At 47.4% G+C, this 144,179-nt stretch overlaps 1 protein-coding gene and 1 long non-coding RNA gene across 2 annotated transcripts; one reads left to right on the top strand and one right to left on the bottom strand.

Moving 5' to 3' along the window:
- The first annotated feature begins 26,453 nt into the window (after window positions 1-26,453).
- On the top strand, window positions 26,454-129,089 carry ATG16L2 (autophagy related 16 like 2). The gene is made up of 18 exons (XM_068266566.1): window positions 26,454-26,580; window positions 50,577-50,676; window positions 54,533-54,617; window positions 65,362-65,435; window positions 73,868-74,110; window positions 75,331-75,396; window positions 79,320-79,418; window positions 82,122-82,184; window positions 85,320-85,422; window positions 95,078-95,183; window positions 96,779-96,849; window positions 99,137-99,205; window positions 102,305-102,425; window positions 104,903-105,008; window positions 105,679-105,828; window positions 107,627-107,674; window positions 114,327-114,428; window positions 128,036-129,089. The coding sequence occupies exons 1-18, from the start codon at window positions 26,469-26,471 to the stop codon at window positions 128,127-128,129; spliced, it is 1,812 nt and encodes a 603-aa protein (XP_068122667.1). The 5' UTR covers window positions 26,454-26,468; the 3' UTR covers window positions 128,130-129,089.
- On the bottom strand, window positions 81,915-86,561 carry LOC137545392 (uncharacterized). The gene is made up of 3 exons (XR_011026025.1): window positions 86,515-86,561; window positions 85,243-85,451; window positions 81,915-82,269 (listed from the first exon to the last, which is right to left on the bottom strand). It is a non-coding gene; the product is annotated as an uncharacterized lncRNA (long non-coding RNA).
- Window positions 129,090-144,179: the final 15,090 nt, after the last annotated feature.

Below are 144,179 nucleotides of genomic sequence, written 5' to 3'. Positions count from 1 at the left end.
ACAGGCCTGCTTCTACAGAGATAAGTATTACCTTATTTATCCTTACAGGTTCACTTTAAGCACCCCCCGCCTATAATTAGGCAGAATGTGATTAAGCAGTAGTATGAACCCACCAGCACAAATTTAAAGGGACAATGAGCTGTGAATAAAAACGAGATTTGGACTTACCTGGGGCTTCCTCCAGCACCACATAGCCCGCGAGGTCCTCCGGCGTCCTCATGGTTCCTTCTGTGGTCCTGGTCCCAGTAGTCCGCTGTTTTCTGCTGAAGTCGCTCGTGCGTGCCCCCGCCACGCACGCTGCTTGTCATTACGTCAGTCGATGTAAGAGTCCTACGCATGTGCAGTTCAGCATTAGAGAACCACACATGCGCAGTTCTCTTAAGCCGGCCGGTGCGATGACATGCAGCCAGGACCACGGAAGGGACCAGGACGATGCTGGGGGACCTCGCGGGCTATGTGTGGCTGGAGGAAGCCCCAGGTAAGTCCAAATTTCATTTTTATTTACAGCTCAGGGTCCCTTTAAGTACACCGCCCAGAAACAGCTAAGTGGGGGACACAAAAGGCAGGTAGTCAGATTGGCCCCTTTCCCCTATCTCACCCCCCCCCCCCCCCCCCAGCTACGTCTCTGCTCTGCGGGCGGGGCAATGTATTCAGAGCGCAGACACGGAGTACGGGAGCCAATTGTGCAGCCACAGAGTCCAGCGGCTGTGACATTTGGCGGTCCAACTGGGACATATTTGTACTGAGGAGGGGGTTGGGGGAACGCTAATTCTGGGACATGTCCCAGGTAAACTCGGCCACCTGGTCACTGTATTTGTATGAAGCTGTCTAGACTGAGGTGTGTGAGCAGCTTTCTTGTGTCTCTGCTGTTCTCTGCACAGGCAGGAAGTGGTCTTTGCAGTATAGCACAGTCATCATGACACGCAAGGTCTTTCCTGTTAATGCAGGACGCCTCTGACCAACAGACCTGTGCTGTGCGCTCCATCACTGACTGACCAACCTAATTACACACACACTACACTATACGCCTCATCATATGGGATCACAGCACAAATACAGGACCAAGGCAGAGGCTGGATAGGCGTGTGCCTCTGGGCGCAGAGCTATGAGGCCACAGGGAGGGGGGCCTGACTTCTATCCTCCCTCCCCTCAGACCCCCCTCCTGTCACCATGCTCCTCCCTTCCCTGTCTACAGAGCAGCTCAGTGGGCGGGTATAGACACACCTCACCTCCTCCCGGCTCCAGTCCAGCCACGAGAGGTCAAACTCCCTTCCGTCTCCTTCCAGTGCTGCTCACACTAGTTCCTGATTTCTCAGTGCAATGTGTCTGTACATTGTTCATTTCCTGCAGTGCCGCCCACAGCATTGAGATCAAACCTTATGGGCAGCACTAATGGTGGGCGTGTACGCACCTTAAAGCAAACCTGTGAGATCCACAGAGCTAAAAGTTATTTACTTACCTCTCCAGAGGCTTTCTACGTCCTCCTCCTGTCCACGGATCTAGCGCTGGGACTATCAGAAGTCAGAAGAAGCAGCTCTGCTCCTGTACGTGAGCGAGCGTGGCCACACTGCAGAGGTGCAGTACGGCTTGCGACTTCGCAGTAGCAAGGAGCCACCCCTCGTGCTTGTCGGAAAAAGTCAAGCCCGTTCAGCTCTGTGCTACTGCCCATCTGCGAGCCATCTGCACCTGCGCAGTGTGGCTGAGCTCCATCGATGATCCCCAGTCGACAGAGGCTTCCCTCTACTTGGGTAAGTACCCATTTGGGACACTTTTTTCACTACAGGTACAATTTAAAGTATACCTGTAAGGAAAAAAGTGCCCGTGTGGGTAGGCCTGAAAGATAAATCGAATTTAAACCAAAATCATGATCAACAAGCGCACAATTTCTGAATCGTCAAAGTGGCTATTTTTCGCAATGACGTTACTTCCACATGGGGACGTTCGAAGAATCAGCTTCAAACTTCCCCCAAGTCCCAGCGTGTGGTTCCCGCAGCATCGGCAGTGTTGGAAATACCTTCTGACAGGAGTCAAATGCTTTCTGTCCTCTCTCGCCATCTGCAGTCACATGACATACAGGAAGTATTCCGTGCATTAGAGATGGCAGGAGGCAAAGTGGATAGACGGGCATCGCTGGACTCGTGCTGGAAGTACCGTCCAGCACTGCTGCAGCTTGGGGGACAGAGGAGGCACAGAGAGAGACACAGAGGAGGCACAGAGAGAGACACAGAGGGGGCACAAGGAGGGGAGGAGGACAGAGAGGCACAGATGGGTAACAAAGCTTGATTTGAAGGAAATGGTGAATCGAATTAAAATCGTGATTTTGGACAGAAATAGCTCAACAATTTTTTCCTAAAATCGTTCAGGCCTACGTGTGGGATACTTACCTCCACAGCAGAGGGGAACCAGCGCTGGCTACCCCGTAAGTCTCCTTGTCGAGCATTGTCAGAGTGCGCACATGCACACTAACTCCTCTCTGCTTGGGCTCCGGTGGAAATAGTCCAGCCCGATTGGGGCCGCTCTACAGTACAGGCACGAGTCTGTGTCTGCACAGCAGAGCGGACCCGATCGTGCTCAGCTATTTCCGCTGGAGCCCAAGTTGAGAGAGGCTAGTGCGCTTGCGCAGGCCAGAAAATGTCAATATTATTGCTGCTGTTGCCTTGCGGTCCCAGCACTGGAACCAGCTGCCTGAGGAGGACGGGGAAGACTCATTAGAATCCAGAGGCTTCACCCTCATGAGGTAATTACCCCTCAGGGGCACTTTTTTCCTTACAGGTTCACTTTAAGGATCAAAGTAACTAACTCTAGGGACTAGTTGTGATGGCTACTGGACAACTAGATCACAACATTTCCCAAATGGCAGATTTGGGGAATGTTCTCAGCAGAGGCGGCCTTAGAGTATGCGGGGCCTGGGGCGAGTGTCACATGCGGGGCCTAGAGCCATAAGTGTAGGCCATATACCGTATCGCCACGTTCATGGGCTTGTCCGCCTTTAATGCAGTACGCCTTACTATTATTGTTTGAAAACAATTACGTTCGGTAAAGGCCACTAAGCCAACCAATATAAAAAACAATGGTACTACCATTCGCTATTTGATTACATTACATATTTTAATTATTCTATATAGCTAGTACAGCGCCCAGTATATAGCTAGTATAGTGCCCAGTATATAGCTAGTATAGCGCCCAGTATATAGCTAGTACAGCGCCCAGTATATAGCTAGTATAGTGCCCAGTATATAGCTAGTATAGCGCCCAGTATATAGCTAGTATAGCGCCCAGTATATAGCTAGTACAGCGCCTAGTATATAGCGAGTATAGCGCCCAGTATATAGCTAGTACAGCGCCTAGTATATAGCTAGTACAGCACCCAGTATATAGCTAGTATAGTGCCTAGTATATAGCTAGTATAGCGCCCAGTATATAGCTAGAATAGTGCCCAGTATATAGCTAGTATAGCGCCCAGTATATAGCTAGTACAGTGCCCGGTATATAGCTAGTACAGTGCCCAGTATATAGCTAGTACAGTGCCCGGTATATAGCTAGTACAGTGCCCGGTATATAGCTAGTATAGTGCCCGGTATATAGCTAGTATAGCGCCCAGTATATAGCTAGTACAGTGCCTAGTATATAGCTAGTATAGCGCCCAGTATATAGCTAGTATAGCGCCCAGTATATAGCTAGTATAGCGCCCAGTATATAGCTAGTACAGCGCCTAGTATATAGCTAGTATAGCGCCCAGTATATAGCTAGTACAGCGCCTAGTATATAGCTAGTACAGCACCCAGTATATAGCTAGTATAGTGCCTAGTATATAGCTAGTATAGCGCCCAGTATATAGCTAGTACAGCGCCTAGTATATAGCTAGTATAGTGCCCAGTATATAGCTAGTATAGCGCCCAGTATATAGCTAGCACAGCACCCAGTATATAGCTAGTACAGTGCCCGGTATATAGCTAGTACAGTGCCCGGTATATAGCTAGTACAGTGCCCGGTATATAGCTAGTACAGTGCCCGGTATATAGCTAGTACAGTGCCCGGTATATAGCTAGTACAGTGCCCGGTATATAGCTAGTATAGTACCCGGTATATAGCTAGTACAGTGCCCGGTATATAGTTAGTACAGTGCCTAGTATATAGCTAGTACAGTGCCCGGTATATAGCTAGTACAGTGCCCGGTATATAGCTAGTACAGTGCCCGGTATATAGCTAGTACAGTGCCTGGTATATAGCTAGTACAGTGCCCGGTATAAAGTTAGTACAGTGCCCGGTATATAGCTAGTACAGTGCCCGGTATATAGCTAGTATAGTACCCGGTATATAGCTAGTACAGTGCCCGGTATATAGTTAGTACAGTGCCTAGTATATAGCTAGTACAGCGCCCAGTATATAGTTAGTATAAATAGTTCCCAGTGCATAACTAATAACAATAATGCTCCCCCAGCCAGCCCCAGTGCCCCGCCCAAATCATGTACCCCTCAAATAATCCTACCTACCGGACAGTATCTGCTGTGCCTCAGCTGAGTCCCCTGGCCTCTGCTCTGCAATACGTCCGGCGGCTGCTGCAGACAGTGGCTCGCTCAGTGAGTCTCTCAGACTCTCAGTCCTGGTCGGCTCTAGGTCGGGCTGCAGCTGCCACGGGGAGCGCTCTCTCTGCGCATGGATATGACGTCATTCGTGACGTCACTCGCTGGGTGCCAGCAGCCGGGCAGAGGAGGAAATGCCGATGCGCTCCAGCCTATACAGGAAGGAAGCGCATCAGGTCAGTGCGATCGGCGGCTGCTGCCGCCGCAGCAGCCAGCAATAAATATTAAATTAGGCCGGCTCTGAATGGCGGTGCGCGGGGCCTCCTCAAGCGCGGGGCCTGGGGCGACCGCCCCACTTGCCCCCCCCAAAGGCCGGCTCTGGTTCTCAGTGTGCCATAGTTGGCATCAATCAAAAATGGTCCAAGGAAGGTCCTACAACGGATTACACCGGCGGTTTTACATGTTTGGGTGGTCAGTGTGTAAAATGTAATCATTGCGGAGGTATAAAGGGACAGCGAGGTACCCGGACAATCTCCGGACGTAATTCTGGTTGTTGGCCAACCCTTTGCGTCCACTTCTGCTGCGTATGCCGCCAGTGCGCCACAAGACCCCTACAGCAAGGTATGCCAGGAATTCTCACTCCTCCGGTTTCATTGCTTTTTACAGTAACTATAGAATGATTTTTGTATGTAGTCACTGTTAGCGTATCATCATGTTTATATACTGTAAATAAAGTCTGGCAGACGGTATCAGAAATACCTCGTATTACACATACATGAGTGGTGACAAGGAGATCCAGCAGCAGAAAACCAGCCAGTCACTAGATATAACAGTGACCCCGGACCTCAGGGAGAGAGGAACAGACAGCTGAAATAGAGCAGCCTCACTTTCCAGAGAATAAAGATGGTCATACTTGTGGGAACATGACAGTAAACACCTAATATGCTCTTTGTTTCATTGTTCTCTGTTTAATCTGACTGTTATCACCTCTGATAAGAATCCCCGACTGAGCACTCAGTCTAGCTTTGCTATGGAAAGAATATAGCGGAGTCTGTCTTCTCTGGTGTCTTTTCAAGCCCAAGCCTGCCCTCTTGTGGCTCTGCTATAATGACTCAGCTATAATTATTCCCTGCAAAGCCAGACTGAATGCTCAGTCCGGGATTTTTATCACAGCTGATAACAGACACTTTTAGCAGTGAGGATGAAACAGAGAGCAATGTTCTTTTTTTTCGTATTAAAAGGCTTTATTGGACAGATTATCAAATACAACAGCATCAGGTGGCAGTCAAATAGCACGTCAGTTGTACCAATGATTTGCATACATAATCTAATTAACATAAACTAAAAAAAAAAAAAAAAAAAAGATAAGAAAACAAATACAAAAAGAAAGAATAAAAATGCGGCCGGGGAGCCTGGCCCATAAAAGTGGACCATTCAACCTGGGAAATGGGGCACAAGGTACCTCCAGCTGAGATCCCAGGGATCAGTCCTTCTCGAAGATCTCCAAACACAATTAAAATTGCTCTCCAGACACCGCACATAGAAAAAGAACAAAAACAAAAACCCCAGCTAAACGGTGTACTCACTATATACATCTTACAAAAACAGGAGTCCTGAAAGTATATATCACCTGCATGACTAATTAAAGATTGTATACGCACATGTCCAGGGAAGGCTAAAGGTGTCTGTAAGCCTTCCAAAGTTCCCAAGTAAGATCAAATCTGGTCATGTTCTCAGTACTATAATAGTACACTCGATCCATCAACATCATAAGGTCCAGACGTTGGATAGCCAATGCTAACTCAAGGTCAGTGGATTTCCACTTATAAGCAATGGACCATTGAGCGGCCAATAACATATATCTGTATAATTTCTCTAATGTTCTTACTGATATATATGGTAAAATACACAAGGGTGCTTCGTCTCTGGTTCCCTTTAACGCCACGAGCCATTTTCATCACCTGTCAGCACTCCTCCCATTCAATTGGCCATAACTTTATCATTACTTCTCACATCTGAATGATCTAGATCGGGTTTGTTTTTTTTCACCACAAATTATGAACACAGTGAATCCAGCGCAGGAGACTTGGGCGCAAAGGTGGTAACTTCGGCGCCGTCAGAAGACGAAGCTGAAGTTACTTTTAAAACACAATAATTCGGCTTCCAGCAATTGCTGGAAGCCAAATTATTTCATTCCTCCACTATCCATGGCGGCCTGGAGGGGGAATAGTATTTAACGCGGCCGGGACTTGTGCAGCAGCAGGACTAGCCATATACCGGCTGTGTGCTGCGCCCAAGTCTCCCGCGCCGATTCCTCTCCTGCGCCAAAGTCTCCCGCGCCGATTCCTCTCCTGCGCCACAAATTAGGCTTTTTGTGGGTGAAACTTGTTTGAGCAGCTTCTATCTGGACGTGGTTAAGCTGTAAGTGAGCAACGATGCTATTTCATGCTGCGTCACTCCCAAATATGCAAATCCTCACCTTGAAACTCTATCAGGCTGGAAACCCACTACAAATCGCTAGTGTTTTTAATTTCATGGGCGTTTTCTGGCGATTTTAAAAAGTGCAAGCTTTTTGCCAGCGATCGTGATAGCGATTTGCGATTAGCGTTTTTAATTCTGATTGGTCCTTTCTAATTATTTTAATTTTTCTTATTTGGCAGTTTAATTTAAAATCGCACAAAAACGATATGTGTAGCGATCTGCCAGCACTTCAATACTTTACATTGAAGCGCAAACGCTCCCAAAATGCTGCATGTCCTGCGATTGTGATTTTGCTAATCACTACTGTGACATTTTTTACACTTATTTACATTGGCAGAGCGTTTAGGGAAATCACTAGCAATTTGAAGTGCTCCCTCAACGCTCAAAAAAGCGCTCCAGTGTGTTCCAGCCCTCATGGAGAATGTTTAGTGACTCCCAACGAGCGACTTCAGAATCAGAATCAGAATCAATTTATTTTCGCCAAGTAAGTTTGCACCTACAAGGAATTTGTCTTGGCAGTTGCTTAACAAACACAAACAAAAACAATACAAGGACAGACAGTGTGAATATTACAAGTCAAGGACATTATAAGTATAGTGGCAGTAAGCAAGGTGAGAATTGTTCATGTTTAGTTCTGTGCTGATTACTTTCAGTCCTAGCAGCTCTAACGTGGTTCAGCATTAAGTATGGCTACCGCTTGAGGAAAAAAACTGTTCCTGTGTCTAGAGCAGTGGTGCTCAAATACCCCTTTTCAAAATTCGAGTTAGGTCGAATTCGAATAGTAAATTATTCGAGGTCAGTCGAATATTCGAGTCGAATAATTTTTACTATTCGATTCGACCTCGGAATTCGAGCTCACTATTCGAGTCGGTATTCAAGCTCATTATTCGAGCTGACTATTCGAAATGGCCTTAAATAGCTTCCAACACTTGTTTTGAGGGTGAATGATGCAAGAAACCTCTTTTTTTCCAAGTAACAACAGCAAGTGATTATGTGGGGATGTTCCTTTAAAAAAAAAAAGTTGAAAAGAGAAGTTGTGTCCAGAAATTTGTTCAGTACTGTATATACTTCTTCTTCTTCTTCTTTATCTTCTATATCTTCTTCTTCTTCTTCTTCTATATCTTCTTCTTCTATATCTTCTTCTTCTATATCTTCTTCTATATCTTCTTCTTCTTTTATATTGTCTTCTTCTTCTTCTTCATCTTCTTCATCATCATCTTCTTCTTCTTCATCTTCTTTTTCTTCATCTTCTTCATCTTCTTCTTCATCTTCTTCATCTTCTTCTTCATCTTCTTCATCTTCTTCATCTTCTTCGTCTTCATCTTCTTCATCTTCTTCATCTTCATCTTCTTCATCTTCTTCTTCTTCTTCATCTTCTTCTTCTTCATCTTCTTCATCTTCTTCATCTTCTTCTTCATCTTCTTCATCTTCTTCATCTTCTTCATCTTCTTCTTCATCTTCATCTTCATCTTCTTCTTCTTCTTCTTCTTCTTCTTCTTCTTCTTCTTCTTCAATATCGTCTTCTTCTTCACTTATTTCTCTTTTCAAATTTTTTTTTTTAAAGAAATGCAGCTATTTTTGAGCGTAACAAATAGCTGGTGGCGCACGCATGTTGGAAGCGCCATTGTATGTGCTCCCTGGCAGTGGAAACACACAGACAGCAGGAGGTAAATTCAGCAGCAGGAGGAGGAGGATGAGTGTGTGGCAGCAGGCAGTCAATGAGGCAGGCAGCGTGACATAATAGCCCTGGTACCTAGCGGTGATACCAGGGCTGTAAATAAACACAGCAGGCAGGAGGTCCCAGACAGCGGTCGTGCAGCCCACATTGTGTCCAATACACAACTGGGACAACACAGTTTTCAACCCGGGCACCTCAGAAAAATTAAACCTTTTTTTTTTTTTGGTTTTTTTGGTTTTGTTTTTACAACAAATTACACAGATATAGCTATTTTTTGACGTAATAGCTGGTGGCAGAGTGGCAGCAGAAGGTAAATCTGTGTACCCTGGCAGTGGGAAACACAGACAGACAGACAGCAGCAGCAGGAGGAATGGAGGAGTAATTATGTGTGCAGCTATTGTTTGACGTAATAGCTGGTGGCAGACTGGCAGCAGAAGGTAATTCTGTGTACCCTGGCAGTGGGAAACACAGACAGACAGCAGCAGCAGGAGGAATGGAGGAGTAGTGTGAGTGTGGCAGCAGGCAGGCAGCGTGACATAATAGCCCTGGTACCTAGCGGTGATACCAGGCCGTAAATGAACACAACAGGAGGTCCCAGACAGCGGTCGTGCAGCCCACATCGTGTCCAATACACAACTGGGACAACACAGTTTTCAACCCGGGCACCTCAGAAAAATTAAACCTTTTTTTTGGGGGGGTTTTTTGTTTTGTTTTTACAACCAATTACACAGATATAGCTATTTTTTGACGTAATAGCTGGTGGCAGAGTGGCAGCAGAAGGTAAATCTGTGTACCCTGGCAGTGGGAAACACAGACAGACAGCAGCAGCAGCAGGAGGAATGGAGGAGTAATGTGAGCAGCTATTGTTTGACGTAATAGCTGGTGGCAGAGTGGCAGCAGAAGCTAATTCTGTGTACCCTGGCAGTGGGAAACACAGACAGACAGCAGCATCAGCAGGAGGAATGGAGGAGTAGTGTGAGTGTGGCAGCAGGTAGGCAGCGTGACATAATAGCCCTGGTACCTAGCGGTGATACCAGGCCGTAAATGAACACAACAGGAGGTCCCAGACAGCGGTCGTGCAGCCCACATTGTGTCCAATACACAACTGGGACAACACAGTTTTCAACCCGGGCACCTCAGAAATATTAAACCTTTTTTTTTTGGGGGTTTTTTTTTTTTTTTTTTACAACAAATTACACAGATATAGCTATTTTTTGACGTAATAGCTGGTGGCAGAGTGGCAGCAGAAGGTAAATCTGTGTACCCTGGCAGTGGGAAACACAGACAGACAGACAGCAGCAGCAGCAGCAGGAGGAATGGAGGAATGGAGGAGTAATTATGTGTGCAGCTATTGTTTGACGTAATAGCTGGTGGCAGACTGGCAGCAGAAGGTAATTCTGTGTACCCTGGCAGTGGGAAACACAGACAGACAGCAGCAGCAGGAGGAATGGAGGAGTAGTGTAAATGTGGGAGCAGGCAGGCAGCGTGACATAATAGCCCTGGTACCTAGCGGTGATACCAGGCCGTAAATGAACACAACAGGAGGTCCCAGACAGCGGTCGTGCAGCCCACATCGTGTCCAATACACAACTGGGACAACACAGTTTTCAACCCGGGCACCTCAGAAAAATTAAACCTTTTTTTTTTTGGTTTTTTTTGTTTTGTTTTTACAACCAATTACACAGATATAGCTATTTTTTGACGTAATAGCTGGTGGCAGAGTGGCAGCAGAAGGTAAATCTGTGTACCCTGGCAGTGGGAAACACAGACAGACAGCAGCAGCAGCAGGAGGAATGGAGGAGTAATGTGAGCAGCTATTGTTTGACGTAATAGCTGGTGGCAGAGTGGTAGCAGAAGCTAATTCTGTGTACCCTGGCAGTGGGAAACACAGACAGACAGACAGCAGCAGCAGCAGCAGGAGGAATGGAGGAGTAATTATGTGTGCAGCTATTGTTTGATGTAATAGCTGGTGGCAGACTGGCAGCAGAAGGTAATTCTGTGTACCCTGGCAGTGGGAAACACAGACAGACAGCAGCAGCAGGAGGAATGGAGGAGTAGTGTGAGTGTGGCAGCAGGCAGGCAGCGTGACATAATAGCCCTGGTACCTAGCGGTGATACCAGGCCGTAAATGAACACAACAGGAGGTCCCAGACAGCGGTCGTGCAGCCCACATCGTGTCCAATACACAACTGGGACAACACAGTTTTCAACCCGGGCACCTCAGAAAAATTAAACCTTTTTTTTTTTTAATGGTTTTTTGGTTTTGTTTGTAAAACAAATTACACAGATATATAGCTATTGTTTGACGTAATAGCTGGTGGCAGAGTGGCAGCAGAAGGTAAATCTGTGTACCCTGGCAGTGGGAAACACAGACAGACAGCAGAAGGGCAGTACACAGCAGCCCACTGTAGGTGTAAAATGTGTGGCTGCAGGCGACGTAATAGTCAAAGTGAACCAGGCTGGCTTAGTGAGCAGGAGCCAGGAGGTGGTAAAGGGTGGTAAGGCACATTAACGATGGTTCTTAGCCAGTTCATGTCCCCCTCTCGCCGACAACAGGGGCCAGGAACTCGCCTTCCACCCACGCCTGGTTCATCTTGAGAAACGTCAGTCTGTCCACAGACTTGTGAGACAGACGTGAGCGTTTCTCGGTGACCACACCACCAGCTGCACTGAAGCAGCGCTCGGACAGCACGCTGGAAGGGGGGCAGGACAGCACTTCCAGGGCGTACTGCGCCAGCTCGCTCCAGATCTCCAGGCGCTTGACCCAATACTCCATGGGATCAACAGGGGCATCGCTGTCAAGCCCGCTGTAGGACCCCATGTAGTCAGCCACCATGCGGGTCAGGCGCTGGCTGTGACCGGTGGAGGATGCTGCTGCATGCACCTCCTCTCTAGTCACTGCTGCCGGAGCCTCTACAGTCCTGTAGAGCTCATGGCTGAGAGACAGCAGGTCTGTGGGGCGCTTGCTGCTGGATGCAGGCACCTGCTGCTGCCTCTGTGCTGGCTGCTGGACAGTGGGGGTGGAAGGCTGGGGGAAGGCTTCCTCCAAGCGCTCAACAAGGGCCTGCTGCAAGCTCCTTATTTGTTGCGCTGGGTCTCCTCCTGCAGGCGGCAGGAACTGGCTCAACTTCCCCTTGAGGCGTGGGTCCAACATCATGCTGATCCAGATGTCCTCCCTCTGCTTCATCTGGATCACCCTGGGGTCTCTGCGCAGGCACGTCAGCATGTGCGCTGCCATTGGGAAGAGGCGGGCCACGTCTGCTGGCACATCGACGGCAGTGCTGCTGTCCTCATCCTCCTCCTCTGCCTCGTCAGCCTCATCCTCTCTCCACCCCCGCACCAACTCAGCTGCACTGTGCTGCTCCCCCTCATCACCAGCAAGGTCAGGGACCTCCACCAAGTCCTCCTCCTCCTCCCCCTCAGAGGTGGACTGTGCAGCTGCTTGCCGCTCCTGCTGGTCCAAGGCTGCCGCTCCCTGTTCCAGCAAAGCATCGAGGGCCCTGTTCAGCAGACAAACCAGGGGCACCCACTCGCAGACCATAGCATGGTCCCTGCTCACCATGTTAGTGGCCTGCAGAAAGGGAGCCAGCACTAAGCACACCTGCTGCATGTGCCTCCAGTCATCATCGGGGACGATGGACGGGATGTTGCTGGTCTTGTCCCTTCTCTGAGCGGCGGAAACAGTGGCCAGGGCAAGGTACTGGTTGACAGCGTGCTTCTGTTCAACCAGACGCTCCAACATCGCCAGGGTGGAGTTCCAGCGAGTCGGAACGTCAAGGATCAGCCGATGGCGTGGCAGATCCAGCTCCTTTTGCACGTCTTCCAGGCTCGCACAGGCTGCAGCCGAGCGCCGGAAGTGACGCACAACGTTCCTTGCCGTTTCCAGCAGTTCGCCCATCCCCTGGTAGGTGCGCAAGAACTTCTGCACCACCAGGTTCAGCACGTGGGCAAGACAGGGGATGTGGGTCAGGTTTCCCCTGTCTATTGCGGCAACCAGATTGGCCCCATTGTCGGCCACCACCTCTCCGACTCTGAGGCCTCTGGGGGTCAGCCAAATCCTCTCCTGCTCCTGGAGTTTGGCCAACACATGGGTTGCCGTCAGCTTGGTCTTCCCAAGGCTGACCAAGTGCAGCAGCGCTTGGCAGTGGCGGGCCTTCACGCTGCTGCTGAGGCGGGGGGTTTGGCCAGGTGTGCCGGAGGATGGCAGAGGATCGGAGGAACCTGCTGCAGTTCCCCTGACCCTGCGGGGTGGCACCACCCACTGTGTTGCTGCTGCTGCTGTGCCCGCTGCTGCTCTCCCATCCTCACCCCCTTCCACCAAGCTGACCCAGTGGACAGTGAAGGACAGGTAGCGGCCTGTCCCGAAGCGGCTGCTCCAGGAGTCCATGGTGACGTGGACCCTTTCACCAACCGCGTGCTCCAGCCCTCGCTCCACATTGGCCATCACAAAGCGGTGCAGTGCAGGAATGGCCTTGCGGGAGAAAAAGTGTCTGCTGGGGAGCTGCCAGTCTGGGGCTGCGCAAGCAAGCAGCGCACGAATGTCGCTCCCCTCCTGCACGAGCGTGTACGGCAGGAGTTGGGAGCACATGGCCCGTGCCAGCAAGCCGTTCAGCTGCCGCACGCGACGGCTGCTGGGAGGCAGAGCCCTAACCACCCCCTGGAAGGACTCGCTCAAAAGGCTCTGGCGTGGCCTTTTGCTGGCACGGGAATCAGCAGACACAGCGGAGGAGGCCACTGAGGACTGGCTGCCAGAACAGGCCTCAGTGTCGGCGGCAGGAGTTGCAGAGGGGGGAGGAGCAGTGCGTTTCCGCACTCCTGCTGGTGCTGCTGGAGGAGCAGGAGGGCGGGTGGCTGCTGTTGCTGCTGCTGCTGAAGGCTGTGCAGTGATGGGTGTGGTGCCACTGCCAGCACCAGATGCCTTCAGTCTCTGGAACTCCTCATGCTGGTGGAAATGTTTCGCAGCAAGGTGGTTGATGAGCGAGCTGGTGCTGAACTTTAAGGGGTCTGCACCTCTGCTCAACTTCCGCTGACAGTGGTTGCAAGTGGCGTACTTGCTGTACACAGTGGGCATGGTGAAATATCGCCAGATTGTTGACATAAACATCCCCCTACGGCATGGAAGCGCTGCTGCCTGTCTCCCTGTGGTGGTTGGGGGGGGGGGCTTGGGGGGCTTGGGTGCGGCTGGTGGTGGTACTGGCAGATGCTGCTGCTGCTGCTGCTGAGCCTGAGACACCAGCAGGCTGTGGGACCTGCCTACTGCTGCCAATGCTTGCAATGATGCGCCTCCTTGCAAGGCCTACAAGAGCATCCTCCTCCTCCTCCTCAGAGCTGCTGAGGACGACATCCCCTGGAGGTGGTGGCACCCAGTCTCTGTCTGTCACCGGGTCATCATCATCCTCCCCCTCCTGAAACATGTCCTGCTGGGATGATGACCCCCCAAACTCCTCTCCTGATGCATGGATGGGCTGCTTGACTGTCGCCACAGTCTTGCTGTCCAATCCCTCATCCCCCAAAGTGCCCATCAGCATCTCCTCCTCAAAATCGCCAACAACAGCAGACAATACCCTGATGGTGTCTGGGGTAAAAATACTGCTGAGTGACAGGTCGCCAACTTGTGACGGTGAACTGGCCTCCTCCCCAGACCCTGCTGGGCGGCTGCTGCGAACAGGGGTGGTGGTGGTGGTGGTGGTGAGGGTGGAGGCCTCGGATGCAGAGCTGATGGCGGGCTGCTCATCCTCCGTCATGAGTTGCACCACAGTGTCTGCATGCTTTTCCTCAATGGGACGTTTCCGACCCGGCTGGAGGAAAATCGGAGCAGGTGCTACACACTGCTGCTGCTGTGTCTCTGCAGCGTGAGTTGCAGATGCTCCTGCTGGGCGGCGCCCAAGGCGTCCACGGCCAGTGGCTATGGGAGGAATGTTAGCCACTGACGCTGCTGCTGCTGCTGCGGAACTGTGCATGGTGGCGCGGCCGCGGCCTGCCACAATGCTGCTCCCTCTCCTCCTGATTCCCTTGCTGCCCTTCCCCTTGCCCAAACCGCGCTGGCTGCCACTTCCAGACATCTTCGATGTTTTGGGCGTATAGACAAAAGTTTTTTAAAAGGGCGGGTGAAAAGTGGGGTACTTTAATGGAGTGGGTTGGTGGGTGAGGTGACTGAGTGAGTGTCCCTAGTACAGTAAGTAAGTAGTAACAGTCAGGAAGTACAACTAGCAGTTACAATAATCAGTAGTAATCACAAGTAAATTTAGTGTGTGTACACTACAGACAGTGAGTGCACGCACGCACGCGCAAACACGCGCAGGAGCTAGCCTATGAACAGTGACTGAGTGAGTGTCCCTAGTACAGTAAGTAAGTAAGTAGTAACAGTCAGTAAGTACAACTAACTAATTACAATAATGAATCAGTTATCAGAAGGAAATAGAGTGTGTGTAGTGTGTGTACACAGACAGTGAGTGCACACACGCAGGAGCTAGTAGCCTATGAACAGTGACTGAGTGTCCTAGACTCCTAGTACAGTAAGTAGTAACAGTAAGTACAACTAACTAATTACAATAATCAATTACAATAATCAATCAGTTATCAGAAGGAAATAGAGTGTGTGTAGTGTGTACACAGAAAGTGAGTGCACACACGCAGGAGCTAGTAGCCTATGAACAGTGACTGAGTGTCCTAGACTCCTAGTACAGTAAGAGTAAGTAGTAACAGTAAGTACAAACAACTAACTAATTACAATAATCAATCAGTTATCAGAAGGAAATAGAGTGTGTGTAGTGTGTGTACACAGACAGTGAGTGCACACACGCAGGAGCTAGTAGCCTATGAACAGTGACTGAGTGTCCTAGACTCCTAGTACAGTAAGAGTAAGTAGTAACAGTAAGTACAAACAACTAACTAATTACAATAATCAATCAGTTATCAGAAGGAAATAGAGTGTGTGTAGTGTGTGTACACAGACAGTGAGTGCACACACGCAGGAGCTAGTAGACTATGAACAGTGACTGAGTGTCCTAGACTCCTAGTACAGTAAGAGTAAGTAGTAACAGTAAGTACAACTAACTAATTACAATAAGCAATCAGTTATCAGAAGGAAATAGAGTGTGTGTAGTGTGTGTACACAGACAGTGAGTGCACACACGCAGGAGCTAGTAGCCTATGAACAGTGACTGAGTGTCCTAGACTCCTAGTACAGTAAGAGTAAGTAGTAACAGTAAGTACAAACAACTAACTAATTACAATAATCAATCAGTTATCAGAAGGAAATAGAGTGTGTGTAGTGTGTACACAGACAGTGAGTGCACACACGCAGGAGCTAGTAGCCTATGAACAGTGACTGAGTGTCCTAGACTCCTAGTACAGTAAGTAGTAACAGTAAGTACAACTAACTAATTACAATAATCAATTACAATAATCAATCAGTTATCAGAAGGAAATAGAGTGTGTGTAGTGTGTACACAGAAAGTGAGTGCACACACGCAGGAGCTAGTAGCCTATGAACAGTGACTGAGTGTCCTAGACTCCTAGTACAGTAAGAGTAAGTAGTAACAGTAAGTACAAACAACTAACTAATTACAATAATCAATCAGTTATCAGAAGGAAATAGAGTGTGTGTAGTGTGTGTACACAGACAGTGAGTGCACACACGCAGGAGCTAGTAGCCTATGAACAGTGACTGAGTGTCCTAGACTCCTAGTACAGTAAGAGTAAGTAGTAACAGTAAGTACAAACAACTAACTAATTACAATAATCAATCAGTTATCAGAAGGAAATAGAGTGTGTGTAGTGTGTACACAGACAGTGAGTGCACACACGCAGGAGCTAGTAGCCTATGAACAGTGACTGAGTGTCCTAGACTCCTAGTACAGTAAGTAGTAACAGTAAGTACAACTAACTAATTACAATAATCAATTACAATAATCAATCAGTTATCAGAAGGAAATAGAGTGTGTGTAGTGTGTACACAGAAAGTGAGTGCACACACGCAGGAGCAGCTAGTAGCCTATGAACAGTGACAGTGAGTGTCCTAGTACAGTTACAGTATATAACTACAATACTAATACAATCAGTAGTAAAGGACAGCAGAAATATATAGAATAGAGAGAAATAAACAGAGGACAGGAGGACAGCTGCCCACACAGGCAAGGCCCTGAGGCCTAAAGCTGTAAGCCTGCAGCAGCTGGCCTGTCTCTATGTAACACACAAGCTACTAACTAAAATACAATGTCTAACTAACTAACAACAATATAGGTGTGTATAGGAGGTGTATGTGAGCAAAAACGCTAGGTAAATGACCACAATAGAGCTCTTGCTAAGCCAAAGCACAAAGGAGCAACTCTCTCTCTGTACAAGTCTCAGGCAAGCACGGAGAAACGGTACATGGCGGCCGCTATTTATAGGGTAGGGGCTGGCCAGGGTCCCCCTCTGTGATTGGCTGCCGTCAGAGGGCCTGGGAGCCCTCTGATTGGCTCTAAGGACATCAATCTGGGCTATGACGCTATTCGAGCTCGGTACCGAGCTCGAATAGCGCCGTTTGCTCGAATAGCTCGAATAGTGAATGGGCTATTCGAGTGTACGCGAATAGCCCATTCGAATAGCTACAGCTATTCGGAGCTCGAATACCGAGCTCGAATAGCTGGAAAAGAGCTCGAATATTCGAGCTACTCGAATATTCGAGCTCTGCTGAGCACCACTGGTCTAGAGGTTTTGGTAGTGATTGACCGGAATCTTACTCCTGAAGGCATGCGCTGGAAGATGGAGTGAGCTGGGTGAGAGGGGTCAGAGGCAATCTAGGTTGCTCTCATTCTGCACCTGCTAGCGTAAAGATCCTGCAGGGAAGGTAAGCTACAGCCAATTATCCTTTCCGCTGATCGGATGATGCGCTGCAGCCTCCCCTTTTCTAATGCTGAGCAGGAGCTGAACCATACAGTCATGGATGATGTTATGGTGGATTCGATGATTGCAGTGTAGAACTGCACCATTACATTTTTAGGTAGGCCAAACTTTTTCAGCTACCGCAGATGGAAAATTCTCTGTTGTGCTTTCTTGACAATAGTGGCGGTGTTGTTGTCCCATTTTAAGTCGTTTGAGATCGTGGACCCAAGAAACTTGAATGACGACACTTGGGTTATTGTGGATCCATTTATGGTTAAAGAGACTCCGTAACAAAAATTGCATCCTGTTTTTTATCATCCTACAAGTTCCAAAAGCTATTCTAATGTGTTCTGGCTTACTGCAGCAGGTTCTACTATCACCATCTCTGTAATAAATCAACTTATCTCTCTCTTGTCAGACTTGTCAGCCTGTGTCTGGAAGGCTGCCAAGTTCTTCAGTGTTGTGGTTCTGTGTTGCATCTCCCCCCTCCAGGCCAATCTCTGCACAGTGCCTGTGTATTATTTAGATTAGGGCAGCTTCTCTCTTCTCTCTTATCTTTTACAAGCTGGATAAATCCTCCTCTGAGCTGGCTGGGCTTTCACATACTGAGGAATTACATACAGGCAGAGCTGTCTGCACTCTGCAGGAAGAAACAGCCTGACACTTCAGTGGAAGATAGCTGCAGGGGGAAAGAAACACACAAATGATCTCTTGAGATTCAAAAGGAAGGGTGTATACAGCCTGCTTGTGTATGAATGTATTTTCTATGTGTGGACATACTGTACATCAACCTACTTCCTGTTTTGGTGGCCATTTTGTTTGTTTATAAACAAACTTTTTAAAACTGTTTTTAACCACTTTTAATGCGGCGAGGAGCGGCGAAATTGTGACAGAGGGTAATAGGAGATGTCCCCTAACGCACTGGTATGTTTACTTTTGTGCGATTTTAACAATACAGATTCTCTTTAAGGGGAGGTGCTGGGGGGAGATCTCCTAAAGTCTATTATCATCTCCATGGTTTTGAGAGCATTTAGTTCCAAGTTGTTGCTGCTGCACCAGGAGGAAAGCTGTCCCACCACATGCCTGTATGCAGACTCGTCCCCGTTTTGGATGAGACCAACAACTGTTGTGTCGTCTGCAAACTTCAGAAGCTTAACAGATTTAACAGATGGATCTGTGGAGATGCAGTCATTGGTGTAAAGTGAGTACAGCAGTGGGGAAAGCACACAGCCCTGGGGTGCACCAGTACTGACTGTCAGAGAGCTTGATGTGAGTTTACCAAGTCTAACACGCTGTCTTCTGTCGGTTAAGAAGTCGGTTATCCATTTGCAGAGGGATTCAGGTATGTGTAGCTGGGAGAGCTTGCTGTGCAGCAGTGATGGAATTATGGTATTAAATGCAGAGCTGAAATCTATAAATAAAATCCTGGTGTAGGTTCCTGGGATATCTAAATGCTGTAGTACATAATGCATACACATGTTCACGGCATCGTCTGCGGATCTGTTAGGCCTGTCGGCAAATTGCAAAGAGTCCAGCAGGGGATCTGTGATGGATTTCAGATAAGTCATTATCAGTTTTTCAAATGCTTTCATGACCAGTGATGTCAGGGCAACAGGCCTGTAATCATTTAAACATGTAGGTTTTGTTTTTTTTTGAATTGGTACAATAGTTGCGCTTTTAAAACAGGCAGGAACAATTGAGAGTTCTAGAGATGCTTTGAATATGTCTGTAAATACAGGCGCTAATTGGTCGGCACAGAGATTCAAGCATTTCGCAGACACAGCGTCTGGTCCCATTGCTTTCCTGGTGTTTTGTTTTTTAAAGGATACCACAGCCCAAAGGCTGTGGTAAAATCAAAGTTGCAATGTGGAGGGAAAGAAAGATACATACTTACCGCTTCCCTCGTTCCCTGCCGACGGGTCCCGCTCATCTGTTACAGCTCCCGGTACCGACCCGACTCTCCTGACCCTTCACCCGGACATACTGTGCTGCGCATGCGCAGTATGTTACTATACTCTTCGCTTCTGCCGTCGCATCGTGACGGCAGAAGTACGGACACTCCCCCGCCTCCTCCTCTCCCAGTGTGTGCGCTCCAATCTAAAGCTAGCGTGACATGCTGGCTGGAGTTCGCACTGGGATAATCGATGTGGAGAGAGCGGAGGGGGGGGTAAGTTAAAAAAAAACACTGCCGGCTGGAGGGAGGGAGCGAGTGAGTGGGCGGGCAGGCAGCGAGTGGGCGGCGAGCAGGCAGCGGCAGTACAGCCCAACCATTCTGTACATAGATGCAATGACATCTATGGTACAGCGAGAAAATTGTCCCCACATTTATCTCTGCATATGTGCATGTACACACATGTATATACATGCACATATGCAGAGATAAATGTGGGGACAATTTTCTCGCTGTACCATAGATGTCATTGCATCTATGTACAGAATGGTTGGGCTGTACTGCCGCTGCCTGCTCGCCGCCCACTCGCTGCCTGCCCGCCCACTCGCCCGCCCACTCACTCGCTCCCTCCCTCCAGCCGGCAGTGTTTTTTTTTTAACTTACCCCCCCCTCCGCTCTCTCCACATCGATTATCCCAGTGCGAACTCCAGCCAGCATGTCACGCTAGCTTTAGATTGGAGCGCACACGCTGGGAGAGGAGGAGGCGGGGGAGTGTCCGTACTTCTGCCGTCACGATGCGACGGCAGAAGCGAAGAGTATAGTGACATACTGCGCATGCGCAGCACAGTATGTCCGGGTGAAGGGTCAGGAGAGTCGGGTCGGTACCGGGAGCTGTAACAGATGAGCGGGACCCGTCGGCAGGGAACGAGGGAAGCGGTAAGTATGTATCTTTCTTTCCCTCCACATTGCAACTTTGATTTTACCACAGCCTTTGGGCTGTGGTATCCTTTAAAGAGTCCATTTACATCTGATTGGCATATTGTTAGAGCATGCACATCTGGGGACAGGTCAATAGATTGTGTCTGGCCTCCTGTGTTGTGTAGTTGCTGAGGCACCGCAGGGGGTGGAGACGTTGGCTGGCAGGAAGAGTGTTCAGTTTGCCTGTGGCAGAGATGCAAATTGACTTGTTGTGTTTGGCTTTTGTTGGTAGTGTCAAACCTGCAATAAAATGTATTCAGTTCATCTGCAAGCTGCAGGTTATGTAGTGAGGGGGGAGGAGATTTCTTCCTCCCACCCCACCCGTTGGAGGCGACCCCCATCATGCACCACTTATCGTCCCTCCATACCATCAGACACATTGTGTATGTACAGCCTTGACCAATCACCTGTGGGATTGCACCCCAATCTCTGCAAGCTGATAGTACTCCTGCATGTGTACGAGCCTTCAGGGTGCGACAAATGTCCCCAAATAAGACTGGGGTGACGGTTCAGGACAAGTTATGTACAGAAGCACACTAGTGACGCGTCCTGTTGCTATGAAGGGGGAGTGTCCTCCCTGACGGGTGGAGAATAAACAGGGCCGCAGTACAGTGTTGGAGCTGGAAAAGCTGAGGAAACCCACCAGCTGGCCAAGCAGCAGTAAACAGCTGTTGCTGCTCACAGTGAAGACTTGCTGCAAGTTTCTATTGGAAGGGATAACACAGGGTTACTGCTGCTTGGCCAGCAGGTGGATTTCCTCACAGTGAAGACTTGCTGCAGGTCTCTATTGGGAGTGATAACACAGGGTTACTGCTGCTTGGCCAGCAGGTGGATTTCCTCACAGTGAAGACTTGCTGCAGGTCTCTATTGGGAGTGATAACACAGGGTTACTGCTGCTTGGCCAGCAGGTGGATTTCCTCACAGTGCAGACTTGCTGCAGGTTTCTATTGGAAGTGATAACACAGGGTTAGTGATGCTTGGCCAGCAGGTGGGTTTCCTCCGTTTTTCCACCTCCCAGTCCGACCCTGCCGCAGTACATGCGCCAATTTCCCACCAAGTGCCTCTGCGAAGGATCAAAGACCACGCTGTCCTTCTGAGACCCTCCAACCAGCAGCGGCGACCCCCTCATAGCTGGCCAGTCGCCACCAGTCAGAGGCTACTAAACATGCGTGGCCCCGAGCTTTGTCAATCATTATTGAATGTGTGTAGCAGGCTTAGTATAGTTAGGATCAGCTGTAGCAAAAGTTGAGGAAAACCAGTCACTCTATTCTAGGACAGTGCCAGGACCAGGACAGCCAATCCAAATACAGACTTATATGCAGAGATGCCCGCACCATGTCCATAAAAGCAAGTTCCTTTATTGACCTTAATTCACTGAGCTTTATCAAACACTTTATCGAACGTTTGATAATTTACCTCATGAGTAAAATCTAACTTTGAATTCACTAAGGTGGTATATATTTATTGAATATTTTATTGATAAAACATTTAATAAATATATACCACCTTAGTGAATTCAAAATTAGATTTTACTCATGAGGTAAATTATCAAACGTTCGATAAAGTGTTTGATAAAGCTTAGTGAATTGAGGTCATTGTGGACAGGGCCGGATTTGTAATCTTTACCGCCCAAGGCCACTGTCACCAGCCGCCCCCCTTCAGTACAGGTAGCAAGATGACCCTTTCCCTCCAGTATAGGTAGCCAGATGACCCCTCCCTGCTTCCCTCCAGTATAGGTAGCCAGATGACTCCTCCCCCCTTCCCTCCAGTATAGGTAGCCAGATGGCCCCCTTTATCCCTCCTTTTCCCACCCCCCTTCAGTATATGCAGCCAGCTCGCCTTCACACTGCAGCAGCCATCGGCTTCACTCATTTCTCCGCTTGTCTCCAGTGCAGAAGCTTCCTCTTCCTTTCTGTCTCCAATGCTGCCCAAGTCCATAGCCACCATGGTTGCAATGTAAATGTGCAGAGAGCAGGGTAGCTGCTGCACAGGCAGCTAGCAGCAGAGTACCGCAGTCAGGTGCTCGCCTGATCTCCCTGCATTGCAGCATTTGCAAACTCTCAAATGCTGCACCAGTTTAGCCTGCTGCTTTGGTGCCCTTGCTCCTGTGGTGCCCTAGGCCATGGCCTAAATCTGGCCCTGATTGTGGATGTATCCAAGAATCACCACACATCATACAACTGACATGCTTTGGACCAATTGCCAATTGGTCCAAAGTATGTCAGTTGTATGATGTGTGGTGATTCTTGGAGGAACTTGCTTTTATGGACATGGTGCGGGCATCTCTTCCCATAGGATCAGCAGTAGTGATGGCAGCACAGAGACCTCAGGCGGCGGCTCCGCTAATGCACGATAGTATTGTCCGGATCATGAACAACGATCCGGATCTTTTTTGTGAGTCGAATCATCCGGATCATCAAAATGAACGATTCGGTTCACAAAGGGGGTGGGGCCAGGAGCGGCACGCCCCCCCTCCTCAGCGGGCAGGGGGGTCCTGGAAGCAGAGCGGAGATGGATCGCTCAGTTGGAGGGGTGCCAGCCAGCCTTGCAGGGACAGGTAGTTAAGAGAGGGGACATGGGTGCCACTGCCAGATATGTGTAGAGCACACATACTGGCTATAATGTGCTGCTCATTATAGGCTGTCTGTTCGGTAGTTGTGCATAGCGAACAAATGGGAAACTTTTGGCTCAGAAGCACAGCTCGGTAACTTTGCAGACAGTGCTGGGCTAGAATGACAGGGCAGGCACTGTGATTGCAGTGCAAAATGATCCTCCTGTACTCTGCTCTAAACAGCTGCACTTAACTTCTCCCTAAATTTATGATGAGTGTTCGAGGTGAGAAAAGGACACATTGGGGAATGCTTTCTTTCACTGTGAGACGTTTGCATTCAGGGTATACAGATGAACATATAATTGAAATATATTTAAAGCATATGATTGCAACATGTGGGTAATGTGTGCAGAAAAACATTTCTGCTCTCTGCTCACCCCTCTTCGTCCAGCTCCTCCCTTCTCTTCTCTGTCCACTCCCTGCCCTTCTCTGTCTACCATCTCCCCTTCTCTGTTTGTCCACCCCCCTACTCTTCTCTGTCCACTGCAGGGAAAGTCCTGTCCTGCTAGTCATTTCACCCCCAGAATGCTTCCCTAGTAAAATGATTCGAAGATTCGGTTCAAAGATCCGGATCTTTTCAATGATCCGATTCGAATCATCCGAATCCTTCTCGCTGTAATTTCATCCCCTGGAGCGGCACATGTAGGCGTGACGTCACAGCAGGGGGCGGGGATTCTATACTGGAACGTAGTGTTGTCCGGATCATGAACGATTCGGATCTTTGATCCGAATCTATTTTGTGAGTCAAATCATCCGAATCATCAAAATGAGTGATTCGGATCGCAAAAGGGGCGGGGCCAGGAGCGACACGCCCCCTCTCCGCGGGCAGCGGGGTCCTGGAAGCAGAGCAGAGATGGATCGCTCTGTTGGAGGGGACTCAGGGGAGCCAGCCTTGCAGGGACAGGTAGAGGGGACATGGGTGCCACTGCCAGATATGTGTAGAGCACATATACTGGCTGCAATGCGCTGCTCATTACAGGCTGTCTGTTCCGTAGTGCTGCACAGTGATCACATTGGAAGCTCTTAGCTCAGCACAGCTCAGTAACTTTGCAGGCACTGTGATTGCAGCGCAATATGATCCTCCTAAACAGCTGCACTTTACTTTGGGGAATGCTTTCTTTCACTGTGATGTTTGCATGCAAAGTACACAGATGAGCATATAGGTGAAATATATGTAAAGCATATGCAGGGCCGGCCCGTCACTTTTTGCCGCCTGAGGCAAATTTGGCAGAGCTGCTGCCGCCGGGGGGGGGGGTGGGGGGTGTTGGGGCGGCCGCCGAGCCGGAGGGGTAGCGGGCAGGTCGGGGGTATTGGGCCTAGCGGTGGGGAGGGGGGTCGGACCCCCCCTCCCTCGTCTGGGTCCCCCGATCTGCGCTCCCCTCCAGCCTGTAATTTGTAAGCTGCTGCCAGATCGTAAGAGGCACGGGCGGGGAGGACTCACCTTTTCCGCGTTCCATCGTGAGCTCCATTGACGTCACTTCCTGCATCGCCGTCCACTTACAATACAGTGGGCGGCGATGCAGGAAGTGACGTCAGTGGAGCGCTCGCTGGAACGCGGAAAAGGTGAGTCCTCCCCGCCCGTGCCTCTTACGATCTGGCAGCAGCTTACTAATTACAGGCTGGAGGGGAGCGCAGATCGGGGGACCCAGACGAGGGAGGGGGGGTCCGACCCCCCTCCCCACCGCTAGGCCCAATACCCCCGACCTGCCCGCTACCCCTCTGGCTCGGCGGCCGCCCCCCCCCGGGCGGGTGCCGCCCTTTGAAGTTTGCCGCCTGAGGCAAATGTTTCACCCCGCCTCACGAGCGGGCCGGTGTGGTGAAATTTTTTGCAACTTTATCAGATTTTGCAACCGGTTGCATTTATTTATAGGTATAGCTATCAGAAAATGCAACCTAACCATTGACTTTAACCTATCTGTATCAGAAAATGCAACCCAACCAAACCCTATTCTCACACAGAACCCTCCCCTCTTGCTCAACTAATAACCCCCCCTGGAGGGAACAATCCCCCCTCTTGCTCAACTAATAACCCCCCCTGGAGGGAACAATCCCCCCTCTTGCTCAACTAATAACCCCCCCCCCCCAGGGAACAATCCCCCCCCCCTCTTGCTCAACTAATAACCCCCCTGGAGGGAACAATCCCCCCTCTTGCTCAACTAATAACCCCCCCTGGAGGGAACAATCCCCCCTCTTCCTCAACTAATAACCCCCCCCCCCCCGAGGGAACAATCCCCCCTCTTGCCCAACTAATAACCCCCCCTGGAGGGAACAATCCCCCTTCTAGCTCAATGGGATCTGTGGTTGCAAAAAATTACAGGCGTGTTAACAGAAAGGAGCCACGCCTACACAGTCATACACTGTCCTCTATGGCAAGTTGCAAAATATGATGGGTAGCAAAATTTTTCACTACACCGGCTCTGAGCATATGATTGCAGCATGTGGGTATTGTGTGCAAACATTTCTGCTCTCTGCTCGTCCCTCCTCCCTTCTCTGTCCACTCCCTGCCCTCTGTCCAGGGCCGGGCCGAGGCATAGGCTGGAGAGGCTCCAGCCTCAGGGTGCAGTGTAGGAGGGGGCGCAGAATTCATACAGCTGTCATTCCTGATTGTGTTTGAAGCAGAAAGAAATAGGAAAAGAGGATACATGGCAGTGACTGCAAGCCAGATAACTAGATATTAAGGTGTTGGGGAGGTTGTGGGCCCTGTGGCGCCTCTTAGTCTAATAGCAATCAGTGTGTAACGGCTGGGGAGGCAGGGATAGAGGGGCGCACTTTGGTGTCTCAGCCTTGGGTGCTGGAGGACCTTGTCCCGGCTCTGCCTCTGTCCATCTTCTCCCCTTCTCTGTGTGTCCACTCCCTCCCCTTCTCCTGTCCTGCTAGTCATTTCACCCCCGAAATGCTTCCGTAGTCAAATGATCCGAGATTCGGATCAAAGATCCGGATCTTTTCAATGATCCGATTCGAATCATCCGGATCATTGAAAAGATCCGAACTTCCCATCTCTACGGAACGTACAGCTCCGAAAAGTCTCTTCCGCGGTCACAAAGTGTCAATACGGCGCCCCGCCCCCCGCGCGCTCAGCACAGCCCCGTATCAGCGTGAGGCCCCGCCCTCCACGCTTCGGCTAAGCGTGGAGGGCGGGACCTCACGCTGATACGGGGCTGTGCTGAGCGCACGGGGGGCGAGGCGCCGTATACCATGAAGAGGTCCCGCCCTCTGTCTTCACAGAACAACATTGTATCAGTAGAAAGCTCCGCCCCCTCCGCTTTGTGCTGGGCAGTTGGCAGTACGAGGCTCCGCAGCGCAACATTGTAACAAAGTTATGCTCCGCCTCCTCCTCGTGTCATCAACTCTTAGTCCCGCCCACGTCCCGCTAGTAGTGACGTGTGACTCCTCCTCTTCCCCGCCCCCGGCGCCTCCCCCGTGCTGGGTGTCGGAGGGATGCAGCGGCCGGGGGGAGACTCAGGAACCGGCTGGAAGCTCCACATCCTCCGCCAGTTGGGGCACCGGGACCGGCAACAGCACTCCGCCTACCGGGAGCTCGTGCAGTCATGTGAGTCCCGCCCCCTTCTGCTCAAGCGCCTCCCCGGGGCCCCTCCGTATACTACTCCACTACTCTATACTGTGCTGCTGCTGTACTGCGCACTGCCTGCCTTATATACTGCTTCATACTGCACTACTAACTGCTCCCTGTGTACTGACACCCCTGCTCCATACTGTACTGCCTGATATACTGCACTACTAACTGCTCCTTGTGTACTGACACCCCTGCTCCATACTGTACTGCCTGCTATACTGCGCTACTAACTGCTCCTTGTGTACTGACACCCCCGCTCCATACTGTACTGCCTGATATACTGCACTACTAACTGCTCCTTGTGTACTGACACCCCCGCTCCATACTGTACTGCCTGCTATACTGCGCTACTAACTGCTCCCTGTGTACTGACACCACTGCTCCATACTGTACTGCCTGATATACTGCCCTACTAACTGCTCCCCATGTACTGACACCCCTGCTCCATACTGTACCGCCTAATATACTGCGCTACTTACTGCTCCCTGTGTACTGACACCCGTGCTCCATACTGTACTGCCTGATATACTGCACTACTAACTGCTCCCTGTGTACTGACACCCCCGCTCCATACTGTACTGCCTGATATACTGCACTACTAACTGCTCCCTGTGTACTGACACCCCTGCTCCATACTGTACTGCCTAATATACTGCACTACTGTAACTGTGTACTGACACCCCTGCTCCATACTGTAGTGCCTGCTATACTGCACTACTAACTGCTCCCTGTGTACTGACACCCCTGCTGCATACTGTACTGCCTGATATACTGCACTACTAACTGCTCCTTGTGTACGGACACCCCCGCTCCATACTGTACTGCCTGCTATACTGCGCTACTAACTGCTCCCTGTGTACTGACACCACTGCTCCATACTGTACTGCCTGATATACTGCCCTACTAACTGCTCCCCATGTACTGACACCCCTGCTCCATACTGTACCGCCTAATATACTGCGCTACTTACTGCTCCCTGTGTACTGACACCCGTGCTCCATACTGTACTGCCTGATATACTGCACTACTAACTGCTCCCTGTGTACTGACACCCCTGCTCCATACTGTACTGCCTAATATACTGCACTACTGTAACTGTGTACTGACACCCCTGCTCCATACTGTAGTGCCTGCTATACTGCACTACTAACTGCTCCCTGTGTACTGACACCACTGCTCCATACTGTACTGCCTGATATACTGCCCTACTAACTGCTCCCCATGTACTGACACCCCTGCTCCATACTGTACCGCCTAATATACTGCGCTACTTACTGCTCCCTGTGTACTGACACCCCTGCTCCACACTGTACTGCCTGATATACTGCACTACTAACTGCTCCCTGTGTACTGACACCCCTGCTCCATACTGTACTGCCTAATATACTGCACTACTGTAACTGTGTACTGACACCCCTGCTCCATACTGTAGTGCCTGCTATACTGCACTACTAACTGCTCCCTGTGTACTGACACCCCTGCTGCATACTGTACTGCCTGATATACTGCACTACTAACTGCTCCTTGTGTACTGACACCCCCGCTCCATACTGTACTGCCTGCTATACTGCGCTACTAACTGCTCCCTGTGTACTGACACCACTGCTCCATACTGTACTGCCTGATATACTGCCCTACTAACTGCTCCCCATGTACTGACACCCCTGCTCCATACTGTACCGCCTAATATACTGCGCTACTTACTGCTCCCTGTGTACTGACACCCGTGCTCCATACTGTACTGCCTGATATACTGCACTACTGTAACTGTGTACTGACACCCCTGCTCCATACTGCACTGCCTAATATACTGCACTACTAACTGCTCCCTGTGTACTGACACCCCTTCTCCATACTGTACTGCCTGCTATAATGCACTGCTAACTGCTCCCTGTGTACTGACACCCCCGCTCCATACTGTACTGCCTAATATACTGCACTACTAACTGCTCCCTGTGTACTGACACCCCTGCTCCATACTGTACTGCCTGATATACTGCCCTACTAACTGCTCCCTGTGCACTGACACCACTGCTCCATACTGTACTGCCCGATATACTGCACTGCTAACTGCTCCCCGTGTACTGACACCCCCGCTCCATACTGTACTGCCTGCTATACTGCCCTACTAACTGCTCCCTGTGCGCTGACACCTCTGCTCTATACTGTACTGCTGATATACTGCACTACTAACTGCTCCCTGTGTACTGACACCACTGCTCCATACTGTACTGCCCGATATACTGCACTGCTAACTGCTCCCCGTGTACTGATAGTGCAGCTGTTGTACTGTGCCTGTGCACTGTGCTGCTATACTAATACTACACTACACTATACTGTACTGCTGATATACTGCACTACTAACTGCTCCCTGTGTACTGACACCACTGCTCCATACTGTACTGCCCGATATACTGCACTGCTAACTGCTCCCCGTGTACTGATAGTGCAGCTGTTGTACTGTGCCTGTGCACTGTGCTGCTATACTAATACTACACTACACTATACTGTACTGCTGCTGTACTGTGCACTGCCTGCCTCATATACTGCATTATACTGCACTACTAACTGCTCCCCATGTACTGATACCACTGTTCTATGCTGTACTGCTGCTGTACTAAACACTGCCTGTCTGATATACTGCACTACTAAATGCACCCCATTCAATGACATCACTGCTCTATACTGTGCTGCCTGATCTACTACACTACTAACTGCTCCCTGTGTACTGACACTATTATACCACTACTCTATACTATACCGCACCACTAACTGATCTGTACTGTACTACCTAATATACTGCACTGCTAACTGCTCCCTGTGTACTGACACCACTGCTGCTGATATTTCTGGATTGTGACATATAGTATAAACAATGTTTTTTGTTGTTTTTAATTTGCTGATTAAGTGTTTTAAATTATTTATAAGAGTTGATATACATTGAGTGGCAGGCCCGGATTTACATCACAGGAGCCTATAGGCACAGATGTCCTGGCAGCCTACACTTCGCCCTCCATGAACCTACAAACCCCCGCCGAGCTGCACCGCAAGTGTGCTGGCTGTCCCAGCTGTCACTTCTACCTTACTTCCCTTGCCCATCACAGATAGCTACAGGTGTCCCTTAGTATTAGGTAGCCAGAAGTACCCTCAATATTAAGATGCTAGAGGTGCCCCCAAGTATTAGGTAGCTAAAGGAACCTCAGTATTAAAGGGTCACTTAAGCCAAATAAAAAAAATGAGTTTTACTCACTTGGGGCTTCTACCAGCCCCCTGAAGCTGTCCGGTGCCCTCGCCGTCTCCCTCCGATCCTCCTGGCCCCGCCGGCAGCCACTTCCTGTTTCGGCGACAGGAGCCGACAGGCTGAAGATGCGAGTGATTCTTCACGTTCCTTGCCGTAATAGCGCCCTCTATGCTGTTATAGCATATATCATATAGCAGCATAGAGGGCGCTATTGTAGCCGGAAACACGAAGACTCACTCACGTTCCTGGCCTGTCGGCTCCTGTCGCAGAAACCGGAAGTGGCTGCTGGCGGGGCCAGGAGCATCGGAGTGAGTCTACGTGGGCACCGGACAGCTTCAGGGGGCTGGTAGAAGCCCCAGGTGAGTAAAACTCATTTTTTTTAATTTGGCTTAAGTGACCCTTTAAGTAGCTAGATGTGCCCTGACTGAAGGGAGATCTGGTCAGTGGAATGCAGAGAGCAGTGTGAGTAACCTCTCATTTACGCTCTGCTCAGGACTCTGCATAGGGAAGGAGGGAGGGAGGCAGGCACTCGGGGAGGGGACTGGGCCCCCTTTCCATCATCAGGCGCCTGTAGAGTGTAGACACGTGCCTATATCATGCCTTATGGTAAATCTGGCCCTGCAGAGTGGCAAAAAAATTAAAGCCACCCTCTAATAACCAGTGGGTCCACCTTTAGCTCTGATCACAGCCGATATTCCTCTCGGCATGGACTCAGGATGCTGATACTGTAGCTGAGGGATGTTGGCCCACGCTGACATAATGGCAGCTCTAAGTTGGGTCATATTGGATGGTGGCGTTTCCAAGCTTTGATGTGATCTTTCAACTTTGTACTACAAATGCTCAATACGATTGAGGTCAGAGGACTGAGCTGGTCATGGAAGCAAGTTAAACTGATTGATGTTCCTCAAACCAATTTGCGATTGATCGATCACGGTGGCAAGGGCCTACAACAGGCATTTTTTTCCTATTTTTCTGTGATACCGAAGGCACTCTTGATGGTCTCCTGCTGCTAAAGCCCATCCTTTGCAAAGTCCGTCTTGTTGTGTGTTGTGATATGCTTTGTGATGCACCTGCATTGAATTGAATTATTAGATTCTGATTGGCTGTGTGTGATCAATATTGATAGGTTTGCGGCGCACGCTGACAGCGGGTGGGACATTGGCTGGGATGGACGTATTATCGCAGTCTGGGTAAACCTGGCTATTTTCGGTTGCATTAAGGCACACTGCAAATCCTTTTTTACGATTCTGATTCCGATTTTCAATTCCGATTTCCCTGAATACATTCAACAGAAAACGGATCAAAAAATGCAGCATGCAGTAAAGTTTAAAAATCGGAATCGGATGTAAAAACCGATTAAAAATTGGAATCGCATGCAGTGTGCAGGGAGTCTTACACGGCAGATCTGCAGCAGACACGGCTGTCTGTAGCCAGCGTCTCGTGGGTTGAATGAACTTGAATCAATAGAGATTATCGAATGATAAGTGACGGTCATCGTATTAAAAATGCACCCTGGGAAACTGGGGAAATCGATTCTGATCAGTATTTGTCTCTTTGGAGGATTAGCCCACTTCAGATCCAAACTATTGTCAAACTGCTCAGTTACTCTCGCTGAGATCTGATATGACCCTGGACCCGGCTGCATGTAAATGGCTTATCAAGGTTTGCCCAGATTAGGGGTGAAAGCACTGCCACTGAGGGTATTGTTGTTTGTTTTTCCCCAGGCTCCTCCCCATCATCTTAGTTCTGTTGCCCTGGGCGTGGCTGATTTTGGAGTGCCCCTTTGGTCCCTCCCACCTGACAGAAAACGGATAGGTTGGCAGTCCTGAGTGGTCCCGCCATGATATGCTCAAACAGTGCAGGAGTATGCTGAGGGAGGGGGAGTGGTACAGGTCATAGTTTTTAGGCAGCTGCTGCTTTATTTAAAGCGGACCCAAACCAAACATTTTTTGAATTAAAAATATTTAGTTGCACCACTCTGACACATACAAAGATAAATAAACACTCCTTCAAGCCTATGATCATTTCAGTACATGCTTTTCACCCTTCTCTTTTCATAGCTAGGGTTATACAGGTGGCAGCCATTAGCAATTCCTCCTTTGCCGGACACCACCTACTCCACCAGTCTGCCGGATTCTGCCCCGGCAATATGAAAAGAAGGGAGGGATTCCTCCAATAAATGTAAAATATTTTATATTTGTCATCATGCAGCTGGAAAAAGGCTGCTATTTATTATTATAATTTAGAAAATAGATTTTATTTCTGAAATCTTGTATTTTTAATTTGGGTCCACTTTAAAGATAAACTCCGACCAATAATTGATGAACTTTATACCAATCAGTGGCTGATACCTACTTTTACATGAGAAATCTATTCCTTTTCACAAACAGACCATCAGGGGGCGCTGTATGGCTGATATTGTGGTGAAACCCTTCCCACAGGAAACTGTGAGGCCCGTGGTACTCCTGGCAGTTTCCTGTCTGTGAACCTTGTTGCATTGTGGGAAATAGCTGTTTACAGCTGTTTCCAACTGCCAAAAAACAGCAGCAGCAGCTACATCGCCTGCCAGCAGTAACAATGTCACCATGTGATAAATGTCAGAATGTAAATCAGGGATTTAAAAGATTGTACAGTGGGCAAACACTGACTAAATCATTTATACATAATTATTGTAAAAATGAAGCACTTTTTTTATTACGTTATTTTTTACTGGAGTTCCTCTTTAAATGGTTTGGAGTATAGTAGGAGGGCAAATGAACAAGGATGAGTTTACTCGTAAAGCAGTAAACAGCTGATTTTACCGAACAATTTAAGTGTCAATTAACTGTTACTGTATGGAAAACTGAAATTACTGACTGATGAGGTAAATGACTGACTTGTGAGGTAAATGCCTCAATAAATGTCAGTTCACAAAGATTAGAGTGAGATGTTCAGTATTTATTATCTCCAGCCTGGAGCGGTCGGTAACAAACAGCCATTCAGAAGGTTACAGAGGGGAGGAAACAGAGCCGAGAAAAGGGGAAAACGTATTAAGCTATTCAGGAAAATTAAAGTTATTAATTTAACCTCGTTAGCGGTAATCCCGAGTCAGGCTTGGGGCGGTAATCCACAGCTCAGAGCGGTAATCCCGAGTCAGGCTCGGGACGGAAATCCACAGCTCAGAGCAGTAATCCTGAGTCAGGCTCGGGACGGAAATCCACAGCTCAGAGCGGTAATCCCGAGTCAGGCTCGGGACGGAAATCCACAGCTCAGAGCGGTAATCCCGAGTCAGGCTCGGGACGGAAATCCACAGCTCAGAGCGGTAATCCCGAGTCAGGCTCGGGACGGAAATCCACAGCTCAGAGCGGTAATCCCGAGTCAGGCTCGGGACGGAAATCCACAGCTCAGAGCGGTAATCCCGAGTCAGGCTCGGGACGGAAATCCACAGCTCAGAGCGGTAATCCCGAGTCAGGCTCGGGACGGAAATCCACAGTTCAGAGCGGTAATCCCGAGTCAGGCTCGGGACGGAAATCCACAGCTCAGAGCGGTAATCCCGAGTCAGGCTCGGGACGGAAATCCACAGCTCAGAGCGGTAATCCCGAGTCAGGCTCGGGACGGAAACCCACAGCTCAGAGCGGTAATCCCGAGTCAGGCTCGGGACGGAAATCCACAGCTCAGAGCGGTAATCCCGAGTCAGGCTCGGGACGGAAACCCACAGCTCAGAGCGGTAATCCCGAGTCAGGCTTGGGACGGAAATCCACAGCTCAGAGCGGTAATCCCGAGTCAGGCTCGGGACGGAAACCCACAGCTCAGAGCGGTAATCCCGAGCCTGAGTGAGTTCTATGCAGGAGCTGCTGCAGATCTCTCCATATGTTTTCCTACTTGTTTTTAGGGTCTAAAAGCTTGTGAAAAAAATTGCTCGGCTTTTAGACCCTAAATCTGGAAATAACCTTAATGCTGGGGAGATTAACAGAAACTGTAACAAACATTCAACCCCCCACCCTCCTAAACAGATTTTTGTTAATAAAGACCAACTTCCCTAATTTCACAATATTATGTGCTGATTAAAATGGTTAATGTGATAATAATGGTTTTAAGCTGGTACAAATTTCATGTTAAAGTGTACCTGAGATAAGCATATAAAATATATATAATCATACCTGGGCCTTCTTCCAGCCCCCTTCAGGCTGATCGCTCCCTATCTTTTGTCCTCCGCTGCCTCGATCTTCCACTACGGTAATTTGGCCAATTGGAGCAGACACAATCCGGCCACGCCCACTCCCCGTCACACTCCCGCCGCCGGAAGCAATCTGCGCAGTATGCACTGGTGCAGAATGCTCCCGGGGAAAAGGAGCGTGATGGAGCATGCATGCAGCTGGGCCATGCATATGCACTATGCCCCAATTGGCCAGGACCCTTAGCGGAGGGTCCAGGCAGCGAAGGACGGCGACGTGGGTGCAGTCCGTCTGAAGGAGGCTGGAGGAAGCCCCAGGTATGTATAATAATTTTTTATATGCTTATCTCAGGTACACTTTAATTTTGTGCAGCTTGGACTTGCACTTTGCTTGTCTGTATAGTAATTAAAAAAATGCTGCCTGTATCACATCTTTCATCCATTCACTGTACACTGCAACAATCCATCAAATACTGAATGAAATACTGCATTATGTAAACACTTCAGTGAATTGACATGCAGTTTCTCTGTAAATTACAAAACTATCAACGCATGCATGAAAACTTTAGTGAATTTTTGAAAAAAAAAAGTCTAAAACACTGATTGTTGTAATTTACCGCCCTTTATTTATTTATTTTTTTACTGAAGGTTTCTTAAGCTGGCCATACACTTATAGATTTCCACCCAATGTTCCAAAAACAGGGCTGTGGAGTCAGTACAAAAATCATCTGACTCCTCAATTTATGAAACCTCTGACTCCAACTCCAGTTACCTAAAATGGCTCAGACTCCTTAGTCTAATAATTACCAGGGCTTTGGATTTGGCACAAAAATACTCTGACTCCTCAGTTTATGATACCACCGACTCCAGGTACCCAAAATGGCTCAGACTCCTCGACTCCGACTCCACAGCCCTGTCCAAAATGATTGATTTGTTTCCAAATGAATCAAGCTGACGCATCATTGCATTCCAGCCGCTCTGGAGGTGTGGCTAGTTTCAGCGACAACAATGGGTGATTTGCATATTCAACAGTGGTGCATTGTGGGAGACATTTTAGAGCTCGCTCCAACCTGAATTACTGCAATTACTTTCTGTTTTAAGAAAGCAAGCTTTTGTTTTCAAAAATAATTGATTCCTACCATACACTGCATATCAATTTCCAATAGATTCCGGCAGGGAATCTATTGAAAATCAATCAGACTGCAGAGTCGAGTTTGGTGCAAAGCTATAGGCCATCGATCTGCCAATGATCTTGCCCTGCCCCCTATTGGTTTACATTTTCGATCCTGTCCAATCAATACTTTCAACCCATTTTTTTGTTTGTTTAAAATGAATCGAAAATCGATCGATCTGACATTTTGGGGAATCTAATCCTAGCAGATGAATTGAATCTGCAAGGAATCCAATAAGAAAATGGATGAGTGTATGGCTATGTTACGTGATCTGAAGCCTTTGAGGTGATTGGAGAGGGTTTGTGGCCAGTGGGTGTTGCTGTGACTTGTAGTTCACCCTGGAGTGGAGGTTTTGGCTGTTTCTTATGCATTGCTGGGTGATTAATCCTCCTTGTGGTTTATAAGTCATCTGTCAGCCGACTTCCTCTTCTCACCCACCAGCTGGGTGACTGGTCCTCCTCTGTCTCCCCGGCTGCCTGGCTGGGACTTGTTCCAGGACTCGGGGCCGGGTGCATTCGCTGCTAATGATGGGGGAATATGGCACTGCGTATACGTTTACTGCTCTGCAGGCGATAAAAAACACGAACAGAAAAGCATTAGGATGTAGAGTTGCGGACACATTTGTTGGCACCCTTCCACAAACATAGGGCCATCCACCGCTGTCTCTGAAGCAAGCTGAAACTGACAGAAATAACAAGTCCCCATCCTTGTTTATTTGACACTAGCTGATGACCCGGCGTTGCCCGGGTATGGATTTGACTTGTGTTGGCTGTGCCCAATTTTTCTATCCTTAACACACAAACACTCAATGCGCAAGTGTGTGAGCTTTGTGGTCTTGGGCATCAATAATTTGCATTGAAATGAAACAAATCTGATTGGCTGTTTGTGGCTCCACCCCCTTTCTGAATTCGAACCCCTGTCACCCAATGACTGACTGTATCAGGTTGGATTCTTGTACCATTAATAGTGCAAGAGTGGCAGTAATTAAATATTCCCCTTGAAAATCAAGTAGGTGAATTTTGATTGGCTGTTTTAGGCTCCACCCATTTTCCTGAATATGAATCCCAGTCACCCAGTGACCAACTGTGCAAAGTTTGAGAACCCTGCCATTAACAGCGTAAGAATGGCTGCAGTTTACATTTTCCCAGTGAAATTTATATTTGTCTCCGCCCCCTTTTTGGTTATGGGAATAAAAAGTATCCTATATGTTGTTCCAGGTAATGTACTGTGTGTGTGCCAAATTTCATTCACATCCGTTCAGCCATTGTTGCGTGATTGAGTAACAAACATCCAAACTTTCACATTTATAATATTAGTGAGATTTAACAAACGTCAGGCTTTGCTTTGCAGTTTGGGGTCAACAGATTATATCAAATAACAATGTAATGCAATGGACAGAAATCATTGGATGCTTAAAGTGTACCTGAGATGGAAGAAGGAAAGGATTTTTACTTACCTGGGGTTTCCTCCAGCCTCCTGCATTTCTTTTGCTCCCTCGATGTTCTCCTGGTCCACTCTGTTGTGCTGCTGACAGCCTTGTAAAGCCCTGTAAGCTGTACTTGCACAGAAAGCTCCGGCTACAGGACTGCGATCAGGTGGTGCGCGCAGCAAGGACTGCACATGTGCAGTAGTCTGTGACCTAGCTGGATCCCGGACTTCCCAGGAGCACAACAGAGGGGGAGCAGAAGAATGGCAAAGCAGATGGACTATAGGACTGGAGGAAGCCCCAGATAATTAAATATCCTTTCCTCCTTTGCGTCTCGGGTTTACTTTGAAGGGTAAGTGAAGTGAGAGAATGAGATAAACATGTCCCAATCCTACACAGAACTAGGCTGGGTTCCATTTGTTTTTTTTCACTGTAAGGGTTAAGAATTCAGAACTGTATATTACACACATTCTCTTGATCACGCTGTAACTTACACTGATAACTGATTACAGGTCATTAAACTTCTGTATGTTAGAGAAACATTTTGATATGCAGGGGACAGATTAACAAAAAAAAAATTAAATAAATAAAAAGTCAATTGTTCACAAATTGTTTCTATGTGAGCTGTAAAATATAAAAAAATAAATAAAAGTTAAATTAAAAGCTTTAAAAAAAGAGATTGAAAGGAGTCATCAGGCAAAAACCCCTCCTCCCCGCTCTACTTACCCAGGGCGTCCTCCAGCCTCCTGCAGCTGACATGTCCCGCGCCGCAGCTCTGCTCTCAGTCGCTGGCCTGGAGTCCCTGCCGGTGCAAAGGGCGACCTCCTCTAGTGCACCTGTGCTGCTGTCAATCAAGCCCATGTTGAGCTGCGCAGTACACTGCAGACAACTTGGACTTGATTGACAGCAGCACAGGTGCACTAGAGGACGTCATCTATATAAATGTACAACACTAGAGGAGGGCGCCCTCTGCACCAGCATGGACCCCGGGCCAGCGAGAGCGGAGCTGCGGCGTGGGACATGTCAGCTGCAAGGGGCTGGAGGACGCCCTGGGTAAGTAGAGGGGGGAGGAGGGGTTTTTGCCCGATGACTCCTTTAACATAAAAAAAGGAACTGGGAATTCAGGAAAGTCCTAATTACGAGAAGGACTTAAAGAGGAACTCCAGCCTAAACAAACATACTGTCATTAAGTTACATTACTTATGTTAATTAAAATAGATAGGTAATATAATCTCTTACCCACCCTGTTTTAAAAGAACAGGAAAAGGTTTGATTTCATGAGGGCAGCCATCTTTTTGGTTGAAAGTAGGTGACAGGGAGCATGAGACACAGTTCCAACTGTCCTGTGTCCTGAGCACCTCTCCCAGTTGCTAGGCAACGTGAATAACAACATAGGAAATCCATCATGCTTTGCACAGCATCAGGGGAAAAGGCCCGGGCTTTTTTTCTTTGATGGGTGGAGCTTAGCTAAAAATGCAGCTAAAAATGATGCTTTGGTAAGAAAAACAAAGTTCTGATGCTGTGAAACTGTTAAACACCAAGCCTTTTCAGTTCTGCTGAGTAGATTTTTAGTCCGGAGGTTCACTTTAAGATGCAATTGTTTATCTTATCAGTTTATTTTCACTTCAGGTTCGCTTTTATATAATGTTTTTTACACAACCTGCAAAGGAAATCACTGTAACGGTGCCCATTAACTATACGATTTCCCAGACGATTGATAGTCAGATCCGATCGTAATGATCGATCAAAAACAATCAGGCCCTGTAGCGGTATAAAAAAACGCTGACCAATCTGATCAGATTCATGGAATCAGTCAAAAAAAGAGTGATTTCATTAGTCTGATGAAATTGGCTAGCAGATTTCCTTCCGTTAGTGGACCTGAACGATATTCAGCAGGATATACATACTGTGAAGGATTCGCCATTCGCACGAAAATTAGCGTTCAAAGACTTGCTCCAGAGTTCCCCTTAAAGAAAGTGTGTTTGTAGAAAGTTTGTGTTTACACTTTCCCTATGCAGAGTTGTAAAACTTTGTTTGAACATTACGTTATCATCAATTGTTCGGGGAATTATATTGTTAATGGGCACCGTAAGTGAGCGATCCCTGCAGTGAGACTCCTGCATCGGCCAGTCGGCAGTTTGGCCACTTCTTGCTGAGAAGACTGCTCCAGCTGTGTCTGGTGTTTAGGGGGCTTCTCCAGACTGCATGCTTCACTTCTGTCTATAGATGTTTGATGGGATTCCTATCACTGCAGCAGGATAGAGCGTTGTCTGTTCTCCTTTCTTGGCTGTGATGAGCTGAGTGTTGTGTATCATCATGTTGTTGGAGGATCCATGGCCTGCGGCAGATGCAGAGTAATCTGACACTGGCCAGTATGCCTTCATCTACAATATCTTCCTTGTATTTCCTGTATGTTTTATGTTCTGTACAGTAGCATTGCTTAGCTGAAACATAAACCACCCTCCAGTAGCAGAACAATAGCCCCTGTGACCGCAGGCAAGATATGGGGGCCGCTCCTCCTTCCTCGCACCTTGCAGAGTCGCGCAGGGAACTCTGTAATATTTCCCTGCTCCAGTGCTGTGTTGTGTCTTCTCTTCCTCCTGGCAGCCCCTCGCTCTATGCTGCATACCCGCCTCCTGATCACGTGACATGCATTGGAGGCTGAAAGAGAATCTGTACTCTCAAATTCTTACAATAAAAAGCATACCATTCTATTCATTATGTTCTCCTGGGCCCCTCTTTGCCGTTTCCGCAGCTCCCCGCCATGATCCTGGCTTTTAATCGCCAGTTTTAGGCAGTGTTTACAAACAAAAAAAACATGGCCGCTAACCAGGAAGTGATGTTTGTATATATCTCATGTTTTAGTATACTACAAGTTTTTATTACATAGAGAATTATCTGCACTCCTGTCTGGGATTTTCCTTCCCCCCCCCCCCCCCCTCAGAGAGCTCTGTCTGTGAGTAGTAAACAAAGCACACAGAGCCTGCGGGGGGCGTGCAGAGGGCGTGTATAACTTCTCCCTATCACAGCAGAGGCAGCACATTCCTCCCTGGCTTGACAAAGTAAAGAAGATTAGATATATTACAGAGACAGTGCAACTAGAAAAGGCTGCAGTAATCCAGACCACATTAGAACAGGTATAGGAACTTATAGGATACAAGAAATAAGGCTGAACATTTTGTTATAGAGTCTCTTGGAGTATGGCAGCATAGAGCGAGGGGCTGCTGGGAGGGAGAGGAAGCCCAACTCAGCGCTGGAGCAGGCAAACATTACACTGCTCAATGCGCTTCTCTGCAAGGTTGGAGGGTTTTACTGGGCACTACACGTGGGGGATGCAAGGGGCCCCATGATGTTGCCTGGGGCTCCAGGGGGTGTACTGTTACCTCTTCCATGTTTCACAGTAGGCACAGTGTTTTTTTTCTTTTTAAAGTTTTTTAATTTTTATCAGTGGACAAATGGATGATTCAACTTTCTGAAATGCTCCAGGTTTGTCTCATCCGTTTATAGGACTTTCTCCTAGAAGCAGAGTCAACGTAGTAGTAATTTTATTTGTAAAGGACATACAGTGGAGGAAATAATTATTTGACCCCTCACTGATTTTGTAAGTTTGTCCAATGACAAAGAAATGAAAAGTCTCAGAACAGTATCATTTCAATGGTAGGTTTATTTTAACAGTGGCAGATAGCACATCAAAAGGAAAATCGAAAAAATAACCTTAAATAAAAGATAGCAACTGATTTGCATTTCATTGAGTGAAATAAGTTTTTGAACCCTCTAACAATAAAAGACTTAATACTTAGTGGAAAAACCCTTGTTTGCAAGCACAGAGGTCAAACGTTTCTTGTAATTGATGACCAAGTTTGCACACATTTTAGGAGGAATGTTGGTCCACTCCTCTTTGCAGATCATCTCTAAATCCCTAAGGTTTCGAGGCTGTCTCAGTGCAACTCTGAGCTTGAGCTCCCTCCATAGGTTTTCTATTGGATTAAGGTCCGGAGACTGACTAGGCCACTCCATGACCTTAATGTGCTTCTTCTTGAGCCACTCCTTTGTTGCCTTTGCTGTATGTTTTGGGTCATTGTCGTGCTGGAACACCCATCCACGACCCATTTTCAGTTTCCTGGCAGAGGGAAGGAGGTTGTCGTTCAGGATTTCACGATACATGGCTCCGTCCATTTTCCTGTTAATGCGATTAAGTTGTCCTGTGCCCTTAGCAGAAAAACACCCCACAAAGCAAAATGTTTCCATCCCCATGCTTGACGGTGGGGACGGTGTTTTGGGGGTCATAGGCAGCATTTTTCTTCCTCCAAACACAGCGAGTTGAGTTAATGCCAAAAAGCTCTATTTTGGTCTCATCAGACCACAGCACCTTCTCCCAGTCACTCACAGAATCATTCAGGTGTTCATTGGCAAACTTCAGACGGGCCTGCACATGTGCCTTCTTGAGCAGGGGGACCTTGCAAGCCCTGCAGGATTTTAATCCGTTGCGGTGTAATGTGTTTCCAATGGTTTTCTTGGTGACTGTGGTCCCTGCTAATTTGAGGTCATTCACTAACTCCTCCCGTGTAGCTCTAGGATGCTTTTTCACCTTTCTCAGAACCATTGACACCCCACGAGGTGAGATCTTGCGTGGAGCCCCAGAGCGAGGTCGATTGATGGTCATTTTGTGATCCTTCCATTTTCGAACAATCGCACCAACAGTTGTCACCTTCTCTCCCAGCTTCTCGCTAATGGTTTTGTAGCCCATTCCAGCCTTGTGCAGGTCTACAATTTTGTCTCTGACATCCTTGGACAGCTCTTTGGTCTTTCCCATGTTGGAGAGTTTGGAGTCTGCTTGATTGATTGATTCTGTGGACAGGTGTCTTTTATACAGGTGACTAGTTAAGACAGGTGTCCTTAATGAGGGTGACTAATTGAGTAGAAGTGTCTAACTACTCTGTGGGAGCCAGAAGTTGGTTGGTAGGGGTTCAAAAACTTATTTCACTCAATGAAATGCAAATCAGTTGCTATCTTTTATTTAAGGTTATTTTTTCGATTTTCCTTTTGATGTGCTATCTGCCACTGTTAAAATAAACCTACCATTGAAATGATACTGTTCTGAGACTTTTCATTTCTTTGTCATTGGACAAACTTACAAAATCAGTGAGGGGTCAAATAATTATTTCCTCCACTGTATATACAAAAGTGCAGGTTGAACTTATCTGTTATTACAAAAAGGTCCAGAAGGGTTTCAGAAGTCTGCGTTGTCCATGTGGTCAGCAGGTTGTCCCCTGTGCAGTTCTGGCAGTGTCTGTGGAATGTCACACCGCGGTGATATCCTGATGGGAATGAGTGGGCTGCCCTTGTGTCATTTACTTAGTGAATGGTTGTGAAATGCTCAGAGCTGACACAGATTATACGGAGGCTGCACTGAGCTCTGTGTGTGGAAACTACATTATATCACTGCCTGTAGAGTTCTGTGCAATGAGCCCTTCTTTTCCAAATCTCTGCGGGTTACTGTTACAGCTGAAGTCTAACGTGGAGGCTGCTGTTCCTGGCTTTAATTTAAAGTGGAACTGATTTCACTGTAAATCTCGACTCTTCCTGTTCAGTAAGCCAGCACCAATTCAATCAAGAGTCCTTGGGCAAGACTCCCTAACACTGCCTACTGAGTGTGCTCTAGTGGTTGCCTCGCAAGCGCTTTGGGTTTGACAGTTCCATACACATGTTGTTGTGTGGTGGTGGTGGTTTTTTTTTTTTTTTTTATTGCTACAAACATACATCAGGGATTCTTCTGCAGTTAGATTATTAGTGCAGGTGTTAAACTGAGTAATATTTGCTCCTGCTTGGTTCAGCTGATTACTTCTTCAGCAACATGTGGGTTTTTGGACAGTCTCATGGCAACAGTACTCCAAGCAGAGTACACAGAGAACTGTTCCCAAGGTTGCAAATGAGCCACCTGAGCTTCCTGTTAGATCAGGAAATTCTTTGTTGTTCGCTGAACATGTTTTATGACGTTAAAGAGGATTTGTGGTGGAAAAAAATGAATAAAATTGCTTTTTTTTTTTTTTTTTTTTTTTTTTAATTTAAATACAATATTAAAGGGACTCCAAGCACCTCTCATGAGTATTTAAAGAGACTCTGACCAGTACTGCAAAGTACTTAAAGATGCATACCTTTCTGTAGCTTGTGCTCTCTTTCATTTGATGCCTGAGTCGCCGTTCTACACCAAATAGTTTTCAATTTAAAAATGGCAGCTGCCATCTTGGCTATGTTATAACTTCCGGGTCACCCCTGTCTTCTCTGTTAGAGAAGTGCATCACTGAATGTAGCAGGAAGAGGAAGTGACACGCATGGCCATTGCAAGAGGCTCCTCCAGAGGGGTCATAGCATGACTTTGTTGGAAGTTGTCTGGCTTAAAGGCATGCCCATGAGAGGTGCTCGGAGTCCCTTTAATTTATAAATGATTTAGTCAATGTTTCCATATTGTAAAATCTTTACTCTCCCTCATTCACATTCTGAAATTTATCACTGGTAGTGACATTTTTAGTCTTGCCAGATACAGCTCTGTGGAATGCTTACTGAGAGTTCCAAAGCCAGTGAAAATAATGCCTGATCTCCCATAATGCTCTGGGAGGATGATTCCGCCTAGCTAAACCACCTAGGCTAACTATCGCTGGGAGGAATGGGCTACATACCAATATAGAGCAATATATACATACTGTGACGGATTCGCCATTCCCACGAAAGTAAGCGTTCAAAGACTGCTCCAGCGTTCCCCTTAAAGAAAGTGTGTCTGTAGAAAGTTTGTGTTTACACTTTCCCTATGCAGAGTTGTAAAACTTTCCTCACAAGGAAAGGTATAAACTCATAAGAAGGATGCGTACATCTGATAGGAAGAGTCCAGCCCAAAACCGTAAATTATTTGTCTGGCAGCATGAAAAGGAGCCAGACCACCAGAAGGAGACTCCAGGTGGCCATACATGGTACTTTTTTTTTTTTCATCCAACCTTACCAATTCTATGTAATATAAGGGAACTGCCTAAATTATCCTTTCAGTATATTCACTTAATTTACCCTTACACTACATAGAAATGGTGAGATTGTATGAAAAAATTGTACCATGTATGGCCACCATAAGGGCCTATTTCCACTAGGAGCCGCAGCTATTTCCGATTCCTCCACGGCTCCCGTTCTGCTGCGTAGCCACAACCTGCATTGCTGAGCCGTGCCATGCTTGGCTATAGTGATTGGCTGCACGCTGCAGATATGTACAGCTTGTTGTTCAGATTCACACTTCTGTGTGATCCGTTGGCAGGATCATTCGACAATCAAAATTGGATGTTTGTATGCGGTATAATGTCATGGGTTATGCCACATTTGCATACTGAAGTTTAAAAATAATATTTGCCATTCAGATGCATACTGACTTGTATGGTGGTAATATAGTCTATAGCTTGTCATATTGGGCAGGGTGACCCCTAAAGGTGGCCACACACCATACAATTTTTAGAGAAATTGAAGAGAAATATCTGGCATTCCGGATAGATAAAAATCGAAAAAAAACGGGAGATCCGGATTTTTGAGTCGAATGGAAAAAAAAAAGCTTTTGATTTTTTTTCCGGGAGATCCGATCGTTTTTATCGAATTGCAGTAAAATCGGATCATTCTATTGTATTGTGTGTGGCCACATTTAGTGTCATGTAGCTGCCCTGTGATTGGACGGTACGGTAACCCGTGATGACATTTATTCCAGTATGATCGATGTGCGTTTGATCTGGAATTGGTTAATTAGTTACTAAAAAGCAGAACTCAGATGTGTTTTCGTGTGATAAGGGGACTGTTTATCTCTCTCTTCCCGGATTTGGAAAGTACAGGAAATAGTCAAATATGTATTTCCTTTCGGTGAAATAATTTCACTCGTAAATCTGATTTGAAATGTTAACAGTCCAAAATTCTGGATTTATTTAAAAATTAATGTTTAAAATACACAATAAATGTTTATTATTATTTAGTATTTATATTGCGTCAACATCTTCCTCAGCGCATACGTTTAATACTGAATAATGTGCAAATAAATGCTGAAAGAGGGAGGAGCTGTAGGGAAAATAATGTCATGAATAAAATTGCTTATTTTTTAAATTATTTAGTCGATGGTAAAATCCTTCCTCAGGACTTTTTCACAACACATTTGATTCCAATTTTGATGCCGTTTTAAAAAGTCCTGGATGCTGCGATTTTCTTCTGCATGTTATTCTTGTGATGCCAGTATCCAGGGAAAAAATCGCAAAGTGAAATCTAATTCCGATTTGCAGTGTGAAAGAAGCTTTTTTTTTTTTTTTTTTTATTGCACTGTAGTTCACGATTTGCAATTCCGGCTTGCGATTTCAAATTGCGATTTTTGCTGGATGGGAACACATGAAGAATAACGCGCAAAAAGAAAAAAAAAACAGGGTGCCGGACTTCTTAAAATTGCATCACAATTACATTGGAATCACGTGTAATGTAAAAGAGCCCTCCCCCTTATTTACATTCTGAAATGTATCACAGATGGGGACATCTTTAGTGCTGTCAGGTGCATCACTGCAGAATGTTTGTTTCCGAGAATTCTGAAGCCAGTAGAAGATATACCTGGTTACCCAGAATGCACTAGGAGAATTCTTCATATCTCATCCAGTCTAGGCTCAGCATTACTGGGCGGGGTCACATATCAACATCTAGCTATAAGAAGGGTTGCTAATGCTGAAACCAGGAAAATTACGTAATAGTGTGTGTATCCTGAATAATTTACTGCATTCTGCTATATGTCACTACAGGGCCACTTTAAGTCCAGCAAGCTCTCCAAGAATGAATATCAAATGTTTCGTCCAGTTCCAATGTTTCGGGGTCACTGAAGGCCCCCTTCTCAAGGACGAGCAAACATCAAAGCCTGGCTTGGCTCAGTCACCCGGCTTACTGATGTGCACAGCCTGGAAGATTGCAGCAGGCATGCACTGTGCAGATCAGTAAGCAGATGACTGAGCCAGTCCAGGCTTTGATGTTTGCTCGTCCTTGAGAAAGGGGCCTTCAGTAACCCCGAAACATTGGAACTGGATGAAAACATTTGATATTCATTCTTGAAGGGCTTGCTGGACTTCCTCTTTACTGTCTATCGGTATAAGGCTGACACAGTTGTGCTGGCCAGTCTGTCTGGGACTGGATGTAAAGTCATTTCAGTGCGGTCTGTAAAATTAAGTAGATTTGGACTAATATTTGTCTTGTGCTCCTCTGCTATAATTCACATCAGCCGATTCTCGTTTTTGCAATTCCTGGGATGTTTTATCCGGCCTGTTGCTGCTGGTTCTCATGTGAATGTCATCCCTTTTCTCATTACGTCTGGAATTCAAGTGATGGTCAAAGCAAAGGGAACTGAAAGCCTCGTAACCTTCGTCGCTGTAGAAGAAGCACTTTTTTTTTTTTTTACTACAGTCTGTGTCAGAGCTGGAGATACAAACACCTGTCTCCTGTCCTGATATACACAGTTCTGCACCCCAGTCCTAATTCCATTATTCATCATTATGTGCAAAGGGAAGTTCAGACACACTTTGGGAGGCCCCGGGAGTTGGGACACACTTTGGAGGGTGCAGAGAAGGTCAGACACATTTTGGGAGGCCCCGGGAGTTGGGAGACATTTTGAAGGGTTCATCGAAGGTCAGACACACTTTGGGAGGCCCCGGGAGTTGGGAGACACTTTGGAGGGTGCAGGGAAGGTCAGACACACTTTAGGAGGCCCTGGGAGTTGAGGGACACTTTGGAGGGTGCAGGGAAGGTCAGACACACTTTGGGAGGCCCCGGGAGTTGAGGGACACTTTGGAGGGTGCAGGGAAGGTCAGACACACGTTGGGAGGCCCCGGGAGTTGAGGGACACTTTGGAGGGTGCAGGGAAGGTCAGACACACTTTGGGAGGCCCCAGGAGTTGGGAGACACTTTGGAGGGTGCAGGGACAGTCTGACACACTTTTTGAGGCCCAGGGAGTTGGGAGACACTTTGGAGGGTGCAGGGACGGTCGGACACACTTTGGGAGGCCCTGGGGAGTTGGGGGACACACTTTGGAGGGCACTGGGAACACTGGTTGGTACTGGGAAGCTGGGACATACTTTTGAGGTTATTGGGAAGCTGCCATGGACCTGTCCTATCTGGGAACTCCTCCTTACAAGGCTGGGTGCTGCCTGTAGTATGGCGTGGGTTCTGTACAACTCCTCGGTGGCTGGCTGTAACACTCCCACGTTCTCAGCCACAAGTCCTCAATATATATCAAGTTCTTATGAAATATCACTCTGATATAGTATGTGGTTTTTCATGAGACTGTATCAGGCTAAAATAGAGCATCAGATTTTCACTTGTGCCAGTTGCAGTTTTGTTTTTCACAAGTGAGGCTGTGGCTGAGGACTTCCTGTTGGTGCTGCGGGTGGCCTTGTCCGCACTCTGCCTGTTTATACCCGGAGGGGACAGAGTGACACCACCGCTGACTCATTCTCGCATGAAATGCAGGCCACAGGCAACAAACACTCCTGTCAGTGTCTGACCTTGCTTCAGTGTCTCGTTCATGATTGCATATGTACAGGGTGACAGCCATATGCGACAGGCGTAGCGACTAAACACCCCCCCCCCCCCTTCCTCTTCTTCATCACAGATCTAACACTGGCTGCGCAGGTTGTTTCTCATACTACAGATGTAAAATAAATCATACAAAAAAGTTTTAAAGCAAACATAAACTTGTGGGACTTGTACAGTATGTGCAGTACGGCTAAGAAACAGAACATTAGTGGCGAAGAAAAGAGTCTCCTATTGTTTTCCAGTGCAGGAAGAGTTAAAAAGACTTCAGTTATCTGCAAAAGAGCTTCTCTGAGCTGTTGTATCCACTTGGGTCCTGTTTTTTGAAGCACTTAAACAGCTAAGAAACGGTGAGAGACAGCTTGAGATAAGGTTTTACTGCAGGAAGTTCAAAGAGTCATTAGCTCTACTCTGTTTTACAGAGTGTGGTTTCTAAACTGCAAATATCAGAGAATGATGCAATGTTATAAATAAAGCTATAGAACTGAAAATAAAAGTATGAGACTCTTTTCTTTGCTATTAATATTTTTTTTGTTTTTGTTTTTTTTGCTTCAGGTTCTCTTTAAAGAGGCCCTGTAACGCCATATAGTAGAATGCAGTAAATTTATTCAGGATTCCCACTTTTCTTGTTATTTTTAGCCTCCGAAACACCTCCTATATCTGTATATTGCTGTATATAGTTTGTTACTCCGCCGTCCCAGCGATGCTTTGCCTAGGCTGATTAGCTATGGGGAATTCTTACCCCCAGAGCATTCTGCAAATCCAGGTAAATTTGGTACTGGCTTCAGAAATTCTCCCAAAAAAGAACATTCCACAGCTATCGAGAGCGAGGAGAGGGCCAGCGCATACCACAAAGGCTGCATCTGCAACGACCAACAGCTCACATATGCAGCACCTCTAATAGGCTATCTGCACACTTTGCATTCAATTCAGATGCAAATCATATGCATAACCACTATTAGCATGCAAACGGGAAAGTCATTTCAGATGCAGCCTTTGTGGTATGCACTGGCCCTCTCCTCGCTGTCCATTAAAATGTAAGTTACACATTTTTGTTTAGCTGCTCCCAAGGTTATACATATGATGTTTTTAATTTTAGTTAGGCCACTTGCCTGGAGGTCTGCCTCACCGTGGTGCAAGTGTCCAGTATATTATACTTTGCATGCAAACTATAGTGGAAGCCAAAGTTCCTCCATAGTATAATAAATGTAGCATTTGGTTTGGACGCAGGGCGTGCATTTTCAGCCTAATAGAGGTGGTGCATGCCTGAGCGATTAACCAGTCAATTGCAGCATGTGTTTAGGGATGCGCTTGAGACGGCTTGAGATAAGGTTTTACTGCAGGGAAGTTTAAAGGGTCATTGATTCTGATTTGTTTTATAGCTTAAAAGACAGAGTGTGGTTCCTAAACTGCAAATATGATAGAATAAGGCAATGATATAGATAGATAGATAGATAGATAGATAGATAGATAGATAGATAGATAGATAGATATAGGCTATATATAACTGAAAATAAAAATATGAGACTCTTCTTTTTCACTAATGTTCTATTTGTTATCCATACTACACTTACATATTCATCATACCATAAGTTTTTTTTGTTGTTGTTTTGTTTTTGTTTTTTGCTTTAGGCTTGCTTTAATATTTTCTTTCAATATTTGCTTTCAATTATTGTATTTTAACATATAACACAGAGTTTATGGTATGTATATAGAGGAGGGTATAGCACTGTATTAGCTGGGTATATTTTTAACATTGAGCCTCAGAAAGCTCACTTATCCAGCATCATTTAAACCCCATCGGTGCCGGGCAACCCAGACTCTGCTGAATATTTTTCATTACAGGTCCTCCTCAAGATTATTTTTTAAGTTCAGTTAGGAGCAGGGCTGTGGAGTCAGAGTCGGAGTCGGGGCAATTTTGGGCACCCGGAGTCGGAGTCATTGATTTCATAAATTTCGGAGTCGGATGATTTTTGTACAAAATCCCAAACCCTGTTAAGTATTAGACTGAGGAGTCTGAGTCGAGGGTCGGAGCTATTTTGGGCACCCGGAGTCGGAGTTCGAGTCGAGGAGTTGGAGTCTGGACTATTTTGGGTACCCGGAGTTGAAGTCGGAGTCGTGGTTTCAGAAACTGAGGAGTCAGAGTTGGAGTCGCAAGATTTTTGTACCGACTCCACAGCCCTGGTTAGGAGAAAAACTGTCTCAAAATGACCACATTTGGCTGGCAGGCAGGTGCTATGTTGTTTGTTGCATCAGGTAATTGCCCTGTGGGTGGCATTATTATTCTGCACTTATTCTGCAACCGGTTTCGTGAAAAATGTTGCCAAACTTTTTAAATCTACTTTTTTTTGATAATGAGTTGTTTAGAAAAGATGTTTTCTCTGATACGGAAGTGGGAGACGGTGACCAAAATCTGTTTCGTCTGAACATTTTTGTCTCAGTGCCCCGTCTTTTTTGTTTGTTTGGGGTTTTTTTGTCCGTCTTTTTTGTTTTGTGATCTTTTATTTCGTCAGCTGCTCTCTGATAGCTTTTCATAAACCTTCCGATCGATAGGCGGTCCATTACGCTGCGTGCGTTTTATGGTATGCTTTTACTGAAGCGCGTCGGGCGGATCGATGCCCATTATTTTTATTGACTGTTTAACCGCCTGGCTAATAAACACGGCTATAATGTGGTCTGGGGAGGTCCAAGTCCATCAAATAAACTTAACAGCAAATGTGTTTTATCTCGCGATCTGCAATAGACAATACATTTCCTCACGTTGTAAATTTTCACTGACTTTTTTATTGGCCATAAAAAAACAGATTTCCCATTTCACAGGTTAAATATTATATAATATAACCATTACACCGACCTGTTATCAGAACTGAAATAGTCTAATTCTTAGCGCCTCAAAAAATTCTGTAAAACAGAACCTCCTCTGATCCAGTGAGGGGGTGTTTCCCTTGTGTCTGGGGGAGGGGTTACATGAGTTTCCTCATAACTTTGTAATTGGCTCTGCAAAAGAGGCGTGTCTGAGACCTGTCCTGACATACACAACATCTCTGCAAGAAAAAGTGGTCTTCCAGCCGATAGGATCAGTTCCACTAATACACAGTGCTGTGGGGTTCTCTGCTGGTCTGACGGATGCCTTGTGATCACTTGCTAGATTCTTGCCCCACACACTTCACAATGGCCGTCTTGTACAAGTTTAATACAGCCTGTAAGCCTATCTAGAAGAGGCAAAAATCAAATGTGGGGGAAGGGGGGGGGGGGATTAAGGAGCATTACAGATAACTATAGACCACCTCAAACAGAAGATTTACTGAGGTGATGTGAATGTGGTTTTAATGGGTGACTTTTTGGGTGATAATACGAGACCTGGAGAAACAGCCAATCCCCGTAGTGACTCTGTATTTCTCTTTGCAGACAATAAGCTCCTGGAGAAGTCAACCTTTCTGAAGGACCTGACAGAGAAGATCCAGAGCGAGCCTCCTCCGACGTCTCCGGGGAGCCACCATGATGCCAGGTAAACCAACCTATCACAGGAAGAGAGTTTGGACTGTGAGGTCGGCAGAGAGGAAGAGGGGCTTAGCATTAAAATAAACCTGTCACTTTAAAAACAAAAACTTAGATACCTCAGTAGAGGGAAGCCCCTAGATCCTCCAGCAGCTTCTCTGATCCTTCTTGAGCCCACCCACCGCTGGATGCCAGGATACACTATGTGCTCCCGTCCATTAACGATCATTGCCGCACTGTAGTCAGTGCAGCAGTAGCATGGATCCACTTGTATACGGAGGGATAAGCCATGCATGGCTCCATGCGACTGTGCAGGTTGTCACGGGAACTGGGCACGTTCACAGACAGAGCACGGACGCAAGAACCTATTCAACAAGCCCTTGTCCTATAGGTTCCCAGCACTGGAACGGTGAGCTTGATGGAGACGGGGAAGCATCTGGATTTTTCAATGGCTACACTCTACTTAGATAAGTATCTAACTTTTTCTCCTAATTTGCCTTCAAGTACACTTTAAAGGATTACTTAAAGAGTAGCTGTCAGCCATACTATCTCAGAAAAAAAACAAATAAGTAGCTAAATACTTGCTCTATATACATATAATATTGTATTGTATTGTCCACGTTTTGATTTTAGTGATTTTTCTACAGTAAAAAAAAAGAGAAAATCCTTCTTAGCATTCCTCATTTTAAGTGTGGCTATTTTGAAGCCAATTCTGATGTCATTTCCTGCCCTGCTCTCCTCTGCCTGATTTGCCCACCCTTCACTATAGAAAGTACACTGTCTCAGCATGAGAAATATTGGCCAATCAGAGAGGAACAGAGGTGTTGGCGGGGAAAACAGGAGGGAAAGAGGCTTCAGCCAATCAGGATGCATTAGTTAAGTCTGAGGCTAAATAGAGAAGCAAAAAAGGACAACCCAGCATGCCCTGCAACTTCTCTTTTGTGTACCAAATTTGGTGTGTACCAAATAAGAGTCAGGTAAACTGGGGAAGGATCATTTATCAACAAGAAAAGTAATAGTGATTTTAACTTTTGGATTGCCTAGTTAGCATCCTTATCACTTGTTTACCAGATAAAAATAAATAATTGATTTTTTATTTTATGCCCGACCGATACACTTAAAGGGATACTGTAGGGGGGTCAGGGGAAAATTAGTTGAACTTACCCGGGGCTTCTAATGGTCCCCCACAGACATCCTGTGTTGGCGCAGCCACTCCCCGATGTTCTGGCCCCGCCTCCGGTTCACTTCTGGAATTTCAGTCTTTAAAGTCTGAAAACCACTGCGCCTGTGTTGCCGTGTCCTTGATCCCGCTGATGTCACCAGGAGTGTGTAGCACAAGCCCAGTATGGTCTGTGCCTGCGCAGTACGCTCCTGGTGACATCAGCGGGATCGAGGACACGGCAACGCAGGCGCAGTGGTTTCCAGACTTTAAAGTCTGAAATTCCAGAAGTGAACCGGAGGCGGGGCCGGAGCATCGGTGAGCAGCTGCGCGGGCACAGGATGTCTGTGGGGGACCATTAGAAGCCCCGGGTAAGTTCAACTCATTACTACTATTACTTAACTTACTTTAGCAGTTGAACTTTCCTGGGGCTTGTTGCATTCCCCCACTGTCATCCTGTGCCCACACCATCCTTCAGAGTTCCTCCAGGCAGCAGCGGCGCTCCCCTGAAAGCTGCGCAGTAGCCATTTACCCATACTGTGCATGTGCAGAACGCTGCTGGGCACGGGGACACGGGAGGAGGTGAGTGGCCGGACTGCTTTAAGTGGGTCGCCGCTGCTGGCTGAAGGGTTGCCGAAGGACAGCGCAGGCACAGGATGACTGCAGAAAGCTGCAAGAAGCCCCAGGTAAGATGAACTGCTTTTTGTTTTGTTTTTTATCTAAGACAAGCAGATGCATTCTGGGTGGCTTGGATTGCCTCATTCCAAGCTGAACACGATTTGCATTTAATTTACATGCAAGCCGGAGTATTAGAATCTCCTCAACCCTCTCTGTTCCGTAGAACGTGGGTGGCATGTGTTGCATCACTATTAATAAACCTATCGGAGCATTTCTTTTTTAATTGATCCAATTACCCATAGCTGGCACCCACTGTTCTATATGACCAAGGAGTGTGGTAGCCATACCTGACCTGAACCAGTGACACAGACTGCGATACGAATTGTGGGAGATCCCTTACAGCACACCCTGTACTGTTACCATGGGTCCCTTACAGCAAACCCTGTACCGTTACCATGGGTCCATTACAGCAAACCCTGTACCGTTACCATGGGTCTCTTACAGCAAACCCTGTACCATTACCATGGGTCCCTTACAGCAAACCATGTACCATTACCATGGGTCCCTTACAGCAAACCCTGAACAGTTACCATGGTCCCTTACAGCAAATCCTGTACTGTTACCATGGTCCCTTACAGCAAACCCTGGACAGTTACCATGGGTCCCTTACAGCAAACTCTGTACCGTTACCATGGGTCCCTTACAGCAAACCATGTACCGTTTCCATGTGTCCCTTACAGCAAATCCTGTACTGTTACCATGGTCCCTTACAACAAACCCTGTACCATTACCATGGGTCTCTTACAGCAAACCCTGTACCATTACCATGGGTCCCTTACAGCAAACCCTGAACAGTTACCATTGTCCCTTACAGAAAATCCTGTACTGTTACCATGGTCCCTTACAGCAAACCCTGAACAGTTACCATGGGTCCCTTACAGCAAACTCTGTACCGTTACCATGGGTCCCTTACAGCAAACCATTTACCGTTACCATGTGTCTCTTACAGCAAATCCTGTACTGTTACCGTGGTCCCTTACAACAAACCCTGTACCATTACCATGGGTCTCTTACAGCAAACCATGTACCATTACCATGGGTCCCTTACAGCAAACTCTGTACCGTTACCATGGGCCCCTTACAGCAAACTCTGCACTGTTACCATGGTTCCCTTACAGCAAACCCTGTACCGTTACTATGGGTCCCTTACAGCAAACCCTGTACTGTTACCATCGGTCCCTTACAGAAATCCCTGTACCGTTACCATGGGTCCCTTACAGCAAACCCTGTACCTTTACCATGGGTCCCTTACAACAAACCCTGTACCATTACCATGTGTCCCTTACAGCCAACCCTGTACTGTTACCATCAGTCCCTTACAGCAAACTCTGTACCGTTACCCTGGTTCCCTTACAGGAAACCCTGTACCATTACCATGGGTCCCTTACAACCAACCCTGTATCGTTACCATGGGTCCCTTACAGCAAACCCTGTACTGTTACCATCAGTCCCTTACAGCAAACTCTGTACCGTTACCCTGGTTCCCTTACAGGAAACCCTGTACCATTACCATGGGTCCCTTACAACAAACCCTGTACCATTACCATGTGTCCCTTACAGCCAACCCTGTACTGTTACCATCAGTCCCTTACAGCAAACCCTGTACTGTTACCCTGGTTCCCTTACAGGAAACCCTGTACCATTACCATGGGTCCCTTACAACAAACCCTGTATCGTTACCATGGGTCCCTTACAGCAAACCCTGTACTGTTACCATCGGTCCCTTACAGCAAACCCTGAACCATTACCATCGGCCCCTTACAGCAAACCCTGTGCCATTACCATGGGTCCCTTACAGGAAGTCACGCACCGTTTCCTGCTTATACTGTCTACTGTTAACTCTCCCAGCTATTTCTCTTCTGGTTACCTGACCACATTTTTTTTTTTCAGTAATTGCAGTAACGTTCGGGAATTGTGCTCATGAACCTGTCATATGCAGTATTTATATCTCAGCCTGACGTTGCCCCCAGGGCTGCCTGAATTGAGTGTTTCTGATAAAGCGTGTTACATCCTCATTCCTGTCTTACAGATCGCAGTCTGAGGCCGTGGCGGAGTCCGGGGATATTCCCGCACTACAGAAAGAAATGTCCGCAGTTCAGAGCGCCAACGGCGAGGTACTTACTGAACCGGTACTGATGACACGCATGCCTAGAAATGACCTCTGATAATAGATCTGTGGTGATGAGGGAAGTCAATGTGTCTGCACTGCTGAGGGATACATGCTCTCTGAACACAAACAACTTCCTGCATTGTTTTCAAACAAGACAAGCCAGTTAGAAAGTTATTGTTTCACAATTTTGCTGTCCCCAGAGACACACACTGATCTCCGCACCCGTCTGCCAGCTCTGACTTCCTCTCTGGTGGTTGGTAAAGCTGCGTTCATATACAGGAATAGTTCCGTCTAACATTTTCTCTGTCTCAGTGTGGAGAGAATGACCATCTCTGCTGGGAAGAGACAGGTTCTCTTTGGGGATAATATGGATCACAACACTGAAGCTCTACTTAACCACTTGCCGACCGCGCACTCATACCGTGCGTCGGCAAAGTGGCAGCTGCAGGACCAGCGACGCAGTTCTGCGTCGCCGGCTGCAAGCTAATTAATCAGGAAGCAGCCGCTCGCGCGAGCGGCTGCTTCCTGTCAATTCACGGCGGGGGGCTCCGTGAATAGCCTGCGGGCCGCCGATCGCGGCTCGCAGGCTAAATGTAAACACAAGCGGAAATAATCCGCTTTGTTTACATCCGTACAACGCTGCTAACAGTAGCAGCGTTGTACCAGATCAGCAATCCCCGGCCAATCAGCGACCGGGGATCGCTGTCACATGACAGGCAGGAGCCTGTTAGAGGCTGCACAGGACAGATCCGTTCCTGTGCAGCCTCGGATCTCCGGGGAAGGGAGGGAGGAGAGGGAGGGGGGGAATTTCGCCGCGGAGGGGGGCTTTGAGGTAAAACAGCGCTGGTCCTTAAGGGGGGGTAAAGGGTGGGTCCTCAAGTGGTTAAAGGACAACTGTAGCGAGAGGGATATGGAGGCTGCCATATTTATTTCCTTTTGAGCAATAGAAGTTGCCTGCCTGCCTGTCCTGCTTAACCTCTGCCTGTAATACTTTTAGCCATAGCCCCTGAACATGCATGCAGCAGATCAGGTGTTTCTAATATTATTGTCAGATCTGACAGGATTAGCTGCATGCTTGTTTCTGGTGTCAGACGCGACAGCCAAATAGCTCAGCAGAGGTGCCAGGCAACTGGTATTGTTTAAAAGGAAATAAATTTGGCAGCCTTCATATTCTCACTTCAGTTGTCCTTTAAGAACAAGCATGCTCACAGCATGCTAACAGCTTCAGGTTGAATGCCCATAATGTCCCATGGCATCGAACAGTGCAGCGCCGTGGTTCAATAGATTTTAATAGACTTCATGTTGAAATTGATTAAAAATCTATGGTTAGTGTGTGGCAGTAATAGATCCCTATCAGATTTGATCTGACGGGGATTTATCTGATAATCAAATCTGGTGCCCATGTATTAGTGTAAGTCCACCTTTTAAATTCCCTTTACCTGGATTGCCAGATAACTGAGGGTCTGGACAGCTGTATCACATCAGGGAGTCCAGCAGAGGAGACTTTAGGATATCTCCCAGTGGTGCCCAGGCCGTTGCTCTCTTTTCTGATGGTGCTGCCAACTTCTGGCCAGTTCAGATGGATGTCTGTCGGTGATTGTCCCCGATGTCTACCGCTAGGTATCCACCGTGTTGTACAGGGCTGTGGAGTTGGAGTCGAGGAGTCTGAGCAATTTTGGGTACCTGGAGTTGGAGTTAGAGGTTTTATAAACTGAGGAGTCAGTCAAATGATTTTTGTACATAATCCACAGCCCTGGTGTGAGAAAACGCGGAAAAGCTGCTGCGTGTGCTGCTGAGGAGGCAGCTGATTCCGCGTCCAATGCGGTGGTTTGCATGCGGAAGCGTGTGTTTGGTAGCAGGGCAGAACGCGGAAAAGCCGCCGCATGCAACAACAGTAAGGCGGCTGGTTCCGCGTCCAGCGCGGCGGTTTGCACGCGGCAGCGTGTGTCTGGTGTGGCTGAGTCTGTTAGTGCACACAGGCTTAGGAATATGCGCGCACTGAGAGGCAGAACTCTTATACTGGGCAAGGAGAGATCAGCTGATCACGCCGATCAGCTGACTCCTGAGCAGGATACTATTGGTTGTTCAATTAGGGGTGGTGCTGGAGAGCACTACTCCATATATAGTTACTGCTGGCCAGTTGCAAGTTGTCTGCCGTTGCGAACACTACGTGGAAGCACTCAGACCTAGTCAGATCCAACAGTGTGTTTGAACCAGGTGGACCTGGGAATTCACACTGAGCCAGATTACTTGAACTGTTATTCTGTTTATGCTTAAGCTAGTTCCAGGGTGTAGAGACCAAGAACCTCACACCCAGACTAGGGAACTGTATTTTTTCATACAATCCTTCAGGGCAAGGTGAGACGTCGCTCCTCCCAGACGCAGGAACAGACAGCACTCCCCCTATAAAAAAGTCACATGGTCAGTACACCCTCAGTGCTGTTTGTTCCTGCGTCCAGGCAGGTCGGCATCTCCCCTGGGAGTGGGACCTGTGTGCTGGGCTGCAGGTTGCATTCCTTAGGGTGGGCTGAGACTGTGGCACTGAGGCAGTCTAGCCCATCGTCCCATGCTGGAACTTTTGTGGGACTTGCCTACCTTTCTTCCCCTATGAGGGGCAGCAAGAGTAGAGGGCGTGGAGGCTTCCCCTGGTGATCGGTGGAGCGGAGACCGGAGGTAAGCAGCAGCTGACGGTGCAGAGCGGGTCTGTTTGCACGTGCAGAGAAGTGCTGACTCTTCCTGGTCGGATGCGAACGGATGTGCGCATGTCGCCTACGTGACGCATAGTTTCCGGCAGGTAGGCCGGAACTCGCGTCTTATTGGAGGCTGGCTGTCTGTCTCTCAGTTTCTTCCGGTCCCGCCTCTCCTACACTGATTGCCGGAAGATATTTCAGGGGAAAGCCGCGCGGCTGCAGTCGGTGAGAGACAGCGTCTTGGGCTGGATGTGGACAGATCATGTCGGCCACAGACAAGACGGAAAGCAGCTCAACGGCTCAGAAGGTTAGATGGCTGAATCTCGTTCTGGGGCTGTTTGTATATTTGCTCACTTTGATAACATTTAGAGAGGGGATATCTCTGATGTTGTTTGTTTTTTGGGCTATGTATTTCAAGTGAAAGGGTCAGAGTCGGCTGACAAGACCAGGCCTCCACCTACATACAAAAGATGTCCAGTGTGTAATGCTAAATTGGCGTTGCCATATGCAAAAACCTTATGCCAATTATGTATGGATAAGGTTATGGGGGAGCAATCAGGTCCTTCTGTGCAGGACACTTTGAAAGCATTTAGAGAGGAGATTAATGCCTCATTAGAATCATTTAAATCATCCCTCTCTAGTTCAGGACAGTCATCACAGGATGTTGGGGTGGTGCCTGCTCTAGAAACTGATAGTCTGGAAGTCACGGAGACAGGGGTCAGCTCTGATGATTCAGACAATAGAGAGATGGACTCAGAGTCAAACTCTAGATTTAAGTTTCGCATTGAGGATACTGAGATGTTGATTGCAGCTATCAATGATACTTTAGAAATAAATAAGGATAATTCAGCTAGCCTTTCTGTCCATGATCAATTGTACAAAGGTATGGAAGAAAGGGAAGGGCTGGTGTTTCCTGTGCATAAGGCTATCAAACAGTCCATACTGAAGGAATGGACTGATCCAGAAAAAAGACTTTTATTATCCAAAGCATTAAAACGAAGGTTTCCGTTTTCTGCAGAGGATACTACTCTTTGGGATAGATGTCCTAAATTAGACACCCCGTTTTCCCAGGTAACAAAGCAGGGAGATCTGGCGTTTGAAGATCTTGGAGATCTTAAAGATCCGATTGACAAAAAATTGGACGCGTATCTTAAACGGTCTTGGGAAGCTAGTGCTACGTCGTTCAGACCAGCAGTTGCTTCCACCTGTGTGGCGAGGACACTTGAATTGTGGATTAATCAGTTAAAGTCTAGCATTTTAGCAGGTGCCTCGGTGGAGCAATTATTAAATTAGGTTCACGGCTAGGTCCACAGCCTTGATAAATGTTTGCCGTAGAGCCTTGTGGCTGAAAACTTGGGATGGCAATCTTACATCAAAAAATAGGTTATGTGGCGTTCCGTTCACAGGAGACCTTCTCTTTGGTCCGGAGCTGGACTCAGCTCTGGAGAGGACTTCTAATAAAAAGAAAACGTTCCCTAGAAAGCAGAAATTGGTGCCTAATAAAACTTTTTTTCGTAGGCCCAAAATTAATCAAAGGGAGCAGGCAAAAGATCAAAAGAAAGGTAAAAGATGGGCTTTTGATAGATCAGGAAAAGGGGGTTTCAGAGCTAAGGCTCTTGAAGCCCCGTCTAAACCGCAGTGACTCTTTTCTGGCGGTGGGGGGAAGATTAAGATACTTTTACCACGCGTGGAGTCAGTTGACGAAAAGTCCATTCATTCGTCAACTGATTCGATTCGGGTATCGCATAGAATTTGCCCACCCTCCTCCGTCGAGATATGTAATATCAGAGCCACCAAGAGACCCAGCTCTGGCTCCAGAGATTCTGGAGATCTTACAAAATATGTTGGATCAAAAGGTAATTCGAAAAGTACCACTAAAAGAACAAAAGAAGGGGTTTTATTCGACAATTTTTGTAGTAAAAAAACCCTCAGGGAAGTACAGATTGATTCTAAATCTGAAGACCCTGAATCCATTCATGAAAAAGAAAAGATTTCGGATGGAATCAATTTTTTCCGTGAGGGATCTGTTGTTTCCAGGAGCGTTCATGGCGTCTCTGGATCTAAGAGACGCCTACTGGCACGTTCCGATTCACGTAAAGTCACAGGAATTCCTGAGGTTTGCGGTAAGGGTAAACGGGGTTGTGATGCATTTCCAATTCGTTTGCCTCCCGTTTGGAATAACTTCTGCCCCAAGAATGTTCACCAAAATTCTGGGAGAAGCTTTAATTCCTATAAGAGAAAAGTCGATACTGGTGATTCCATACCTAGACGACTTACTGTTATTAGCCAATTCAGTGGAGGAGATGGAAAACGTATTAAAGGTAGTTTCCAACCACCTTCAGTCTCTGGGTTGGATAATCAATCTGGACAAGTCATCACTTGTTCCGAGTCAGAAAATAATTTTTCTGGGAATATTAATAGACTCAACAAGTCAGAAAATGTTCCTTCCACCGGAAAGGGTGGTGAAATTAAAAGGGGCTGTGCAAGGTTTACAGAAAGACCCGAGTCCATCCTTGAGAACGATTTCTCGAGTTGTGGGTCTAATGTCTTCCACAATGGTGGCAGTACCGTGGGCGTTAGCTCATTTGCGGAAGTTACAGACATTTCTACTACAAAACTGGGACGGGCGTCCTCAGACGCTGGATTTCAGGGTAGGCATCACAGAAACTGTTGTGTTATCTCTTCAGTGGTGGTTGATGGAATCAAATCTTGTGAAGGGCAGTCTTTGGAGAAATCCAACAGACTTCATCCTAACTACGGATGCAAGTTCGTGGGGATGGGGGGCCCACATAGGACACAAAGCGTTTCAGGGGAAGTGGACAAAAACCGAATCCCTAAGGTCATCCAATTGGAGGGAGCTAAAAGCGGTGCAGTTGGCTTTACTGGAGTTACAGTCGACAGTAAACCAGTCTCATCTACTGATTCAGTCAGACAATATGACTGTAGTGGCATTCATAAACAAGCAGGGAGGCACGCGATCCCCGTTATTACAGGAGGAAGCGGAGAAAATTTTATCATGGGCAGAAAGCCATGTATTATCCTTGAGAGCACTTCATCTCAAGGGAACATTAAATATGGATGCAGACAAGCTGAGCAGGAACAGGCTTCTATCCTCAGAGTGGTCTCTGAACAAGGAAGTGTTCCGGTATATAACAGAAAGATGGGGAATGCCAACAATAGATTTGTTTGCAACAGAGGAAAATTGTCAGGTCAAACAATTTTTTTCGTTGAATCCGAGGAACAATTGTATGGGAGTGGATGCGTTCAATCAGAAATGGGATTTCCCCCTTCTGTACGCATTCCCACCACTGACTCTAATTCCGGCAGTACTAGACAAATGGAGAAGTTGCAGAGCTCCGATGATAATGATTGCTCCGATCTGGCCAAGAAGGAGTTGGTTTGCAAGGATCAGGTATCTGTCGTCAGGGGAGCCTTGGCGACTTCCAGAAAGACCAGACTTACTCCATCAGGGGGAAATATGGCATCCTCATCCAGGCAGTCTGAGTCTGGCGGTTTGGATCCTGAGCTAGTGTTGCTTAGGAAGATGGGGGTGTCGGATAAGACGGCTGGTACTTTAATTTCCAGCCGTAAAGAGGTGACAAGAAAAATTTACTTGAAATACTGGAAAACTTTTCATTCCTGGTTAAAAGACTCAAAGTTTGATAGCCTTTCCATTCCAGCGGTTTTGGATTTTCTCCAAGACGGTTGGGAAAAAAGAATATCAGTCAGTACTTTGAAAGTACAGATTTCAGCCTTGTCGGCTTTTTCAGGCATTCCAATTTCTTCCTCACCTTTGATTATAAGGTTTATAAAAGCAGTGTCTAGGAAAGTCCCAATGTTTAAGCCGTATGTTTCACCTTGGGATCTGTCTGTAGTTCTAAACGGTTTGTGTAAGAGTCCGTTTGAGCCTTTGCAGAATGCGTCATTAAAGTTGTTGACTTTTAAAACAGTGTTTCTGGTGGCAGTGACTACGGCAAGGAGAGTGAGTGAGATCCAAGCCTTATCAATAAAGAGCCCGTATTTTCAGGATTTTCAGGATAGACTTATTCTTCAGACGGATCCTAAATTTTGTCCCAAAGTTATGTCAAAATTTCATAGGTCACAAGATATTGTGCTGCCTACTTTTTCGGTAAACCCAAAAAGTGAGAAAGAAGAGTTTTTTCACATGCTAGATGTTAGGAGATGTGTATTAGAATATATAGACAGAATTGCAAATATCAGGAAATCAGATTCCTTATTTATTCTGCATTCAAGTAGGAACTTGGGTCAGAGGGCTTCAAAATCCACTATAGCCGGTTGGATCAAGCTAGCTATTGTTGAGGCATATAAGATTATGGGAGCTGAGGTTCCAGCATCATTTAAAGCACATTCCACTAGAGCTATGGCAACGTCATGGGCTAATCATGCAGGCGCTTCACCTGAGCAGATTTGTAAAGCGGCTACGTGGTCAAGCTTTTCAACATTTATTCGTCATTATCGTATTGATGCAATGTCGGCTAATGACCAAGCGTTTGGAAGAAAAGTTCTCCAAGCGGTGGTCCCACCCTGAGGTTGTATTACTTGTTAATCGTCTCACCTTGCCCTGAAGGATTGTATGAAAAAATCAGAGTTAGTACCTGCTAACGATGTTTTGAACAATCCTTCAGGGCAACGATCCCACCCTGGTGTTAGTGTTTTGTCTGTGTGAAATAGTGGCACATTGTGGGTTAGTGGTTGTTCACCTGTCCGGTACTTGGCTTAACGCACTGAGGGTGTACTGACCATGTGACTTTTTTATAGGGGGAGTGCTGTCTGTTCCTGCGTCTGGGAGGAGCGACGTCTCACCTTGCCCTGAAGGATTGTTCAAAACATCGTTAGCAGGTACTAACTCTGATTATCATTTGTGTTATACTCCAGACTAGTTCCAGGGTGCTGAGACCACGGACCTCGCACCCAGACTAGTGAACTGTATTATCATTTGTGTTATACATCAGACTAGTTCCAGGGTGCTGAGACCACGGACCTCGCACCCAAGACTAGGGAACTTGTGCGATCATTTTGTTATACAGCAGACTAGTTCCAGGGGGGAGAGACCACGGACCTCACACCCAGACTAGGCATTGTTTGATATCTGTTATGACTTATTGCTTTCTTGACTACTCCTCTGTCCTCTGATTCGGTACCTCGCATATCTGATATTCCGTTGCCAGACCCTGCTTGCCTTGGATACCGAATCAGCCTTCTGTCTTTGTACTTTATCTGTCCGTGTGTTACCAACCAGGCGTGTCCGACCTCGAGAGCTATCTCTCCCCTTAAAGAGACTCTGTAACAACAAAAACCTCCCCTGGGGGGTACTCACCTCGGGTGGGGGAAGCCTCCGGATCCTAATGAGGCTTCCCACGCCGTCCTCTGTCCCACGGGGGTCTCGCTGCAGCCCTCCGAACAGCCGGCGACAGAGCCGACTGTAGCTTCAATATTTACCTTTGCTGCCTCCAGCGGGGGCGCTGTGGCGGCTTTCGGCACGGAAATAGACGGAAATACCCGATCTCCGTCGGGTCGGCTTTACTGCGCAGGCGCCGGAAACTTGCGCCTGCGCAGTAGAGCAGACCCGACGGCGATCGGGTATTTCCGCCTACTTCGGAGCCGACAGCCGTCAGAGCGCCTGCGCAGGAGCCAGGAAGGTAAATATTACGTCACCGCTGCACGGAGGGCCGCAGCGAGACCCCTGATGGATGGAGGACGGCGAGGGAAGACTCATTAGGATCCGGAGGCTTCCCCCACCCGAGGTGAGTACCCCCCAGGGGACGTTTTGTCGTTACAGTTCCTCTTTAAGAGATAGTCTCCAGATCAGGTAGTGACATCCACCTTCAGGTGTCACTCACTCTCTGGCCCTTCCTGTCTCCAGCCTGACTCCACCCCTTGGAGAGTCTCAGGCTGCTGGAAGGTTCCTGTGCTCTCAGAGCAGCGTTCCTTTACTGCCTAATATCACCTGCCCAGCAGGTGCATTGCTCAAAGTATTACTGTTACACCAAACACTCACATACCTATAGGTGTCCAGAGGTTAGTAATATATCTGTATTATCGGTGATTCTGCAGATCATCAATAATCAGGTATATATCTGCATTCTTGGTGATACTGCAGATCACCAATAATCAGATTCTCTCTGCGTGCTGACACCGATCGTTACACCTGGTAAGTATTAGACTAAGGAGTCTGAGTTGAGGAGTCGAAGCCATTTTAACTACCTGGAGTTGGAGTCGGTGGTTTCATAAACTGAGGAGTCGGAGTTGGAGTCGGATTATTTTTGTAGCGGCTCCATAGCCCTGGTGTCATAACTGAGATTAATGGGATCGCTCATCGCTCATAGTTTGCGTCAGTTGCTCAAGCACAGCAGTCGATCAAGTTTTCTCGCATGTTGTAGGTAGCTTCTGGAGTCCATGGTATTCGCAGCTGCGTTCTATACCACACTGCTCTAGACACGACTTGACGTCAAACTATGGCTGCAACAAAACGGCCATCACAGCTCAGAGCAGAATTATTAAATTCTGTCTCGCTGAGCTAATGGACTTTGAAGGAGACCTTCTATGTAAAATGATGCACCAAACAGTTTGAAGGGAAGAACGTCATCTCTTGACTTGGTGGCCGCTCCACCAACCGATTTTATTATTATCGAATCGGATGAAACCAGGTGCTGCCAAGAGCATTCTGGTTGGTCACGGAGAGATTTGTCTCTTGGTCAAATCTGCCCATCATGGATCGATGTATGGGCACCTTTAGAGAACAAGAAACCTCTAAGATTAAAAGATTCTCCAGGCCAGTAGATTGTGTGATCGATCCCAGGTCAAGTCTCGGGACAGTCAGATAAAGGGTCCTTCCTCAAGCGTAAAAAAAAATGGGGAGTCCTTGTTGGAGCAAATGGAACCCTCTGAAGGGTCCAAGTGACTCTTCAGGTTGGAGGGAAGCTAAGAGAATGTTCTCCAGCGATCAATCAGAAATCCAAACCCTCTTGTGTTACAGATTCTAAAACTATCTACAGTTCTTTGGCAAGTCTTCTCCTACTGAATTCCCACCAGCCTCCCTGAGAGTCCAGTGAAGGATGTCTAATACAAAATGTATAGGGAATGGAGTCATTGTTTCCAGTAGCCAGGTATCTGGAGTACAGTGTTAGGGTACCCATACATTACTTGATTTTTGATGGATTGACTAGTGGCCCACACACCGGAAGGGAGATCCTGGCGATTCTCCTTCACTAATTGATCTGAACCATGTTGTTGTGCCTCCATGCTCTAAAACCAAAAATGGATCAGTGTCGATCAAAATCTGTGAACAGTAGCCAATTCCTTTACGATCAACCAATATTATCCATCCTACTTGATTAAAGCAGAACTGAAGAACTGAAAATACAAAGTGTTTCACTTACCTGGGGCTTCTGCCAGCCCCGTGCAGCCTTCTGGTCCTCCACCATTCTCCGTTTTCCCTCCAACAGCTAGTAGCCCCTTGCAGCCTTTCTGTCCCACGCCGGTCCTCCACAATCCTCCGTTCTCCCGCCCCCAGCTAATGTCATTACCATCGACTTTTAAGTCGATGGGAACTGCCCCTGCGCACCCCGTGCCACACGTATCTTTCTTCACATTGCAGCCCGCAATAGCGTCCTGCACTAAAATCTGAATGTGATTTTTTTTTTTTTTTTTTTTTTTTTTTTTTTTATATGTATCAGTATTAGAGGAACAATTACAGTTTTCTGTCTAAAAGCTCTCTCCCAATGACATTTTTATTATTTCTAATAGACTTCGCAGGTTGGAGGTTAATCATTTATAAACAGACCATTGCATTGGTTATTTCTTAAAAGCACCCTAAGTTTACAGCATTTATTCCCCAAGTGCCCCAAACGTTTGCTCAGCACTTTATAAACCATGGAGATGTTTTCCCACCATGTATAAACTGAGGATTAGCGGAGAAGGTTAAAGTTTACCACCAGGCCAGCTGGAGTGGACTTTCGTTTACTCGATAGTCTTGTTGAAGTGTTGTGACCTTCTGAGAGATGTGGTGACCTCACAGTGTCTTCTCTGTGTTTGCAGTTGGCGTTTGAAGCTTGCGAGCTGAAGAAACAAGTCCAGGAGAGAGATGACCAGCTGAAGGAGCAAAGTACTAGGTGACCACTCATAAAGTGAATTCTCAAGGGAGATCAGATAGGAATTCCTTTGGGGTGAATGTCTCCCGGAGGCTAGAAACCCCATATTGTACCTCAGGAATATTGGGATTTCTTCATCCTGAAGCCCTGAAGTACCCACAGATTTCCTAATCTGAATATTACAATAAGTTCAAATCGCACATGAATAGTCCATAAACCAATATATCACTGCCTTGAGGGCCCATAAGGCACACTTAATCTGTTGATAACTTTAGCAGGAACAGTCCTTTTAGGCCTTAGCGTTATACCTCCACCTCACCCGGTGAGAAGGGGCATGCACCCTTTTTCTATGGTAAAATGTAATTAAATTAAAACAGCACAGTCACACAGCAGTATGAAATGTCCACCCTTTGCCAGTGTATACTGACGCGTCTGCTCCTGCCGCTCTAGTAGAGTAGAGGGCACAGACTCTGGGTATACGCTGGCGGATGATGGACCTTGAAGCAGGACTGGATTGTCGAGCGGTGCTGCCATTAGTCAGCCAGGAGGCCACCTTCCGGGGTAGAACCTGTTAAAACTCTGAGTGCTGTCATTTGCGAGTGTGCATTTTTCATGTAATTACATTTTGCCATACGGTTTTACGATATGTCGGCTCAACTGTCTTCTGTTTGAGGAGGATTGCTCCATAAGACCTAATCGAGCAGGAGAACTGACGGTGATAACTGGATAAGGCGAGGAAGGCCTAGATGACCCCAAAGCGCTGCTCACCCTATCTAACTGAGGTCTAGAAATGGATGGGTACCCCTTCTCACTGGGTGAGATGGTAGTATAACGCTAAGGCCTAAAAGGACTGCACCTTCTAAAGATATCAGCAGATTAAGTGTGCTTATGGGCCCTTCTATTTCAAGGCTGTGATAAATTGGTTTGTGGACTGTTATTGTGATAGTTGTATTTTGTGATTTTATTTTTTTTTTCAGGCGCGCACCACCATTGTTTGTTTTAACACCCTAAGCACATTTGTCAGCACAGTAATAAATAAAAGATTTTCCTAATCTGGGCAGACCTTTCTGGAATTTAGTAACACCCCAACCTTTTGGCTCATGTAACACTTTTCAATACCTTTAAAGTGAAGTCTTGCACTGGAGGGAAACGGAGAAATCCACCCTAAATGTATTTAGATAGTTCAAGTGAACCAGAGATGAAGCATCCTCATGTATTTTACCATATATTTCAGTGGCTACATTAGAGAAAACACCTACCCTGCTCTCTGTTTCATTCTTCACCACTAAGCCTGCTTGTTATCAGCCCTGATAAAATCCCTGACTGAACATTCAGTCTGGCTTTGCTCAGGAATCATTATAGCTGAGTCTGTCTTCTCTGATGTATTTTCAAGCCCAAGCCTGCCCCTTCTGTCTCTGCTATAATGACTCAGCTATAATGATTCCTGAGCAAAGCCAGACTGAATGCTCAGTCAGGGATTTTATCCGGGCTGATAACAAGCAGGCTGAGCAGTGAAGGATGAAACAGAGAGCAGTGTAGGTGTTTTCACTAATGTAGCCACTGATATATATGGTAAAATACATGAGGGTGCTCCGTCTCTGGTTCACTTTAAGCCTGTCTGATTCCACCTCATGTGTGACTAATCACCATTGTAATTTGATCTCTAGGTTGTGTTACCTGGCAGCTAATTTGTAAACACAGAATGTAAACCCTATGTCTGCTTCCATGAAAGCAGGAAGTAGACACATTGCAGATTTTCCCCACAATCCTTCAGGGCAAAGGTGAGACGTAGCTCCTCCCAGGAACAGGAACAGACAGCACTTCCCCTATAAAAAAGTCACATGGTTAGTCCACCCTCAGTGCTGTTTGTTCCTGCGTCCAGGCAGGTCGGCATCTCCCCTCTGGGTGAAGCCTGTGTGCTGGGCTGCAGGTGGATCTCTTTGGGTGGCTGAGACTGTGGTACTGAGGCAGTCTAGCCATGCGCCCCAGGCTGGAGCTTTCCTGGGGTTTGCCTACCTTTCTCTCCCGCTTCCAGGGAGAGCAAGAGTGGAAGGCGTGGGTTCCCCTTGCGGCGGAGTGGGCAGGACGGAGGTAAGCTGGCGGCCATGTGCAGCGTGGAGCGCATTGTGGCCATTAGGACGCTTGGCCGCGTCCGGATGCGTACTTTCCGGCGGGTATGCCGAAAGTAACAATTTGTAGTGCCGGCTCATTACTCTCTCTGCAGCTTCCGGGCCGCCACTCATCCATTCGCGGCAGGCCAGGTATGTTTCAAGGGGAAGCTGCGCGGGCCTGTAGCACTGTTGCTCAGAGAGAGTTTGTCCTGCGCTGGATGTGTCAGCTGGAAGCATGTCAGACGCTGAGAGGATTGAGAGCAACCAGGCCGCCCAAAAGGTGAGATAATGGTTTCTCTTTCTGGGCTGATTGTGCTATATGTGTGAGCAGAGTTACATGCCTTGTTGTGTTGTTGTTTATGCCAATACTAAGGCTTCTGCTAAATCTGCTGCTGCTGCAGATAAGCATAGGCATCCTCCTAATGATAAAACATGCCCTTTGTGCAATTTTTATGTTGCCCTATGCAAAAACTGTCAGTTGTGCATACAGAGGGTTGTAGGGGAGGAGCCGGGTCACTCTGTTCAGGATACATTGAATCCTTTAGAGAGGTGATTAATGCTTCATTGGAATCAATTAAGTCCTCATTATTGAATGCTAATCCATCCACTTCTCAGGTTGCTGTATCTGGAGTGTCTGTGACTGAAGTTGATAGTTTCAGACACTAGAGAAATAGAATCTGAATCTGTTTCAAAGTTTAAATTCTGTATTGAGGATGTGGTAGCTGTTTTGTTTATTCATAATCAATTATACAAAGCTGAAGGATCCACTTAATTAAAAGGTGGATGTTTATTTGAAAAGGTCTTGGGAGGCTAGTGCGGCTATGTTTAGGCCGGCTTTTACCTCTACATGTGTGGCCACAACTTTTGGAGCTGTGGATTAATCAGCTCAAAGCTAACATACTGGCTGGTGCACCTGTTTAGCAATTGTTGAGTTCTATTGCTATTTTCATTTAAACTGCTGCATATTTATCAGATGCTTCTGCTGAAGCAATTAGGTTTACTGCCAGGTCCATTGCTCTGTTTCTATTAGAGCCTTGTGGCTTAAAATATGGGATGGTAATATCTCATCCAAAAACAGGCTGTGTGGTGTCCCTTTTTCAGGTGAATTGTTGTTTGGTCCAGAACTGGATTCAGCTTTGGGTAAAAAAAAAAAAAAAAAAAAAAAAACATTGAATAAAAATAAAGTTTTGCTTAAGAAACAGAAGACTGTGGTAACAATATTTTTCGTAAGCCAAGAAGTGATCAAAAGGATGCCTCTAAGGATCAAAGTAAAGGCAGGAGGTGGACTTTTGACAAGTCCAGGAAAGGGGGCTTTAAGTCTAAAGCTCTAGAGTCCCAGTCAGAATCCCAATGACTCGTGTCAGGCGGTGGGGGGAAGGCTAAGATACTTTCTCTTAGGTGGGCAAAAGTGTCAAAAAATCCATTTATTCGCCAGACAATAATGTTTGGTTTCCAAATAGTTTGCCCTTCCTCCACCATCAAGATTTGTGATCTGAAAGGCCCTAAGAGATCCCACTCTGGTTCCAGAGATTTTGAGCATATTGCAGAACATGCTAAGACAGAATTATTATTATTGATTTATAAAGCGCCAACATATTCCGTGGAGCTGTACAAGGTAATGGAATTCATCCTGTGCTTGATTCTGCACCTAACAAACCTGAGTCGGTTTATGAAAAATTTTCGGATGGAATCAGTAAGGGAGTTATTGTTTCCAGAGGCCTTTATGGCATCTCTGGATCTAAGAGATGCATATTGGCATATGCCGATTCACCAAAAATCATAAAAATTCTTAAGTTTTGCAGTGAGAATAAATGGGATGGTAGAACACTACCAGTTTGTTTGCCTCCTGTTTGGGATCACTTCTGCCCCAAGAATGTTCACAAAAATTCTGGGAGAAGCATTAATTCCGTTAAGGGAACAATCGATTTTAATCATTCCGTATTTAGACGACTTGCTTATTCTAGGAAGTTCAGCAGAACAGCTGAAAATCCATTTGAATCTGGTATCGGAACATCTCCGATCCCTAGGTTGGATCATCAACCTGGAGAAGTCCTCTCTAATTCCAAGTCAGAGAACTCAGTTTCTTGGCATGCTAGTGGATTCAGTAAAACAGATGATTTTCCTTCCTCCCAAGAAGATTCTGAAGATAAGTTTGGCAGTGAAATCATTACAAGGGGAAGACAAAGTTTCCCTAAGAACGATTTTGTCGGTGTTTGGGTTAATGTCATCCACGATGGTGGCAGTTCCCTGGGCATTAGCGCATATCAGGAAGATACAGAGGTTCCTCCTAGACAATTGGGACGGTCGTCCACAAACATTAGTTTTCAAAGTTAAAATCCCTCAAACTGTGTGTCTCTGCAACGGTGGTTGGAGGAATCCTACCTTATGAAGGGCAGGCCTTGGAAGGGGCCTGTAGACAACGTAATAACTGCGGATGCAAGCGCCTGGGGCTGAGGAGCTCATATAGCTCACAGAGCCTTTCAGGGGAAATGGACAAAATCAGTCTCAAAGGTTATCCAATTGAAAGGAATTAACAGTAGTAAGGCTGGCTTTATTTCAGGTGCAATCGATACTGTTGCAGTGCAATGTTCTGATCCAGTCGAACAACGTTACGGCAGTAGCGTTTATCAACAAACAGAGGCACGCGATTCCTGTTGTTGCAGGAGGAAGCGGAGGACATCTTGTCTTGGGCAGAAAAGAATGTGTCATCCTTGAGAGCTGTTCATCTCAAGGGAACACTCAAAATACATGCAGACAAACTGAACAGAAGCAGGATTCTGTCATCAGAATGGTCTCTAAACAAGGAGGTGTTTTCGCAGACATCATAAAACGATGGGGAACACCGTCAATCGATCTGTTTGCAACAGAAGACAATACCCAGATTCAGACTTGTTTCTCTCTCAATCCAAGAGATCAAAGCCGGGGCGGTGAATGCATTCATTCAAGAGTAGAACTTTCCACTTCTGTATGCATTTCCTCCTCTCAATTTGATTCCGGCGGTCATCAGCAAATGGAGAGGTTGTCAAAATTGGATGATTTTGATAGCACCTTGGTGACCGAGAAGGAGCTGGTTTTCAGCTCTCAGGTTAGCATCAGAAGACCCTTGGAGACTTCCTTGCAGGCCGGATCTACTGCTACAAGGGAACCTGTGGCATCCGCATCCAGGAAGATTGAATCTGTTAGTTTGGATCTTAAATTAGCCTCACTCAAAAAGTTGGGAGTATCTGAGAAGGCAGCCTCTACATTTGTTACAAGCTGTAAGGAAGTTACTAGGAGGATCTATCTGAAATACTGGAAGACTTTCCATCTTTGGTTATCTGGCTCTAAGTTTGATAGCTTGTCAGTCCCAGCAGTCCTGGTTTCTCCAGGACGGTTGGGATAAAAATATTTGTGAGTACGCTTAAGGTGCAGATTGCTACCTTATCTGCTTTTTCAGGTATCCCCTTGTCTTCCTCTCCAATACTGAGATTTCGGAAGGCTCTATCTAGGAAACTACCAGTTTACAAGCCATACGTTTCTCCTTGGGATTTATCGTTAGTATTAGAGGGGCTGTCCAAAGGTCCTTTTGAGCCGCTAGGGGACAGTTCTTTTAAATTTCTTACATTAAAGACGGTATTTTTAGTAGCCATCACTACAGCCAGAAGGGTTAGTGAGCTACAGGCCTTGTCTATGAAAAGTCCTTATTTTCAGGATAGGTTAGTATTACAGACGGATCCAAAGTTTTGTCCAAAAGTTATGTCTAGGTTTCACAGGTCGCAGGATATTATTTTGCCTACCCTCTGTGAATCCAAGTTATGGAAAAGAGAGGATTTTTCACTCATTAGATGTTAGAAGATGTGTTCTGGAATACTTGAACAGAGCTGCAGATGTCTGGAAGACCGATTCCTTATCTGTTTTATTTCAGGGAAAACTGTAGGTCAGATAGCTTCTAAATCTACTATAGCTAATTGGATTAGGTTAGCTATTATAGAAGCTTTCAGAGTTATGGGAAGTGAGGCTCCTGCTTCATTTAAAGCTCACTTTTCTAGAGCTAGGGCAGCTTCTTGGGCTAATAATGCAGGGGCTTCGCCTGAGCAAATATGTAAAGCAGCAACGTGGTCAAGCTTTTCTACGTTCATCTGTCATTACCGAATTGATGCAATGTCTGCACACGACCAGGCGGTTGGTAGAAACGTTCTCCAAGCATTGGTCCCACCCTGAGGTTGTATTACTTGTTAATCGTCTCACCTTTGCCCTGAAGGATTGTGGGGAAAAAGCAGAGTTAGTACCTGCTAACGATGTTTTCAACAATCCTTCAGGGCAACGATCCCACCCGGGTGTTAATTGTCTGTGTCTGATAGTTGCACGGTTATGGGTAGTGGAATGTTCACCTGTCGGGTACTTGGCTAAACGCACTGAGGGTGGACTAACCATGTGACTTTTTTATAGGGGAAGTGCTGTCTGTTCCTGTTCCTGGGAGGAGCTACGTCTCACCTTTGCCCTGAAGGATTGTTGAAAACATCGTTAGCAGGTACTAACTCTGCTTTTATTGCAGGATTTGTATCAGCTAGAACAAAGAAATATTTTTCTTTAAAGGTTATTTACTGTTGCTTATCTTTTAGAGCAGAGAGAAAGTTCTGAGTTCAGGTCCGCTTTAAAGGCGCACTATCGCAAAAATTGTGCGATTTAAAGCTAACCTGATGTGAAAAAAAGTTTGATATCATTTCATTGTATGTGTATTACGAATAAGGAATAGAACATTAGTGGCACCGAAAAGTCTCATATTTTTATTTTCAGTTCTATAGCTGTCACAGTTGCACGTTTAGAATCCCCATTCAGACCCCTACTCAATGTAACACTTTCCATTAACATGTTTTTTTCAATTGAGATAGGAAATGTTTGGGCTTTAAGGCAGGGCTTTTCAATCTTTTCACTAATTGTACCACTTTAACCACCTGAAAATTTTCGAGTACCACCAGTGTGACTGCTCAGTAGAGCGGAGCCGATGGGGCTCGGCTGTTTCCACCAGAATCAGAGTGGAGAATTTGCATGTGGGCATGCTGACGGGGAGATCTTTGAGGGGGTGGGTCCCAGTGCTCGATCCTCTCTACTGAGGAAGAAGGGGGAAGTCTCTCTAAGCCAGGTGAAAGATGCACAGTGACAGTGCGTATACTTCAAATACAGGAAGTGAGCAGTGATGTCACTTCCTGTATACGCACTATTCGCCTGGCTTTCTCTTCACTGCTGATCTGAGATTTGAAGTATGCTGCAGGGCAGCACAGCCAGGAGCGAGTGAGGGGGAGCTGAACTTTGTGGAGGCAAGATGAGACCAGGACAAGTGACAGGCAAACCTGGTGTGTACCACCTGGCCAACAGCAAAGTACCACTGGTGGTACGCGTACCACAGGTTGAAAAGCCCTGCTTTAAGGTACCTCTCAGCCCTCTTGAGAAACACCTGTCCAAAGAGGAGCTGTCAGACACTCTTCCCGGATAAAGGCTGTTACTGTGTAGAGGTTGGAAAATTACAATTCTCCAAAACTAGTTTTTAAACCTTTTTAATGGATCTTGTGGTGGGCAGTGGCTGGATAGTGTAATGGTTAAGGGCTCTGCCTCTGACACAGGAGACCAGGGTTCGAATCTCGGCTCTGCCTGTTCAGTAAGCCAGCACCTATTCAGCAGGAGACCTTAGGCAAGTCTCCCCAACACTGCTACTGCCTATAGAGCGCACCCTAGTGGCTGCAGCTCTGGCGCTTTGAGTCCGTCAGGAGAAAAGCGCAATATGAATGTTATTTGTCTTGTCTTGTCAGTATGGCTGCGTTCGCAGAATATATCCGATAAGCTCTTCTGGAATATGTTCAGAGGAACCCTGCGCAGGAGCAACAAGCACTTGGTCCCGGGGGCTTCCCTCTGCCAGGTAAGTATCTGTTTGTCCTTTCCTTCAGCACAGGTTTACTTTAAATTGTACCTGAAGGGAAAAAAAAGTGCCCCAAAAAGTACTTACCTTAGCAGGAGGATAAGCTCCTGTCCACCTTGCCTCCACCCACTGTCTTGTGTCTGCGCAGTAGCACGGAGCTGATCGGACATGTCTTTTTCCACCAAGCCCGAGCAGCTCCGTGCTACTGAGCAGGTACGAGGTGCACAGTGCTACCGTGCTTGGTCACTCAAACTTCCAGAGGGTCCAGCGCTAGATCAGTGGTCTCGAGGAGGATGTGGGGATTCAGAAGCGTCACTCTACCGAGGTGAGTATGTGACTTTCTCTCCTAAGGAACTCACAGGTCTGCTTTAAGCGGTTTATGAAAAATGGTGGGAATTTGTGACCCTTGGAGTCCCCCTGACCTCTCCTCTCCATCTTCGTCTTAACAGGGTGGCCAACTTGCTGGACCTGGCGGAGGGACATCAGCTGCAGCGTCAGTGCCTGGAGGAGGAGGTGGTGCTGGTGGTCTGTGCCAATGCTGAACTGAAAGAGAGATATGACCACTTGCTGTCACAGCGCCGCCTAGTGGAGGAGAGGTTACAGGAAACTGAGGTGGAGCAGCGAGAAATTCTAGAGGACATGACCAAGAAGAAGGCTTTGCAGGCGGCCCAGCAGAACGACCTCAACGAAAGGTAATCGGGACCTGCAGTGTTTAACGCATGAATACACCCAATTCTCTTACCTTTTTGAGTTTGATTACATCTGTCTCCTAATAAACTGATGCTATAGAAATCACTTGTAAAATACGGAGTCAGGAGGCTAAATACCAGCCACTTTTTACTCCACAGACTGTCTGTGCTGTAGGCTGCAATCTTCTTAGGGGGATTCAGTCTGTGACACCCCCCCCTTGCAGTGATGCAATCCAGGAAGCTGAAGCAGACCCACCTGTTGAGCCTGAAACTTTGCAGTTTCACTGCTCTGCTTCTTATCATGTGACCAATTTGTCAAGCCAGGATTTTAGCTGCAGAAGCCAAATCAGTAATTGTCTGAGCACTCTGATTTACTGAACTATTAGATGGTATTCTTAGATCCGTAGCTGGCTTTAAAGTGCCCCTTAACAAAAAAAAAATTAAAAAATTGTGGGCTAGATTACGTCCACCTGAGTGTCCAGGTTCTGTTCATTGTCCCATGGGTTCCTCCTGTTCCCCATCCCTCTATTTGATGGCATCTTTCAATCATAATACTTTCGCCACAGTGTAAAAGCAACACTGCGGTTACCATGTTAACCAAGGTGCCACTGCAATTTTCTAAGCTCATTAAGTCATGTGTGATCCAATCCCAGTGCAGCTAGTGGGAAAAGGCTCTTATTTGTCATTCCTGGATGGGGTAGACCCAGAACTGAACACTTACTTCGGGCTGAACTGTATAAGGGCTCGTTTCCACTTTTGCGACGCGATTTCGCTGGCATCCCGACGCTTGTAAAAATGCATGCGGATGCGTTTCCGCATGCGTTTTTACCCGCGATTTCGCGTGCGATTTCGCATGGCAGGGTGCCATGCGAAATTAACCATGACACTGCCAGGGCAAAATAACATTGAAAAAGGTGCGAAATCGCACGCGAATCGCGGGTAAAAACGCATGTAAAAAACGCATGCGTTTTTCCTGTTAAATACATTAGCGGCGATTTGCACGGATTCCCGACGCAGGCGAATTCGGTGGGTCCCATCGTGCAGATTTGGCCCGCCGCCAAATTGCTCCCGCACGCCGCACATATGGAAACAGCCCCGGCCACTTCAATGTACCAAGCGAATCCGCATGTCGGCGCCGCATGCGGATTCGCTATGGTGGAAACGAGCCCTAAGACTTTCTAAGCAAAATCAAAGCTGCTGATTTTTTTGTCTTTGCGTTTCAGGAGGAAGGAGGAGATGTGGCGACGCATGCTCAGGAAAGCGCTCAGAAAAACCGTCAGTGCAGAAGGGTGAGATGGGGAGCTTTTTGTAATCAGTTTTTTTCAATGAAATTTTATTGATGCTGGCCAGTACAGCGATATCCTTCCACATGTAAAGCGTTATACACGATATATATTCAATCGCAACATCGCTGGCTGAAAGCATCTCCGGAAACATGGTTACATCCATACAGGTTTATTTAAAGAGGCCCTGTAGTGACATGTATAGAAGGCATTACATTATTCAGGATACCCATTTTTACAGTAATTTTCCTGGCTTCAGCAACACTTTCTATATATACAAGGGTTGGATAAAATAGTGAAAACGCCTAACATTTTGGCATCATAATCTTTGAACATGTTTTAAAGAAAACCTGTAATGAGAAAAACCTCCCCTCGGGTGGGGGAAGCCTCCGGATCCTATTGAGGCTCCCCCCGTCCTCCTCGGTCCCACGGCGGCGGAGATGAAGCTCCCTGAACAGCGGGGATGCAAATATGTACCTTCCCGGCTTCAGCGCAGTATCGGCTCTCCGCTTGGAGATAGGTGGAAATAGCCGATCGCTGTCGGGCCGCTCTACTGCACAGGCACAATATCGAATTGTTAGAAAAGCTTTCAAAATCACTGCAGAGCTGAGTGAACACCTACAGAACCCAGTTTCCACAAAAACTGTTCATCAGGAGCTGCACAAATCTGGATTCCACGGAAGAACTGCAATTAGAAACCACCAGAATTGGTCCCTCGAGCAGTGGAAAAAAAATGTGATTTTTCTCTGACGAATCATCGTTTACCTCAACCTCCAGCCAAGTGTACATTTGGAGACAGCAAAAAGAAGCATTTCATCCAGACTGCCTTCTCCCAACCGTAAAACATGGCGGGGGTTCTGTGATGATCTGGGGTGCTATTTCTTGTAAATCCGCCAGGCCAATGATTTCCCTTCATGGAAGAATTAACAGCCGAGACTATTTAGGAATTTTAAGCAACCAGGTTCATCCTATGGTTCAAGAACTGTTTCCGGAGGGGAATGCCATCTTTCAAGATGAGAATGCCCCAATCCATACAGCTAGAATTGTTAAAGAATGGCACGAGGAACATTCTAATGAACTTGAGCATGTCATCTGGCCACCACAATCCCCAGACCTCAACATTATTGAGCATTTATGGTCGTTATTAGAGATTCAAGTAAGAAGACGATTTCCGCTGCCATCGTCTCTAAAAGAACTGAAGGGTGTTTTAACTGAAGAATGGGCTACAATTCCTTTGGAAACAATTCACAATTTGTATGAATCAATACCTCGGAGAATTGAGGCTGTAATTGCCGCAGAAGGTGGACGTACACCGTATTAAAATATATTTTGTTGATTTTTCAAGGTGTTTCCATTATTTTGTCCAACCCCTGTATGTATATCTGTATATTGGTATGTACACCGGCTCTCCCAGTGATGTCACAGCCTTCGCTGTTTAGCTATGTGGAATTTTCCTACCAGTGCATTCTGGGAGACCAGGTATTGTTTCTGCTCACTTCGGAACACACAATAAGCAAACATTCCGCAGTGATGCACCTGCCAGCAGTAAAGATGTCGCCGCCTGTGATGAATATAAGGATATAAATCGGGGAGAGGAAAGAGATGTTGTTCTTGAGCTGTTTTCTTCACTTACAGAGAATATGAGGAGTCCTCGAAGATATTGCTGTCCCTGTGCTGGCCTCACCCCCATCCTGCTCTATCTGTTACAGTGTAAGGCTGCAGTGTGACCCCCACACATTACCCCTGTCCCCCCCCCCCACTCCTGTCTCCCCTGCACAGAATGTTACCTTTATGCACACTTGGTTATCCAGTCCATTCTATTGATAATGCTCATCTAGGCCAGTGATTGGGGTAAGGGGGGGGCATACCTAATCACATGGGACCATTAGAAGGGGCGGGGCATACCTAATCACATGGGACCATTAGAAGGGAGGGGCATACCTAATCACATGGGACCATTAGAAGGGGCGGGGCATACCTAATCACATGGGACCATTAGAAGGGAGGGGCATACCTAATCACATGGGACCATTAGAAGGAGCGGGGCATACCTAATCACATGGGACCATTAGAAGGGGCGGGGCATACCTAATCACATGGGACCATTAGAAGGGGCGGGGCATACCTAATCACATGGGACCATTAGAAGGGAGGGGCATACCTAATTACATGGGACCATTAGAAGGGAGGGGCATACCTAATAACATGGGACCATTAGAAGGGGAGGGGCATACCTAATCACATGGGACCATTAGAAGGGGCAGGGCATACCTAATCACATGGGACCATTAGAAGGGAGGGGCATACCTAATCACATGGGACCATTAGAAGGGAGGGGCATACCTAATCACATGGGACCATTAGAAGGGACGGGCATACCTAATCACATGGGACCATTAGAAGGGAGGGGCATACCTAATCACATGGGACCATTAGAAGGGAGGGGCATACCTAATCACATGGGACCATTAGAAGGGAGGGGCATACCTAATCACATGGGACCATTAGAAGGGAGGGGCATACCTAATCACATGGGACCATTAGAAGGGAGGGGCATACCTAATCACATGGGACCATTAGAAGGGAGGGGCATACCTAATCACATGGGACCATTAGAGGGAGGGGCATACCTAATCACATGGGACCATTAGAAGGGAGGGGCATACCTAATCACATGGGACCATTAGAAGGGAGGGGCATACCTAATCACATGGGACCATTAGAAGGGAGGGGCATACCTAATCACATGGGACCATTAGAAGGGAGGGGCATACCTAATCACATGGGACCATTAGAAGGGAGGGGCATACCTTATTGCATGGGACCATTAGAAGGGAGGGGCATACCTAATCACATGGGACCATTAGAAGGGAGGGGCATACCTAATCACATGGAACCATTAGAAGGGAGGGGCATACCTAATCACATGGGACCATTAGAAGGGAGGGGCATACCTAATCACATGGGACCATTAGAAGGGAGGGGCATACCTAATCACATGGGACCATTAGAAGGGGCGGGGCATACCTAATCACATGGGACCATTAGAAGGGAGGGGGGACTTCAATAGGTATGCTGTAATGGGGGATCTCTGAGCAGAGGATGGGGACATTTTGCAGGAGTCCTACAGAGCTGTAACTTTTGGAGAGGGAAGAATGAGGGGGTATCGGGCACTGCACAGCTGGTACTAGTGGTAGGCAGAGGCACAACCTTAAGCAGATCTGAAATGAGGGATATGGATGCTGCCATGTTTATTTCCTTTTAAGCAATACCGGTTGCCTAGCTGTCCTGCTGATCCTCTACTTCTAATACTTTTAGTCATAGCCCCTGAACAAGCATGCAGCAGATCAGGTGCTCTGACTGAAGTGTGACAAGATTAACTGCATGATTGTTTCAGGTGTGATTCAGACACTACTACAGCCAGAGAGATCAACAGGACTGCCAGGCAACTGGTATTGTTTAAAAGGAAGTAAATGTGGCAGCCTCCATATACCTATCACTTAATTAAGAGAGAAAGCAGGGGGGGTCTTTGGAAGGGGGAGAGAAAAAAGTCCAGAGGGGAGGGGGGTATAGAGAGAATGCAGGGGGGGGGGGGGGACTTTTGTTGGAAAGGCTTTCTGATGAAGCTCGGCTTTGTCTGATTGCCTGGAAGCCCCCTCTGCATACAGACATCATTGGGATGCTGTATCTCCCATATACTCTGAGCTGGAAAGGGATGATGGGAAGGATTATACCAGTCCTGTAGTAGTCACATGGGCAGGACTCCACCTGATTGGGGCTCACCAGTCACTCCTCCCCCTATTCCTCTCACTGGGTGATGTTGGTGAGGGTTTTGCACACTTGGTGTGACAGCCAGAGGGATGATGGGTAATGCGATCAGTGGGGTTCTGATCAGTCTGTAAATACAATTGTTCTGTTTTATTGGACAGAGATTTTGTATCTAATCAATCTGACGACTCTCACGATACCCGGAGCCTGGAGATGTCGGGGAGTGTGGAGCTGGAGAAGCCGCTGGCCAGGCAGACCAGGTGAGAGGTGGTCACACATGCACTCTGTTGGCCAAAGTATTGGGACGCCCCTCCGAAGCACTGAATTCAGATGATCCAGTCACTTCTATGGCCACAGGAGTATAGAGGCCATCACTGGGCATGCAGATGACTCCTACCAACATCCGTGAAAGAAGGGGCGGCTCTCAGGAGGTGCCGGGATCGGATGCCACCTCTACAATAAGTCCATTTGTGACATTTTCTCACTGTTAGTACAGTTATAACAAACTAGAAGCAACTGGGAACAACAGTAAGTCAGCTATGAAGGGGTAGGCCATGTAAAATACCAGGGGCGGGGCACACTGAGGTATAGATTGCACTAACTTTCTGCAAAGTCAAGAGCTACAGAACTCCAAGCTTTTGCGTGCGCAAAGTGCCGCGATTCGCGCGATCGCGGACTTTTGCTGCAAATTGCGCACGCAAAAGTGCGCGAATCGCGGCACTTTGCGCGCGCAAAAGTCCGCAAACGGCACTTCACGTGCTAACTGTCTAGCACACCCGTGCTAAACAGTTTGCACGGCTTTGTGAATCAAGCGCTAGATGCAGGGCAGTTTCTAGGCTAAAATGCACCCAGGGCGAGGGTGTTAAAATTGTGCCCCCCGCAGAGCCAGGTATACATGCCCGCAGTATAGGTTAGCCAGGTCTAGTTGCACTTAGTATAGGTAGCCAGCTATAGGTCCCCCCAGTATAGGTAGCCAGGCATAGGTGCTCCAGTATTGGTAGCAGGCTATAGGTCCCCCCAGTATAGGTAGCCAGGCATAGGTGCCCCAGTATAGTTGCCCCCAGTATAGGTTAGCCAGATAGGTGCCTCCAGTATAGGTAGCCGGTATAGTTGCCCCTAGTATAGGTTAGATAGGCAGGTGCCCCCGGTATAGGTTAGATAGGTAGGTTCTCCCAGTACAGGTTAGCTAGGTGGGTGCCTCTAATATAGGGAGTCAGAATAGTTACCCTCAGCCTAGGTTAGATAGGTAGGTGCCCCCAGTATAGGTTAGTTAGGTAGGTGCCTACAATATAGGTAGCCAGTATAGTTGCCACCAGTATAGGCTAGGTAGGTAGGTGCCCCCAATACAGGCTAGATAGGTAGGGGCCCTCCAGTATAGGTTAGATTAGGTAGGTGCCCCCCAGTGTGGTTAGATTAGGTAGGTGCCCCACAGTATAGGTTAGATAGGTAGCTGCCCCCCAGTATGGAGGGGGGAGTCAGCCGCGGGGAGGGCAGCCCGACCTCTCCCTCCCTTCCTCGCCGCGGGCCGCCCTCCGAGCTCCCCCCTCCGAGTCTGACTGCAGGAAAGCGCTGTGTAGGGAGGGCAACTCACCTCCCTGGTTCCAATCGCCGCCGGTCTCCTCTTTTCTTCATAGCCGCTGATACACACACTGCTTCCTGTTTAGCCGAAAGAAGTGTGTGTATCAGCAGCTATGAAGAGAAGAGGAGACCGGCGGCGATTGGAACCAGGGAGGTGAGTTGCCCTCCCTACACAGCGCTTTCCTGCAGTCAGACTCGGAGGGGGGAGCTCGGAGGGCGGCCCGCGGCGAGGAAGGGAGGGAGAGGTCGGCCTGCCCTCCCCACGGCTGCCTCCCCCCTCCATTACAGCGCCCACAACTCCTTCGGCGCCCGCACGGCCCTAGAAACGGGCCTGGCTAGATGTGAGAGAGATATGGAGGCTTCCATGTTTATTTCCTTTCAAACAGGAGCAGTCAGCCATACTATATCAGAAAAAAAATAGATAGATAGATATAGAGAGAGAGGAATATACTTGCTCTAATAACATAACATATGTATTGCACTGTCCACATTTTTATTTTAGTGATTTTTCTATAGTAAAAAAAAGGAGATCTTTCTTAGGATTCTCCATTTTAACTGTGTCTATCTTGAAGCCAATCCTGATGTCATTTCCTCCCTTATTCTCCGTTGCCTGATTGTGTATGCATTGCCCACCCTCCTCCCAGTCTTCAGGCACTCCCACTGCAATAGAAAGCGCATTGTCTTACCATGAGAAATATTGGCCAATCAGAGAGGAACAGAGCTGTAGGAGGGCAAAACAGGAGGGAAAGAGGCTTCAGCCAATCATGCTGCATTAGTTAAGTCTGGGAGGGGGGAAGTAAAGAAGCAAAAAAAAAAACAACTAAACAACCCAGCATGCCCTTCAACTTCCTTTGTGCAGCAGATGTACCAAATAAGAGCCACGGAAACTGGGGAATGTTGTTTCATGGATAAGAAAACTAAGAGTGATTTTTAAAATGCCTGGTTAGCATCCTTATTACTCATTTACCAGATAAAAATAAATCATTTTTGATTCTATGCCAACAGTTACACTTTAAACGCTGCAAATTGCCTGGCAGTGCTGCTAATCCTCTGCCTCTAAAGCTGTATTGGGACGTAGCAGTAGAGTGTTGTACTGTGTTAGCCGTTGGTAAAAGCAAAACGTTTTGATCAGGATGATACCATTTATTGGCTAATGTAAAAGAATAAGAGTAAGCTTTTGGCTACTCAGCCTTCTTCAGACTTGATACAGGACTGGAGTCTGAAGAAGGGTTATTAAAAGAGAAAGCTTTCAGCTAAGTCAGCCAAGAAATTCTATTGTCCTGAAGAAAAAATTCTTGGGACGTAGAGACACATCTCTAGGTTGATGAGGGGATGATGATGCAACCTCCCTGCATTCTGAATGGCCATTGTTCTTTCTTTTCCAGGTCTCAGTCTCTGATCGCCATCAGTCCCTCCAGAGTCCTCGGAGTCCTCAAAAACTTCTTTGAGTGAGTAGAACCTCATTTTTCTCCTGCAGCTTTAGTATTAGTGGGTGTGGCCGGTGCATGCACTCCAACCCGTGGGTTCCAGGAACTGAGAAGGGGAAAAAAGAGACAGAGGGCACCAGGAGCGCCAATATAGTGTAGTATTTTAGAGGGATATTTGAGCTTGTGAGTGCTAAAAGGCAACGACAGTAACAGGCATGTGGAGAATTCTGCATCTACATGGATCTGTCTGGATTGTTCTGTGATGGTCGTTGTAAAAAAAAAACGAGAGTATTCTCAGGAGGAACCCCTAACTTGGGAAAGGAACACCTCATGGGAATAAAAGGTTTAAAAAAACTTTTTTTTTTTCACTTCGCAAAACATACTGGGCTTGATTCACTACACAGTGATAACTCAAATATCTCACCTTATCAAAGAAAACACACGTTATCAAAGTTAACACGCCTTATCAGAGTAGCACAGCGAGCACTACAAACTTATGCCTGCTAATTGGCAATGGCACTCGTCCCGCCCTGAGGCCCTGCGGGTTCGTAGCGCTCGCTATGCTACTCTGATAAGGTGTGATATCTTTGATAAGGTGTGATATTTGAGTTATCACTGTGTAGTGAATCAAGCCCACTCCGTGGGAAATAGCCCTAAAACTGAATACTCTCCTAAACGTGGCCACTAATGATCCAATTTCTAGGGGAAAATTGTTCGAGTGGTCAGAAATTCTGATCAGATTGGTTGAAAATGATCTCAGTTGATGGGCACAATTGATTATGAATGATTATAAAAAAAATCGTCTGACTGGATTTTTGTCAAACTAATGATGGCCACTAACGGTCCAATTTGTAGCGAAAAATCGTTCGAGCGATCAGAAATTCTGATCGGACGAAAAATCGTTCACTACACCATCAACTAACCAATCATTGCTTCCTATCTACCACGACCAACAAGAAAATCCAAATTTTGGTTCAACGAAAATGCAATCGGAAGATTGTTTTTATAATCGTTCATTATCGATTGTGCCCATCAACTGACATTATTTACAACCAATCCGATCAGAATTTCTGATCACTCGAATGATTTTTCGCTAGAAATTGGACCATTAGTGGCCACCTTAACAGTGCAGGAAGATGGACTACAGAGACGTCCCATGACGACAAGTATTCCCTGATCATCTTTCTGCCGGCGGGTACATGTGACGGCACGCGACGGGCACAAACAAGGGTTCAAACGATAATGGCACTCTGCACGGGTGTCGTCAGGGATCTTAAAAGATCTGATCCGCCTGTTATCGCTATGTGTCTGAAAGCATCTTCACCTATGTTAATCGCGCACTCGTATCCACGAGATCGCCAAAACTATCGCTCGTCGCTCAAAAAGACGTCGGAAGAATAGCACAAAGGCTTGCGAGATGGGTATGAGCCCTCAAATCCAGAGATACAGGAAGCTGAGGTAAAAAGGAAGTCATGTGGGCGGAGTTCCAGAACTTTCCCACCGGTCAGCTGTGACCGTAAAGAACCCCTGTGTTGGAGGTGTGGTATGAATCAGTTTATGTTTGTGCTTTGCCTTCCTAGCATGGAGTCAGTACATTCTCAAGGGTTCAGGAAAGCAGAGCCGCACAGGTTCTCATTTGACGAAACATTGGAATAGCATTTTCAGATTGATTGTATGACATAAGACTAAGGTATTCGCTTAGACAAGTTTTGCTGCTCTTAATTAATGCTTACTTATTGACTTAACCTCCCTGGTGGTAATCCTGAGTGTAGCTCACACGAGCTGCCGGGAGCTCTATGCAGAGTGTAGTGTGCAGCGGACGCTTTTACTCACCTCCCGGAGGATCCAGATGTCAGTAGACATTCGCCTTCCTGTCCTCCGAGGCTCTGAATCACTCTGCTGAGATCGCTGTCATCAATCTCACCGCAGAGTTACAGCACCACCCGGAGGACGGAGGGAAACTTGTAGCACTGGAGCTCAGGGAAGTGAGTGAGTGCAGAGGACTGCTGCAGAGACTGTGGCAGCGGGATTGTTTCCTGATATTAGGGTCTGAAACGTTTAAAAAAAAAAGAAATCCAGAAATAATCATACCGCCAGGGGGCTTAAAGTGGCCCTCTAGTGTAGAGTGTAGGAGGAGGTGGTGATGACAGTGAGTGATGGGGAACCGTGATGACAGTGAGGGAAGCCATTAGGATCCAGAGGCTTCCCGCTCCTTAGGTAAGTATGTCATTTTTGGATTACATTACAGCTCAGGTTCTCTTTAAATCTTTGCGGATACCCACTTTTATGTTAATTATCTTGGTTTCAGCTTCAGAAACACTTTCTTTCCTCTATGTCAATATGTAGCCTGCCCTCCCAGTGATGCTCAGCCTAGACTATTTAGCTATGCAGCCTTGTGCCTCAAAGCATTCTGGGAGACCAGGTATTGTTTCTGCTCACTTTGGAACACAGAGAAAAAAAACATTCTGCAGAGCTTCACCTGTCAGCAGTAAAGATGTTGCCTTCTGTGATACATTTTTTAATGTAAATCAGGGAGAGGAAAGCTGTTACAATGGGCAAACACTGACTAAATCATTTATAATTGAATATTGTAAAAATAATATAAGCAATTATAATCATTAAGTTACATTCAATAAAGTTCCTCTTTAAACTCTGAACTCTGGATGTCTTTTGGTATTTGTATTTGGTATTTGTATCTTCTCCTCTGAAGCAGGATTATCTGCACACCTTTACTTTGTCTCTGTGGTGTCCCTGTCCTCAGATAATCCCACTTCCTGTGTGTAACTTCCTGTGTGTCTTAGAGACCGGAAGTAGGAATATCTGAGGAAAGGGACACAGCAGAAACAAAGTAAAGGTATTAATATGTATCCAGAGACAAAATGCAGGCGTGTAGCTAGTCGTGCTTCAGAAGAGAACATAAACAAAATTACGTTGTCACGGTGAAGTCCCATTCTTCAGGTATAGCCTGTCTATAAATGTTATTTATCTTGTCAAGTGGCAATATCCGAGGAATAGGACATCACAGAGACAAAATAAAGGAGTGCAGCTAATCCTGATTCAGAGGAGAACATCCAAGTACCTTTTATTCTATGTAAAGAGATCCAGGCTTCAGGCATATGTTCAGCTTACACACTCATCTGGTCATACTTGTCTCAGCTTCAGGAAGGAGCAGCCGGAGTTTGTTGGGGAAGACAGCTGGTACCGCCCGTCCTCTGTCTGTGTCCTCTGCAGCCTGCCCACCAGAGCCCTCTACAGCAAGGTAAGGAGATATCACTGGCGTCACAGAGTCTGATGAAGAGAGATGTTCAGTGATATAGCAGAATGAAGTACATTATTCAGTTCATCCACTTTTACAGTAAATGTTGGTTTCAGCAACAGAAACACTTCCTATATCTATATATTGTTGTATATTGGTATGTAGCTCCGCCCTCCCAGTGATGTCACAGCCTAGGCTGTTTAGCTATGCGGCATTCTCCTCCCAGGGCGTTCCAAAGAGATCACCTGATGGGACTAAAGATGTTACCACCTGTGATAAATTTCAGTATGTGAATCGGGGTGGAGGCAGCTTTTGGGTAGGGAAATCGCCCCAGGCCCCCCGCGCCTGAAGGGGGCCCCGCACCCTCTGCAGGGGCCTCGGATTTCCCCGTGACAGTACCTTGTCACGGAGCAGCAAGCAGGGGGAGACTGGCCAATAGCAGCAGCACCAGCTTCCCGATAGCCAATACTGGAGCTGCTGTGGCCATCCAATCATAGAGTAGGGAGGGACACTATTTCAAAGAAGTACCACTCAGCTGATATGCAGCAGCCTGCAGGCATTGCTACATCAGAATGGCGTCCCCTCATGCTAGCCCCGCATGTGTATGCGGGCTAGCGACAGCTACCCACACACACCACACGGAGCTTCCGGCGGGGGGGAGGAAACTCGGCGACAGCTTCCGCCGCATCGCTAATCCCTCTGCTGCCGTGTGTATGCAGAGGGACTTGGCGACGAGCTGTCGCCGAACTGCCGCCGAACTGTCGCGCACACGCTCCCGTGTGCGGCGACAGCTACAATTGTACCCCCGTGGGTACTTAGCTATAGATTGCCTGGTCCCCAGCCAAGATGGTAGGAGAAGAGGAGTGAGCTCAGGGTGGAGGGAGTCTGAATGTGGAGGGCGTGCCTGTTAAGCTACATACACATGAGGCACGGATGTCTGCAGTTGCATGGAGACAAGCAACAGTTAAAAGTCTCCAGCAACGACAGTTGTATACAAGCGACGATTGTATACACGCGGCAACAACCTGCCTGCAACATAGCGGAAACTGTTGCTCAGCAGCTTTTGTCGCAGGTTCAATGAACTGTCGGACTCACAAGAGTTGCTAGAGACTAGCATACACACGACCGCACCGACTTGAGACTAGCGACGGTTGCTGCAACAGCTGTTACCGGGCATTGGCCAAGTCAATCGCCTGGCGACAGCTCTGATTAGCAACAGTTCCTTGCGCGCGCCTCATACACACGGAGGACCTGTTGCTGCAACATGCGCGCGCCATGTGTTTCCAGCAACAGTTGTAGCCCGTGTGTATGGGCCTTAAAGTGGACCCAAATTAAAAATACAAGATTTCAGAAATAAAATCTATTTTCTAAATTATAATACAGACTAACCAGCAAGCTCATGGTGACCCAGAACTCATTGGAGTGTGTAAGGGACTACAATGGTCCTAAAAGCCCCCTTACTAAGATGTTAAGAAAAACAAAAATTTGCTTTCCTAAAACAGAAAGAATTTGCGATAATTCAGGTTGGAGTGAATTATGAATTATAATAAATAAATAAATATATAAATAAATTATAATAAATATAAATTATATAAATTATAATAAATAGCAGCCTTTTTTCAGCTGCATGATGACCAATATAAAATATTTTACATTTGTTGGAGGAACCCCTCCCTTCCTTTCAAATTGCCGGGACAAAATCCGGCAAACTGGTTTAGTAGCAATGGAGGAATTGTTAATGGCTGCCCCCAGTATAACCCTAGTTATGAAAAGAGAAGGGTGAAAAGCATGCACTGAAATGCTCATAGGTTTGAAGGAGTGTTTATTTATCTTTGTATGTGTTAGCGTGGTGCAACTAAATATTTGTAATAAAAAAAAAGTTTGGTTTGGGTCCGCTTTAAGAAAGGAAAGGCAGAGAGATTGCCCCCCCCCCCCCCTCCTATAAGGTAAAAGACGTGTGTGTGTGTGTGTTTGTGTGTGTGTGTGTGTGTGTGTGTGTGTGTGTGTGTGTGTGTGTGTGTGTGTCTGTACAGTGTGTGTCTGTACAGTGTGTGTCTGTACAGTGTGTGTCTGTACAGTGTGTGTGTGTGTGTGTGTGTGTGTGTGTGTGTGTGTCCACAGCGTGTCTGGTGTATGTGCATCCATAGCATATCTGTGTCTCTAGTCCCTACACATGACAGTCGTCCCAGGCCCTGCGTACTGTAAGGCCACCTCTGATCAGGGAGAGGAATTACTTTACAGTGGGCAAACCCTGACTAAATATATATATATATATATATATATATATATATATATATATATATATATATATCATAAAATCGTGTGTGTGTGTGTGTATGCGCCGCGATCACTCAAGCGGCTTGACCGATTTGAACGAGACTTGGTATACAGATCCCTTACTACCTGGGATGATATGTTCTGGGGGTCTCGCGGCCCCCCTGCACACCTGGGCAGAGCTACAAACAGCAAATCAGATTTCACCCATTCATGCCAATGGAGAAAGTGCAAAAGGCTGCCATTCTCACAGCAATCAAAGCCAGAGTCCCCAAACTTGGCGCAGTTGGTCACTTGGTGACCGAGGTTACAAATCCAGGATAAGTGGGTGGAGCATTAGACAGCCAATCAAATTTCAGCCATTAATTTTCAATGGGAAAATGTAAACTGCAGCCATTCTTACACTGTTAATCGCAGGGTTCTCAAACTTGGCACACTTGGTCTCTGGGTGACTGGGATTAAAATTCAGTGGGTAGAACCTACAATAGCTAATCAAAATTCACCTGTTGATTTTCAAGGGAATATTTAAATTGCTGCCATTTTTACACTGGTAATAGCAGATGCCTCAAACCTGCTACAGTTGGTCATTGGGTGACTAGGGTTTAAATTCAAAAAAGGGGTGGAGCCACAAACAGCCAGTCAGATTTGTTTCATTTCTTTGAAAAAAAAAACAAATTATTGATGCCAAGGACCCCAAAGCTCACAAACTTGGTCATTGTGTTTGTGTGTTAGGGTTAGAAAAAGCGGGCAGAGCCTACAGCAGCCAAATTCATACTCGGGCAACGCTGGGTTATCAGCTAGTAATCTATACATAAACCATTTTATTCATTATGGGTACTTTTTTAACACAAAACAAATATGCTAAAAATAAATTATCCAGTCCCTTTAATAAGGATAGGATAACAGATTGTAATGATCCGCTCAGCTGTCTGCACAGGCAGACAGCTGTTTGACCATTCCTTAAAGAGAAACGCCAACCTAGAATTGAACTTTATCCCAATCAGTAGCTGATACCCCCTTTTACATGAGAAATATAGTGCTTTTCACAAACAGACCATCAGGGGGCGCTGTGTGACTGATTTTGTGCTGAAACCCCTCCCACAAGAAGCTCTGAGTACCGCGGTACTCTGGGCAAACTGCCACAATGTAACAAGGTTCACAGACAGGAAATAGCTGTTTACAGCTGTCTCTAACAGCCAAAACAGCTAGGAGCAGCTACATAACCTGCCCACAGTAAAAATGTCACCATGTAATAAATGAGCAAACACTGACTAAATCATTTATACATAATTATGGTAAAAAATGAAGCACTTTTTTTACTACATTATTTTCACTGGAGTTCCTCTTTAACCTCCCTGGCGGTAAGCCCGTGCTGAGCACGGGCTATGCCGCCGGGAGGCACCGCTCAGGCCCCGCTGGGCCGATTTGCATAATTTTTTTTTTCTGCACGCAGCTAGCACTTTGCTAGCTGCGTGCAGTGCCCGATCGCCACCGCTACCCGCCGATCCGCCGCTATACGCGTCGCCGCAGCCGCCCCCCCCAGACCCCGTGCGCTGCCTGGCCAATCAGTGCCAGGCAGCGCTGTGGGGTGGATCGGAGTCCCCTTTGACGCCACGACGTCGGTGACGTCATCCCGCCCCGTCGCCATGGCGACGGGGGAAGCCCTCCAGGAGATCCCGTTCTTTGAACGGGATCTCTTGATCTCCGATCGGAGGGGCTGGGGGGATGCCGCTGAGCAGCGGCTATCATGTAGCGAGACCTCGTCTCGCTACATAAAAATTTTTTTTAAAAAAAAAACGTATTTGCTGCCCCCTGGCAGATTTTGACAAACCGCCTGGAGGGTTAAGTCTGAGGGCTGCAGGTCTCTGGAAAAGAGACCTGTCTTTTCTTTGCAAGTTTCAGACCTGCTCTGCTGGTGAGGAATTTGCATACATTTATTATGCAAATTGCCTAGCTGCCTCCTTTGAAGGCTGGCAGTATAAATACCATGTTCTCCCAGAATCCTTTGCTGGTCATCTTAATGGTTTGTTACTGCTAAACACTCCTAGAGTGTCAGCCTTGCCTGTTTGTTAAAGGTTATCTTAGAGTAATTCTTGGGACTGTACTAGGCATTCCCTCTAGTGCAGTCGGATTGTATTATCTGTTTTGCCTGTACAGTCTTTCTGCCGCGATTGTCCTGTCGCCAGCGGCGGCCGACAGGGAATCGTTCTGTCTGTCTGGGTTTGCTAACCAGAGCAGCGGTTGCTACTGGTAGCCCCTTCTGTTTATCTGTCTGGATCGCACTTGCCCTAGTGGTAGTGGCAGTGCCACCTTCTGTATCTCTGCCTTAGGGGTGCTAGCCAGAGCAGCGGTTGCTATTGGCAGCCCCACCTGTCAGTCTGTCTTGTCTGATACGAACGCTGGCTGTAGGCTCAGTGAGGTAACAGTTTAGCAAGCGTTCACGTTCTCTATTTCGTGTTTGTCTGTCATTGGTTAGTTAGGGTGGCTCACTTATCACTGGGCGCCTAACGCGCGGTTATCGGGCTTAAACACGTTCGCTGTTGCGAATGAGTGCGGTGTTCTCGTTTAGCTAGCGTTTGTTATTTTCCTTCTCATTGTTGTTTGCTGTGCTTTTGCTACACTCATGTTCTGTTCTGTTCAGCCGGGTGTCACTTCTGGCAATCGCCTCTCTCTTGCGATTGCGTTCCAGCTTTGTTTCTGCAAATGTGTGTTCGCCGTCGCTGGGTGGCGACTAGATTGGGGAACACACATTTTAGTCTGTCTCTGTGCTCTCTCTTTTGGAGGGCTATCTTTGGAGGGCTACCGTGCCCTACTTTGCCTTTATCTATACAATTCCCATCTGACATCTGTGGCCGTGCAGAGGCTGTGCTCGTCTGCCCTCCACAGCTCCATCTGCTGGTGGGAATTGCCCTCTACTGGTGCATTGCACCCAAGCTGCGTACTATCTAATTATACGCTTGTGGAGGATTTCCGCTGTGTCAGCGCGCACCTTGTGCGCTGACCACGGAAATAGAAACCTGCAATCGTTACAGAATGACCAGCCCAACCGAAATTCCCAGGGTAGAGGGAATGTTCGATTTGCTTCAGATTTCATTGCCAAAGGCATATGTGGATCCTATTATAGGTAGGATCATACATTATGTTAAAGCAGTTAAAAAATCTGTGCATGTTCCTGATCCCAACCCATATGAAGGTTACCTTGATACAGGGTTGTTTGAACCTCAATTTGCTCCGTGGAAGTTGCGATTTTTACATTGCAAAAAGTGAAGATATTCTGAATGCTTGTCTTGATTCTATGTACATTTTGATTGATTCTGATGAGTGTGACGAGTGTTTTGTGGATCCGGTGATTTTTGTGTGGCAGACAATTTTGGATGAATTGCACACACACCAACTATTTGATTCCAATAAAGAGACACCATTGTCAAATGATTATTCCTGCCTTTCTGGGGTAAAGCAAGTAAGTTTAAACACTGTGCGACCTGAAATGAATGGGTGTGCCTCGTTTGTGGACACCTGTGTGAATTCTGATGGATTCTCTTCTGTTTGTTTGGAGTTTGAATCTGTGCGATCTGATGCCTGTTTCTCACATAATCCTGCTATGGAGAAAATTCCTAAACCTTGCAGCCTCAAAAGTAATGTTTTGAACACCTTGCAGTCCACTCCACAGATTGCGGAGGCTTGCGCTTTGGAAGCGTCAGTTTCACAACCTAAAGCGATCTTGGATTCGCAAATTGGCGTTCTGTCTCCTCGGATTCGACATTGTTAGCCGAGTCTAAGAGTGAGACAGCACTTTGGTTTTGCGAATCTGATACTGAGGAAAGTAATGATTTTCCACCCTGTACTCTGGATGAGTCAATATGGCCTTGCATAAAATCTCCTGCAGTGACCCTAGAGGCTCGTCTAGGTATTGCTACTATTCTCACCTGTTTCTCTGCTATTTTAGAATTGCAGTCTGGATTGACTGCTATGGAGGATTCTACCTTCAGTGAAACGAAACTCAGAAAGTCAGAGCTAGTTTCACTAGATATTCCTGTGTATCCTTGTCTTGATGATGAAATTCAGTCTCAGCATATGGTGGAACTATTCCTGGGACATCTGCCCTGTCCGCAGAAGGTATTTGATGTTCGGCCCTGTAACATGGATAGTTCAGAATCCTTGTCAGAAACCTTGGAAAATGACACTTCTGAGGTCTTGTTTGATGTTTAGGAGGTTTCCAAGTCCCTCCTAAAGGGTGCAGAAATTCTTGGAGATGCCTCCTGCCCCCCAGATCCATCTGAGGTTTTGCCCACTTCAGTAGGCATTGCTGTTGTGCTGACTACCCTTGCAGCTCTTGTGGAGCTTCACTCATGTGTAGTCAATGATGAGTTTTGGTTAGATAATATTAGTCACAGAAACTTCTGAGACCGAGTCTTCTTTTGAAAGACCAGTACCTGTGACCTCTACTCATGATGATTCTCTGCCCGGTACTGGTTTTGGTCTTGTCGTGTCGGACTCTGAGGTTGGCAGTTCCCCGACATGTCCTGAGGTTTCTCCTGTGCTGGTGTACCCCGATGTGCTCTGTGACCCAGAAAGCCCAAGTGTGCCTCGGTTACCAGCATGCTCAGATGCTTCCTCGGTGGAGACATGTTTTGATATTGCCTGCCTGCCTGCATGCCCAGAAGTGGTCCCTAAAAGTCCTGATCTTGATGGGTGTCCTGGTAATTCTGAATTCGGAATAATCATAGGTCCCATAGGGGTTCTTGGTAGTTCTCCATGTGAGCCTGGTGAGCGTTCTGGCCTCTTGGGATCTCTGCAGAGCTTCAAAGGATTCTGGGAGAAATTTTGCTTGGTACCCTGGATAGGATGAACAGTGGCTTTTGTGTTGAAAGGGACACTTCGAACAGGTATTGTGGCAGGTTTGGTATTTTTGGACGGTCTCTGGAAGGTGGTGGGTATTGCTTGGAGGATGTCGATGGGTTCTTCTCTGGCATTCACAGTTCTGATGGGTGTTACGCTGAGACTTGTAGTACTGATGGGCATGTTTCGGTGGCTTCTGCTTCCGATGAGGTCGGTTTCGGGAGGACTGACTCTGGAATTGGGCCTTGTCGGGCTGACCCGACCTTCATGAGTCTTCAGTTAGAATTTTTTGGAAACGTCAGTTTGAGAGACGTCTGGAATCCGTCCCTAGAGGGGGGGGGGGGGGGGTACTGTAATGATCCACTCAGCTGTCTGCACAGACAGCTGTTTGACTATTCCTTAAATCTGAGGGCTGCAGGTCTCTGGAAAAGAGACCTGTCTTTTCTTTGCAAGTTTCAGACCTGCTCTGCTGCTGAGGAATTTGCATACATTTGTTATGCAAATTACCCAGCTGCCTCCTTTGAAGGCTGGCAGTATAAATACCATGTTCTCCCAGAATCCTTTGCTGGTCTTCTTAATGGTTTGTTACTGCTAAACACTCCTAGAGTGTCAGCCTTGCCTGTTTGTTAAAGGTTATCTTAGAGTAATTCTTGGGACTAGGCATTCCCTCTAGTGCAGTTGGATTGTATTATCTGTTTTGCCTGTACAGTCTTTCTGTCGCGATTGTCCTGTCGCCAGCGGCGGCCGACAGGGAATCGTTCTGTCTGTCTGGGGGTGCTAACCAGAGCAGCGGTTGCTACTGGTAGCCCCTTTTGTTTATCTGTCTGGATCGCAGACAGATCGCAGACGCTCCTGTTCGTCTGCACTCCACAGCTCCATCTGCTGGTGGGAATTGCCCTCTACTGGTGCATTGCACCCAACCTGGGTACTAACTAATTATATGCTTGTGGAGGATTTCCGCTGTGTCAGCGCGCATCTTGTGCGCTGACCACGGAGATAGAAACCCGCAATCGTTACACAGATATTACAAAGTGCCCCCAATGCAGAATGCCCCCTCAGCCTCCCTAATGTCCCCCAGACCACCAGCCCATACTCCCACCTCATCTGCATCTGCCAGGGTCACAGGATCTAAAAAGCAAAGATTTTTTTTTTATACATACTTGCCACCACTGGCACCACTGAGTAGGAGTCAGACTGCCAGTCTACTCATGTCAGTGGAGAGTTGGTCTCCTTTCTTCTGCTGCGCAGGCTCAGAGGCCAGCAGTGGCGTATCTAGATGGGTGCAGGCGTGGCTCGTGCCAAAGGCGCTACAGCATCATGGGTGCCATGTCTACCCCGGTGCTTCCCCATCACTCAGATCAGATTAATTCTGTTATCTTGGGAACATGGATACTTAATTTATGCATGTATGGCGTACTTGGCTATTTAATTTTCTTTATCGTGAGGCACCTGACTACTTGGTTCTTCAATCTGGAGGCATGGAAATATTTGATCCTTTTACAAGAAATCCCGTGACTATTTAATTGATAGGCACATGGCTCCTTCATTCTAATATTTAGGGAACCATGGAGGCACAGTTTCAGTGTTTGCCATAGGCACTATATTACCCAGACATGCCTCTGGCAGGGTGCCGTGCCAGGCCTGGATAGAAGCAAGAGATGTAGCACCAGCCGGGTGGACAGGGTGGGAGCAGCTTCCGGAGGTCTGAGACCCCCCACTAAGCAAACTTAAAGGATACCCGAACTGACATGTGACATGATGAGATAGACATGTGTATGTACAGTGCCTAGCACACACATAACTATGCTGTGTTCCTTTTTTTCTTTCTCTGCCTGAAAGAGTTAAATATCAGGTATGTAAGTGGCTGACTCAGTACTGACTCAGACAGGAAGTGACTACAGTGTGACCCTTACTGATAACAAATTCCAACTATAAAACACTTTCCTTGCAGAAAATGGCTTCTGAGAGCAAGAAAGAGGTAAAAAGCGGAATTTTCTTATCAGTGAGGGTCACACTGTAGTCACTTCCTGTCTGAGTCAGGACTGAGTCAGCCACTTGCATACCTGATATTTAACGCTTTCAGGCAGAGAAAGAAAAAAAGGAACACAGCATAGCTATTTGTGTGCTAGGCACTGTATATACACATGTCTATCTCATCATGTCACATGTCAGTTCGGGTATCCTTTAAAAGGGCATTGTGCATTACTTTACTTAGTATGTTGTAATTATTTTTAATTTATATAACGCCAACACCTTCCATAGCGCTGAACACAGTACAAAATAAATAGTGGGGAGCATAGATACAGGAGACATTCAAAACTCTGTAGTATCAGGACATCCAGCAATTCAAATACAGACATGGCTGATGAGTGGTTTGAGACTTCCCCAATACTGGCACATGGTACAACTTACAGCAGAGTAAGAAACACTAGGAGGAAGTCCCTGCCCTTGTGTATGTGACGTTATCCTTTACATAGAAAGTCATTTACATTGTTCACTGTAGTAAAATACATGTGACTGACGTATTCTGTCTAACGTCATACAGGAAATTCACGACTCAGAAATCCACGCTGTTAGATTTAGTCCCAATGCCAAGTTGGTGGCCACCGGCGGAGCGGACCGCTTGGTGAAGCTGTGGGATGTGGTTGGAGGTGAGTATTAATCATTTGTATCAGTTCTCCAAGTGGTAACAGTACGAGCTGTGATTGGCGTAGTGTATTGTTTGTATTTGTAGTGAGTTTCCCACATTTTTTACTGACTCTCTACATTTTTATTTTGGAGCCCCAAAATCACAGTTCCATGACCTCAGAATTCAGGTAACTTATTTCTGGGAGTGTAAATTTCTTTCTCTTTTTTTTCTCTCTCACTCCTGATTCCTCTGGAGGCTGAATGAATAAGGGGTAACATTCCACAGGGAAGCCAGGCGTGCCTCCCTCTGACTTGATATTTTATAAAGGAGTGAAGGCAGAAATGTTTGAATTAAATAAAAACAGTGCTCATACCGTAATTTGGGTGCCGTGAAAGGACAGAGCCCAAATTACAATAAAAGCTGTGTCATTCGGCCACCAGCAATAGCTGGCAGCTGAATTACGTCTTTCCCCACTGCCCACAGAGGCCTGAAGGGGGAATAGTACCGTATTTTTCGGACTATAAGACGCTCCTGACCATGAGACGCACCTTGGTTGAGAGGACAAAAAACGAGGAAAAAATATATACTAAACCTGGTGCATCCACGCCTCTGTCCCCCAGGGTCCTCCTCTGAATGGGCACAGTACAGGGACTCCCCGACATTGTGGCGGGTTGGAGGTTGGTATTGGCAGCGTTCACAAGTCAGGAACTCCCTGCATTTGGACTATAAGACGCAGTGACTTTTTCCCCACTTTTGGGGGAGAGAACGTGAGTCCTATAGTCCAAAAAATACAGTAATTAATGCAGCATGGGATTTTGCAGGCGCAGAGTGAGCGGTTTTTTGGCTTTACCACGCACCCAAATTTCCTGGCGGCTTAATTATATGTACACAAAAATGTTTGGAAGAAGGAGAGGGTCAAAATAAAATGTCAAAATGGAATGAAAATAATTCATAAAGGTAACAGACCGCTGGAGTCTAGCCTGGCGTCAGGAACTTTTATGGACTGGTAATTATGGGGGGTGGATGGGAGGGGAGACCACACTTGGGAAGGGGAGTGAGCGGGTAAACAGTAGGTAGGCTTCACTTTTTAAAAAATATTTTTTTGTAGAAGTTGGGGTATCTACAGACATACAATTTTGATTGACCAATTTTACCACCTCTATGTGGTAAGAAGATGAATGTCTTTGAATACTATGAACAGATTGTGTAGGTAAACCCTCCTATTACATGGAGGTTGTAAAATTGGCCAGTTAAAAATTGTATGTGTGTACGTACCCTAAGCCTGGTACACACATCCAATTTTGATTGGCCAATTCTACCACTTCCATCAGTATGACAGCTTACCTACCCAATCTGTTCCTAGTATTCAAGAACTGTTGGCCCCTCTGCTACATGGAGGTGGTAAAGTTGGCCAATCCAAATTGCATGTGTGTATGCACCCTTGTGTGTCTGTGCTGGTTCTCTTGCTGTGTTACACGTTTTTTTTATGCCTTTCAGTTCAGACAGAGAAGGGAAATGTGAAATATAAAGCTGACAAACTTTGTAAAACATTTCCATGCGCTGTAGTCTCCTGTGAGTGTGGGAAATCTGATGTATCTGTTGTTTCACCCCATGCAGGGCAGCTGCAGAGTCACCAGGTGCTGGAGGGCAGTAATGGCGGCATCACCAGCATTGAGTTTGACGCTTGGGTAAGTATCCAGAGTCCCCTCCCCCTCCAGTATCCAGAGTCCCCTCCCCCTCCAGTATCCGGAGCCCCCTCCCCCCTCCAATGAGGGGTTGACTGCACTGGGCAGTCTGGTGGCTCAGTGGTTAGCACGGGAGCCCTGCAGCGCTGGGGTCCTGGGTGTACGTCACCAAATACACACTGCACTTATCACAAAGGGGCTTCTGATAGGTTACATTGTGGGAGGTGCTAAATGGGTGTGGCCAGGGCCGGATTTACCATAGGGCACTGTAGGCACATGTCTACAGGCGCCTGATGATGGAAAGGCGGCTCACTGCCATCCCCTAGTGTCTCCCTCCCTCCCTATGCAGAGTCCCGAGCAGAGTGCAAATGAGGTTACTCACCCAGATCTCAGCATTCCACTGATGAGATCCCCCTTCAGTTGTGGGTTCCTCTAGCTACTTAAAGGGGAACTCAAGAGAGAGGTATATGGAGGCTGCCATATTTATTTCCTTTTAAGCAATGCCAGCTTCCTGGCTGTCCTGCTGATCCTCTGCCTCTAATACTTTTAGCCATAGCCCCTGAACACGCATGCAGCAGATCAGGTGTTGCTGACATTGTCAGATTTGACAAGATTAGCTGCATGCTTGTTTCTGGTGTGATTCAGACACTACTGCATGCAAGGTATTGCTTAAAAGGAAATCAATATGGCAGCCTCTCATTACCTAATGCTAAGGGACTCCTGCACCTATGACAGGCAAGGGAAAGGGTGTGGTTCGGTGGGTATAGGTAGAAGTCTAGGGTGCCAGGACATCTATGCCTATAGGCTCCTGTGATGTAAATCCAGGCCTGGGTGTGACCCAAGTGAAACTGTGACTTGTTATATTAGCCGTGTGCGCAGTGAAATTCATAGAGGCGACTCTCACTTTAAATCTGTTTCCTGTTCCGAGAAAGGGTGACAGAAATGTCACATAAATTAGACAATGGCTTCAGTTCACAAAGCCTTAATGCATTTGTGCTTCCTGCAGGCAAATCCAGAAGCAGAATTGCAGCCTAATAAAATCAATAGGCAGCATCTCCATGCATCTCTGCAGAGCGCCAAATCTAATCCATGTATAGTACCAAAGTAATGCACTGAGGGGGACACGAAACACAAGAGCTTCCTGTATTCTGTATTACAGCACCTTTCCATATCCCAGCATCCTCAATACATTAGAGTGTGAGCTCTTCAGGGTAGGATAAGGCATACACTGATATCGGCATGGTTTCTGCAGTACTGTACAAATGGTCACTAGCTGTCCCTTGGGGGTGCTCAGCCTGTCCCCATCCTCCATCGTTTATGACAAGCAGCCAGTGAATGGCAGGACCCCCCATATGGCTTTGGGTGGGAGATGACCCCGTACAAACTCCATAGAGGCTGGAAGGTGACCTGACCTTTAAACCTGGGGTTTCTGTGCTGCAGAATGTTAGCGCTGATCACAGCGATTCTTTGCACAGCACCATTTATTACATTGAAACGAAGTACAAGACAAAATCCATAACTTGTATTCCATTGTCGTGTAATATCTATTTTTGCCAGCAGAGGGCAGCAGAGTTCTAATGTGCAGAAACTGGCCTTATCTCTGATCACTGCCCCATAAAGCCAGAAGTAATAATGTCACAACACCCTGTCCTCGCGGCCTAATTACCGAATGTGGTGACATCATAGCCATGCTACTTCCCTGCGCTTTGATTAGATCAGACACTACTGGGTGATTTTTGGTGCAACAGAAGTTATTCAGGACAGAAATCGAGTTGCCATTGAACCGTGTATTGACCCCCTTGCTGAAACTCAACGAGATGCTGTAATTCACAGTTGATGAAAATATTATGCTCATTTTATGGGCATGTGGGGAGCTTTGAAATGGGGCAATGCAATGTGGCAGCTTGTTGCTTTTGATTGGTCTGTTTTCAAACTGCGTGAATCAGTATAAGATTTACAGTCATGCCGGAATTCTGATAACACGTCTATGTTCAGTACGAGAAGAACATTAAGCTGGCCATACACTGTACAATTTATTTTTGCCCAATTAGATATCTGATTAGACAAAACGTCTGATCGGTCATAAGTTGATTTATGATAAGGAGATTTAAACATTTGTGATTGATATTACGATTGATATTAAGAGTCAAAAACAAGATGGAATAGTGTATGGGCAGTTTTAATCCCCCACAGCTTCCACCAGTATTATGAGTGTTAGATTGCAAGCTCTTGGGCCCCTATGCAGTGCCTCCATAACTCTCGCTGTCCTCTCTCTCCCTCTCCTATGCAGGGCGTTCAGCTCTTGGCAGCATCCTTTGATTGCTCCGCCCATCTCTGGAGGCTGGACACCCGGTCTAAAGTAAGTAAGACTCATATCAATGAATGCAGACTGCACGCAATCCTGAATGCCCCACACAGATCTCATGTTTCACTGACAATCTCAGGGTTTTTATTGTTGTCTGCGTCCCCAAGTGTGAGAACTGCTCTTACTTCCTGTTGTGAGGGGAAGTGAATACATTTTGCAGGGTCATAAACACTGTAACGGGAAACTGCAAAACATGTGCCCCCCAGCAAAACTTTTAAGGGGGCCCCCAACATTCACATCCTTTCCCTTGCTTACCCCTTGTGTCACACCCATAACATGTAGCCACAGGAACTCCTGATCTGAAGGATGTGTACTTTTATCGGAGTGAGTGACGTAGCATTTGATCCCCCCTCGCAGGAGCTGCTCCCCTGTAATTTCGCCCTCGTCTCAGGCTACTAAAAACTTTCCTTGTAGAATCAGAACTTGTGACCATTGTTTTTATTGCTGTCTGTGATTTCCTGTCCTTGGGTCCAGCAGGGTTCTTATTAAAGTGGCTGATTTAGGGACTTCTGAGCAGTTGATTTAGAAGTGATTTATTTGACATCTGCTAATCTAGGATCTTATAGAGAGACAGAAGCAAGCTCTGGCACGGAGTCCTGGGGTACGTTTGTGTGCGGAGGGGGGCTTTAAATGGACCTGATTACCTGTTCATGAAAATATACAAAATGAGCCTCCCCACAAGGGAGGCCTGTGATAGAGTGTGGTGGTGGTGTTGTGGGGGTTGGAAAAATGGGTATTACTTGCCTACAGAAGCGACTGCTTGACTGTTTGAAGAGCCTGTGGTGCTGTCACGTGTCTCTGACCGCTGCAATGCGTGCTGAGAGAGGTGTTTACATTGACACATTACGCCCCCCAGCATGCATTGCGACGGGCAGGAGCACACAACACCGCTGGCAGCTTAAAGCTCTGGTCGCTCCCTGGGGAAGATGGCATACCCCATATGGACAGGGGGATAGAAAGGCACCCCCTCACAGATACAGTGGTTTGCAAAAGTATTCGGCCCCCCTGAAGTTTTCCACATTTTGTCACATTACTGCCACAAACATGAATCAATTTTATTGGAATTCCACGTGAAAGACCAATACAAAGTGGTGTATACGAGAGAAGTGGATCGAAAATCATACATCATTCCAAACATTTTTTACAAATAAATAACTGCAAAGTGGGGTGTGCGTAATTATTCAGCCCCCTGAGTCAATACTTTGTAGAACCACCTTTTGCTGCAATTACAGCTGCCAGTCTTTTAGGGTATGTCTCTACCAGCTTTGCACATCTAGAGACTGAAATCCTTGCCCATTCTTCTTTGCAAAACAGCTCCAGCTCAGTCAGATTAGATGGACAGCGTTTGTGAACAGCAGTTTTCAGATTTTGCCACAGATTCTCGATTAGATTTAGATCTGGACTTTGACTGGGCCATTCTAACACATGGATATGTTTTTTTTTAAACCATTCCATTGTTGCCCTGGATTTATGTTTAGGGTCATTGTCCTGCTGGAAGGTGAACCTCCGCCCCAGTCTCAAGTCTTTTGCAGTCTCCAAGAGGTTTTCTTCCAAGATTGCCCTGTATTTGGCTCCATCCATCTTCCCATCAACTCTGACCAGCTTCCCTGTCCCTGCTGAAGAGAAGCACCCCCAGAGCATGATGCTGCCACCACCATATTTGGCAGTGGGGATGGTGTGTTCAGAGTGATGTGCAGTGTTAGTTTTCCGCCACACATAGCGTTTTGCATTTTGGTCAAAAAGTTCCATTTTGGTCTCATCTAACCAGAGCACCTTCTTCCATGTTTGCTGTGTCCCCCACATGGCTTGTGGCAAACTGCAAACGGGACTTCTTAGGCCCTGTTCAGACTATGTGCGTTCCTAGCCGTTTTGAGGGAACGCGTACGGGTACAATATATGCATAGAAACGCCTATCAATGCTTTCCAATAGCCTCTTTCACATGAATGCGTATGAGATGCATACGTTTCTCATCCGCATTGCTGCATGCAGTTCTGTGCGTCACGCACAGAAACGGACACAATGAAAGTCTATGGACGCGTAACAAAAATGCGTACTATTGCGTTTTAGAGTACGTTTCCCTCTGCGGTTCCCATAATTTTTTTCCCCCGGGTCACGTGTGTGTGCAAAACGCCATAGAGAATGCAATGGAACACAAGAAAAACTCATGAGTTTTTCAACTTGCGGTTCTTTGAATTTATACGCGTTCTACAAACGCTGACAGTCTGAACAGGACTTCTTATGCTTTTCTGCTAACAATGGCTTTCTTCTTGCCACTCTTCCATAAAGGCCAACTTTGTGGAGTGCACGACTAATAGTTGTCCTATGGACAGATTCCCCCACCTGAGCTGTAGATCTCTGCAGCTCGTCCAGAGTCCCCACGGGCCTCTTGACATTTCTGATCAGCGCTCTCCTTGTTCGGCCTGTGAGTTTAGGTGGATGGCCTTGTCTTGGTAGGTTTACAGTTGCGCCATACTCCTTCTATTTCTAAATGATCGCTTGAACAGTGCTCCGTGGGATGTTCAAGGCTTTGGAAATCTTTTTGTAGCCTAAGCCTGCTTTAAATGTCTCAATAACTTTATCCCTGACCTGTCTGGTGTGTTCTTTGGACTTCATGGTGTTGTTGCTCCCAAGATTCTCTTAGACAAACTCTGAGGCTGTCACAGAGCAGCTGTATTTGTACTGACATTAGATTACACACAGGTGCACTCTATTTAGTCATTAGCACTCATCAGGCAATGTCTATGGGCAACTGACTGCACTCAGACCAAAGGGTGCTGAATAATTACGCGCACTCCACTTTGCAGTTATTGATTTGTAAAGAAATGTTTGGAATCCTGTATGATTTTCGTTCCACTTTTCACGTGTACACCACTTTGTATTGGTCTTTCACGTGGAATTCCAATAAAATTGATTCATGTTTGTGGCAGTAATGTGACAAAATGTGGAAAACTTCAAGGGGGGCCGAATAGTTTTGCAAGCCACTGTAAGTATTGCCCATCATCCTATCCCCCATTAACAGTTTATCTTGCATCACCCTCTGTTGCCCCAGTTAGTAGCAAATTTGCTTTAATAAATTAATTTTTAATCTCCAGGAATCGCTGACAGGACACAGTAAGAAGGTGACCGCAGCCAGGTTTAAGATGTCACCGTACCGTGCCGTCACCTGCAGCATGGACCGCACCATCCGGGAGTGGGACCTGCACAAATTAGCCTGTAAGTGGAACCCGGGCTCTGCCAGGAGGAGGTGGACGCTATGTCCAAAGAGCTTACAGTCTAAGGGCCGGAGAACATAGAATTCTGCAGATCAGGCAGCAGTGACCGTGATGGGGGTGGGTTGGAGGGAGAGGCAGGGGGAAGTTGAGCTGTACTGCTTAGCTAACACAGTGTACAGACGTCTGGGGAGGGTAGATGCTGGCTAACAATAAGCTGCTGAAGGGGAGGTTTCAGCTCTAGAATGTTATTTCTTCACCATCAAGCTTCACAGTTATGCAATATGCATGCAGGAAGGTTACATAGTGAACTGTGGTTCCATTACTCCAGAGAACAGGCTTCTGCAGACCCAGAGGTGACAGACTGCACATCTCAAACCACCTCACCTACACTGCATACTATGGTGCATCATTGTCTTGTACAGTTTGGAACAGTTTTCTGTGTAAAATAATTGTCAACATTCTGAAGTCCCATTCTCAGAGTTTGTAGATCCATCTGTTCATCAATGAGTTGTGGGTGGCCCTAAAGTGCTGCGGAATATGTTGGCGCTATATAAATAAAATATAATAATAATAAGTCATTTCACGGCAACACCGGTAATAATTCAATTTTAGTTTGGTAGCTGTTTAGTCTGAGGGCCGTTTCCACTATCGCGAATCCGCATGCGTTGCCCGCATGCGGATTCGCACAGCCAGTACAAGTGGATGGGACTGTTTCCACTTGTGCGTTTCCCCGCACGTTTTTCTGTGCAGAAAAAATCTGCAGGGTAGGGCCCACAGAATTCGCCTGCGTGTGGAATGCAGGCGAATCGCACACAATGTATTTAATAGGGAAATCGCATGTGTTTTCCCCATGCATTTTTTGACGCGAATTCGCATGCGATTTCGCATAGGTACCCATGTTAATTCACACAGGCAGTGACATGGTTAAAATCGCATCACCCTAACCTATGCGAAATCGTGGCAAAAAACGCATGCAGAATCGCACCCGCATGCGATTCCGCAACGCTATAGTGGAAACGGGCCCTTAAGGTGGCCACACACGATACAATAAAATGATCCAATTTTACAGTAATTCGATAAAAACGATCATATCTCTCGAAAAATCAAAAGCTTTTTTTTTTTTCATTCGACTGAAAAATCTGATCGGATTTCCCGTTTTTTTCGATTTAAATCGATCCGGAATGCCAGATATTTCTCTTCAATTTCTACTAAAGATTGTATGGTGTGCGTTGGATTGTTAATTTATTAATATACACACCCAAGCCATTTTCTCTGAGTTTCCAATCATTTTTATCATAATTGAGGAAAAAATTGAACATAGGTGTGTGGTACATCGGTCATATTTTTGAAATGTTACAATCAGTCAGAAAAATTGATTGCAATTCTTAAATTGAACAGATATTTAAAAAATTGTATGGTGTGTGGCCACCTTTAGAGGGAACATCCCAGGGCAGCTCTGTTAGAAGTCTCTGACTTTTTCAGTACAGCCCATTCTTTAAATGTCTGTCCTAGGAGATTGCATGGCTAGACCGTTAAGGTGGCCATACACTGGCAGATGGCCGCCCAATATGCCCAAAAGATAGATTCCTTTCTGATCAGAATCTGATAAAAGAGAGATCTGTTCCCTCCACACACTGTTCATAGATAATCATTAGATTTCAACATGGAATATATTAAATGTCTATCGAACTGCAGCGCTCAAAGCAGTGCACATGCTATGTGCTGTCGATATGTCGCCGGTTTTTTCATATGGTCCAATTTGATAGAATTATCGATCGGGCTGGCATGTTGGGGCATTGATTTCTAGCAGATTGTCAGAGTGATCATATCTGCTGGGAATTGATGAGAAATCTTGCTAAATGTATGGACGCCATTAAACGGAACACAAGGTAAGCGGGATGTGGAAGCTGACATGTTTGTTTCCTTTTAAACAATGCACATTGCCTGGCAGCCCTGCTGATCCTCTGCCTCTAATTCTTTAAGCCATAGCCCCTGAACAAGCATGCAGCGGATCAGGTGTCTATGGCAAATCTAATAAGATTAGCTGCATGCTTGTTTCCTGTTTGATGTGGACCCCACTGACCAGAAAGATCAGCCGGACAGCCAGGCAAATGGTAATGTTTAATGATGGAAATACACAGAGTTTGATAGATAATTTCCAACAGGTCTGATCTGATTTTGATCGTTTTTTTTTCTGATCGATTTTCTCATAGAAGTGAATGGAAATTGATAAGAAAAACAAGCAGAAAATAGATTGGAGAATTGAAGTAAATCTGCCCAAAAAAGTCATTGTGTATTCCCAGTATAAAGGAAATTAATGTCAATATGCCTCACACCTCAGGTTCCTTCTGAATGTGTGTCTCTAATAGCCAAACCCATTCATTAACCGGGATGTCCACATTTATCTGGCCATGTGGTGTCCCCTTAGCTCCGCCTCCTACAGAAGCCTCAGTCTGATTGTTCCCCTCTTCCCTGCAGGTATCAGGTGTGTTCAGGTTTCCTCCTACTGCAGCGATGTGGTCTGCTCCGAATCTTATCTGGTTAGTGGTCACCACGACAAGAAGATCCGCTTCTGGGACAGCAGGTAACCAATCAGCAACCACTGCCTGGTATATAATGGATTAAACTGCTGTGTTACTTAGAGCAGATGAGAAGAACTCATCAGAACTTAATTCTGTAAGACTGTTTACTCTATGAGTCTGCTATCACTGACATTCCAATTTGTTTAAAAATTTCTGTGAAGTGTTCATACAAACTCTATAATAATCCTAAAATTTGTAAAGCGCTTTTCTCTTGTCAGACTTAACGCGCTCAAGAGCTGCAACCACTAGGGGCGCGCTCAGAAGGGTCGATCACAGGGCAGGAAATGAGGGGGTCGCAGGGCAGGAAGTGAGGCGGCCACAGATTAGGAAGAGCAAAATGTGTGACAGCCACAGGGCAGGAAGTGGAGTGATCCCAGGGCAAGAACTGGGGTGACCACAGGGCAGCAAGCGAGGCAGCCATAGGGCAGAAAGTGTCCACAGGGTAGGAAGTCCAGGGCGATCTCTCCAGCCGGGGCACACACTCCACCAAGCACTTTAGTTTTAGTAGTAAGTATGCAGAAAGGCCTAAGCCTGGGAGGGGAAGTCTCTGCAGCAGTGACACAGACAACTGTAAGAGCCTGACAGAGGTTGTAGCCCTCCCTCCATTTATTGTATGAAAGGGGAACACTTTGCCTGGAATCTGTCTTACCCTCTTGTCTTTCCCCTGGTCAGGTCGGAGCGCTGTATCCGGGAGGTGACCCTGGAGGAGAAGGTGACCTCACTCTACATGGACCAGGATCAGATCCAGATGCTCAGCTGTTCCCGGGATGACACTCTCAGCCTGATTGACATGCGTATGGCACATATTCTGCGAGTCTTCCGGTACGACCTGCTCTCTGCCATGCTGCAGGGTCTCTGTGTTACCTCAGAAGGGGAGCAGAGACTTTGGCCTGTGATCCCTCATGGTGTAGAGCAGTGTTGCCAACTGTCAGTAAATTTACTGACAGTCAGTAAAAAAAAGTCAACAAATCTGGGCTGTCAGTAAAGTCCATGAAAAACTTTGTGGTGTCATTAAAAAAAACCCTCTCTCTTTCCCAGAAGATCGCAGCACTTACTGCTTATCAGTTCACGTATCACTGTGGAATGTACACTGCTCTAGCCAAATGTGGCCATACATCTGTAGACTTGACGGCCAATCGACCATCAGATAAGACAATTATTATTGATATTATAAAAATCTGTGCCACTAAAAGCATGCCTATACAATCAAACCAATTTCGGCCCAAATGTGGTAGCATGTATTGATCGCATGGATCAGTCGGACATGCTGGAAAATCTCAGATTGAATGCTCGATCGGGTGCATGCAGCGGCAAGGGCTGCGATAATGGAGAACAGACATGATGGAAACCCCCGGTCACATCCCCCAAATGTAAATGTATTAAAGTGTCCCCCCCCCCCTTAGATGCCGTGCATTGATACTTCACCTGTCCAGTGTCCGCCACCGCACTCTTCTTCCTCATTCACGCCCCACGTGGTTGCCGGTGTATTGCACGTAAGGGCGCATGTGTGATATCTTTCATTTAATTTCAATAATATTAGATGTCAGTAAAAAAAAGTGTTCTGTCAGTAAATGTTTTTAAGCTTTGTCAGTAAAAATGTATTTCCGAGGTTGGCAACACTGGCGTAGAGTCCTCAGAATGACTGGAGTTCTGGAGGATCTACCCTGAGGTCTGCCAGGACAAGAGTGACCAGGAATGAGGTGACACTCTGCCAGGCCACACATTTCACACTGATACATTATGTACACATGTACTTACTAACTAAACCAACTCATTTAAAGTGGAATATAACCCTGCATTTCAACTTTGCTCTAAAACTTTATTTACAGTATATTATGTGCAACCAGCATTTTTTTTTTACTAGACCAGCATTGGAAGGGTTACACAGGGCTTTAAAGTTCCTGGAGATTTCTGCAGACGCATCCGAAGCTGACATAGATACATTTTGTTTACATAAATGTATCTAAGTGTTGAATGTGACTCATCTCTCTGACTGAGGAGTTGGAGGACAGCCAAAGAGTGTGTACCATTTCTCAATATATACATTTAACTAAATAGAATGTAACAATCTGAACTTCTGCATATCTCTCCACAGAACTTTAAACCTCTGTGTTTAACCCTTCCAATGCTGGTCTAGTAAAAAAAAAACCCCGCTTTTTGCATATAATATGCTGTAAATAATGTTTTAGAGCAAAGTTGAAATGCAGGGTTATATTCCGCTTTAAATACTATACTGTGCGTGCACCATATCAGCATTACACGCGGCCAACCTGCACGACAGTTGATCCGCCAGTTGGATCTGGCAAACCGCCTCTTATCATTCGCTTGTCTGGACAAGTTTGGACGATAGTTGGGGAGGAAAACTTGCACGTGTGTACGAGCCTTTACACGTCAGCAGCTTAGGAATATGGGGACACAATAATGCCTATAGACATTTGCTGCAGGTAGAATTTTTTGTTTTGTACTGAAATGCCTTTATGATGTCCGTGGCCTATGGATGTGAAAGCACAGAACACCTATAGATATCCACGGGAGGCCAAGGGATAGAGAATGCCTGGTATTACAAGTGAAGGTTTTAAACAAATATGACCTCTTTCTCTATCTGCTTTTATTTTTACAGAGCTGACGGATTCAAGTGCGGCTGTGACTGGACCAAAGCAATATTAAGGTAGGTCGGCCAGTGCTGCAGTATGAATGGTGATCAATGATTATCGCTGTGAGGTGTGTGGCCAGCAGAGGGCGCTGCCAGAGAAGCAGCCATATCCAACAGGGTATTCTCACCATCAGGACATGAGCTGCATCCTCTTGTGTAACATCACTGCTCGCAATAATCAGTGTCTAATAAAGTCCTCATTTCACTCAGCAGCAGTACTGATGTTATTAAAACGAGCCTTCGCTTTCACTGGGGAAATAAGGCACCCCCTGCAGTCCACTGAACCATCCTGCAGAGAATTCCTCCAAACACAGCTGCAGATGCTCCCCCCACCCTCCGTTCTGCTGATGGTGAGACAGGCCAGGTCTGTGCGCTCGCTGGATTTGTGCAAAATGCATTGGAGGGCATTTAATCCCTAGGAGAGTTTTTAAAGAGAACCTGAACGGAAAGTGAAAAGTCAGAATAAACATGCACAGTTCATACTTACCTCCTGTGTAGTCTAGTCATCAGTCACTTTCTCCTCTCCTGCGTCCTGTTTGTCCGCTGTGATCAATGGAATTCTCTGTCCTCCATTTTGAAGATGTCCATTATCCCATAAAAGGTTCCGGGTCAGCACACTGTTACACTGTAATCCCCACTTAGAAACATGGAGTTACCTTGCTCATCAGTTGTCCTTTCAGTTATAACTGACAGCAAGGCAGATAAGCTCATTTGAAAGCACATGATGTGAACAAATATGGCTGATTCCATGAAAGCAGGAAGTAGACACACTGCAGATTTATTGCAGAATTTGTATCGGCTGTAACAAAGAAATGTCTTTTCTTTAAATGCTATTATGCTGTTGTTTATCTTGTAAAACATAGAGGACTCTACAGTATAGATAGATAGATGCAGTGAGATGCGAAAGTTTGGGCAACCTTGTAAAAGAGACACTGAAGTCTCAAAAAAAACGGCTTTTTATTTAACAAATATGTTTAATACTTTAGCCCTAACTAAACCGCCGCATTCCCGCCACTGTACGCTATCTAAATCCCCCCCCTAACTTGCCCTCCCTCTCCCCTGCAAAATCCATGACTTTCTTGGTCGTGGATTTTGCTGCCCTCTACTCTTCCGTGTGAGGCAGGGCTATGAGCTGCAGCTCTGCCTCACAGTGCGTCTATCAGCTGCGGATCTCCGCCTCTCCCCCGCCGCCCCTCTCAGTGAAGGAAGACAGAGGGGCGGGGAGAGGCGGCGATCCGGGCTGACAGATGCGCTGAGAGGCAGAGCTGCGGCTCATAGCCCTGCCTCACACTGAAGCGCTGCCCGGATTGCCCCCCAGGGAGTTTGGGGGTATTTAGATAGCGTACAGCGGCGGGGATGCGGCAGTTTAGTTAGGGCTACAGTGTTAAACATATTTGTTAAATAAAAAAACGTTTTTGTTTTTTTTTGAGACTTCAGAGTCTCTTTAATTTTCATGATTTTCCTGTATAAATCATTGGTTGTTATGATAAAAAATGTCAGTTAAATATATCATATAGGAGACACACACAGTGATGTTTGAGAAGTGAAATTAAGTTTATTGGATTTACAGAAAGTGCGCAATAATTGTTTAAACCAGGGCTGTGGAGTCGGAGTCGGGCAATTTTGGGTGCCTGGAGTCGGAGTCGGGGAAAAATGCACCGACTCCGACTCCTAATGAATTTGTAACTGTAATCAAGATAGAAAATATGATAAAATGTTCTATTTCTCAGATAATAGTCATTAAAAATAATGTATATATACAGTAATAGCTGTGCTTAGTCCACAAAAATGAAATAAACCAATCAAAATTAGTTACTTGTGCTGCTTCAATAAAGCAGTCACCGTATTTTTAAGGTACATATCTGATTGTGACTGTATATATGATGTGTACACAGGAATCTCTTATATATACTAAATAACATCGATGCTGTAAGAATAAAGCCTGATGTGTAGCCGTGTCACTAATAGAGATGGTCAACGAGATGGAAATAATTCTGCATTGATGCTGATTTATGCAAATGTATGCACTCCCTTTGCTGATGAAATCAAATCATTTGATATGTTGTTAAAATTTGGTTTAGTGACTACAAATTAAAGGGTACCTGAGACGGATGAAAAGTAAAGTTTTATACATACCTGGGGCTTCCTCCAGCCCCCTTCAGGCTAATCAGTCGCTCGCTGTCCTCCACCACCCGGATCTTCTGCTATGAGTCCTGGTAATTCAGCCAGTCAGCGCTGTCCGGCCGCATGCCGCTCCCACAGCCAGGAACATTCTGCACCTGCGCAATAGTGCTGCACAGGTGTAGTATGCTCCTGGCGGCGGAGTGTGTGCATGCGCACTACGCCCGACTGGCTCAAGTACCTGGACTCATAGCAGAAGATCCAGGTGGTGGAGGAGGACAGCGAGGGACTGATTATCCTGAAGGCGGCTGGAGGAATCCCCAGGTATGTATAAAACTTTAATTTCATCTGTCTCAGGTTTACTTTGTTACACAGTAGTACTATACTCTACATATGCACTCCCCACAGAGCTGCAGGGAATCCACTGAGAATGCTGTGCACATTGTAAACAGACAACACCTCTGTGTTCAATCTCCTCATTCCCCTGCAGAGTACCTGCACATCATTCATACATGTACCCACACTTACATTGCCTAGGTCCTGATAGATGTTCTTTGTTCCGGTTTGTAACTTTTACAAGTACTCTTACCAAGGACTAGTTTTAGTCTAAAGGGAATAAATATAGTAGTCTACATATCCTTCTCACTTCAGTTGTCTTGTAAAATTCCTAAGCTTTGGCAGTTAAGAGACGAATTTCATGTTACATACTTTTAATCAAAAAAATTGTAATATGCAAATTCGAGGAGTCGGAGTCGGTGGAATCCTAAACTGAGGAGTCGGAGTCGGTGGATTTTTGGACCGACTCCACAGCCCTGGTTTAAACAAAATTAGTCAGGTGCATAAATGTGGGCACCACAAAAAAGAAATCAATATTTAGTAGATCCTCCTTCTGCAGAAATTACAGCCTCTAAACGCTTCCTGTAGGTTCCAATGAGAGTCTGGATTCTGGTTGAAGGTATTTTGGACCATTCCTCTTTACAAAACATCTCTAGTTCATTCAGGTTTGATGGCTTCCGAGCATGGACAGCTCTTTTTAACTCACTCTACAGATTTTCAATTCTATTCAGGTCGAGATATTTCTTGGTCTGCCACTTCGAGCTTTAACTTGAACTGAGCCTGAGGTCTTCCATTTCCTCAATATGTTCCTAACCGTGGAAACAGACAGCTGAAATCTCTGAGACAGCTTTCTGTATCCTTCCCCCTATACCATGATGGTGAAGAATCTTTGCCTTCAGGTCATTTGAGAGTTGTTTTGAGACCCTCATGTTGCTACTCTTCAGAGAAAAGTAAAAGAGGAGGGAAATTTACAATTGACCCCCTTAAATACTCTTCCTCATAATTGGATTCACCTGTGTATGTAGGTCAGGGGTCACTGAGCTTACCAAGCCAATTTGAGTTCCAATAATTAGTTCTAAAGATTTTGGAATCAATAAAATAACAACAGTGCCCACATTTATGCACCTGCCTAATTTTATTTAAACAATTGTTGCGCACTTTCTGTAAATCCAATAAACTTCATTTCACTTCTTAAATATCACTGTGTGTGTCTCCTGTGTGATATATTTAACTGACATTTTTTATCGTAACAACCAACGATTTATACAGGTAAATCGCAACGATTAACAAGGTTGCCCAAACTTTCGCATCCTGCTGTATATATAGGAAGTGTCTCTGATGCTGAAACCTGGATAGTTAACCTAAAAGTGTGTACAATTTATTACATTCTGCTGTATGTTGTTACGGTTCCTTGTTAAGCCATTACACTATCAGCCTGTGGCCGTATAATCCATAGTCCTCTGTGCGTGTGACACGTATGGGAGGCCAGGCGTGTAGCAGGGATCACACACAGGAATCCATAGCGTGTTCTGATCTGGGGATCACACGTGTCCTCCGACTATCTCTGGCTTATTACCTAATGCTGTGGCGGATTATTCACTGTTCTATCCGCCTGTAATCTCTTTATCTGCAGGTATCAGCCGCTGATATGGAAGTGCTGCTGTCTTTTCTATAAAGCCCCTAAAATCCTGAGGAATTGCACCGAATACATGCAGAGGCTGCACAGAACATAAAACAGCAGCTCTGCACATATATAAATTCATGTATCCCTCCTTCATGGACCACTATTGCGAAAAAATTGTAAAATGTAAAATACATGTATACACATACAAATAAGAAATGTGTTTCCTCCAGAGTAAAATGAGCTATAAATTACTTTTCTCCTAGGTTACTATCACTTACGGTATTTAGTAGAAATCTGATGGAAGTGACAGGTTTTTGACTAGTCGATTGCTTCATGGGGGATTCCCAGTATTTTTATTTTATTATTTACAAAAGCGCTCCCTGGAAATGATCTATACAAAGATGCAGGCCGCCCCCAGTCTATTTGCACATTATTCTGGCAGTTGAACTGAGCAACTGCCACTTTCACCAAATGCTTTTGAAAATAAAGAGAACCCAGAGAATCCCCCATAAGGAGATGAACTAGTCCAAAACCTGTCGGTTCCATAAGATTTCTACTAACTACCATAAGTGACAGTAACCTAGGAGAAAAGTAATTTATAGCTCATTTTACTGTTTACGCATCTCTCCAGCAGCGGCGGTGTGGGAGCGATCCGTGCGCATGGGGCTGGAGGAAGTCCCAGGTATGTAGAAAAAGGTAAGTCTCTGGGGTCTCTGGTACACTTTGATCAAGACAGCTCCAACCCTGGAGACATTTGAATCAAAACTGAATAGCCACCTGTTATGCTGGGCATACACGGCTCGATCCCCGCGGGCGGACAATAGGCGAAAACGAAGCGCTGAGAAGGAAGTGTCCGCGGGGACCAGCGGGAATTGATGTGCGGGAGCGGTGATGCGCCGGCATCGAGCCGCTGGCTCGATTCCGGTGCATAAACGTGCCGTGTATGCCCAGCATTAGTCTGGCATTCATGATCACACTAGTAGACCCAAGCCCCTTTAAAAACGAACTCTGTTTTTTAACCCCGCCACCGCCTCATGTCAGTGCGCACACACACGCCCGCCCGGCTCACTGGCCCCTTCCTCCTGTCCCAACTGCTGTCCGGCTCACTGGCCCCTTCCTCCTGTCCCAACGGCTGTCCGGCTCACTGGCCCCTTCCTCCTGTCCCAACGGCTGTCCGGCTCACTGGCCCCTTCCTCCTGTCCCAACGGCTGTCCGGCTCACTGGCCCCTTCCTCCTGTCCCAACCGCTGTCCGGCTCACTGGCCCCTTCCTCCTGTCCCAACCGCTGTCCGGCTCACTGGCCCCTTCCTCCTGTCCCAACGGCTGTCCGGCTCACTGGCCCCTTCCTCCTGTCCCAACGGCTGTCCGGCTCACTGGCCCCTTCCTCCTGTCCCAACGGCTGTCCGGCTCACTGGCCCCTTCCTCCTGTCCCAACGGCTGTCCGGGTCCGTGCTGCGCACATGCGCAGTAGCAGACAGCAGGGACAGGAGTATGCAGGGACAGTTAGGTTTTATTAGTAAGGATGACTTTCCCCCTCTGTACACATCACTATGTGCCGATCTGAGACAAGCTTATGTGCTTTGGGTCTTACGGGAGAAAAGCGCTTTACTAATGTTTCGTTGTTGCTGTTTGGGAAGAGGAGGGGGTCACAATTCTTGTGGCAACAGATTCAGCACCCGCACGTATTCTTGCGCCATTTATCTGTCGGCTTGGCAGACCTTCTGCATGAGAGATTTTCATTGCGTATTTGGATAGCGCCAGAAATGGTTTAGGCCTCTCTTAGGTTTTCTAGACAATCCTAAAGTGCAGATTCTCTACTAAGCCAATAATCATTCTCAATTTTTTTTTTTATATACATGTCGCTGTGCAAAACTCATCAACTTGTGTGTGTTGGGGAGGGGGTTGTGGGGTGTTGAGGGAGATTGTGGTGTGCTGGGGGAGGGGTTGTGGTGTGTTGGGGGAGGGGTTTGTGGTGTGTTGGGGAGGGGTTTGTGGTGTGTTGGGGGAGGGGTTTGTGGTGTGTTGGAGGAGGGTTTGTGGTGTGTTGGGGAGGGGTTTGTGGTGTGTTGGGGGAGGGGTTTGTGCTGTGGGAGGGGTTGTAGTGTGTTGGGGATGGGTTTGTGGTGAGTTGGGGGAGGGGTTGTTTTGGGGAGGGGTTGTGGTGTGTTTGGGGAGGGGTTTGTGGTGTGTTGGGGAGGGGTTTGTGTTGTGTTGGGGGAGGGGTTTGTGCTGTAGGAGGGGTTGTAGTGTGTTGGGGATGGGTTTGTGGTGTGTTGGGGGAGGGGTTGTTTTGGGGAGGGGTTGTGGTGTGTTTGGGGAGGGGTTTGTGGTGTGTTGGGGAGGGGTTTGTGTTGTGTTGGGGGAGGGGTTTGTGCTGTAGGAGGGGTTGTAGTGTGTTGGGGATGGGTTTGTGGTGTGTTGGGGGAGGGGTTGTTTTGGGGAGGGGTTTGTGGTGTGTTGGGAGAGGGGTTTGTGGTGTGTTGGGGAGGGGGTTTTGGGGGACGGGTTGTGGTGTTGATGGATGTTTTGCTGGTTGTTCAGCTGCTGTTTTCCCTCATCTCTCCCCGTCTCTCTGCTGTTTGTGCAGCCCGGACACCGGTTACGTCATGGCCGGCTCTGCCGATGGGACCATCTTCGTCTGGAACGCCCACACGGGGGCGCTGGAGAGGAGCCTGAATGGGGAACACAGGTAGGACATGGACTCGGCGGTCTCTCTGCAGTCGCCCCCCCCCTTCCTCCCATCTTTCTGATCTTTTTGAATTGTGTCTCACTGAACTCTATGGGATTGATTCTCTAAAGTAAACAGTGCAAGCAACCTCCTGTTACTCGCGCTATTACATCAGCACACCTTAATGTTAGTCCTGCGTGCTACACGCGCTAGTGGCAGCATATCGTGTGTAAGTAAGCAACCGCTGCCGCTTAAAACAGATGTGTGGTAGTGGTTTATCGCTGCCACAATACTTCACTAGCGCGGCTGCTACTATGTTAATTAACATACCATAGTAGCGGCCGCGCTAGTGAACCATAGTGGTAGCAATACAGCACTACCATGCGGCTATCATAAGCAGCGCCCATTGCCACTAGTGTGCGTAGCGAGCAGAGACTAACATTAAGATGCGCTGATGTAACAGCGCAAGTAACATCTTTTGCTGTTAATGTTATAAATATACTCACATTATTATTATAATTACACCATGAAATTACAGCATTACTCGGCAAAACTAGAAGTGCCCCTTTAAATTAGATGAATGTGTAACAGGACCTAATAAGTCTAATGAAACAAATTACACCTGCTTCAGTGACTACAGCATCTATAGTCCTGTGACATCACTACGCGCCCACAGGGGGGCAGAGCCGACATACTGCGCATGTGCAGCGCAGTATGTCTGCATCTATAGTCCTGTGACATCACTACGCGGCCACAGGGGGGCAGAGCGGACATACTGCACATGTGCGGCGCAGTATGTCTGCATCTATAGTCCTGTGACATCACTATGCGGCCACAGGGGAGCAGAGCGGACATACTGCACATGTGCGGCGCAGTATGTGCATCTATAGTCCTGTGACATCACTACGCAGCCACAGGGGAGCAGAGCGGACATACTGCACATGTGCAGCGCAGTATGTCTGCATCTATAGTCCTGTGACATCACTACGCAGCCACAAGGGAGCAGAGCGGACATACTGAGCATGTGCAGCGCAGTATGTCTACATCTATAGTCCTGTGACATCACTACGCGGCCACAGGGGAGCAGAGCGGACATACTGAGCATGTGCGGCGCAGTATGTCTGCATCTATAGTCCTGTGACATCACTACGCAGCCACAGGGGAGCAGAGCGGACATACTGAGCATGTGTGGCGCAGTATGTCTGCATCTATAGTCCTGTGACATCACTACGCAGCCACAGGGGAGCAGAGCGGACATACTGCACATGTGCGGCGCAGTATGTCTGCATCTATAGTCCTGTGACATCACTACGCGGCCACAGGGGAGCAGAGCGGACATACTGCACATGTGCGGCGCAGTATGTCTGCATCTATAGTCCTGTGACATCACTACGCAGCCACAGGGGAGCAGAGCGGACATACTGAGCATGTGCAGCGCAGTATGTCTGCATCTATAGTCCTGTGACATCACTACGCAGCCACAGGGGAGCAGAGCGGACATACTGCACATGTGCGGCGCAGTATGTCTGCATCTATAGTCCTGTGACATCACTACGCAGCCACAGGGGAGCAGAGCGGACATACTGAGCATGTGCAGCGCAGTATGTCTGCATCTATAGTCCTGTGACATCACTACGCAGCCACAGGGGAGCAGAGCGGACATACTGCACATGTGCGGCGCAGTATGTCTGCATCTATAGTCCTGTGACATGACTACGCGGCCACAGGGGAGCAGAGCGGACATACTGAGCACGTGCAGCACAGTATGTCTGCATCTATAGCCCTGTGACATCACTACGCAGCCACAGGGGAGCAGAGCGGACATACTGCACATGTGCAGCGCAGTATGTCTGCATCTATAGTCCTGTGACATCACTACGCGGCCACAGGGGAGCAGAGCGGACATACTGCACATGTGCAGCGCAGTATGTCTGCATCTATAGTCCTGTGACATCACTACGCAGCCACAGGGGAGCAGAGCGGACATACTGCACATGTACAGCGCAGTATGTCTCCATCTATAGTCCTGTGACATCACTACGCGGCCACAGGGGAGCAGAGCGGACATACTGCACATGTGCAGCGCAGTATGTCTGCATCTATAGTCCTGTGACATCACTACGCGGCCACAGGGGAGCAGAGCGGACATACTGCACATGTGCAGCGCAGTATGTCTGCATCTATAGTCCTGTGACATCACTACGCGGCCACAGGGGAGCAGAGCGGACATACTGCACATGTACAGCGCAGTATGTCTCCATCTATAGTCCTGTGACATCACTACGCGGCCACAGGGGAGCAGAGCGGACATACTGCACATGTGCAGCGCAGTATGTCTGCATCTATAGTCCTGTGACATCACTACGCAGCCACAGGGGAGCAGAGCGGACATACTGAGCATGTGTGGCGCAGTATGTCTGCATCTATAGTCCTGTGACATCACTACGCAGCCACAGGGGAGCAGAGCGGACATACTGAGCAAGTGTGGCGCAGTATGTCTGCATCTATAGTCCTGTGACATCACTATGCGGCCACAGGGGAGCAAAGCGGACATACTGCACATGTGCAGCGCAGTATGTCTGCATCTATAGTCCTGTGACATCACTACGCAGCCACAGGGGAGCAGAGCGGACATACTGAGCATGTGCAGCGCAGTATGTCTGCATCTATAGTCCTGTGACATCACTACGCGCCCACAGGGGAGCAGAGCGGACATACTGCGCATGTGCGGCGCAGTATGTCTGCATCTATAGTCCTGTGACATCACTACGCAGCCACAGGGGAGCAGAGCGGACATACTGCACATGTGCAGCGCAGTATGTCTGCATCTATAGTCCTGTGACATCACTACGCGGCCACAGGGGAGCAGAGAGGACATACTGAGCATGTGCGGCGCAGTATGTCTGCATCTATAGTCCTGTGACATCACTACGCGGCCACAGGGGAGCAGAGAGGACATACTGAGCACGTGCAGCGCAGTATGTCTGCATCTATAGTCCTGTGACATCACTACGCAGCCACAGGGGAGCAGAGCGGACATACTGAGCATGTGCAGCGCAGTATGTCTGCATCTATAGTCCTGTGACATCACTACGCGGCCACAGGGGAGCAGAGCGGACATACTGCACATGTGCAGCGCAGTATGTCTGCATCTATAGTCCTGTGACATCACTACGCGGCCACAGGGGAGCAGAGCGGACATACTGCGCATGTGCGGCGCAGTATGTCTGCATCTATAGTCCTGTGACATCACTACGCGGCCACAGGGGAGCAGAGCGGACATACTGAGCATGTGCGGCGCAGTATGTCTGCATCTATAGTCCTGTGACATCACTACGCGGCCACAGGGGAGCAGAGCGGACATACTGAGCATGTGCAGCGCAGTATGTCTGCATCTATAGTCCTGTGACATCACTATGCGGCCACAGGGGAGCAGAGCGGACATACTGAGCATGTGCAGCGCAGTATGTCTGCATCTATAGCCCTGTGACATCACTACGCGGCCACAGGGGAGCAGAGAGGACATACTGAGCATGTGCGGCGCAATATGTCTGCATCTATAGTCCTGTGACATCACTACGCAGCCACAGGGGAGCAGAGCGGACATACTGAGCATGTGCAGCGCAGTATGTCTGCATCTATAGTCCTGTGACATCACTATGCGGCCACAGGGGAGCAGAGCGGACATACTGAGCATGTGCAGCGCAGTATGTCTGCATCTATAGCCCTGTGACATCACTACGCGCCCACAGGGGAGCAGAGCGGACATACTGAGCATGTGCGGCGCAGTATGTCTGCATCTATAGTCCTGTGACATCACTATGCGGCCACAGGGGAGCAGAGAGGACATACTGCACATGTGCGGCGCAGTATGTCTGCATCTATAGTCCTGTGACATCACTACGCGGCCACAGGGGAGCAGAGCGGACATACTGAGCATGTACGGCGCAATATGTCTGCATCTATAGCCCTGTGACATCACTACGCAGCCACAGGGGAGCAGAGCGGACATACTGAGCATGTGCAGCGCAGTATGTCTGCATCTATAGTCCTGTGACATCACTATGCGGCCACAGGGGAGCAGAGCGGACATACTGAGCATGTGCGGCGCAGTATGTCTGCATCTATAGTCCTGTGACATCACTACGCGGCCACAGGGGAGCAGAGAGGACATACTGAGCATGTGCGGCGCAGTATGTCTGCATCTATAGTCCTGTGACATCACTACGCGCCCACAGGGGAGCAGAGCGGACATACTGCACATGTGCGGCGCAGTATGTCTGCATCTATAGTCCTGTGACATCACTATGCGGCCACAGGGGAGCAGAGCGGACATACTGCACATGTGCGGCGCAGTATGTCTGCATCTATAGTCCTGTGACATCACTACGCGGCCACAGGGGAGCAGAGCGGACATACTGCACATGTACAGCGCAGTATGTCTCCATCTATAGTCCTGTGACATCACTACGCGGCCACAGGGGAGCAGAGCGGACATACTGCACATGTGCAGCGCAGTATGTCTGCATCTATAGTCCTGTGACATCACTACGCAGCCACAGGGGAGCAGAGCGGACATACTGAGCATGTGTGGCGCAGTATGTCTGCATCTATAGTCCTGTGACATCACTACGCAGCCACAGGGGAGCAGAGCGGACATACTGAGCAAGTGTGGCGCAGTATGTCTGCATCTATAGTCCTGTGACATCACTATGCGGCCACAGGGGAGCAAAGCGGACATACTGCACATGTGCAGCGCAGTATGTCTGCATCTATAGTCCTGTGACATCACTACGCAGCCACAGGGGAGCAGAGCGGACATACTGAGCATGTGCAGCGCAGTATGTCTGCATCTATAGTCCTGTGACATCACTACGCGCCCACAGGGGAGCAGAGCGGACATACTGCGCATGTGCGGCGCAGTATGTCTGCATCTATAGTCCTGTGACATCACTACGCAGCCACAGGGGAGCAGAGCGGACATACTGCACATGTGCAGCGCAGTATGTCTGCATCTATAGTCCTGTGACATCACTACGCGGCCACAGGGGAGCAGAGAGGACATACTGAGCATGTGCGGCGCAGTATGTCTGCATCTATAGTCCTGTGACATCACTACGCGGCCACAGGGGAGCAGAGAGGACATACTGAGCACGTGCAGCGCAGTATGTCTGCATCTATAGTCCTGTGACATCACTACGCAGCCACAGGGGAGCAGAGCGGACATACTGAGCATGTGCAGCGCAGTATGTCTGCATCTATAGTCCTGTGACATCACTACGCGGCCACAGGGGAGCAGAGCGGACATACTGCACATGTGCAGCGCAGTATGTCTGCATCTATAGTCCTGTGACATCACTACGCGGCCACAGGGGAGCAGAGCGGACATACTGCGCATGTGCGGCGCAGTATGTCTGCATCTATAGTCCTGTGACATCACTACGCGGCCACAGGGGAGCAGAGCGGACATACTGAGCATGTGCGGCGCAGTATGTCTGCATCTATAGTCCTGTGACATCACTACGCGCCCACAGGGGGGCAGAGCGGACATACTGAGCATGTGCAGCGCAGTATGTCTGCATCTATAGTCCTGTGACATCACTACGCGGCCACAGGGGAGCAGAGCGGACATACTGCACATGTACAGCGCAGTATGTCTCCATCTATAGTCCTGTGACATCACTACGCGGCCACAGGGGAGCAGAGCGGACATACTGCACATGTGCAGCGCAGTATGTCTGCATCTATAGTCCTGTGACATCACTACGCAGCCACAGGGGAGCAGAGCGGACATACTGAGCATGTGTGGCGCAGTATGTCTGCATCTATAGTCCTGTGACATCACTACGCAGCCACAGGGGAGCAGAGCGGACATACTGAGCAAGTGTGGCGCAGTATGTCTGCATCTATAGTCCTGTGACATCACTATGCGGCCACAGGGGAGCAAAGCGGACATACTGCACATGTGCAGCGCAGTATGTCTGCATCTATAGTCCTGTGACATCACTACGCAGCCACAGGGGAGCAGAGCGGACATACTGAGCATGTGCAGCGCAGTATGTCTGCATCTATAGTCCTGTGACATCACTACGCGCCCACAGGGGAGCAGAGCGGACATACTGCGCATGTGCGGCGCAGTATGTCTGCATCTATAGTCCTGTGACATCACTACGCAGCCACAGGGGAGCAGAGCGGACATACTGCACATGTGCAGCGCAGTATGTCTGCATCTATAGTCCTGTGACATCACTACGCGGCCACAGGGGAGCAGAGAGGACATACTGAGCATGTGCGGCGCAGTATGTCTGCATCTATAGTCCTGTGACATCACTACGCGGCCACAGGGGAGCAGAGAGGACATACTGAGCACGTGCAGCGCAGTATGTCTGCATCTATAGTCCTGTGACATCACTACGCAGCCACAGGGGAGCAGAGCGGACATACTGAGCATGTGCAGCGCAGTATGTCTGCATCTATAGTCCTGTGACATCACTACGCGGCCACAGGGGAGCAGAGCGGACATACTGCACATGTGCAGCGCAGTATGTCTGCATCTATAGTCCTGTGACATCACTACGCGGCCACAGGGGAGCAGAGCGGACATACTGCGCATGTGCGGCGCAGTATGTCTGCATCTATAGTCCTGTGACATCACTACGCGGCCACAGGGGAGCAGAGCGGACATACTGAGCATGTGCGGCGCAGTATGTCTGCATCTATAGTCCTGTGACATCACTACGCGGCCACAGGGGAGCAGAGCGGACATACTGAGCATGTGCAGCGCAGTATGTCTGCATCTATAGTCCTGTGACATCACTATGCGGCCACAGGGGAGCAGAGCGGACATACTGAGCATGTGCAGCGCAGTATGTCTGCATCTATAGCCCTGTGACATCACTACGCGGCCACAGGGGAGCAGAGAGGACATACTGAGCATGTGCGGCGCAATATGTCTGCATCTATAGTCCTGTGACATCACTACGCAGCCACAGGGGAGCAGAGCGGACATACTGAGCATGTGCAGCGCAGTATGTCTGCATCTATAGTCCTGTGACATCACTATGCGGCCACAGGGGAGCAGAGCGGACATACTGAGCATGTGCAGCGCAGTATGTCTGCATCTATAGCCCTGTGACATCACTACGCGCCCACAGGGGAGCAGAGCGGACATACTGAGCATGTGCGGCGCAGTATGTCTGCATCTATAGTCCTGTGACATCACTATGCGGCCACAGGGGAGCAGAGAGGACATACTGCACATGTGCGGCGCAGTATGTCTGCATCTATAGTCCTGTGACATCACTACGCGGCCACAGGGGAGCAGAGCGGACATACTGAGCATGTACGGCGCAATATGTCTGCATCTATAGCCCTGTGACATCACTACGCAGCCACAGGGGAGCAGAGCGGACATACTGAGCATGTGCAGCGCAGTATGTCTGCATCTATAGTCCTGTGACATCACTATGCGGCCACAGGGGAGCAGAGCGGACATACTGAGCATGTGCGGCGCAGTATGTCTGCATCTATAGTCCTGTGACATCACTACGCGGCCACAGGGGAGCAGAGAGGACATACTGAGCATGTGCGGCGCAGTATGTCTGCATCTATAGTCCTGTGACATCACTACGCGCCCACAGGGGAGCAGAGCGGACATACTGCACATGTGCGGCGCAGTATGTCTGCATCTATAGTCCTGTGACATCACTATGCGGCCACAGGGGAGCAGAGCGGACATACTGCACATGTGCGGCGCAGTATGTCTGCATCTATAGTCCTGTGACATCACTACGCGCCCACAGGGGAGCAGAGCGGACATACTGCACATGTGCGGCGCAGTATGTCTGCATCTATAGTCCTGTGACATCACTACGCGGCCACAGGGGAGCAGAGCGGACATACTGAGCATGTGCGGCGCAGTATGTCTGCATCTATAGTCCTGTGACATCATTACGCAGCCACAGGGGAGCAGAGCGGACATACTGAGCATGTGCGGCGCAGTATGTCTGCATCTATAGTCCTGTGACATCACTACGCGGCCACAGGGGAGCAGAGCGGACATACTGAGCATGTGCAGCGCAGTATGTTTCCATCTATAGTCCTGTGACATCACTACGCGGCCACAGGGGAGCAGAGCGGACATACTGAGCATGTGCAGCGCAGTATGTCTGCATCTATAGTCCTGTGACATCACTACGCAGCCACAGGGGGGCAGAGCGGACATACTGCACATGTGCAGCACAGTATGTCTGCATCTATAGTCCTGTGACATCACTACGCGCCCACAGGGGGGCAGAGCGGACATACTGCACATGTGCAGCGCAGTATGTCTGTATCTATAGTCCTGTGACATCACTACGCAGCCACAGGGGAGCAGAGCGGACATACTGAGCATGTGTGGCGCAGTATGTCTGCATCTATAGTCCTGTGACATCACTATGCGGCCACAGGGGAGCAGAGCGGACATACTGAGCATGTGCGGCGCAGTATGTCTGCATCTATAGTCCTGTGACATCACTACACGGCCACAGGGGAGCAGAGCGGACATACTGAGCATGTGCAGCGCAGTATGTCTGCATCTATAGTCCTGTGACATCACTACGCGGCCACAGGGGAGCAGAGCGGACATACTGAGCATGTGCAGCGCAGTATGTCTGCATCTATAGTCCTGTGACATCACTACGCGGCCACAGGGGAGCAGAGCGGACATACTGAGCATGTGTGGCGCAGTATGTCTGCATCTATAGTCCTGTGACATCACTATGCGGCCACAGGGGAGCAAAGCGGACATACTGAGCATGTGCGGCGCAGTATGTCTGCATCTATAGTCCTGTGACATCACTACGCGCCCACAGGGGAGCAGAGAGGACATACTGAGCATGTGCGGCGCATTATGTCTGCATCTATAGTCCTGTGACATCACTACGCGGCCACAGGGGAGCAGAGCGGACATACTGAGCATGTGCAGCACAGTATGTCTGCATCTATAGTCCTGTGACATCACTACGCGCCCACAGGGGAGCAGAGCGGACATACTGCACATGTGCGGCGCAGTATGTCTGCATCTATAGTCCTGTGACATCACTACGCGGCCACAGGGGAGCAGAGCGGACATACTGAGCATGTGCAGCGCAGTATGTTTCCATCTATAGTCCTGTGACATCACTACGCGCCCACAGGGGAGCAGAGCGGACATACTGCACATGTGCGGCGCAGTATGTCTGCATCTATAGTCCTGTGACATCACTACGCGGCCACAGGGGAGCAGAGCGGACATACTGAGCATGTGCAGCGCAGTATGTCTGCATCTATAGTCCTGTGACATCACTACGCAGCCACAGGGGGCAGAGCGGACATACTGAGCATGTGCAGCGCAGTATGTCTGCATTTATAGTCCTGTGACATCACTACGCGGCCACAGGGGGGCAGAGCGGACATACTGCGCACGTGCAGCACAGTATGTCTGCATCTATAGCCCTGTGACATCACTACGCGGCCACAGGGGAGCAGAGCGGACATACTGAGCATGTGCAGCGCAGTATGTCTGCATCTATAGCCCTGTGACATCACTATGCGCCCACAGGGGAGCAGAGCGGACATACTGAGCATGTGCAGCGCAGTATGTCGGCATCTATAGTCCTGTGACATCACTACGCGGCCACAGGGGAGCAGAGCGGACATACTGCACATGTGCGGCGCAGTATGTCTGCATCTATAGTCCTGTGACATCACTACGCGGCCACAGGGGAGCAGAGCGGACATACTGAGCATGTGCAGCGCAGTATGTCTGCATCTATAGTCCTGTGACATCACTACGCGGCCACAGGGGGGCAGAGCGGACATACTGAGCATGTGCAGCGCAGTATGTCTGCATCTATAGTCCTGTGACATCACTATGCGCCCACAGGGGAGCAGAGCGGACATACTGAGCATGTGCAGCGCAGTATGTTGGCATCTATAGTCCTGTGACATCACTACGCGGCCACAGGGGAGCAGAGCGGACATACTGCACATGTGCAGCGCAGTATGTCTGCATCTATAGTCCTGTGACATCACTACGCAGCCACAGGGGAGCAGAGCGGACATACTGAGCATGTGCAGCGCAGTATGTCTGCATCTATAGTCCTGTGACATCACTACGCGCCCACAGGGGAGCAGAGCGGACATACTGCGCATGTGCGGCGCAGTATGTCTGTATCTATAGTCCTGTGACATCACTACGCGGCCACAGGGGAGCAGAGCCGACATACTGTGCATGTGCGGCGCAGTATGTCTGCATCTATAGTCCTGTGACATCACTACGCGGCCACAGGGGAGCAGAGCGGACATACTGCGCATGTGCGGCGCAGTATGTCTGCATCTATAGTCCTGTGACATCACTACGCGGCCACAGGGGAGCAGAGCGGACATACTGCACATGTGCAGCGCAGTATGTCTGTATCTATAGTCCTGTGACATCACTACGCGGCCACAGGGGAGCAGAGCGGACATACTGCACATGTGCAGCGCAGTATGTCTGTATCTATAGTCCTGTGACATCACTACGCGGCCACAGGGGAGCAGAGCCGACATACTGCGCATGTGCGGCGCAGTATGTCTGCATCTATAGTCCTGTGACATCACTACGCGGCCACAGGGGAGCAGAGCGGACATACTGCACATGTGCAGCGCAGTATGTCTGTATCTATAGTCCTGTGACATCACTACGCGGCCACAGGGGACCAGAGCGGACATACTGAGCATGTGCAGCGCAGTATGTCTGCATCTATAGTCCTGTGACATCACTACGCGGCCACAGGGGAGCAGAGCGGACATACTGAGCATGTGCGGCGCAGTATGTCTGGGTTTGGAGTCGCCCAGGAGAAAGGGACTGACCAGAGAAGAGCGGAGGGGAACGGGAGGCGTGGTGAGTATTTTATTATGCCCCACCCAGTACAGCTTCACTTTGTACCAGAGCCTTTTGGCTCTGGTATGCTTTAAAGTCGGTTGGAGCAGTCGATAACGGCCTCTGCTGATATCCGGCGCCTGTACAGCAGCCCTCGATCACTGAATGCCCAGCGATCTGCCAGGAACGCACAACGCACAGAGGTAGGTGGAGCCAGAGTGAATATACCTCTGTGCTTACCTCAGCTAGCTTTGTCCAGGGTGCTTTAAAGGAAAACTGTAGTGAGAGGGTTATGGAGGCTGCCATATTTATTTCCTTTTAAGCAATACCAGTTGCCTGGATGTCCTGCTGATCCTCTGCCTCTAATACTTTCAGCCGTAGACCCTGAACAAGCATGCGGCAGATCAGGTGTTTCTGACATTATTGTCACATCTGACAAGATTAGCTGCATGCTTGTATCTGGTGTGATTTAGACACTACTGCAGGCAGAAAGCTGAGCAGGACTGCCAGGCAACTGGTATTGCTTAAAAGGAAATAAATATGGCAGCCTCCATATACATCTCATTACAGCTCTCCTTTAATCAGAGGTACAGAAGAGGCCATCAGCTGCATTTAGTTATTTCAGCCACTAGACAGCTGCAAAGCGGTACAAGGATGCAGGGATGTTTTTCAGCCAGCAGATGGCACCAGCACTTTCCCCTTCATTTTAGAATGGCTCAGCCTGAGCAGTTTCCCTATTCCTGCATAGCATTTTGAGCAATGTTCGGAGTTAACGCCAGGGAGGTTTATAAATGCTGGGACAGCAGGCTTGTTATTACTAACGATAGAGAGATGGAGAGTATTTTATCAAAAACTGCACTGGAATTTTTAAGAAAAAAAGCATTTAGGCTCCCTTGAAAAGATAGTGAGGGTTACGGACATGTTAGTGATTTTGGAGTTTGTGCTATTGCCGTCCTATGGAGCTCCCACAGGAAGAATTAAAGGACAACTGAAGGGGGAGAGATATGGAGGCTGCCATATTGATTTCCTTTTAAGCAATACGAGTTTCCTGGCAGCCCTGCTGAGCCTTTGTCTCTAAGGGTGCGTACAGACATGCGACTATAGTCGTTTGAAACGATTGTTACCGACGGCATTGCCCGACGATCGTTCGTAAAAAGTGCACGAACGATCATTAAAACGACCGACCAACGAGATATGTCGTTGGTAAAGAACGATCCATTCTGCCAGATCTTTTCCAACGACCATCGTTCAAAAAGTAATGTCTGTACAACGATCGGTCGTTGATTGTTCGTTCTCAACGCTTTGCACATGCTCAAACAGTTCTTTTTGACACTTGTGTTTGAAATCAGTTTATACATCATGTTGCGCACGCAACGCTCGTTCCAAGATCGTTCGTACACGAACGATGTTCAAAGTAGCCTTTCTTCAAACGATCATCGGCCGATACCTCCTTTAACATCGTTCGTCGTTCAGAACGAACGATCGTTATCGTATGTCTGTACGTACCCTAATACTTTTAGCCATAGCCCCTGAACAAGCATGCAGCAAATCAGGTGTTTCTGACATTGTCAGATCTGACCGGATTAGCTGCATATATACAAAAACAGTCCAAAGACTTAAAGGTTTTTTTATCGTAACAGTATCAGTCTTTATTCTTCATAGATACAAATTCTCCTCGATTGCAGTGTAATGTAGACAGGTCATACAAGGATCCAATATACAGAACCAAAAGCTACATGCAGGCAGGCAGGTTCCTACAAAAAAAACAACCACCCTCAAGTCTTTGGAGTATTTTGTATATATTGGTTGCATAGTGCTCTGGGGTGGAACTGTACTAGTGTATTTTATCCCTAGATTTTAGGATTAGCTGCTTGCTTGTTTCAGGTGTGTGATTCAGACACTACTGCAGCCAAATAGATCAGCAGGGCTGCCCGGCATCTGGAATTGTTTCAAAGGAAATAAATATGGCAGCCTCCATATCCCTCTCACTTCAGTTGTCACTGAACAATCAATACATTTAGTACAGCCGATATGACTGCAGCTGCATACCTGCTAATTTATTACATCAGACTTTATTTTCAACGTTATGAAGAACTTTCAGTGTATTCCAAACAGAGACACCGGATATCGTAAAAACAAATAGAAGCATATTGAGAATGTTACACTGTCCAGTACAACTGTTACCAAGAAGTATTCTGTATTCTCTATGGCACCTTTTCAACTCACTTTTTCTGCTAAGCTTTTTCCTAGGAGATATTAAATGGCCTCAAATCACTAAGATCATGCTGGAGATAATAAGGCAAGAGAAAACTTACCTCCACACAGTGAGAGAGTTATCTTACCTCTGGAGTTATTTTCACACACGGTTAATTCTTTAGAATTCTTTAACTTTAGAATTCTTGAGTTATTTTAAGGATTGAAGAGTTAACTTAAAGAGGCACTTAAGTGTCCAAAAAAAATGAGTTTTACTCACCTGAGGCTTCCCTCAGCCCCCTGCAGCTGATTGGTGCCCTCGCCGTGTCTCGCTGATCCTCCCGTCCCCGCCGGTGACCACTTCCACTTTTGCCGTCAGGACCCGACAGGCATGGGAACGCGAGTGATTCTTCGCGTTCCCAGCCAAAATATCGCCCCCTATGCTGCTATTGCAGCCAGGTGGAAGAAAACTCAGGAAAAGTTAATTGCATGTGGCCCTGTGTGTCTGAAAAACTGCTAATTTGTCACCTGTATTTCCCTCTCTTTCTAGTACTTCGGTCAATGCGGTTGCCTGGTCCATGTCTGGAGAATATGTGGTCAGTGTGGATCGAGGGAGGAAAGCCGTTCTCTGGAGTGAATACTGAGCCTCTCCTTTTCTTCTCTACACTACGTCAAAATGGAAATAACTGACATGACTCGTTCTGCCCGTCAGACACAATGGAAGCTTGCTGAGCGACCTTCTCTAATAGAGCACTGGATACAATAGTGTTTTATGGAGAGGACGGTTACTAAGTCTTCTAGCGCTCCAGTGTGTCGTACGTTTCTGAGCCTCAAGGTCAAAGCAACTTCCTCTGCCTCGTGTTCCTGAGCCCACAAACGCCCCATGGATCCAAACCTTTCAGCTCATCATGGTTACAGCTCAGACATTCTTAAGTGGCACCACGTTTCTCTGTACCTAAACTCCTGAGTTCAGGTTCTGCCTGTGCTCCACCCCCTCACCTTCTTGACCTTCATTATCCTCGTGCCTTAATGTTCCTCATATTTCTTGCCAACCACTGTTCATGTGGAACCACAACTTCTGTGCCTTGGTCTTCACTAATGTTGGTGGAGCCTCAACTACGTGTGCCAAAGAAACAGGTCAATCGGTTGGCCGTACAAGTGGATTGCGGTGGGCTTTGAGCTTCTAGATGAACCAGTGATGTAAGGAAGCACCACTTCCATTGGCTGAGGTTCTCAGTTCAACCATTGTTACATACATTTTTTTTTACTACCCTATTCCTCAGACTTTTAAGCATAGCAGCGATTTGTGGACTATTGATTACCAATACCTTTGTTTTTTTTCTTGCTACCATTCTGAAAAACAAGCAGAACCTTAATGCCCCTAAGATCTCAGATCAGATATTGATTCATGGACCTAAAGGTTCCTGTACAGTGGCCTTTCTGGCTTTGTAAGCTCTGCACAATATCTTGTTCCTCATGGTTTGGGGTCAAAAATTGTCAACTGAACATCTTCCAGCCCTGTGCTATAACTCTACAACCACCCATTCCTGTCCTCTGCCATAACTCTACAACCACCCATTCCTGTCCTCTGCCATAACTGTACAACCGGCCATTCCTGTCCTCTGCTATAACTGTACAACCTCCCATTCCTGTCCTCTGCCATAACTCTACAACCACCCATTCCTGTCCTCTGCCATAACTCTACAACCACCCATTCCTGTCCTCTGCCATAACTGTACAACCGGCCATTCCTGTCCTCTGCTATAACTGTACAACCTCCCATTCCTGTCCTCTGCCATAACTCTACAACCACCCATTCCTGTCCTCTGCCATAACTCTACAACCACCCATTCCTGTCCTCTGCCATAACTGTACAACCGGCCATTCCTGTCCTCTGCTGTAACTGTACAACCTCCCATTCCTGTCCTCTGCCATAACTCTACAACCGCCCATTCCTGTCCTCTGCCATAACTGTACAACCGGCCATTCCTGTCCTCTGCTATAACTGTACAACCTCCCATTCCTGTCCTCTGCCATAACTCTACAACCACCCATTCCTGTCCTCTGCCATAACTCTACAACCGCCCATTCCTGTCCTCTGCCATAACTGTACAACCGGCCATTCCTGTCCTCTGCTATAACTGTACAACCTCCCATTCCTGTCCTCTGCCATAACTCTACAACCACCCATTCCTGTCCTCTGCCATAACTGTACAACCGGCCATTCCTGTCCTCTGCCATAACTGTACAACCACCCATTTCTGTCCTCTGCCATAACTGTACAACCGGCCATTCCTGTCCTCTGCCATAACTGTACAACCTCCCATTCCTGTCCTCTGCTATAACTCTACAACCACCCATTCCTGTCCTCTGCCATAACTCTACAACCGCCCATTCCTGTCCTCTGCCATAACTGTACAACCGGCCATTCCTGTCCTCTGCTGTAACTGTACAACCTCCCATTCCTGTCCTCTGCCATAACTGTACAACCGGCCATTCCTGTCCTCTGCTATAACTGTACAACCTCCCATTCCTGTCCTCTGCCATAACTCTACAACCACCCATTTCTGTCCTCTGCCATAACTGTACAACCGGCCATTCCTGTCCTCTGCCATAACTGTACAACCGGCCATTCCTGTCCTCTGCTATAACTGTACAACCTCCCATTCCTGTCCTCTGCCATAACTCTACAACCACCCATTTCTGTCCTCTGCCATAACTGTACAACCGGCCATTCCTGTCCTCTGCCATAACTGTACAACCGGCCATTCCTGTCCTCTGCTGTAACTGTACAACCTCCCATTCCTGTCCTCTGCCATAACTGTACAACCGGCCATTCCTGTCCTCTGCTATAACTGTACAACCTCCCATTCCTGTCCTCTGCCATAACTCTACAACCACCCATTCCTGTCCTCTGCCATAACTGTACAACCTCCCATTCCTGTCCTCTGCCATAACTCTACAACCACCCATTCCTGTCCTCTGCCATAACTGTACAACCGGCCATTCCTGTCCTCTGCCATAACTGTACAACCACCCATTTCTGTCCTCTGCCATAACTGTACAACCGGCCATTCCTGTCCTCTGCCATAACTGTACAACCTCCCATTCCTGTCCTCTGCTATAACTCTACAACCACCCATTCCTGTCCTCTGCCATAACTCTACAACCGCCCATTCCTGTCCTCTGCCATAACTGTACAACCGGCCATTCCTGTCCTCTGCTGTAACTGTACAACCTCCCATTCCTGTCCTCTGCCATAACTGTACAACCGGCCATTCCTGTCCTCTGCTATAACTGTACAACCTCCCATTCCTGTCCTCTGCCATAACTCTACAACCACCCATTTCTGTCCTCTGCCATAACTGTACAACCGGCCATTCCTGTCCTCTGCCATAACTGTACAACCGGCCATTCCTGTCCTCTGCCATAACTGTACAACCGGCCATTCCTGTCCTCTGCTATAACTGTACAACCTCCCATTCCTGTCCTCTGCCATAACTCTACAACCACCCATTTCTGTCCTCTGCCATAACTGTACAACCGGCCATTCCTGTCCTCTGCCATAACTGTACAACCGGCCATTCCTGTCCTCTGCTGTAACTGTACAACCTCCCATTCCTGTCCTCTGCCATAACTGTACAACCGGCCATTCCTGTCCTCTGCTATAACTGTACAACCTCCCATTCCTGTCCTCTGCCATAACTCTACAACCACCCATTCCTGTCCTCTGCCATAACTGTACAACCGGCCATTCCTGTCCTCTGCCATAACTGTACAACCACCCATTTCTGTCCTCTGCCATAACTGTACAACCGGCCATTCCTGTCCTCTGCCATAACTGTACAACCTCCCATTCCTGTCCTCTGCTATAACTCTACAACCACCCATTCCTGTCCTCTGCCATAACTCTACAACCGCCCATTCCTGTCCTCTGCCATAACTGTACAACCGGCCATTCCTGTCCTCTGCCATAACTGTACAACCTCCCATTCCTGTCCTCTGCCATAACTCTACAACCGCCCATTCCTGTCCTCTGCCATAACTGTACAACCGGCCATTCCTGTCCTCTGCTGTAACTGTACAACCTCCCATTCCTGTCCTCTGCCATAACTCTACAACCGCCCATTCCTGTCCTCTGCCATAACTGTACAACCGGCCATTCCTGTCCTCTGCTATAACTGTACAACCTCCCATTCCTGTCCTCTGCCATAACTCTACAACCACCCATTCCTGTCCTCTGCCATAACTGTACAACCTCCCATTCCTGTCCTCTGCCATAACTCTACAACCGCCCATTCCTGTCCTCTGCCATAACTGTACAACCGGCCATTCCTGTCCTCTGCCATAACTCTACAACCGCCCATTCCTGTCCTCTGCCATAACTGTACAACCTCCCATTCCTGTCCTCTGCCATAACTCTACAACCGCCCATTCCTGTCCTCTGCCATAACTGTACAACCGGCCATTCCTGTCCTCTGCCATAACTCTACAACCACCCATTCCTGTCCTCTGCCATAACTGTACAACCGGCCATTCCTGTCCTCTGCCATAACTCTACAACCGCCCATTCCTGTCCTCTGCCATAACTGTACAACCTCCCATTCCTGTCCTCTGCCATAACTGTACAACCGGCCATTCCTGTCCTCTGCCATAACTCTACAACCACCCATTCCTGTCCTCTGCCATAACTCTACAACCGCCCATTCCTGTCCTCTGCCATAACTCTACAACCGCCCATTCCTGTCCTCTGCCATAACTGTACAACCTCCCATTCCTGTCCTCTGCCATAACTCTACAACCGCCCATTCCTGTCCTCTGCCATAACTGTACAACCGGCCATTCCTGTCCTCTGCCATAACTCTACAACCACCCATTCCTGTCCTCTGCCATAACTGTACAACCTCCCATTCCTGTCCTCTGCTATAACTGTACAACCTCCCATTCCTGTCCTCTGCCATAACTCTACAACCACCCATTCCTGTCCTCTGCCATAACTGTACAACCGGCCATTCCTGTCCTCTGCTATAACTGTACAACCTCCCATTCCTGTCCTCTGCCATAACTCTACAACCACCCATTCCTGTCCTCTGCCATAACTGTACAACCGGCCATTCCTGTCCTCTGCTATAACTGTACAACCTCCCATTCCTGTCCTCTGCCATAACTCTACAACCACCCATTCCTGTCCTCTGCCATAACTGTACAACCGGCCATTCCTGTCCTCTGCCATAACTCTACAACCGCCCATTCCTGTCCTCTGCCATAACTCTACAACCGCCCATTCCTGTCCTCTGCCATAACTGTACAACCTCCCATTCCTGTCCTCTGCCATAACTCTACAACCGCCCATTCCTGTCCTCTGCCATAACTGTACAACCGGCCATTCCTGTCCTCTGCCATAACTCTACAACCACCCATTCCTGTCCTCTGCCATAACTGTACAACCTCCCATTCCTGTCCTCTGCTATAACTGTACAACCTCCCATTCCTGTCCTCTGCCATAACTCTACAACCACCCATTCCTGTCCTCTGCCATAACTGTACAACCGGCCATTCCTGTCCTCTGCTATAACTGTACAACCTCCCATTCCTGTCCTCTGCCATAACTCTACAACCACCCATTCCTGTCCTCTGCCATAACTGTACAACCGGCCATTCCTGTCCTCTGCTATAACTCTACAACCGGCCATTCCTGTCCTCTGCTATAACTCTACAACCGCCCATTCCTGTCCTCTGCTATAACTGTACAACCGGCCATTCCTGTCCTCTGCTATAACTGTACAACCTCCCATTCCTGTCCTCTGCCATAACTTTTCAACCGCCCATTCTTGTCCTGTGCCTCATTTGTTTTGCAGCCACTTCCTGTACAACCTCCACTTCCTGGCCCAAGGCTCACTTGCACACAGTTCAGTGCCTCAGACGTGTGTATATATAAGGAATATTAGTTTTTTTTATGTTGACTTAGGTTTATTATGAAACTAGACATTGTTATGTATGATGTTATTTGTCTTGACATGTATAGTTATTTTTCCCCACATGTGCCTTATTCTGCAGTGATGGACTGTTACCAGCTGTGTGACGACCTCTGGCTTGCGGTCAGTCTAATGTTTGCACTTTAGCCTTAAAGGGATTTTCCGGGCAAATGTGAATATCAAATACCAGAAAACTCAACAGATGAAAGCTGAAGACAAGATCTTCATGCCTGAAAGAAGAACTCTTAGAGTACCGTATTACAGCTTGGGTGGAGATTAGTGCAGGTGTACAAGGTATACTCACCCAAGCAGAGGCAGTTACTAGTTGACACACTGTGTTCTGGTCTCTGGTGGCCATTGGCTGCATTCCTGCTGCACATCCAACTTGTGGTGTTCTTCCAATTCTTATAGTTGTAAGCAAGCGTTCCAGAGTCCAGGGCACTGTGTTTCCAGCAGCTTGGATCCAGCCACTGCCTTGTCCCAGGTTTGTATACTCTTTGCACCTGCACCCAGCTTCATCCATATCATCATATTCGATAATGCAAATAATATTACTTTTTATTGATTTTAGTCTTGGGTGGAGAAAGCAGAGGCCTGTTTGTTTACATAAAATTGCAGCATAAAATCTTGTTCTCCACTCTCAGCTCTTTATCCTGCTAATTCTAGAGTAACAAAGGTCAAATCACTTACTTACGCTGCCAGTCCTCAAATTTTTCTGCTGCCCCTCCATCCTTCCTGCTTACCTGGAACTCAGACTAAGTAGCTCCGTTTCCTGGGGAAGCGGTTTGAGGGTGCAGTCAGGATGCAGAAGCAGCGTGAGAACTTAGAGACTTGTGATTAGTAAGTAAGGCAAGCTACGTTGGATTGTGTTTGTGTTAGCAGGGCAGGTGCACACAAGGCTGCAGCCCTATGAAAACAGGCTCTGAAAACTTGCTATCGTTTTCTAGGAGTAAAAATCAATAATAAAATAAATTAATATTGTTGGTGAATAGAATACTCTGACAAATTGCCTTTTTTTAAAGCAAAACTTTACTTAAAAATAATGATAATGTAATATTCATCAATATTGTAATATTCATCAGTGCCAAACAAGATACTTTGTAATCTAATGTTATTAAAAATAACTTTTCCATTTTAATTAGCAGCCATCTTTAATTTCCTAAATTTTAACAAGTGGAACTATGGCAACAGAATCATGTTTGGCATACAGATCCATGGCAACAGCACTGGGTTTGGAATACAGATCCATGACAACAGCACTGGGTTTGGCATACAGATCCATGGCAACAGCACTGGGTTTGGAATACAGATCCATGACAACAGCACTGGGTTTGGAATCAGATCCATGGCAACAGAACTGTGTTGTCCACTATTTAGACTTCGGCTGTACCCAGTAGAGTGGGTTCCGCCTCCCGCTGAGTTTTCTAGTGTACTCTATGAATGCAATAATAAAGGAGGTATCACACAAAACTAAACATTTTGGCCTTTGGGCCACATGATGGATAGCGGAGGGTCCCTCATTCCCATGGACTCTGCCTCTATTTGAAATAAATGTTTGAATTGGATTAACGCCTTTTTTCCCAAAACAAAAACTTTTATCAGAAATGTTTGCTTTGTGCTTCTTAAAGTAATGTGTATTTTCATATTTGGTGCCTTAAAGAGAACCAGTCTTGAGTTTCCACTATATCCATAACTCAGTAACCGAGCTAACAGGTATGTTTTACTAACTACAGAGCCTTTCTTCAGTGTTTTCAGTCTTCATCGCCTTTCAGGCAGAAGGGACCCCAGTAGGGCTCTCTGCTGTTGTGCATACGCTTATTGCTTCAGCAGGCATGTTAGAAATGTGACTTTTTATTATGAAAGTAACACGCTCGGGCAGTAAATTAGGATGGTATCAGGCAAATCGGGCACATGTGACTTCTGGACAAATCGGGTGCAGCCTTAGATTTTCATTGAAAATATGACCACGTGTGATAATTATCTTTTTTTTTTTTTTTTGCGGGGTTCTCGCTTTATTTCGTCAACAAAGGGAAAATTCGGGTGCCAGGCAGTACCTCTGGTAATTATCAGGTAAGGGATTTGTGCAGGGCGGACAGTTAGGGTTAAGCACCACCAGGGGGGCTAGTTAGGGTTAGGCACCACCAGGGGGGGCCAGTTAGGGTTAGGCACCACCAGGGGGGGGACAGTTAGGGTTAAGCACCACCAGGGGGGGCCAGTTAGGGTTAGGCACCACCACGGGGGGCTAGTTAGGGTTAGGCACCACCAGGGGGGCAGTTAGGGCTAGGCACCTCCAGGGGGGGCAGTTAGGGTTAGGCACCTCCAGGGGGGTCAGTTAGGGTTAGGCACCACCAGGGGGGGGGGGGCAGTTCGGGTTAGGCACCTCCAGGGGGGGGGCAGTTCAGGTTAGGCACCTCCAGGGGGGGGGGGCAGTTAGGGTTAGGCACCTCCAGGTGGGGTCAGTTAGGGTTAGGCACCACCGGGGGGGGGGGGGGGGGTCAGTTAGGGTTAGGCACCACCAGGGGGGTCAGTTAGGGTTAGGCACCACCAGGGGGGCAGTTAGGGCTAGGCACCTCCAGGGGGGGCAGTTAGGGTTAGGCACCTCCAGGGGGGTCAGTTAGGGTTAGGCACCACCAGGGGGGGGGGGCAGTTCGGGTTAGGCACCTCCAGGGGGGGGGCAGTTCAGGTTAGGCACCTCCAGGGGGGGGGGCAGTTAGGGTTAGGCACCTCCAGGTGGGGTCAGTTAGGGTTAGGCACCACCGGGGGGGGGGGGTCAGTTAGGGTTAGGCACCACCAGGGGGGTCAGTTAGGGTTAGGCACCACCAGGGGGGCTAGTTAGGGTTAGGCACCACCAGGGGGGTCAGTTAGGGTTAGGCACCACCAGGGGGGCTAGTTAGGGTTAGGCACCACCAGGGGGGCAGTTAGGGCTAGGCACCTCCAGGGGGGGCAGTTAGGGTTAGGCACCACCAGGGGGGGGGGCAGTTCGGGTTAGGCACCTCCAGGGGGGGGGGGGCAGTTCAGGTTAGGCACCTCCAGGGGGGGGGGGGCAGTTCAGGTTAGGCACCTCCAGGGGGGGGGGGCAGTTAGGGTTAGGCACCTCCAGGTGGGGTCCGTTAGGGTTAGGCACCACCAGGGGGGTCCAGGTTAGGTATCAGTAATGGAGAGTTCTGTGTGAGAGGAGGGTAAAGCCTCATTCACATTGGGCATTTTCAGAAACGTGTAAAAGCGCATGATAAAAAACGCATGCGTTGGTGCGTGTTTCAGTGCGTTGTGGTGCGGTTTTTTTTTTATAAGCAAGCTATTCTTATTGTAGCAGTAGCAGTTGTCAATAAAGATTTGTTTTCAAATGAAATTTTATTTTATTTAGGGGTAAAAAAATGCATGCGTTTCTGTGCGCTAAAAAAGCGTACCTATTCACTTGCATTGATGTGTGCTTTAAAGCTCAATGCACAGAAATGCATGCAAATCTGTGGTTTTGTAACGCAGCTCAGCGCAACGCATAGGTGTGAACCAGACACATTCAAGTTAATGATAATGCAATTTCCTGTGCTTAACGCACAGCGCAACACGCTCTGAAAAGCGCACAGAAACATCCCTAGTGTGAACAAGGCCTTAGGCTTTGCTGTAGTAAAACATCAGTAACAAATACTGATATTTTACTAATGAAAAATAACGCTTTAAATAGTAGAGTATTGGTAAGTGTACCGATATTCTTCTATAGGCGCTGTTCCTGCGCCCGATTTCCCATGTGCCCGAAATTCATGTACACCATTTGGGACACCTCTTAGCAGGACACTGTATTCCATGTTGTGATGCTCAGTGCCTCCAAGCGGCAAGAAAATGTTAATAAACAGGGAAAACAGCTGTGCCTCCCTAATAATGTGTCACTGTGAAAACAACTGGAAAACGTAGATTCTGATTCTTCACTTAGCTATCAGTTTTTCTTGTGTTTGATGCCTGGGATTCCCAGACATGTATATGATTGTACGTCTGTCCTCTTTGTGTGCGCTAATCCCAGTGCCCACCTGTAGGACGGAGAGGAGAGCGGGACCCCTATTCTCTGAGCGTCATGTGATGGAGCGCGCCTGGGGGGCCATGTTCCTGCAGTCTATATTGGTCTCCCGGCAGATGGACATACACGGGATGTTTCTTAAATAACGCCCCCGCCCCCAAGACCAGCCATTCTTCCATTCTTTTTATTGAACACAAAGCTGCTTTTACCGTAGCAATCCCAGTAATGTATTGTGATTATATAAGAGGGGAAAGCAGATTATCCCATACCATTATTAGTGGACAGAAACTTTACAAGCTGCTCTGCAGATAGGCCGAGAGTCACGTTATGTAACATTTGAAGTGTCACGTTTGTTGCCCGGCATCACCGCCTAACCAGGAGCAGCTGCAACATAGAGTGTGGCACGTTGGCACATGGCAAAGTAACGATAGTGACCATCTGACTATATTCGCACAGGATGTGGTCCAGCAGAAGAGACCAATGTCCTGAACTGCAGGAAGTGCTGCATGTTGTGCGCAGGACAACCTGGATGAGGTTCTTGTTGGCGGTTTAGTTCTGCTGAACCTCCAAGTTCAGAATCTCGCCATCTCACTCACATTATGTGTCTTCCTGTCCCTGGGTATGCCTCTGCCTACTCCTGGTCACGCTCCTTCTTATGTCATATGCACCAATGCAGAGCCTAGATAGCAGTCATGTGTGTGTGTGTGTCTTTGGGGGGGGGGGGGGGGGTAGCAGATAGGTCATAATCTGATTTTCATCCAACCGTGGAGAGTTGCTGAAGTTCAGCAGAGCATCCTTAGTGACAACCAGTGACTAGCAGCCTTATGGTTTGGACAATACAGGCAGTAAAGCAGAAAACAGATGATCTTACCAAACATTGGGTCTGATCCAATTCATGTTTTCTTCTAGGTAATATTTTCATATCTTATCAATAAAATACCTTTTACAGGACAACTAAAGCGAGAGTAATATGAAAGCTGCCATATTTATTTACATTTAAGCAATACCAGTTGCCTGGCTATCCTGCTGATCCTCTGCCTCCAATACTTTCAGCCACAGCCCCTGAACAAGCATGCAGCAGATCAGGTGTTTCTGATATTGTCAGATCTGACAAGTTTAGTCACATGCTTGTTTCTGGTGTGATTTATACACTACTACAGCCAAATAGACCAGCAGAGCTGCCTGCCAGGCAACTTGTATTATTTAGAAGGAAATAAATATGGCAGCCTTCGTTTTCCTCTCACTTCAGTTGTCCTTTATAGAATAGATGCGAGGGAAAAAAAGATCTACTTATTTGGGGTTTCCCCCCGACCCTGGTAGCCGATCTGTCCCTCGCTGCAGCTCCAGTGTCCCGGGGGTCCCCTCCGGGGCTGGGGGAAGCCCCAAGAAAGCAGATTTTTTTTTTCTCTCGGACCTGTACTCAGAATAATTAGAACTTTATTTCCTCACCTACTTTTTGGCTTTTTGGTACTTTTTCAATAGCAGATTACTGACAAGTTATTTGAAAATTATCTCCTAAGTTATTTCAGTCGGGCCCATTTTGTTGAACTACAGTTAAGAAAAGTGCAAATCTATCCCTAAACTGGCGCAGATTAAGAAGTGCTTGATAGCAGTTCTACAGATGTAGAACTGCAGGCGAGACATGATTGCAGAGTGCAGGCTAGACATGATTTGTGATGTGCTCCTCCGCACCTGCTAAATTCCTCTGCAGAGCCTGCTGCTATCAATACAGCAGGTGTATCGGTTACCTCAGCAACAATTCCCCTCACACTCTGCACTGTCTGAGAGACCTTCCTAGCTCCTCCTATTATACAACAGTTTTAGAAGGAATCTGCGCTATGTAATGACTTCTTAACATGCCTGAGACAGTTCTGCATGGATTTCTAAAAACCCACCAATCAGGCACTCTTGATAAATCTGACTCAATGTGTTTAGGCTGTTTTAATGCGTTTTAACCTTTTGCGGACCAACGCAGTACGAATCTACGTCCAGCTATGTCCCTTACTGACCAGGAGCCATCGCATATGGCTCCTGGTCAAGTGATCACTACGAACACCGGCGGATTGTAGTGATTCCTGTTACTGATGCGGCAGTAGGGTTGGAGAAGAAGAACCACTCACCTTCCTGCTGTTCCCCCGGCGATTGGCATTTCCCTCCGCTCTGGCCGGCACTCCCACTTGCTCTGACATAAGTGTCGGATCCCGGCTTGATGACGTCATGAAGCCGCGACCCGGAACTTAGCGTCAGTACGAGTGGGGATGGCGGGCGGAGCGGAGGGGTCCACATCGGCTCATTGCTGGAGTCTGGGAGGTGAGTAAAAGCTGCTGCTTAAAGGAAGGGGGGGGGGGGGACATCTGACCACACGGGGACACACCCCAGCTAGCCACAGAGGGGATCCGGTTGCCTGACCCCCTCCCCCCAAACGTGCAAATCCCCCCGCCCTCCCCGCCAGATGCAAAATCGCCTGGTTCTTAAGGGGGGTTAGGCAGCCGGTCCCCAATTGGTTAAAGTGTACCTGAGTCTCAGGTTTTATACTTACCTGGGGCTTCCTCCAGCCCCCTTGATGCCGATCGGTCCCTCACCGTCTCCCCGGGCCACTCCTGTCCTACGGTGAAGCGCAACGTGGCCAGAATACTGGGCCGTCCAGCAGGGGACAGGAGCGGCCCATGGAGATGGCGAGGGAGTGAGCGACCTCAAGGGGGCTGGAGAAAGCCCCAGGTAAGTATAAAACCTGAGAGGTTGTGTATCTTGGCTTTCTTTTAAACTACTAACACCAGTTTAGACAACACTGTAGCATGTAACAACAAAAATACAATAACAATACAAAAATATGCCAGTGCAAAAACCATTCTGTACATGGAGAGAACTTTGTATGTATGAAATGTAACTGAAGTCATGTGTAAGTAGAGGACTGTCTGGAGAGCTGTAATTATTAATACTCACTTCACTCCATCAGCACTTTATTAGGGACGCTGTACTAATACTGTGCGCAGCCTCGGCCTCAGAACAGCATCAGTAATTCCCAGCTTGGACTCCACAGTGTGCTGGAAACTTTCCATTGATACTCTCCTCCATGATGACATCACAGAATTTCTGCAGATTTGTCAGCTGCACATTCACACTATGAATCCCCCATTCCACCACATCCCAAACCACCTCCAGCCTACACTACTCCATACATCTAGCCTGATGTCACCAGTTTCTGACCTCGCCCCCTGTGACCTCAGCAGAAATCCAGATTCACCGCACTATGCTGCGTTTTCCAGTTTTCAGCTGTCCTGATTAGGTGATCTGTCCCCCCCCCCCCCCCCAGCAGCCTCAGGTTACTGTTTTGGTCATAGTTTAAAACTGCACAGCTGTCACTCACTGGATGTCCCCCAACACTCCCCCCCCAACATTGTGAGTAAACCTTACAGACTATTCTGTGCTAGAATCACATGAGATCAGCAGTTACAGAAATACTAAAAGCAGCCCATCTGGCCTCAGCAATCATGCTACAGTACCCTCCACCCCTTCCCCTTTTTTCCCCATTTTTGGTGTTTGATGTCAATAGCTAAAGCTCCTCACCTGGATCTGCAATGCTGCACTATGATTGGTCAATAATTGCCCTACTGACAGATGAGGGATCTGCTAGATACATTATTACAGTAAAGGGCACCTGTCCCTTCCTTACACATAATGAACAAGTTCCAGACCAGAATAGCCACTGAGAGATGCTAAAATTAATTATGAAAATTTAGGCAGCTTGGGAAGGGACCAATCGGCATGCAGCAGCTGCTACACATGATTGGTCAGTTTCTCCAGTGGCATAATCTGCATAATATAAGCATGACATGGAATGATTTTCCTCTAGCTGACCATCGTTCAATAGTGACATGAGAACCAGGTTTTGCCTCACTGCAGTTGTCGAATGGTTAACCTGTTGCCTAGATACCGGAACATAATCAGTTATTATAACTGACTTCATGCTAATTTTATGTTCATCTTAGCATTGGACCAATCACCATCATGGACCCCTGCATCTGATTGGGCCGATTCCCAACTGCATGAACGTGACATAAGATTGTCATCAGTAGGCAGTCATCAGCACCTGCAACACTCGTGCCAAACGCATCACTTTCACCGCTGTTACTTTCCATTCCAGTCACTTTATAAAACTGAATATTATTTTATTAATATTACTGTGTGTGTGTGTGTGTATGTATATATATATATATATATATATATATATATATATATATGCAGTATTTGTATAGCGCCTTTCTCCTGTCGGACTCAAAGCGCTTGCGAGGCAGCCACTAGAGCGCACTCAGTAGGCAGTAGCAGTGTTAAGGAGACTTGCCCAAGAAACTCCTTACTGAAATAGGTGCTGGCTTACTGAACAGGCAGAGCTGAGATTCGAACCCAGGTCTCCTGTGTCAGAGGCAGAGCCCTTAACCATTACACTATCCATATATATATATATATATATATATGTGTATGTATATATAGATATATACACACAGTACAGACCAAAAGTTTGGACACACCTTCTCATTCAAAGAGTTTTCTTTATTTTCATGACTATGAACATTGTACATTCACACATCCAAACTATGAATTAAAGGGAACCTTAACTGTGGGGGAAAAAAAACCTCACTTACCTGGGGGCTTTCCCAAGCCTCCTGCAGCCGTCCTGTGCCCGCGCCGGTCCTTCGGTGCCCTCCGGTCTCCCTCCGCGGCTAAGTTTTGTTTTCGGCCGACTGCCAGCCATCCTCCGGGAAAGTGTCCTCTTCTTCCGCATTCTGACGTAAAGCGTGTCATCCGGACGCGCTTTACGGCTGGATATGCGTTCCATGGACGCGCTTTACGTCGGTGAATGCGAAAGAAGAGGACGCTTTGCCGGAGGACAACTGGTAGTCGGCCGAAAACGAAACTTAGCCGCGGAGGGAGACCGGAGGGCACCGAAGGACCGGCGCGGGTACAGGACGGCTGCAGGAAGCTTGGCAAAGCCCCAGGTGAGTGAGTTTCTTTTTTCCCCTACAGTTAAGGTTCCCTTTAACACATGTGGAAGTATAGTACATAACCGAAAAGTGTGAAACAACTGAAAATATGTCATATTCTAGGTTCTGCAAAGTAGCCACCTTTTGCTTTGATTACTGCTTTGCACACTCTTGGCATTCTCTTGATGAGCTTCAAGAGGAAGTCACCACAACACATGCACTGTTGGTGGGCCTTGAGGACAGGGTTGGGGAACGCTGCTCAATAGAACCCAGAGCCTTCCCTCTTCTTAGGTAAGTATCTAAATTATTATTTTGGAGCTAGTCTACTTTAGGGGACCCACCGCAAATCCCCATAGACACTTTCAGCTGGTCTGCAGAAACGGAACAAATGTCCGCTTTCACCTTGTTTAAACCCCCACAAGCCTTATACCCACGGATAGGTAAGCATATCCTGTAACGAACTGTGAGGTTTTCGGTCCAAAAAAAGTTGAAATGGGCTGTGTAGGAGCCGCCGAACGGACTACATCTCGGTTCCGTCGGCCATCTTCCTTCTGCTGTGCAGGTCCTTTCTTTCTCCTCATTGGAGGGTTTGTTAGCTGCTGACAGAAGCTGGCACGCCCCCACCTAACAATCCCTCCAATGAGGAGGAAGAAACGACCTGCAGAGCAGAACAAAGATGGCTGACGGACCCGAAATTGCGGCCATTCGGCGGCTCCTGTACAGTCAGTTCCAACTTTTTTTTGACCGAAACCGCAAAATTCGTTAGAGGTCCTGCTTAGCTACCCAAGGATATAAGGCTTGTGGAGGTTTAAACAAGCAAACGGAAGACATTTGTTCCGTTTTGCAGCCCAGGTGAAATTGTCTATGGGGATTTGCGGTGGGTCCCCTAAAGTAGACTAGCTCCATTATTTTTTTTTATATCGATTCCCACTCACTTTAAATGTTACAATTAATTAGAAAAATTGAAAAGAAATTTAAAATAAATTGTATGGTGTATGGCCACCTTTACGTGCAGTTGCAGACAACTTTTGATCGGTTCAGTTTCAGTCTGTATACAAATTGAGACTGAATTTGCATTTTCCGCTTGTCTTGTCGGTAAAGGTGCCCATAAACAACCCAATATCTCATTGCTATTCATCAGAAACGATTGTTGATGCCAACTAACGGAGGTGACAATGATAAGCAACACGATCAGACTAAAAGAATCGCCCAAAAATTCAGATCGATGGAGCGATAAACAGAATTATTGTCAATTGGCATCATTAATGGTACTCAATGCAATCGATCATGCGGTCCATCGTTCGGGAGATTGTACTGTTATTGGGCACCTTAACCCTCCTGGCGGTTAATTTTTTTTTGCCATATAGGCAAAAATCCTTTTTTTTTTTAATTTTTTGTTTTTGTTTCATGTAAAGCAACCAGAGTGGTAGCTACATGAAACACCACTAGAGGGCGCATGTGTCCCTCTAGTGCGATCGTCGCCGGCATCAATAGCAAACAGGGGAACGCGTATATAACGCACTCCCCTGTTTGGCTTCTCCTGTCGCCATGGCGACGATCGGAATGACGTCATGGACGTCAGCCGACGTCCTGACGTCAGACGTCTCCGATCCAGCCCATAGCGCTGCCCGGAACTCATTGGTCCGGGCAGTGCAGAGCTCTGGCGGGGGGGCCTCTTGCGCCGCTGCGTGCGGGCGATCGCCGCAGAGCGGCGGCGATCAAGCTGTA

This window comes from Hyperolius riggenbachi, chromosome 2, assembly GCF_040937935.1.
Source record: "Hyperolius riggenbachi isolate aHypRig1 chromosome 2, aHypRig1.pri, whole genome shotgun sequence".
In the NCBI taxonomy this organism is placed as follows: Eukaryota; Metazoa; Chordata; class Amphibia; order Anura; family Hyperoliidae; genus Hyperolius; species Hyperolius riggenbachi.
Note: the sequence above shows the minus strand (reverse complement) of the source record. Positions and strands in the feature narration are given on the sequence as shown.

What these genes read in the sequence shown, in the direction of transcription:
- ATG16L2 (XM_068266566.1), top strand. Translation starts at nt 26,469, where the DNA reads ATGCAGCGGCCGGGGGGAGACTCAGGAACCGGCTGGAAGCTCCACATC. An exon ending in CTGAAGGAGCAAAGTACTAG is followed by an intron (nt 65,436 to 73,867) that starts GTGACCACTCAT and finishes TCGTCTTAACAG; the next exon opens with GGTGGCCAACTTGCTGGACC. An exon ending in CCGCTGGCCAGGCAGACCAG is followed by an intron (nt 79,419 to 82,121) that starts GTGAGAGGTGGT and finishes TTTCTTTTCCAG; the next exon opens with GTCTCAGTCTCTGATCGCCA.